This window comes from Gymnoscopelus microlampas (genome assembly GCF_963454915.1).
Source record: "Gymnoscopelus microlampas genome assembly, chromosome: 1".
NCBI lineage: Eukaryota > Metazoa > Chordata > Actinopteri > Myctophiformes > Myctophidae > Gymnoscopelus > Gymnoscopelus microlampas.
The window spans coordinates 44,412,097-44,556,275 of record NC_139962.1 but is presented as its reverse complement, the minus strand read 5'-3'; the positions used below and the strand labels follow the sequence as shown (position 1 = coordinate 44,556,275).

The 144,179-nt window shown below is 41.6% G+C and overlaps 2 protein-coding genes across 3 annotated transcripts in view; both read left to right on the top strand.

Annotated features, from left to right (window-relative positions):
* The window catches only part of hipk3b (homeodomain interacting protein kinase 3b), a 54,389-nt gene extending 41,144 nt beyond the window's left edge, over nucleotides 1–13,245 (top strand). The window contains exons 6-16 of one of the 2 annotated variants that reach the window (XM_084065518.1): nucleotides 64–248; nucleotides 337–496; nucleotides 2,731–2,854; nucleotides 3,253–3,353; nucleotides 4,434–4,558; nucleotides 5,203–5,370; nucleotides 6,246–6,557; nucleotides 7,740–7,886; nucleotides 8,583–8,848; nucleotides 10,560–10,693; nucleotides 12,636–13,245. In XM_084065518.1, coding sequence (XP_083921644.1) covers nucleotides 64–248; nucleotides 337–496; nucleotides 2,731–2,854; nucleotides 3,253–3,353; nucleotides 4,434–4,558; nucleotides 5,203–5,370; nucleotides 6,246–6,557; nucleotides 7,740–7,886; nucleotides 8,583–8,848; nucleotides 10,560–10,693; nucleotides 12,636–13,106 — 2,193 coding nt within the window. In that variant the 3' untranslated portion in view covers nucleotides 13,107–13,245. Of the gene's footprint in view, nucleotides 1–63; nucleotides 249–336; nucleotides 497–2,730; nucleotides 2,855–3,252; nucleotides 3,354–4,430; nucleotides 4,559–5,202; nucleotides 5,371–6,245; nucleotides 6,558–7,739; nucleotides 7,887–8,582; nucleotides 8,849–10,559; nucleotides 10,694–12,635 lie in introns of both variants that reach the window. The other variant, XM_084065517.1, reaches the window with a different exon arrangement.
* Nucleotides 13,246–31,213: 17,968 nt separating this feature from the next.
* kiaa1549lb (KIAA1549-like b) lies at nucleotides 31,214–115,842 on the top strand (the record flags this gene model as incomplete). The annotated part of the gene is made up of 22 exons (XM_084055119.1): nucleotides 31,214–31,250; nucleotides 58,829–59,293; nucleotides 63,003–63,491; nucleotides 63,798–63,913; nucleotides 72,788–73,007; nucleotides 76,792–76,925; nucleotides 77,788–77,956; nucleotides 81,840–81,899; nucleotides 83,246–83,397; nucleotides 84,764–84,935; nucleotides 86,656–86,819; nucleotides 87,075–87,110; nucleotides 91,938–92,128; nucleotides 96,164–96,294; nucleotides 98,321–98,445; nucleotides 100,204–100,433; nucleotides 103,323–103,455; nucleotides 113,087–113,461; nucleotides 113,554–113,651; nucleotides 114,086–114,234; nucleotides 114,353–114,504; nucleotides 115,573–115,842. The coding sequence occupies 22 exons, from the start codon at nucleotides 31,214–31,216 to the stop codon at nucleotides 115,840–115,842; spliced, it is 4,068 nt and encodes a 1,355-aa protein (XP_083911245.1).
* Between the last annotated feature and the right edge of the window lie 28,337 nt (nucleotides 115,843–144,179).

The following is a 144,179-nucleotide window of genomic DNA, read 5'->3' as shown; positions in this document are numbered from 1 at the left end:
TTTGTTATCTTGCCTGTTTTTATCTTGAGATTATGATAAACAATGTCATTCTCTCCCCGCCAGGTGAATTTGGTGATGAATCTGGAAGGTAGTGACTTGTTGGCAGAGAAGGCAGACCGTCGGGAGTTTGTGGGCCTGCTGAAGAAGATGTTATTGATAGACGCCGAGAAGAGGATCGCCCCCGCCGAGGCTCTCAGCCATCCGTTTGTGACAATGCAGCATCTGCTCGATTTCCCCCATAGCAACCAGTGAGTCCAGCTATCCTCAAGGCATGTCGCTAATGATGGCTTTCACCAAACGGAACTTGAGCTTTTCCTCTCTTTATGATCCCCACAGTGTCAAGTCATGTTTCCACATCATGGAGGCATGCCGGGCTCGTCCTGGTGCGTACGAGGCGGCCAACCGGAACAAGGGTCCATTCATTAGACCCGTGACCACCACCACGGCCGCCTCAGTTAATCATCCCTTCAGCAAGATGGCCGGGATCCACGCTCCAGTAAGCCATTTCACACTGTCACTAGTCTTATCACACATCGTCGCTGTCGGGCAGAAACCATCCCGATATTTCAACTTTTTATGCATGGCAATGTCATTCTACAAGCTCACATGCTGTGAGCTTGTAGTTTGGTTATCTTCACTATCTTTGAACAATTTTGAAAATTGTTGGCCAAAATAGGGACACCAGGTTGAAAGTGGCTAAGTCTGTCCTGGAGTTCTATAAACATTTAACAAATAAAGTATTAACAAGCATGTGTAACTAAATCATAATTACATTGGATCCATTGGAACACAGGTTATTCTTTTTAACATGTCCTGGAAAGTTTCCTGGGTTTTGTACATTTAAGGTTTCTACCAACATGCTTCATCTTTAGCATGGTGGGTGAGTGATGGGGGATTTGCACACAGTGCTTGCCCACAGTGCAAATATACTTTTAATTTCACATTTTGCTCATGTAGTAGGCTCTAGATTTTAGATAGAAGAAAATCCCAAATGGTATGAGGCACATTGTGCTGTTCATCTGCTCCTCACGTGGAGTTGTAGACAATTACCTTGCATGAATTATTCGTACGCTGTCTCGCCCATCACATTGTTGTAAGCTTTGTTGTCACGGCAACCTGACTGCGTCATGTTGACGAGGTCACAGCACCGGTGCAAATCGGGCTTGTTGCTGGGTGGGAACAGGGACCCAACCCTTCCTTTGCAGCGGAGTGGATCTAATGCAAAACACCTTGAAATATTCACAGTTCATCTGTTTCAACTACCTGTGATATTGTATGCCATAGAAGCAAACCGATTTAATGCTTCATGTGCTTGAAACATGTAATAGTAAAAGTACATCATCTCTTTCCCAAATTCTAAGCACCCATATAGGTAGACCACATTCACTACTATTACCTATTTAAGCTTCCACATTAGGCCAACATCATCATTCGTGTTAACATTCTAGAGAAGGAATGTCCGGTCACATGCCTTCCACGTGTAAAGCTGGTCCAGCTCTCACTTGTGTTTAAACAGAGCAGTGTAGGTAAACTTTAAATCTTTCCCCTTCTGGCAGACTTAATTGGAGAATGTGCGCACTTTTTTTTAGTATTAGCCTGTGAAAGGGTGCTTTGTTTATCGTCATGTGCAAGCGTGTATAAGTGTGTAGGTAGGACAGGTTGCATAATGTGGGTCTGGAGAGCAGTGACCAGGCTGGGGCTACTGTATGTAGTGTATCTAGTTCAGCCATTCCCAACCTGTGGGTTCTGTGAGGATATTTCCCTTAAAGTGGGCCCCCAAATAATTGACACAAAACACTAGTATTTTATTGATAATAAGTATAAAAACATTAATGTAAAAAACAATGGTCTTGGTGTTTTTCCTTTAAAACCTTGAAAAATGAGTTTTCAGTGTGATACCGATAAACAGGAACTTAAAGTATAGCGCGTTAGTTCCACTTATCCAAGACGGAACACAATCGATTGATTAATCACTGAGATAAACATGCTCTGAAAATGCGGGCTGCCCGTGTTAAGTGGTCAGATGGGTGGGCCGTGAGCGCTTTCGTGATTTTCAAGTGGGCCCTGATCCAGAAGAGGTTGGGAAGCACTGCTCCAGTTGTCATTATTTAGTCATTGTGATTATAAACAGGCAGGAGAGTTGTAAGAGTCATGGGCTCCAGAGGCACATGCTTATGCCTGATTTATAATTTAGTAGCGTGCACCTAAAATAGCAAGATCACAACATGAGCTTTTAGATCTGCTATATTCACCCGTGGCGTGCCCAACTAAGTATAAATCAGGCTTTACATTTATTTATTTATCTCTCAGGGATTTTGTTTGATTGAAAGAAACACAGCCTGCTGCCACTGACAGAGAGGCTGCCACCTACTGGCTCTTAATTGCTACTGTTGATGTCCATACTTCAGTTTTTAACCCATTCAATTCGGGAACGCATCTGCAAATGTTGTCTAATTCTTAACAGTTTTCTGAAAAACGTATGTTGCTATTTATATCAGTGGTGCTCAAACCTTTTCCATGTCAAGGACCCCCAAAATTATATGTATATGGCCGCGGGCCCCCATCTCAAAATATTTAGTTCCGGGGACCCCCAAAAACAAAGATTTGAGTTACAAATGTTCGCTTTAAAAATATATATATTCAAAGATTTGCACAAATGTGCATGATCTTTGAATAGGGTTATTGGTTACTGGGTTAAGAACAGGTGATTAACCTGTTCTTCTCTTTCAGGGCTTAGCCCCATCAGCCCCCTCAGTGATGCACCCTGGGATTCCACTGCAGACGGGAAGTGGTCAGTTCGGGTGCAACGACTCATTTCAGCAGGCTCTCATCCTGTGTCCCCCAACCATCCAAGGTAGGAAACGTCAAACCAGTCCTCTCCTCCATCTGTCCTGTTCCTTTGTTCGTCATGGCAGTGGTTCTCAAACATTGTCACGTCAAGGACCCCCAAATTGATTTGGCTGCAGCTGTAAATATTTTGTGCCAGGGACCCCTCACAGGCGTCTGAGAGCTTGTAGATAGGCTATTTTTGAATATCCAAAGTAAAAAATGAGGTTAAGTGGTTAAACTGACTTTGATGCTATATTAAGTAATTTAGCTGGGGACCCCCTGGAACTCCCTCAAGGGCCCCGGACCACACTTTGAAAACCACTGCATTATGGCTTCAAAAGTAAAATTCAGGGTAACTTTTAGTTGGCCTGTTCTTATTGATGATCTGTCTTCTTGTCCCTTGGGGCATCCGTGCTAACACAGCTAAACCAACGGGCTACTCTGTTCGAATGGAGACCGCTGTGCCTCTGGTCACCCAAGCATCCATCCAACCTCTACAGATTAGACCTGGAGTCATCACGCAGGTAAGCTGCACAAGATTTGATTTGATTTGATTTGATTTACTGTTATTTTAACCCATTGAGACCTGAAGCCGATTCTACATGTCTCCTAAATCTCAACATTTTTCTGAAAAACCTATGTTTCTCAATCAGTGGTGCTCAATCTTTTTCATGTCAAGGACCCCCAAAATTATATGTTTTTAGCCGCGGACCCCATCAAAATATTTTGTTCCAGGGACCCCCAGAAGCAAAGATTTGAGTTAAAAATGTTCGCTTTAAAAATATATATATTCAGAAGATTTGCACACATTTTCATGATTTTTCAAAAATAGCAGATCTACAAGCTCATAGCGCGGCACTCGGTGCCGTGCTATGAGCTTGTATATCTGCTATTTTTGAATAGCCCAAAGTGTAAAATAATGCTTTTTAGCTCAAATATAAAAATGACACAGTTCCAGGTCTTAATGGGTTAAACATTAAAACACATGATAGACATGAAACGTCAAGGATAAACACACAATAAAGTCAGCGACTTATTTCCATTGTTGTCCTTGGTCTTGGACAAACAAAACATTACAACAGAGAACATGCAGATGTAACTGGAGGAATGAAGGAGGCAGATACGTAGCTTCTGCATAGGATGGCATGTGCTTGATTAAAAAGTAATCATTTTCACTTTCACAATGAACACAAAAACAAACAAACATGTTTCTGGTTAATATGTGCTTGCTCAGAAGGTTGTTCTAACCCCAGAACTCAGAACGTTGAAAAAAGAAAAGAAAATCCAAAATAAGTGAAAATTGCAGATCCACAAGATCTCAACGCGTTGTTGCAATGCATTGTGATATTGTAGATTTTTTTCCTGACATACCTCCCCCTTCAGGGGTGGTTCTGGTTATAATGGAAACGTAAAAACAAAAAACTTCACGGGTTCTGGAGAGTTGCAGGTTATGTAAGTATCTGGGTTACCTTTTGTAGTTGAAAAGAGCCATACCCAAAGGGAGGACATCGCTGAGAGGCACATACTGTATGTGGGGTTGACAGAAGGTGGGGAGCTTGAGGGTAATTAGTGGTTAACTGCTTTGCTCCTCCCCCATACAGCAGCAGGCCTGGTCCAACCGTGCCCAGCAGATATTGGTGCCCACCTGGCAGCAGGTGACACCGGTCCCACCCCCTCCAACCACGATAGCAGACACTGTGGCGGGCCCACAGAGACTGGGAGACTGGGGGTAAGACCTACACATGAATGCATCTCTACCTTAATCAATGGCCGCGTCCGTTACCACAGTGTCACCAAATATTTTACATTTAAAGGAGTTCTTCACCCCCAAAAATGACTTCAGTTACTCACCCCATGAACTTCAGTCTTGAATTCATGGCAACTTTTTAGTTTTTGTCGCATTCCTGAATGAAGACTCCCAAAAATGAAGAGAATATTTGATTACACTGTGAGAGGAGAGTTGTTTTGGCGTTTATAAATGATTTTGTTAATGGATTTTTTATTCAGGAATGCGAGAAACAAAATAAATCTCCATGAATTCAAGGCTTCATGGGGTGAGAGATTGATAGGAAAAAAAGTTATTTTAGGGGTGAAGTACTCCTTTTTTAAGCGAATTATCTCTGTTGAGACTTAACTGTTGCCCTTCACCAGTATGTCGTAAGGTGTTTTTATATTTGTGGTTGCTATGGGCACACTGTGGAACGGTTAAGTTATCTGACATAGCGTGTGTGCTCCACTGCATGTTAATGACGGATGAGTCACACTCGTCCTGTAGGGCCAGTAAGGGAGTGAGTGAGTGAGATCACACTATAACTGTATGTCACTAATGGTACTAAGTCTTTCGGCTCCGTAATGACTGTCCTCTCATTGCAGGAAAGTGCGTCCCCATGGCAACCATTACAGCTCCATGATTGGCCACCCTCCGCCCCTGTTAACAAACCAAATGACCATGTCCGCCCACCAGCCAATCAGCATAGGCATTGCACATGTGGTTTGGCCACAGCCCGCAGCTAACAAGAGACCCAAGCCCTGTCTCAACAGGTACGATGCAGAGCTTGTTGGTGCACTGTCACGCATACATTTTAAAATTATTTATTCATGTCTTCACAACCGCAAGCCAGGAAAGGACACAAACAAAGTGGCCACAAAACACCATGACATCAGGGATCCCCATAGCTCCATATTGGTTGATTGGTCGTATGGCAGTGGGTACCACACTGGGTACTCTTAACAACGGGTACAAGGGGTACTCTGACAACAAGCACTGCAAGTACAACAAGCACAACGGGTATTGCATAAACAGGTGGGGCATGCATTCCCAACTTGCATCGTTCCCAACTAGGCCGGTGCCCGTTTATACATCACCCATTGATTGTAATATCTAACATGATTAGTACTGTGGTAGCGGTTACTGCACTGGGTAGTCTATCAATAGGTACAACGAGTACTCTGACAACTGTTGCAACGGTATTGTATAACCGGGTGGGTCATTCTTTCCCAACTGGCATCGTTCCTGACTTACAATGTTCCCAACCTGTGTGGTGTGGTCCCTGACTAGGCTGGTGCCCAAAGGGCACATCATTAAAATAGTGAAAACTTATTAATGAGTAGTATTTTTTGCAAATCCTCCACAACACTGTCATACGATGAAGTATAAAATAGGCCCACAGGCATTAAAGTCCCACTGTGTAACATCCATTTAGTGGTCTTTTTGGCAACACTTCTGCTTGCTCCATTGTCTATTGGAACTTTGAATCCCAGAAAACAAAACAAAAACACAGATTTACTACTCCCAAAGGAATGCTGCACGGTCCTAGCACTGAGGTTATTTTGGAACGCAACAACAACAACATTGCCAGAAGCAACTTTAAAATACACAAATACATTTCAGGAACATTTGCAATCTTCTTTTGTAGGGGCAGCAACATCTTCCACAACACCAACAACATCCAAATTTCAGCATGCCAGTCCCCAAAGATGGCTGATATGGCAAAGAATGTGGAGGAGGCCAGATGCCCCGAGGAAGGACACAGCGCTGGTGGAGAGCCTGGAGGAGCCGGGCAGGAGGAGCAGCGCTGCTGTAAGGCGGGGCCGGATTCTGTGGGCGAGCTGTCGGTGTCGCAGGAGCAGCGGCAGGTGATGATGTCTGACGTGGCCAGCCCGGCCGTCAGCGTCATCAGCATCAGCAGCGATGAGGAGGAGAGCACGCCGAGACACTCTCTGGGGGAGTGAGTACCCGCCCACTCTGATACCCCCACCCTGTGACACATTCCAGGCCAGGGGTCTTCAACGTTTTTCAGGCCAAGGACCCCTTAGCTGAGAGAGAGATGAAGCAGGGACCCCCATTACATATTGTATAAAATTGTGTTGCAGATTAAACGTTTTCATAGATTTCATAGATAGCTGCATTCATGTTAATGTGTATTTTCAGATAGTTAACCTTTAAAACCTCAAGATTTAGTCAACTTGACCGTTGTACTTGCACTTGGTCTGCTCTTTTTCCCTCTACACGACTCTCCGAAAATAGCCGATCTAGGGCGTTGTGAGGCGTTGTGAGCTTGTAGATCTGCTATTTTAGGCTATTTTAGGCTAACCACACAAAGATTTGGCAGACCCCCTTTAGTAAGTCTGAGGACCCCCTGTCCCGGACACCTGTTGAAGACCCCTGCCTTAGGCCAGCTGCTCCTTCACAAGTTATAATTCTGTAACGCTGTGAGTGTACAAATGGAAATGTTACCTTTGGGACCTCAATCTACCTACACTGTAAAATTCTCACTGTTATTTTAACTCTGAGAGTGTACATTATACACATGTAACCAAATGGAGTCGAAAGGTTCCATTTGGCTACATTAGCACACTCTCAGAGTTACAGACCCGTACGTTTTCTCAGGAGGGTGCCCGGTGTCTCCCATATAGGGACGAGGTGATCAACTCAGTCATCCGTGAGAGATTTTGGAATGGAGCCACTGCGCTTTTGGGTATAAAGGAGGTGATTTGAGCATCTAGGTAGTAAGGATGCCTCCTGGCCGCCTCCCCAGGGAGGTTCTCCAAGCATGTCCAGCTGGGAGGAGGCCACGGGGCAGACTGAGGACCAGGTCGAGGGATTATATCTCCATGCTGGCCTGGGATTGCCCCAGTCATAACTGGCTAATGTGGCCAGCTAAAGAGAAGTCTGTGGTTCCCATGCTGGAACTGCTACCTCCGCCACCCAACTTCGGATAAAGGCTTGGGCGTACATTCCGTACAAATGTAACCAACTCCACTTGATTACATTTGTACACTCTCACTCTTAACAAATGGATGGATTGACAAACAAGGATTTGAGTTCCCCTGTTTTATGAAATGGGCTGCATACAAATGTCTTTGATTTGACTTGACGATGCTCTCTCTCTCTCTCTTTCCTTGTGCAGGTGTAAGGGTAGTGGAGACTGTGATGCGTGTCAGAGCACTGTGAGTATGGAGAGGGTGTGTTCCCTCAGCAGTCCTGACAGCACACTGAGCAGCAGCTCCTCCACCTCGGCCCAGTCCAGCGCCTCACCTTGTAAACGTCCCAACAGGTATGGCTATTACCCCATTAAGACCTGCGGCCGATTCTACAAATGCCTTCTAAATCAGTAGTTCTCACACTTTCAAGATTTTTCAAAAATGTTCCAAAATAGCAGATGTAAAAGCTATGTGAAATGTGTCCTCCTTATAATAGGGAAAGTAAAATGTACAGTGGTACTCATTATTTGGAGCACTGAGCACTATTAGTACAGTGCTCGGGGAGCAGTTAGGGGTCAAGTGTCTTGCTCAGGGACACTTCGGGCACGAACTGGGAACCTTCTGTTTCCCAGACGGCCTCCCTACCCACTCAGCTATAGCCGCCCCCCATAGCGTAAACATGTGGCATCCCATTGAAAACAATTCATAACATCATAAGCTGGCCTCAGGCAAAAAACGCTCTGGAGGACACATTCCCTAGCTGACAGATGAGCTTCACAAACATTTCCTCTTGTCTTCACAGTTATGGCTGCACAATTGATCATGCATAATTTGTACTCTGATATATTAATAATGTTAGCTGTAAATGAGAATTGTGAAACCTGTTGAATATTCAAACTAATCAACAACTTGTAATTGTGATTAAGAACCTCAACCTCACATTATACAGCAAAACAACCCTATAATTTCAGGCATGATCACACTCTAATGTTTTATAATGAAACGTGTGTTTGTATCTTCCTTCCTTGATCACTCTGGCTCTGTCGCAGCATGTCGGATGATGAGCAGGAGAGCGGTTGCGACACGGTGGATGGCTCGCCTGCTTCCGACTCCTCAGACCACAGCGGTGGCCCATTCGCAGAGCGCCGCTATATTGCAGACAGCAACCAGAACTGCGAGCCACGCGTGGCTTGCGTTGCCCCGGAAACTGAGCCCAGTAAGCCAATGGTGCGCACCATGGTGGTGCCCCCGATGAGGGTGCAAAACAACAGCAACAACAACCACCCAATGGCCAGCGAAATGCTAGGTACCACAGGTAAGCACTGGAATATCCCCTACACTGGGCCATATGTCTGACATACAGTATAACAAATAATCTGATGTTTTTGTATTTATCTAACCTCAGTGACAGAGCTACAGTAACTTTTGCTTATAACAGACAATCAAAGCTGTCTATTAGCGTTCTTCTGGTCCGGTGGAGAAAAATTCAAGGCAACATGATAGAAAAGGAACTAGTGAAACTAACAAGTTGAGCATTAGTCCAACTTTTAGTCATCTTAACCTTAGCCATCTTTGATTATTTATTAATTACAAATTGCTTTAATAATTATTATCGTATATGCCTGAGTGACTTGCATTTCTGACATTGGTTGATATTGATGGGCTCTAAAGTGCCCTCTGAAACAGTTTTTTGGCCTCAGGCAGAGGAGGGCATATTAGTAGGGCACACCAGCTCTGAGATCCAGTCACCAGAGCCTTCTATTAGAGAGTTGCGCCAATGAGGGGTCAGAAACAACGTCGGTCACGTGGTTCATGTAGCTGGAAATAGTGACAAGGAGCCGTCGACTTCAATGCATTCCATGAACTTCCGGTTTAGGGATTTGTCACTATTCGCCAATGTATGTGTATGTAGAAGACCTGGCCCGAAGAAGTGAACGGAGTTGGCGTAACTCTCTAATAGATGGCACTGCCAGTCACCACTGCATGCTGTCTGCCCCCACAGGTCACATGGCCTTGGATTACACTGCCTTAGTAGGCCACAGAGGTTCTCACAGGTGATTATGGGTGACCTGCCCTGACCTATCTGCTCTGAGCTGTGAAGTGGACATTGGTTTTGCTGTCATCTCTCCTTGGCTTTGATTCTAGCTGGCTATCTGAGAGCCCTTAGGCTCTCCAAGGCTCTGTATTTGTGTGGATGTGCAGTTTTGTAAAGCTACATAAGTGGCATGCGTAACGCCGCCATAGCGCTTCATGTCCTGACTTAAGACATTCAAAACATGCATGGCAACAGGAGAATGCTGTCATGAACAAACACATGTGATACGGATGTTTTTCAGGAGTTACGGCGGGGTTGTGCATGCTACATGTAGGCTTTACTGCAGCTGTGGCCGGTTGGACATGTCTGTCTCCTGTTGAGCGTGCTTTTAAGAGCCCCTTTAACAGGTCAATTAAAGTTGAGCGGTCAGTGTTAATTCCCAGACAAAATTACGCAGGTTCATGTCTCCTTTCATGTCAAAGGGCATCCCCTGTCCGCTCACCAACCTTCCAACTGCTAAAGCTTCACATAAAAGGCCACAGCTTGCTATTCTAGTGCTATAGGGGGTATTTATAGCCAATGGTGTGACCCCCACTACAAGTACTATAAATATTATGAACAAGCTTAGTTACACCCACCTCCCCAATCCCACCCCTCCTCCTCCTCATATCTCCCAAACATGTCTATTTATAAACATGTAGATTATGTTCAGAAGACAGATGCCAGAGTGTTTTGAAGAATGTTATCTGATCAAACACAGTTGAAAATGGGGATAATCACTCAAAGCCTCCCGGCACAAACATTCTCATCTCTGTCATTCCGATGAAGCTGTGTGGTTGGATCCGGTTTTATCCCCGTTCTTTTTTTCTACCCCCTCGCCGTTCCCTCTCTGATATTGATGTCGGGGAAACCAAATTATTAACGTGTCGTGTAATGCCTCACTCTTCCCCCCTCCGTCTCCCTTCGTTTCACTCTCTCCCCATTCGTAAAGAGTTTTCATGCCAGTCCAAAGGGCGAGGCTTCCTCGGGCGGCAGCTTCACCACCCCACTGCCCTCCTCAACCGGCCTCAGAAGATCACCCCTGCATTCCAGCCTCAACAGCAGCAGCCCATGAGCTTTGGGCAGGTCCGTATGCAGCCGTTTCAAACACTGATGTCATTGTAATACCTGTTATTTGTGCACCGCAACACACAAAATGGCAAAATGTACTAGTATAATTAGTCAGTCACATCTCCAACATCAATTGTGAACGTGGGATGCCCGCTGGCCTAGCGGTCCAGGCCACATATAGGCTCTAATGCCCGACGGCCTTTGCTGCGTGTCTCTCCCTTTCTCTCTCTCCATGTTTCCTATCTGTCTCCACTGTAAACTATCAATAAAGGCTTAAATCTTAAAAGAAAAAAATATATATATATTGAACGTGAAGCTTTATGCCCCATTATCCATTAAACACACAGAATTATATTGGTTATTCCAAGCGCCAAAGACAAACTTCCAAATTAAAGGGTAACATTTTCGATTTTTATGTCATGGCTCATTTAAAAATGGGTCTGCCTGTGTGTTTGTCTGTCTGTGTGTGTGAACCGGTCAGTGCCACATTTCTTGTGCACACTGCCAGTATGTCACAGAAGTATTTTATTTTAAATATATATGTATCAATATAGTGATAGTAGACAGTTGCTGTAGTAGAGCTACTGTAGCCATGGCCTGAGGGCACATGTTTTGAGCTGAATAATTAAACATTTTCAAGTCAATGTTGGCGGATGATGCTAAATTGCAGAAAGCATTATTTCACAATAAAAGCACTTTGGAGAAACACTGTCGTATGGCATTTGCTTAAATAGGGAACTTTCAAGCTGCAGGTAGTCAAAAGTTGAGTATAGATACTGTAGCTTGACACGCTTTGGCAACCAGGGTCAGTAGTAATAATAATAATAATAATAATAATGGATTTTGTTTTTTTATTTGTAAAAAATCTCAAAGTGCTACAGAAGGCAATTGCATAAACAGAAACATCACACCATTAAAAAAACATCAACTAAGAAACTGAAACAAAACAATTAAAACATGGGGGCATAAAGCCTAGAGGTAAAACCAGTGAAGCTAAGAAAATGCTTTGCTAAAAAGGTAGGTCTTTAGTCCTCTCTTAAAGGAGTCAGCCGACTGTGGTGCTCTCAGGTGGACAGGGGGGGCGTTCCACAGTTCGAGGGCGGCCGAGCAGAAAGCCTGGTCGCCCATTGTACGTAGGTTGGCCTTGTGGGTTTTGAGGAGGTTTGTGTTTGAAGAGCGGAGGTTGAGGGTTGTAGGGAGACTAATTCCTTGAGGTAGGTATGTAGTACCTCACAGTCCCCATTGTTAATTATTTAGATAATCGCTTTTCTGGAACTGTGGAAGAAGAGATGTCATTAGAAGCTAATGATTGAGTGAATGTTACCAGACACTCAATAACGGATAACCTAGACAGAACATAAGAAAAACATCATTCTTTCTTTTTTAATTTTATTTAAGGTATGTTTGCACATAAAAGGAATTTGTATTGGTGAGGTTGGTGCATTACACAGAAGTAACAGTATAGAAGCATTCAAATGATTTACAGATAAACAACCATATAATTGTATTGACTCACAGGGACGAGCTGTGTTTTTTTTCTCTCCCAAATGTAGTTGTCAATCATGCCAATTCATTCCTCCCCACACACATTTGTGTATTGCCACTGCTGTTGTGTCCTACTGACACACCTGCCAGTGAGTAGCCCCCACCGAGAGGACGTAGAGCCTTCGTTCTACTCCTTCCCCCCAACACTCCCTGCTGACAGGTGCCGCCCAAGCCCGTAGGAATACGTGCAATGACAAATATCCCCCTCCCCGCCCGGCTTCCCTGACCCGAACACTGGCCAATTGTGTTTGTATAGATGCTCGACAAAGCCGGATGCACCGCGGTGGATTCGAACCCATAACCTCCACGGTGGTGGGCAGGCACTTTACCACTGTGCCACTGAGCGACAAGCTGTGTTTTGACGAGGACTGTGTAACACCAATTCATGTGATATTTATCCTCTCCTCCTCAGGTGCAGCATTACGGCTCCTGCCACCAGGAGTGGAACGGAAATTACCCCCACCGGCGTCCACAAGCCTACATCCCCCCCACCATGCATGGGCACACTTTCACACTGTCCCACAGCAGCCCAAACCACACTACGGCCCCCCACCCACACCTCGGGGGCCACCCGCACTCCCAGCCCACCTTGCTGTCTTATCCCCCGTCTGGTCCCCTTGTCACGGCTGCACCGGTTGCCCACATCCTGGCCTCTCCTGGGTCCTCACGCCCTGTCCTCCAGCCCTCCTACAGCATCTCCCACCCGGGGGGCATCATGCACCAGGTCACGGTGGGCATCAACCACCGACTGCTGCCCTCCCCCACCCTGCACCACCAGGGCCAGTTCAAGCCCCTTTTTCCCCCGCACTCCTACATTGCCTCGCCCGCCTACACAAGTTTCCCTCTCAGCCCCACCAAAATCAACCAGTACCCCTACATGTGAGCGTCGGCGGGCATTTTACCCACGGCGGGATCCCCAGATACACCTTGCACCATCTGAGGGCTGAGCAAGCAGGGCGAATCCTCTGCGAAAACACAAACAACATGGTTTTCATTTCCAAAGCCATGGCACAACCACAGAGAAAGCAAGCTATTTTTTTGAATCATGTAGACTTGGGTGTAATTGAACTTTAAGCTTTAAAAAAAAAAAAAGAAAGGAGAAAGTTCCGGTGGTGGAGAGGGAAGCAGGGTGGGGAAAGAAGGAAAAAATGTATGAATGACTGAATGAATGAATGTGTAGATAAGAAACTCACACTCAATGTGTTTTGCACATTTGATATACCTTTGCATTGGATCTTCTATGAATACTCCTCAAAACAGGTAAATAATTGGGGCGGTGTTGAATAGTTAAAACTTTGCACCCCTGTTCCCAGCTATTTTTCTATATTGCCTTCTTACGTGTGCAAGACACATCCATATTTGTAAAGCCATCCCAGTCTCTAGGTTGACAGATGCACATGTTGTCCACAGTGTGTGTTGTACTGCGTTTGAAGTATTTGTACTTTTTTCGGTGTCCTTTGGTGTTTGCAATGTCGAGTCACTTAACCGATTTAAATAGGGTTGTTCCTGCATGTGTTGATGCATGAGCAGAAAAATGTAAACGGAGAGATGCGTAGACGTTGCTCTTATTGTTCATGTCACGAGACTCGCTGCATCGTATAATTGTCCCCAGCCATAGTGCCTTATATATTTGAGGTTGTTAATGTTACTTCTTATATATGACTATATACATGAATATTAATGTACGGACTGCAGCACTTGAAATTCCAATCAGTCGATGCATCCTATGTGTGAGTATATATGCACATGTGTATATGTCCATGCATAGCCTGCATGGACGTGATGTATCGTGGATAACGGTGCTCATTTTTTGGATTAAGTGTATTTCAGTGTAGTAAGTTACCTTTATGTTCTTCAAAGGACGGCATGCTTTGCTGTTGCGAATGCTTGCTGTTTTCGTTTGTTTAGTGTTTAGTGTTTGTTTTGTTCTCCCTCCCCGAATGACTAGTGTACAAAACACAAGTATTGAGTATAGCTTAATATTTGATAATCAATTTCTATTTAGTGAAACTCTTACTACTAACAGTATTTGTACTGTTTAATGAAACTGCAATACAATCTAAATAGTTGTTGATTTGTTTTGTTTTTTGTCTTTGTGTTTTAATTTTGAGTGTTTTCACTTTGTTTTATAGATGTTTTAGAAGTGTGGTGGGCATGGCTTTGATTAGGTGAGGACAAAAATGCAAACTCATTCACGGTATGGGATCTTCTAAGCCTGAGCAGACCATGCAGTATTTGATATACACACATATATGGACATATATTATAGAGCTAGTCTATTTAGTGCAGACGCTTGATAAGGTGTGAGTTAACTGTGTGCAATTCTCTCATTTATGCATGTGTGACAAAGTTAACTTTTCCCTTTACATTATACCATTTGTTTAAGGCTTATTGGTGTCGACTGCTTATTTTATACATTCCGTCAGGGAGAATATATACAGTATATGCTGTGTGCATTTTTTTGTCGTTTGTTTTTACTAGTTATGTGCGTACATTTTTGTCTTTACTTTCAAAATGAAGTTGCTTGTGCAGCACCAAAGACTGTAATTCATTTCCTTAGCAAGGTAGCTATTCTGTTTGCATAGACCTCAAGTAAACTGTAGTCGTAGAAATGGGGTTAAATTAAAAATGGTATTTAAAAAATGAGGCTGAGGCTTTGTCTAGCTTTTCGGGCGATTAATAAGTCGTGTATCATTTTTTTTTCTTGAATGTATCATAGATAAGCTGCTATATGATGATTGCCACTTCAATAGCTGTGAAATTAGGTGATTTCTCTGAGTTTTAAACCTAGCGTTCCTATTTTTGTATAGGGCCCTAATTATCTGAAATAGAAGTGGTTTTGATTTTAGTGTTTTGCTTTCATGTTTGGAGTGTCATTGTAACTACTGTATTGCTGATGATGGACATTAGTTGCATTTGTTGTTTTTGGGGGTGTGTGTGTTTTTGCATCAGTATTTTATCCTTATTAACCTTTTTGGGCTCATCACTGCATATAAATGATGTATCGATGTAACTTAATTTTTGTATGTTTTCATATTGCCGTTTTGTAGGCTGAAGCTGTAGCTTGCAGGATTGATTTAACTTTTTCATTGTGGTTACAGTTACAGTATGTATGTATGTATACCGTATACTAGCAGTACTCTTGTTTGTATTGCAGGGGCACTGTGAGATGGCAGAATATATATTCAGTGTGTTCAGTGAAATGCTTCTGTAACAAGTTTTCCCTAAGTCACACACACACCACTAAGCACTTGTTAGTAGGCCTGTAAGGGGTTTGGTTGATTAGCCAATGTGTCCGAAATGATTTTCGCCCAAGGTATTTATTCCAAAATCGTGTTTTATGACTTTTCTCCCACTTCTCTGTTTTGAAATGGATTTGAACAGGTATTTGTTGCAGCCCTTTTATCTGTTCAATGTTATATCCGGCTTCAATATTATTTCCACAATTTGTGAATTTTGAACTGCCTTTTGGTTTGGCTCGCTCTCCCCTTTATGAGTGTCACTCATATCAAGATGGTGTTTGTCAATGCAAATCTTCGGCCATCGTTCCTACAGTTCCTTTACTGATACTGAGACAGTGTGAGCAGCACTGTGTTTGTGCCTTGAGATTTCAGAAAGTGGTAGAATTGGAAATGGGTGGGGGATTGGGTTGTGGGGCCACCAGTGGTGTGGTTTTTTTCCACCACCTGTCTGCTTCACCGAGGACAAAGATTGGCGATCCAATAACAATCTGTCATGTAGAGTTACCAGTCGTAACGGCCACTTGAAAAAAAAGTTAATAATCAGACATGAGACAAATTTAGATACAACTTTATCATTGTGTCATTCCAGGGACATATACTCCTCTGCTGTGCTTCTTTTCTTTGAAATAACAGGAGAGGAGTGGGTTGTGGTGGTTTCACCTGTTTTAGACAGCTGCCACCAAACCTCTGTGAGAGAGACAAACTCTTTAATGATACAACTTTTAATACTAATCTTTTAGATAGTCACTCTGACTGAACAGCAAAATGCAATACTTTACATTGTGCGGTCATTGCACCACTAAGTGTTCTTAGATATCTCCATGCTAAACTTCATATTACTTTGCATGCACACCTGAGTCACTTGTCTGCCTAGAAGTGGTTCACTCACCTTTCCATCATACAAGTAAAGCCTGATTTATACTTCGTCATGTGACGTCATGCTCACAAGCTTGCAAGATGCAACACATTTTTAACATCTGTTATTTTCAGTAAGCGACGAGCATATTAAGCATAAGTCTCAAATATGATAATTGACAACAGCCGGATACTTGGGTGGAATCGCCTCATAGATTTCCTTATGTAGAACTTTAGCAACCTTAGTATCAGAAGAGCCTTGGCTCATGCCCATGATGAGTAGTCTGACGATTGGATGTTTTAATGTGTTCCAGAATGTTTGGATGATATTTTGTCCAGGAGATTAGCATTGCTTCTCTGCAAAGTCAAGTCTAGAATCTGATATTCCACATTTTAACACAGATGTTTATGTGGACAAGTGTTTTTGATAGCTTTTTCCCCCTCCACGCTTTACTGGTCACACTGATACTTTGGTTTGGGAAAGAAAGCTTATAACAACACGGCATGAACTTGGCAGATTAGTGCTTGAAATAGTTATCTAGTTCTCCAATAATAAGCATGCAAAATGTAAGCTGTATTTTGATTCCTGTAAAGGTATTCACCAGCAATGCGCCTGCACAAGCTCTCCCACACCTAAAAGAATATGGATGCAAGAGGAGAGCATTTTCATTTTATTTTATTTAAAAAATGTCCACGATTGACAACTAGATTTTTTTCCTTTCTTCATTTTGTGAAACATTTAACAGATAAAACTAAAAACAGCAGTTTAGGAAATTACTACAATAAAGGTTATGATTTTGTTATAAGAGGAAAAAAATCCACTGCTGTGGTATAAGATAAATTAATTCAGGGTCTATATATGAGTCCTATGTGCTACTGTGTTACTCTTCAATTCTTGTTATTTGGTTTGGTCTTTTGGGTTTTCTGGTCATCTGCATCCATTTCAAAGTTAATTCACTGCAAGTTATGGAATCATCTATTTAGATTACTCATCAAATAGACTTGATAATGAAACCTGAACTGTTACTGTTTTAGTAGATTTTTTTGTGGCTTTGTTTTTCCATTTTGTTTAATTTGCTTTTGTATTTTTGTGCTACACTAGTTTGCCATGTAGCAATTGCACTGTGCAATATTTACAGTATGAGGACTGGGAAAACTAACTCTGGATGTGATGTCTCTACAGTTTGCGATAGTGTTTCCTCTCTAGTTCTCAGTGATTTAGGTGTGACCAAGCCTTCTCTACTTTGTCACACTAAGCGGGTTTTCCAGGTGACTCTTTTGGTGAGTGTCAAAATAAGACTTTATGGTGTATTATTGTTAAGATTCACTTTGAATTAAAAAAAAATATTGCTGCAATCCTTTGATTTTTGTTTGGTCTTTTCAGCATAAATGCTTGTTTGAAAGTTAGGCTGAGCAGTATTTTTGATAGATTGTAATGTGTTATTGATTTAAAAAAATATATTGTTGATAGTTTAGACACTCGACAATTCCTCTCACACTATATGCAGTGGACAACAAGCAACTTGCATGCACAGAGTTGAGCCCATTTCAAAACATTAACGAGGTTGAAGTCTGTTCTGATCCTTGGCTGACACCTTGTGGAAGTAGATGAGTACTACAAAAACCCGTAGACACTGACTGACCACCAAAATAAATGTTTGCGTGTTCACTCATTGGCACTTATATAGAAGGAAATAGCATTACATTAGTTTATAGCTTATAAATAGATATAGATACAGGTCCAGTGGGCACCAGGTATTTCTGAGCACCTCAACGTTAAATGTGCATTTTTTCCCCCTAAATGTAAAAAACTAAAGAATAAATGTATGCTTTGGAAAATGTCTGGATATAATGTAAAGTATGATCTGAACATGCACGGTACATCATCAGACCAACACCTTCATTTTCTTGTTTATCCCCAAAATGACTGGATATTACAGGTTTGGCAGCGATTAAAGAAGTAAAAATATGTATTTGGCCCTTAATCAAATACAAAATAAATATTTTAAAAGATGGTGCCCACACATACCTGATGCCCACTAAATCCGGTTACCTTGGGTGGATACTTATGGAGTATATAGGCTATAGTCTAGTGTGCATATAGTATAATATATAGTAGTAGAAATAAGCCATAAGCCAGTATAGAAATAAATAAGTAATACCAAACGTGGTATTTTTCAGATAACCAAATAAAGTCTACACAGTAGAATTCTGAGGGTTAATTTGTACTGAGCGTAAATATTGACATTTTGTTGTGGACATCTTCTAATGATTAGAAGAGGCAAAGACTATATCTGATGATTTAGTTGTCTATTGATTAGAATATAATCAATAGACTACTAAATCTCAGATAGTCTTTGCCACTGGTGAGGAATACCAAAACGCTCGCCCCAAAACACAGTCGCCCCGGGGCAAATCCGACGACCTCGGATTGGTCGGTCGCCACCTGGTATTCCCCAGTGCCATCTATTAGAGAGTTACGCCAACTCCGTTCACTTCTTCGGGCCAGGTCTTCTACATACATTGCATTGAAGTCGACGGCTCCTTGTCACTATTTCCAGCTACAGGAACCACGTGACCGACGCTGTTTCTGACCCCTCATTGGCGCAACTCTCTAATAGAAGGCTCTGGTATTCCCTAAACGTAAGCTCAGTAAACTATCCGTAAACCTAACTAACTAATTCCTAAACGTAACCTCAGTAAAACGGTGCCAAAACCTAACCTTATTCCTAAATTAACCTCAGTAAAACTATGCCTAACCCTAAACTTATTTCTAACCTTATCCTCAGTAAAACAAATACCTACGCTTCGCCTCGGTGTTTAATCATCCTATCGGGTGTTATTTCTCAACAACAACCGGCGTGGTGACAATTATTGACCCAAAAGTAACAACAAAACAAAGTATTTCTTTGCTAACGGTCAAAAGTATTCCATAAGTGTTGCGCTTGGCGGACAGGATTGCCTCGGAAACCAAGGAAGTGTTGATCAAATAGAATCAATTTTCGGTTACTGTATGTGCATTGTTACCCTAACCCTAACCCATTTCTCGCTTCAAATGTTTTCAAAAACATTCTTGAGAGCAATGTTTAGTTGTAAATGACAATGTGCGTTTGTTTACATGGCTGTCATGCTGGGACATACAGCATAAAATTCAAGCAGCGCACCTGTGCTCTAAGTCTTTGATTAGACAGCGGTCTGTTACAGAGCCCATGGGTCATTATTCAGAAATAACACACCGCTGAATTCAGTGATTGACCAATCATGAACCGATGGGGGCAAGCGGTCCACGAAAAAAAATGGGGTCGAGCGTGTTTTGGGGCGAGTCTTCCGGTTACCCTGGTAGGCAGTTGAGCATGGCGTTCCACTTACAGCCACCAGAGGTCTTCATCCGGTACTACTACCCCAACAATTAGGGACAGCGACTCTTAATTATCCTGTTTGTTGGGCAGGCAGACAACAACATTGAGTCACTGGCCATTCGACTCTATCTCTATTCCTTGATGTTGCTCCATTGCGCACATGGTTGTTCTTTTTTTTTTTTTTTTATCATTTCAGTGATTGAGAACGATTTACAGCCAGCAGTGTAGCAGCAGCAGCAGCAGCTAAATGTCAAACCTTTGGCCAACTCCTCCGCGGCGCGCTGCCCTGTATCTGCCGCCCTGCGCCACATGCTGATGGGTGGACCGAGTACCACATGCTGATGGGTGGACCGAGTACAACAGAGCGATCATAGGGCTGCATTTCTTCATTTTCACCAATGCCACTTGCCCCTGATCGCCGTGGACATCAGGCGAGATCACAGTACTGTCCGCACCACAAGGATTGATCAGATGCATTATTCACGACCGAAACTTCAACAACTCATCCACTGGAAACGCAAATGGCTCCCGGTTTGAGGAGTAGTGTGTGGAGGACAGATCTTTACAACCTGGGAATCATCAGCAGAGTGCAGGACTCTGCCGATGGATGCTTATTGCCGCAAAGGAGGATAGCTAGTGGAGGAGGAGAGAGCTGGCGTCTGAGGAGGACCAGGTGGAAGAGAGCTGGAGGAGCAGCAGGGGGGATGTTTAAAGCAAACTGTGTGTTTTCTATGGGAATGGTTTTACTTCTTTTGCACTGCGCTGTCGCAACGGAGGGTAAGCAAGACTATTTTATGCAAAACTAGGCTAAATTGTGCAATATCCCACTCAGGTCATAATGTGTGCAACATTAATGTCGCCTATGACTGAATAAGCTCAATGAATGTCTAGCAGGTAGCCCTGATACGTGACTGTCATATCATGACAGTCATGCATTAACTTAAACCTGGTGTTAGCACTTTATCCCTTTTTGGCTTGTAAATCTACATTAACGTTCAAATATCAAATATAAAGTGCTTACCCCATGGCCACGGATGTTGCAATTATGTACGGGCCCTCAGAAGTACCAGTATATTCTGTATTGTTGAATAAAAATAATTTTAATCCGATTAGTGGCCATTTCCTATGTAGTTTTGCCATATGCTTTCAACTACACGACCCTATTGGTTGGGAGGTGTATTACACTCTGATACATTATTACTCTGTCTGAGAATAGCCACTGATCGGATTCAAATGCATTTTATTGAACAATACGGAAGATACGGGTACTTCTGAGGCCCCGTACATAATTGTAACATCCGTGGCCATGGGGTAAGCACTTTATATTTGAAATCTGAACGTTTATGTAGATGTACGGACCAAAAAGAGAAACAGTGCAAACACCAGGCTGAAGTTCATCCATGACGATCGTGACAGACGACCGTCGTGTGATCCATGGCTAGTCTAGCAGCAGGCAGCCTAAGCCTATATGTGGCAGACTTTCAATAGCAGCCTAGCCCACCATATGTCTCTGCATATAAAACGGAAATGATATTTGTTTATGATGTGCACAGTGTTTATTCATTAGCCTATTTAGCATATATTGTTATAAGATGAATGGCTCAAGGGAATGGAATCGTGTTCACCTGACTAGCTTGTTTTTCCATCTCCAGAAAAAAGTTAACTATCTGTGCTCCATTCATTGGTGCTATACCTTGTCACCTTGTCTTGTGCGTTATTCGCATATGATTATACCCGTTATCCCCATATTTATCAGATCATGTATGTGCTATATAGGGGGATCTACGCTATAGTAGCCTGCTATGATGACAGAGAAAGGCTGTCAGTCATTTAGATTTACGGTCCTCACTCACCGACCGCATCACCAAGTGTGTCTGAGAGAGAGAGAGAGAGAGAGAGAGAGAGAGAGAGAGAGAGAGAGAGAGAGAGAGAGAGAGAGAGGGGGGGGGGGGGGGGGGGAGGGATGGATGGACGACTGCGCAGGACTCCTTTCTCCTTTGTCCATGTACTTGCTTGCATGTGATGTAACTAACTCACCTCCGACTCTATGTTGGTCTGACTCTGAGCTTAGTCCCTCTGTCTCAGAGCTAATTTTACTGCACACCAATGACCTTCATCTCATCGTCCTCCCCCTGCCATGATAATTGCTTCTTTTGTTATTTGCTGGCCTCAACTTAGTTTCAATTGTTTCGAGATTATTAGACTATAGTGTACCTATGCTGTACTGTATATATGCTGTGCAAAGGGGTTACAGAGTCACCATATATCCTTATTGTCAGAATGCAGTGGAGCCACACAGACAGGACATCATTCAGTGTTTCAGAGCATCTAGGTCAGCAGTAATGACACAGATACTGTGGACCACTGTAGGTCTGCCTGTCTCTGGCGGCATGGCGGTTTGGCTGAAATTGGCTGAGATCATTTCTCTTTAACCCTTTAAGATGCCTTGTTATTTTACGTAGAGGGCTTTAGAAGACATTATGCCAATTAGGCTACTAAAGATGCATTTTGAATTGACTGCATTGTTTAATAATAATATAAAGTGACCCGGCATATATCTGGATATTCCTCTCACAAGATTTAGATTTGACCATATAGGGAAACGTCCCACTTATAATTATTTTTTGTAGATAGTGGTGTGCATAGATACAGGATTCTTTGTCGTGTCAGTTGTGTGGTGTATTTTCAGTTCACCCCTGCTGAGGTAACATTAGGTTCATATGGGGTATATGATCCCCTCTCGCTCGCCCCCCCCCCCCCCCCCCCCCACCCTCAGTCAGCAGTGCATGGTCCATTCTTAAAACACAGTCTCCAAGAGCTGTCTGAGCTCGGCGGTCCTGGACAGCTCAGTGAGACTGTGCGGAAAACAGTTGTGCTTCTTGGACCTGGCATAGAGTTAATGGCAGTGAACTGAATACTGGACTGTGGTTGATTGCATGTTGTCTTCACATTACAGTTGTTCTGAGAGGTCCAAGTCAGAAAATATATCTTTATCACAGGACATATGTTCTGGGCACATACACTGTCACCTTCTCCATCAAAATTACAATTCATCCTTACTGGAGCTGTATGTATAAAAGTGCAGCATCACAGGACACTAACAGAAAGTTATAATTCAAAGAAATAACTCCAAAACCAACAACACTGATTGCCATTGAATTCCAGTGCTTATGCTTCAGCAGGTTGTTATGGCAGTAGTTGAGCATCTATGTGTATTTATATCTGACTTATCAGTAAGACCCTCAGTACACGGAGCCAACACAACATGATGTTACTATGGGAACCATGTTTTTGTCCGATAGTAACCATCTCCTACGCTGTCCTTCAATGGTCAATAAAGGAGTGGAGAGTTGGAGATGAGGACTCTAAAGTGTGTGTGTGTGTGTGTGTGTGTGTGTGTGTGTGTGTGTGTGTGTGTGTGTGTGTGTGTGTGTGTGTGTGTGTGTGTGTGTGTGTGTGTGTGTGTGTGTGTGTGTGTGTGTGTGTGTGTGTGTGCACTGGAGGTCATTTCAATGCGCAGGAGGTTACACAATCAACACGGTCATGAATCTCTGATTGATCTGCAATACCTCTAACTATTGTCTGGTTTGCTACAAATGAGTGCTGCATAAGCTATAAACTGTCGCACCTACAGCATACGGTAGAGCTAAATAAGCAGTCTACCTCAATTGCATGTGTGCCCCCTCCAGAAGGGAGCGACTTTCTCTCCGAGTCAGCTTTATTTGGTCCTCATAGCGCGCAACGTGCACTTTGCTGATGAATGCTGACATGTTAGTTTTGACGGGTTAACCTCACAGACCTCTAGCATATGAGACGCGTTGCCTGAACTGTTCTTAGACATCACTTTCTGGTTGTGAACACCAATTCAAAAGAGAAATGATAGGACAGATACAATGATTCAAAACCCAATGAGTTGTGTGCTATGTGTGATATCTATGTTGTCTATGTCTATCTGTGAACAAATGATACTGCACTACACAAAAGAAAGCAATCTGGGCAGTAGTGAACAGAGTCAAATATGGCATGATGTAAAACAAATAATAAATAAATAAATAAATATATATATATATATATATATATATATATATATATATATATATATATATATATATATATATATATATATATATTATATATACATATATATATATATATATATATTTTTACATCATGCCATATTTGACTCTGTTCACTACTGCCCAGATTGCTTTCTTTTGTGTAGTGCAGTATCATTTGTTCAGATATCCCTTTCAATCATATTTATATCTTCACTATTTCTAATGGATGGCTTTATAAAGCATCCATGATTCACCCAAGACCTGCCTCTGACCTGTGTAAGCTCAGGGTTCTCTGTTTTTGGCATGGTACATGTGTACAATACATACAGTATCTACTATCTATTCACATTACTTGACAAAGATGTTTGGGTGGCATAATTTGTTAATGTGCGTGCATGTACATGTGTATTGTTTACTGTATATTAGTGTGCATGTGTAAGAATGAAGGGCTTTAGTCTGACTGTCCTTTGTTCCGAAGTACCATTGGTCCGACGGCATGCATTATAACTAAGCCTAACCTTAACCCTAACTTTAACCTCACAAAAACTATGCCTAAACCTAACCTCACATTAACATTTTCCAGACTATTAATTTGAGACATCGGACTAATGGGCAGCCCCCTATCTTTTGGCGTAGTATCTTTTAGCTGGAGCATAGACTATATCCCTGTAGTGTTCTTTTACAACTATTATTATTGTTCTTCTTTATTGCTCTTGTTCCTCACTGGGGCCATATGGTGATTTTCTTTATACTTTAATTTGCAAGGGAATGAATCCATTAGATTTACTGTCAGTTATGATGTACAGTAAACATCAGCATCTGCATATTCTTCTCTTTGGGAAAAAAAATATACATTTCTCTCAGCAATGCAGAAAAAAACAGCGATGGCCTGTGTTGGGATCCCAAATCATGTTGTGACTCTATTATCTTCAGCATGTTAACGTTGTTTTGACAAGCAGCATGTTGTGTGAGTTCTAGCACAAACTAAAGAGGCTCTCCATGGAGTCGTAGTGCATATCTCCTCTAGCCTTCAGGTTGCCTAGCCAAGGCTGTGTAAGTCGTGGGTTGTAGTCATCAGGAGTCAGGACCCAAGGAAGCTACGGGGGAAAATTACATACTACTGTACAGTGCAGCTTTTCGCCTTTGTAAGTGCTTTTTCAAATGCACTATAGAGGCCCCTCTTGTGAAATGTTGCATTCATGATACAGTATATGGCATGTTTTGTAAGACATAGCCCCCTCGCACAAATTTTGTGGGAGGGGGCCAATTACAGGCAAACAGTATGGAATATAAAAACGTCATGATCCAAGGAATTCAGGGAACAAGATCTATGATAACAATGATGTAAGGTTCAAAACTACAGTGTGCGTGATGAAAATGATAGCCTTAAGAGAGATTGTTCATGTAACACAGCAGTTACTGTACATGTTCTGATATACAGTAGGCAATGATACAGAGAACAAATACATTTGTAGCATGACCAGTCCTAATTGAAGCGTGTTATTGTTGGGGCTGTTTGGGAGTGTTCGTGTTCAGGTGATGTCTGCGCAGTGACATGATTGATATGGTTCCGTTTTCTTCTCCTTTTCAGCAGCATGCAGCACCGTAGCAGTGATAGTGTTAGAGACAAACAGGGCTGCTAATTACCATGATCTACCATCTGCCCCATTATTATCTCTCACACACACACACACACACACACACACACACACACACACACACACACACACACACACACACACACACACACACACACACACACACACACACACACACACATCCCCAATATTCCTACCTCCTTTCCCCTAAAGTAATACACCCCCCCCTCTCTGGCTTGCTTTCTCTCTCTTCACTATATCTCTGTGATATGTGTTAAAAGTGTGCTGGTGTCAGATGGAGGAAGGGTCGGGGACAGGGTTTGCTGCCTCGCTGCTCCTAAGAGGAAAGGGGGCTGTCTGTTTTATTGGGACATATTGCACAGCCTCACTGATTTAGGACATAGTGTCCAATTTATCAGTGCTCATCATACCTCACTACACCTGACCTCACCACAGCACTGTCTGCATAGTATTGCACTACACACTTCGCTGCCCTTAACCGCACCATCCCATACTATTGGACCTCACTGCACCAAATACACCACACCACAGAATACACCACACCACAGAATACACCACACCACTAAATACACCACACCATCAAATACACCACACCACCAAATATCCCAGAGTTTACAGTGCACCCATGGGACCAGTAAGGAGTAATATTTGACAGAATTCTTATAAACATTTTAGCAATACCAAATCGATCTGTCAAATCAGGAATATTGCCAAATCAGATAATTTCTTTCATTCAGCAATGCACAAACATTCTCATCCACGCCTTTGCCACCAATTATCTTGATTGCTGTAAATCACTGTTTACCAGACTGCCCCAGAAATCGATCCAGCTGCCTCCAACTTGTTCAAAATACCAGAGCCAGGGCTCTTACAAGAACTAGAAAATATGAACACATTTCCCCAATTCTTGCTTCACTGCACTGGTTACCCGTGGCGCTTTGAATTGGTTTTAAAATAGTATTGGTTTTGTTTTTAAATCACTGAACTGCCTTGCCCCTCTTATATTTCTGACCTTCTCACTCCATACACCCCTCCCTGTAATCTCAAATCTGCAGACAGGCTGCTGCGCTTGGTTTCCAGGGCAAGGCTTATAACAGAGGGCTATAGAGCATACATTTGTATGGACTACCACGTTTGTATGGACTACCACAATTGCCTCTTTTATTGTCTCCGCCAGGCCGTAAGGCACCGTTGGCATGATCGCAGCGAAACTGTGCACACACACTCCCTGGATGCCAGAGCAGAACCTCTGCCCCAAAGTTTTCACATTGGCCTATTATAGCGCCACCAGGAGGCCGCTTTTTGCAAAACACATTCTTTGACAGTACTCCTACAGATTTTGTCCAAACATCACGCAAATCGGTATATAGTATTTCTATGGTCATTAAACAACTTTCAGATTTCTCATATTCCATCCCGATTAGCTAAGAATGGTTTCCAAAGTTTGCAGCAGTGCTCAGTTTTGAACGAAATTTGCACGCACATTCCCACTAGGCCGAGAAAGAAATGCCACTTGAAATTTTTCAAATCAGCCTCATGGTGCCGCTATAACAGGCCAAATTCGTGTTTTTACCTATAACTGCACTGATCTGTGTAAAACCTTGTATTCACACTCCCTAGAGACCAAGGAAAAACCTTTGCCCTGTATTTCTCACATCACCTTTTATAGCGCCACCAGGCCGACTTACTGTATGTAAAACTAATTATTTTATATTACTCCTTCAGATTTTATCCTAATTTCACACAAGTCGGTACACATGATCTTTATATTCATGTGATCGAGACGGATCTGTTTGATTTTACATATTCCATCCCGATTGGCTAAGATTGACATCTACATTTTGCAGGAGTGGCCTGTTTTGAACAAAATGCCGCAACTCATGAACGCAGCGTACGATTGCGGTGAAACTTTGCACACACATTCACACTACGTTGAGGAACAAATGCCACCCTTTTAACATTGCCCTACTACGGTGCCACCAGGAGGCCGATTTTTGTACCAAAAATATATATATATTACTCCTATTAATTCATTCCAAACATCACGCACATTTGTACACATTATCTCTATAGTCCAGTGATCAAGACGGATCCGTCCGATTTTTCATATTCCAGCCTGATTGGCGAATTCCAACAAAACATTGTTGTTCCACAATAACGTACCTGACCTGGCAGAGACCTGTGCTCTGAGGAGCACCTTTTCTAGTTCATTCTGTCTAAACTGCATTGCATATATTTTTACTTGCAGTTTTTTTCCGTTTCTATCTGTGAAGCACATTTTTGAAAAGTGCTATAGAAATAGTCTATTATTATTAGGTCCAGCTGCTATTCAGAGAGCTCTTAATGGAGGACTTAGAGTTAACAATAGAGTGCATTGATTATCTAATATCATATATATAATGAACTAACAGATACAATAGCAGACAATCACACCACACTACACTACACACTGCACCACAATACAGTACATTGCATCGGCTACACTACACTACACTACACTACACTACACTACACTACACTACACTACACTACACCACAACATACATCACACTACAAGACTACATACTGCACCACCACTTACTACCACACCACACTATACATTGTACCACAATATACACCACATGTCACGTGTCTGCACACTAGACCGTTTTTAATTTGATTGATTCAATATTTAGATAAATTAAATTAAATTTGATCAGACACCGCCTTTCTATATTATTGTAACTTCAAACTCCATTTTAACCATGTTAGATTAATTGAAACTTCAAAACTGTCTGGTACTGTAGATACAGCAGGGTAAACTCATCACACAAAAATATATTTGACATTTATTGTAACAGTGTGTTTGCCAAATACACTGTAACAGTGTAGAAGAAAGAGAGAAAGGAGCACATCTGTTTGGCAAAGCAAAAATCCCCAAAAAGGTGCTCTTTGGTACAACAATGCCTTCATCAGGGTGACTATAATTAAAGGTGTATCAGTATAAAATACATTGTAACAATACCAAATACTATTGGGAATTGTTAGTGTATTTGATGTTACAACATATTTGGCATTGTTACAGTGTATTTTATATTGTTATATTGTTTTTGTAATTTTACTGTGTATTTGGTAATGTTATTATGGTTTGGTATTGTTGCAGTGTATTTGGTATTGCTTTTGTTTACTACTTTTGGAAATGGTTTGAAAAGCAATGCAGTGTAGACATATCAATCACTGCCAGCTGCAAGGGGACTGATAAATAGGTTTGGTTATGTGAAATTGAAAAAAGTTTTAGCAATTGGAAGAGTTGAAGGATCGAGCGAAGAAGTAAAATGAGTCCTGTTGATGGAGCGAAGTAACTCACTGACACTTTGATTTATTTCACTGGAATGGGAGGATGTGAAAGTTGTCACAGTTGAAGTTTTTATAAGCTCCTCTGACAGCATTGGGAAAGCCTGTATTCGGCCAGGATTTACATCATTGGTCAAACCTCTATTTGTGTGTGTGTGTGTGTGTGTGTGTGTGTGTGTGTGTGTGTGTGTGTGTGTGTGTGTGTGTGTGTGTGTGTGTGTGTGTGTGTGTGTGTGTGTGTGTGTGTGTGTGTGTGTGCGTGTGCATGTGCGCGTGTGTTGGTGTGTGAAAGAGAGAGAAATCCACAGGTGGATTTGTTAGTTTCTCTCTCTGATTGATAGTCAAATGGGAAGTGAAGCCAGCACCTTGATTATGAGTGTAACTGAGTCTTGTCATTGTCGCTAATCCCTTTCAGGAGCTGGATGAGAGAAAGGGAGATCACTGACATATGCAGTGATTTCATTACAGCCAGCCTATCACATAGGTAGAGGCTCCTACCAGGCTCTGTCACATGCTCAGTAACTACATGTATATGCACGCACGCACCCGCTTCTAGCTTATTTGTTGGAACTTTCCACTGATTTCAACCAGTGTTGATTTTGTCGACTAAAAACTATGACGAAAAATGTTCGTCGACTATACCTTTTTTCACTGACGATTTTCAAAAATAGAAGATCTACAAGTCTATAGCCCGGCACGAGTGCCGCGCTACAAGCTTGTAGATCTGCTATTTTTTCACAGGTGCACACACATAGGTGCACAGACCTAGGTGCACACACGTCTTTCTTCTCCAAGCATATGTTGAACCTGGCCCTCAGGACGAGGCTGAGTGACTGAACAGTGGATCAAGAGAGGTTAGGGTCAAACAGTATTGAAAGGATTGGCTTACGGCAAGATTCAAAGTACATTAATCACAGGATTAAGGACTTTTAGATCCTCTGGATCGTATTGATCACTAATCAAGCCCAACATTGTTTTTCTTCATATTTTTGGAATACAAATCCTCATTGCTTGCTTGATACAGTACATGAGCCCTACAGTTATGATTATTAAAGCAAATGTGTTTAGAATTTCACGTGATGTTGAAACATTCAGCTTCTCATGTGGCACTGATTAGAATGTACACTGAGATGACAATCAGTCATGTTCTGAAGGAAATGCTATTCATTCTATTGTGAATCCTCTCTTTACTGTTAAGTGATTCTCTTCTCTGCATCAACCTGATTCAATTTATGCTTCGCCCAAGCCTAAATTATGTAGTACATTATATATGCTGAAGTGATGCATACAAGGTTAAAATATAAAAAATGATTTCCTTAAATAGATAAGAATAGATATAATGTCAGTCAATGATGTTGTGCAGGGTTCATCACCAGGCCAGATTGTGATGGGCATTTTCATACAAATTTATTTTTGCCACAGACATACAAAATGAGCTACCAGTGCCAATAACATTACCAGAAATACATAGGCCTAGCCCTAAGAGAGAAACAAATCAGCCAGAAATATTTAATTTGTCCTCCTAGGCCTAGCCCTAAGAGAGAAACAAATCAGCCAGAAATATTTAATTTGTCCTCCTAGGCCTAGCCCTAAGAGAGAAACAAATCAGCCAGAAATATTTAGTTTCTTTCTCTCTCTCTCTCTCTCTCTCTCTCTCTCTCTCTCTCTCTCTCTCTCTCTCTCTCTCTCTCTCTCTCTCCCCATTTCCAGTAGCACAGCAACATAAAAGGGCTAGTTTGGGTTAATTTTGCATGACGCTTCAAATCAAAGTTGAACTGGCCAATTTCTTTCAACGTTCCAATAACGTAGTGAAACAATCATGTGTTTCTGTTTTCACCTGGGGTGGCTCAGTGAGGAGTGGGGGGCAATGTTGCCTCACAGCATGAAGGTCTTGGGTTCAAACCTGATTGATTGGGGCCTCCGGGTGGAGCTTGAATGATCTCTGGCAAAAGACATGGCTGTTATGCCTGATATATAGTTGGTTTCACGCCGTGTTTGCACGCTGCGTTGTGTTGTGATGCAAGGAGTTGTGATTTTGTAGATCAACTATTTTTGGTGTGCGCTTTGAGACACGCTGCACTTCTGACGGTGCCCTTGGCTCTGTCCCCAGGCACTGTTCAGTGATAGTTAGGATGGGTTAAATGCAGCAGAGGACGAATTTCCCCACGGCGGTCAATAAAGTATGACTTAACTTAATACACGCAAGGGAACAAACAGCATTCTTTTATATAAATACCCGCATACTGTACAGATACACTCCTTCCAAACACTGGTCTGATGTACAGACATGCTTTAGCTTATCGCTTTGAAGTCAACCCTAAAAGCGTCGAAATTAGATGGGCTGTTGTTCTCTGTGGCTGCTTCATTACTGAGATAATCAGAGTCTCTGGCTCCACTTCCCCCCTTCTGTACACAGGCAGGCTCACTCACTGCACGCACACGCACACGCACACGCACACGCACACACACACACACACACACACACACACACACACACACACACACACACACACACACAGAAGCCATGTCTTTGCACATGCAGGAGCACACCCAACCAGATAGTGAGTGTGTAAGAGCACAACTTTTCATGTGTGTGTATGTCTGTGTGTACGACTTGCATGAGTGATTGTGTGTGCGGCTGTGCGCATCATTTTGCTGAATGGTGGCATGAGCTAGCTAGTGTTTTGTGTCCAAATTCTGAAAACAGCAGCTTGTAACCACTTAAACCCTATTTACTTCGATGACCGGGGTCCTCCAGGGGACCTCTAAACGTCACCCCCTTTTTTTCCCATGTACACCAAACCTCATTTTGCGGGAAACAGCCCAAACTACAAGCTCAGACCACATCGTGTTGTGAGCTTGTTGCGAACGCAGCGGAAGGAGGCGTGCCTCCGCGCAAGTGGAGCTTACTATGAAACCCTGCTCGGGTTGTGTGTGTGTGTGTGTGTGTGTGTGTGTGTGTGTGTGTGTGTGTGTCTGTGTGCACTGCCTGTGTGCAGCCGCGCCCCCATGTCACTCACGCTCTCATTGGCTGCTGACAGATCTCAGAGACTAGTGCATTGAAATCCGCCTGCCCCTGGGTGACTAATTACACTCCTCTGAGAGAAATATAGCAGCTATGTCAAAAATAACACATCTAAAAGCATCTACACGAGTTCATCTATTGGGATATCTAAGAATCCCATGTCATTTGTCCATATTTCAGGCCGGATGGCAAGTTGAAAACGCCTTAGTTTCAGGACAGTTTTAGATTTCTTCTAACAATTTAAAAAAGACCCAAAAAAAATGGGGCTAGCGGTATGGAGCCTTCTTGTGGCGGCCCTGTTCTCACTAATTTAACTGTACCACCCACTTCTCTACAATTGCTCATTCCTTTCTATTCTTCTTATTGTTATTTTCGAGCTGCGTTCGCGCATATTACTTGTAGATCTGCTATTGTCACAGAATGTTCACCTATTATGGCACGCCCAGAATATGGAAGCTGTTTTTGGGAGTTTCCTGAAACACTTGGTTCTCAACCTGTGGGCCGGGGCCCACTTGTGGGCCGTGAGTATATATTGCAAGTGGGCCCACCAATTTCTTTTTTTATGATGTAAAAAAAGTCATGATATCTTTTCTTTAAAACCTTTGAAAGTGAGTTTTCATTATGATACTGCTAAATATGAACTTAACCCATTCAATCCAGGAACGCGTCTACAAATGTTTTCTAAATCCTAACAGTTTTCTGAAAATACATATGTTTCTACAGTATATCAGTGGTTCTCAAACCTTTTCATGTCAAGGACCCCAAAAATGTGTATGCATTTGGCCGCGGACACCCATCTGAAAATATTGTGTTCCAGGGACCCCCAGAAGCAAAGATCTGAGTCAAAAAAGTTCCATTTAGAAATGTATTCATAGATTTGCACACATTTTTTTTTTTTTCAAATATAGCAGATCTACAAGCTCATATCGCGGCACTCTGTGGCGCACTATGCAAGGGATAATGCATGGGGAGGACTACCTCCCCATGCATTATCCCGCTTATTACACGGCTACTTAATAAATACATAAATACATTTACCCAAAAGTAACAACAAAACGAAGTATTTCCTTGCTTACGGCAATGAAAGTATTCCATAAGTATTGGGCTGGGCGGACAAGTTCGCCTCGCAAAAACAAATGACGAAATGGAAAAAAACTCGCCCCAAAACACACTCGCCCCCCATTCTATTTACTGCCGATTTGCCTGTAATACCGCCGGATTTGCCCCGGGGCGACTATGTTTTGGGGCGAGCGTTTTGGTATTCCCCCGTTGTTGCGCCACGATAAACAAGGAAGTGTAGTGGATCAAATAGAATGACTTTAAGGTTATTGCATCGTCTATTTCTCACTTCAAATGTTTTCAAAAACATTCTTGAGAGCAACGTTTAGTTGTAAATGACATTGGTTGTTTGTTTACATGGCTGTCATGTTGGATAAAGCATAAAATCAAGCAGCGCAGGTTGATATGAGCAGGTGTTCTGAGTCTCTGATTAGACAGCGGTCCGTTATTGAGCTCATCGGTCATTATCCAGAAATAATGACCGATGACTGACCAATCAGAATCGAGCATTCAACCAAGCCGTGTAATAAGAGCTTGTATATCTGCTATTTTTTAATAGCCAAAGGATAAAATAATGGTTATAGCTAAACATCTAAAATGACACAGATGCGTTCCCGGATTGAGTGGGTTAAAGTTGTAACATTAGTTCCACTGATCAAAGCCGGAACACAATCGATTGATTGATTGATCGTAACATGCTCTGAAAACACACACGGCCCACCCATCTGACCACTTAACACGGCAGCCATCCGGCTGCCGTGTTAAGTGGTCAGATGGGTGGGCCGCGAACACTTTTGAGATTTTAAAGTGGGCCCGGCTCCTGATCCAAGAAAAGGTTGAGAACCACTGCACTACACAACACCCAGTATATCATCCAGGAGGCACAGGGCTCGACAAAATTAGATCAATAGATGGTCAGTGTCTCTTGTTTTTTTGATTTGTCAAATGTAATATAATATATACAGGATATATAACACAAATACAACCAAGTAAACCATTTTTCTGATACGATACAATACAAATGTCAGGAAAATGCAATTTTCCCAGCGAGGAGGAAGGGCGGTTCTACTGTGTTTTATGTTGCATTCTGCTTTGGGTTTCTCCCCTCCGGCGCTGTGCTTGTGGTGTGTAGTGTACTGTATGCGCGATGGCTATTGAAGGTGAAGTGTATGTCAGTGTGATTAGATCTGCCTTCATGGCAGGCATACATCTCTGTAATGACATTGTCACCCAGGACACAGACCTTTCACTTGGATGTTGGCAGACGTCAACTTCTAGTCCCATACATGGTCATTGTACTAAATGTATGATGTATGTTCTTTTTTCTTTTTAGTTTTCCTGAGGCTCTGGTATTTTAGGTCAAAACTAGGCCCTTTTTACTGTTGCATTTTTCTCTTCTGTTTGTACCCTTTTAGTAATGTTTATATGTGCTCTTTTTGCAATGTTGCTTGTTTTCTGTATGGGGACTACGGATGGAAATTAACATTCTATCTAAATCCGGCGTATTTACATTGCATTGTATGTGTAGTGTTCACTGATATTTGCTGTCCCCCCCAAATAAGCGTATATAAAAAAATAAATGAGTACACGGAAATAAGAAAAAAGAGAATTCAAATATATAGCTGTTCACACCTCTAGTAAGGAGTATATTATGCACCTTTTTGTCTGGCTACTTAGAGTGTGCATTTACTTACTTAATTGCTGCAGTGATGGAATGGGCATTTCCCCTGTGCTGGAGGTTACAAAGGTTTGCGCTATATCAGCAATAGTTGAGGTGCTGCCTTTAACCCATTCAATCCGGGAACGCATCTGTGTCATTTTAGATTTGATCTATAACCATTATTTTATACTTTGGAGGTCCCTGGAACAAAATATTCTACAAATGTTCGCTTTAAAAAATATATATTTAAAGATTTGCACACATTTAAAAATTGCAGATCTACAAGCTCCGTGCCACGCTATGAGCTTGTATATCTGCTATTTTTGAATAGCCAAAGACATCTAAAATGATAGAGATGCTTTCCCGAGTTAAATACACAGAACATACTCTGACGTTCATTTTATTAAAAAGTTATCTCTGTGGTGGTTGGGTGCCTGGTGGCTCAGCACTGGCCATACTGCTGTTTGTGTGTCTCAAAGGGCCTGAGTTCTATCATACTATAGTTGGTAAAACCCATTTAGACCTGTTAAACCTACTGTATATACACTGTTATATCTTTCAATCCGGAACAGCATCTGTGTCATTTTAGATGTTGCTATGCCATTTTTTTTAAATATAAAAATGTGAAAGTTTTTTAGATAACTGTTTGTATTTAGAAGCATTATTCACAAGAACATGACGTTTCTCATGAAGGTCATCTGGACTGAAGTGTTCTTGAGAATCAATGGTAAAATGTTTTGTGGAGCAAGTGTTTTCCCTGAATTTTCAGCAGCATATCCACCTACTCAACTACTTGAAATTGTGACAGAATAAACACACATAATAATCATACAGACATCGGTATTTATCATGTTTTGAGAGGGAGTGGATGATGAGAATGGTACAATTAGCGGTGAGGACTCATTTGTACACCTGCTGTGCTGTGGTGGGCTGAGAATGACATCATTCTGAACTATGTGCTTATATACTGTAGTGCTTATCAATGCTGTTGGGTTTGTACAAAACCCTTGTATGTCCAAAACCTTTCAGGAAATTGAAAAAATTACCGGTGTTCCAATGAATCCAATGTCGTTATTATTCAGTCACAACGTCTTGTTAATACTTTTCATTGGTTCAATATTTGTAAAACCCACAGACAGGCAAACTTAACCACTTTAACTTTAACTTATTTTTTTCTTTCAAAAATAGCAGATCTAAATGTAGATTGGCTTTTTTTGGCTAGTTTTGTGTGACACTGTAGTGTGACGAAGTAAGACATTAATTCACGGGAAAAAAAAACATAAAAAGTTGAAATTTGGAGAATTGGAGATAAGGTTTCTGTTCGACAGAAACGTTATATTTTCAAATGGTGTTCCTATTGCAGTATTATCAATATCTAATTATCTAATTATAATGTCAACTTCACTTTTTTATTTTTCAGCTTATATTATTCACTATGAGTATGGCTCTATTATGGATCTGCCCACTTGCTGGTACTATGGGTGCGTTTCGGATATGTGCACCGGGAGCGCACTCACGTATTGGTTTGTATTGGACCAGTGTGCTCAGTGCCTTATATCCGAACGCACTCTATATCTCCACCTTGAGTTCAAGTTGTTGTATTATTGAATCACTTTGGCAGGAAAAAAAAATGTTTATGCATATTCTCTCTTGTTCCTATCTTTCTTTTTTATCATGCAGCTGTGTAATTATTTTGGGGGCTGAAGCCTGACTTATACTTGGTTGCACGCCATTGTCGTGCAACAGGAAAAATGTATCTATAAGCTCACATAACGCAGTAGCACATAACGTAGTGCAACGTGTTATTATCGCGTTATTATCGGTTGGCAAAACCTGCATGCAACTAAGTATAAATCAGCCTTAGTTGCAAAAAAAAGTCCACACCACATAGTTCTGCCTTTTGAGCCTTGCCATCATACTGTCTTGAGTGTCTTGAGTGAGCAGTGGACTTTGCGTGTATATATATGATAAAATGTCGATGGACAGCATGAGCAGCAACTGCCTGGTGGCTGGGATAGGTTTTGCGTGACCCAGCACAAATGTATTGGAAAAGTCCCAGACTGCTGGGAAGCAGCACTTTCTGTGGGCTGAATAATGATTTATTCTACTCCCTCAGCATGAGGAGTTCTTTTGGTGTGTGTGTGTGTGTGTGTGTGAGAGAGAGTGTGTTTCCCTGGACTGATTAAAACAGCTTTATATCAGCAGTCAGTGCTCTGCAGTCTTGGCAATTAACTGTGTGTACAATACATGTGTGCGTGCGTGCGTGCGTGTGTACGTGTGTGAGCACATGTCATGTGCGCACGCACATGTGTGTGTTTGTGTGTTGTGTTGGGTGTGAGAGAGAGAGAGAGAGAGAGAGAGAGAGAGAGAGAGAGAGAGAGAGAGAGAGAGAGAGAGAGAGAGAGAGAGAGAGAGAGAGAGAGAGAGAGAGAGAGAGAGAGAGAGAGAGAGAGAGAGAGAGAGAGAGAGAGAGAGAGAGAGAGAGAGAGAGAGAGAGAGAGAGAGTGTGAGTTATTACGTTAGTGCCTCTTTGAGGTGAGATATTTTGATTTTCTACGCCCTTTGGCGTGTTTTTCTAACCAGCACATTTTCTTTTAAATGTACCTTCATTTTGTATTTTATCAGCCTCACAGTTATGTGCACAAATGCCCTCTAAGCTACTGTAATTTGGCATAACAGCTATTCTTCCCGCGTTCTACCAACAAATAAATTGACATGAACAAACATAGGATGGTAAACAGCACATTATTATAATCTCTCAACAACAATCTGATACTGAAAAATACAACAAAGTAGCCAATGCTTGGTGTCACAAATTTTATCTGAAAGCTATTTCCACAGATCCCCTGGTGTTCCTGCTGACTTCACAACTAAATGTTTTAGACCATGGCCAGTGCCTAAAGTTTAAATCACTGGTTTGGGTCTGGGAACCTCCAGATCCCAACTGTTCTAAAAAGAAGTATAGTTGGATTTTGCTATAGTTGAATTACTTTCAAGGTCACATATAAACATTTCCCAGTATTTTCAGATACTGATGGGAAATCGTCGCTTAGGAGGCAGATAAACTGAAACCGAAACTATGGTTTAAAATTGAAAGGATGGCCACCACCACTTGTCTCTGATGGCTCTACTAACAAAAAAAGAAGTGAAATATCAAATACAGTATTTTTTTGTGGGCTGGCTATTTCTGGATAGAAAGTTATCCAACAAGCTGTTTAGATTTGCCTCTTCGTCCTATATCACTTCTTATACGGGTGAATATTATAAATATCCCTGCGATTCCAAAGCCTTTGAGCCCCCAAGCCAGTTGAGCTAATTGCCTTACATTGCCACACAAGCAAATGGAATGCTAATAAACATCTATGAACAAAACTGCTTCACAAAAACAATGTTGGTGTAACAGAGATTCAGAGAATGTTCCCACCGTGGCTCCTCAGAGGCGAGCCGCCTAGAACAGTGGTTCTCAAACCTTTTCATGTGAAGGACCCCCAAAATGATATGTATTCAGCTGCGGACCCCCATCTCAAAAATGTTTTGTGCCAGGGATTTTTTTAAAATAGCAGATCTACAAGCTCATAGTGCAGCACTCGGTGCCGTGCTTTGAGCTTGTATCTGCTATTTTTGAATAGCCAAAGTATAATGGTTAAAGTGGTAAAAATGATTGTGACGCTATATTAACTAATTTTGCTGGGGACCCCCTGGTACACCCCCCCAAGGACCCCTGGGAGTCCCCGGACCCCACTTTGAGAACCAATGGCCTAGAAGACTGTCTCTGTCTTTCTGTCTGTCTATGTCTGTTAATCTCACAAACCTCTTGACCAGGGGTCCTCAATGTTTTTCATGCCAAGGACCCCTTACTTGAGAGTGTGATGTGTTGTGTTGCATATTCAACTTTTTTTTTTTTTTTTCAAAAAAGCCTTCCATGCAACTAAGGATGTTCAATATTAACTTTTTTACAGATAACCGATTTACCGATATTGTCCAACTCCTAATTTCCGATACCGATATCAGCCGATACCGATATATGCGGGCTTTTTCACCAAAAGTCAACTAATTGTCAGGTAACAACATCACATATCTATTAGAATAAAATAGCTATAATATCAATATAATATCTAATAAATCTAATACAGTGATGTTGTTAGATTTTCAATAAAGTGTGTCCCGGGACTGGTGGTCATTTGAATGAGTCCCACTAATCTTAGATTAGATGTTGGCCTATTTGACAGTGCAGAAGCATAATTGCTTTGATACCTATAACATTAACGAGCGTCAACAAGCGTCAGCTGGACACAGACACACACACCTGCCCTCTGCAGTGCTCTAATTTGAAAGTGACTGGAGTGTGTCTCATATCTTTGCAAAAGCCCTTGAATATGATGGATTATGATTAAGGATTACTGTGATTATGGTAAGCGCACATTTCATATCACACACACCAGACAGTAAGAACTCCTGTAACCTATTTTAAACCGATGCCAATATTTTCCGATATACATTTTTATGCTAATATCGGCCGATAATATCGAGAGGTCGATAATATCGGACATCCCTACATGCAACTTTCAAAGCTATCTCACCATATTTAGCCGATTGTCTCATCAATGTCTGTTGACCGTTGAGAGATTTCAGACAGGCAAAATTAAAACAGTACAAGAAAATAGCAAGAACAAAAAATCACTGCATCACTTTAGAAGGATTCCAGAACCACACAGACTACCTGTCACCTATTTAGGTACACACTTCAATAAGGAACCACACAGACTCTACCTATTGAAAGATATACTAAATCTACATTTACAAGGAACCACTAAAAGCAAGAGTAAAACGAGGGGCTTCGGCTTGCTTTTAAAGCTATCTATGATCGTTGCCTATCTTATATGTATTGGGAGCTTGTTCCAGGCCGTTGGCCCATATAAGCAGAAAGCTGCTTCGCAATGTTTTTTTAAAATTCATTTTTGGCATTCATTTAGGCCAGCACTAGATGACCTAAGGATTGAGTTGGAACATATTTGGGCAGGCAATCCGAAAGGTAGGAAGGTGCTAAACAATTAAGTGCTAAACAATCAACCCTAAAGGTTACCGGGAGCCAGTGTAAAGATGCTAAAACTGGAGTAATATGTTCTCTCATCGTGGTTTTTGTTAAAACTCTGGCTGCCGCATTCTGAACAAGTTGTAGTCTGTCAGTGATTTTCTTAGGAAGGCCAGAATAAAGTGCATTACAGTAGTCGAGCCGTGAGAAGACGAAAGCGTGGATTATCGTTTTTGCATCCTCCACTGACAGAAAGCTCTAATTCTTGCCGTGTTTCTGAGATGAAAGAAGGCAACCTTAGTAACATTGTCTATGTGTGCATTAAAATCTTACTCGAGAATAACACCTAGGGCTTTTACTGTAGCATTGTTTTGTATAGGCAGGCTACCCTGGATACTGGATATAAACTTTCTCTGCTCACTGGAGCCAATTATTATCACTTCTGTCTTATCTTTGTTGAGCTTGAGAAAGAAGTGGGTTGTCTCCAAGTGATGCTGCAATTTGATGACTTCATAGATTGATTTGACAATACTATCTATCAGTGAGGTCATACTTAGATGACTTATGTCACCGGCTGGCCACATGAAGTCTGAGATAGGAGCCGCGCTGTTCCCATGTGGAACCTAAGATCCACTTGTTTCTATGTATTTTTTCATTTATAAACTATGCATAAACATTTTTATATGTTGTTTAAGTAAATTTCACATTATTTTAATGACTTTCACTTTCATTCCCTTTCATGTGCTTGTGTCTACATAATCTCAATCTGGGAACCCAGAACTAACTGAAAATGAAAAACAGCGACCTCTGCTGTTTGTTCTATCTCAGTTAGCTCTGGGCGGAAGAAAACGCAGCACACGTGCGCAAGGAAACCGGGTTTTTTGGTCTGCCTTCACCGCTCCACTTCCGGGTGGTGCGACTATGTTTTCATTCCCACTAACAATATTTCTACACGGAACACTAACACCACTTCTCCCAGAGAACATGGATCGTTTTGGTTATAAGCCCACTTGTTTCTATGATGAAAGAGCAAGTTGAAATGTGAATATCTTTCCGTGGTTTTGTCTGCTCCGCGGACGCTATTGTTAAATTAGTTTCGGTTAGTTTCGAGGGGGGAAGGGTCGACGGACACGTGAATCTCTTCCACTACATTTGATTGGGTAAAGCGCGGCCTGCTTCCTGATCTGATAGCACGCCCACTTGAAACCAATGCGCACGGGTTGTCAACACGGCTAACGACAGATTCAAACGTAGAGCAGAATCTGTTCTTGAGAGATTAACATAATCTATATGTGTACTTAACATCATTTTTCAGTTATTGTGTGATGTTATTGTTGAGCAGTTTTTTTACTTACTGGTGAAAATGATAAAGATCCCCATACAAGGGAACTTTTCTTGTAGAGAAAAAAAAGGTCTCTCTAGCCCGTGGAAAATAAAATCGTCGCTTAGAGGGCAGATAAACTTAAACCGAAACTATGATTTAAAATTTTAAGGATGGCCACCAGCACTTCCAGAAAGAGGCGAGGGAGTGTGGGAGAGAGAGAGGCGTGGGGAGCAGCGAATTCCCTTACCAACTGCTCCTCCAGACCAGAAACACAAATTGCACTCAAAAAGGGGGATAGAGCACTGTTTCCCAACCAGTGGGTCAGGACCCATTTGTGCGTCAAAAGATAAAAAATGTCATAATTAAATAAATATGCAAAGAAGTTCCATGAAAATAGCAGATCTACAAGCATACAACGCATTGCATCGTGTTGCGAGCTTGTATAGATTGGCTTTATTCACCAGTTTGGGTCCTGAGGAGACATCAAATTTCTCTTTTGGGTCTCGAGCTAAAAAGTTTAAGAACCCCTGCTCTACATTAAAACTGCTACAGTATAGATGCTTTTAAACGGCTGAACTAGACTCAAGGTCACTCCACTATTTCATATTTTATTCATAAAGTTATCTCATATAGCTACAGTACATGATCTTGAAATTTTACACTTTGATGTCAGACAAATCTTGCGCCAGATCCCATCTTTTCCAACTGCAAACTCTGGCCCCCTGTGGAGCCCTCACAGAAAAGGCAATTAAGTTCAAATGTGAGTTTGAATTAGATGCAATGCAAATGGCACATAACTAAATAAATACATGAATCAGCCGGAGACCACCCAATCTGAAAAGATTTTGTGGCAGGGACCTCTATAAGGGAAGATTTGTGTTCAAATGTTTCAAAATGATTCAAAGGTTTTCCACTATTGTACTCGATTTTTCAGAATGTTTAGAAAAACATCAGATCTACAAGCTCATAACACGTCCCAATGTGATGCGTTGTGAGCTTATAGATTGGCTATTTTCGTAATGGCGAAGTACAAAATAGGGTTGAAGCGGGTAGCTGTTCCACATTTTGCTGGGGACCCACTGGAACCCCCTCAAGGACCCCTGGGGGTACCCGGACCCCATGTTGAGAACTAGTGCTATAGAGGGATGTAAGAATGCTTCATCTGAGTGGTATTTTCAGTTAACAAATTTTAAGACAAACTAAGTGAAATTTGGGCATTTCGGTATTATTTCGATAGCAACGGCGGACAGAGAGCAGTGGAATTACACACATAACAGTCCAGTTGGCCGGGAGTCGAACCGGGGACATAATGAAGGAGGCATTTTGAGGCATTTTGCACCCATGTGCTATGTGCCCCAACCATTCGGCTATCGAGTGGCCCCCTAAGATGTGACCTATAAGTGTTAAAGTAATACAATGCAGGTCCACAAATAACGATTTTTAGCAGCCTCTGCTGGTCATTACCGTCACTGCAGGCCGTTTGTTTATTCCTCCGTTACCCAGAATTCCATTTGTTTGTTTGTTGTCGGAAGACGGAAGCGTTTCAAAAAGCGTTCTTTTAATTGTTTTATACTATCTGTGGATCGTTTCTCTTAGCCAGTGGAGCTTTAGTTACCGTGAGCTGTGTTTTCTTTTTCTGTTGTTTTTCGATCTTCAAATCCTACAATCTCTTAAAAACAGCGTGAGATTCCTTTTTGTTATTAGCGCAGTAGTTCCTGGCCAAACAGGAAACCGGTGCGGTAGTTCCTGGCCAAACAGGAAACCGGTGCATTTCCGTTTCCGTTTTCCGGCCGGATGACGTCATTTTCGCGGGAAAGGCTCACGAGCCACCTTTTCAACAGAAATTATAATAGAAAAGGCTTTCAGGGGTGAAATTCATGGAGTGGGTGTTGTGAAACATTTGCCACTCACAAAAGATATACAATTTAACTTTAGTTTTGTTGAAAAAGTTACCTAGTATTACTTTAAGTACAATGCAGCCCTCAGCCAAGTTTCTATTTAATGTAGAATCTACACTCTGACATTTTTTTTTTGAATCACTGGCTTTAGATGTTTGCAAATACATCTTCACCGTGGGCTGTTTAATCAATTGATTCATGTATTTATTTAGTAATGTGCCGTTTGCATTGCATCTAATTCAAATGTGCAAGTTTAAGTCTATTGCTTTTTCTGTGCGGAGAGCTCCACAGGCGGCCAGAGTTTGCAGTTGGAAAAGATGGGATCTGGCTAAATAGTTTTGAAAGACTTCAAAGTGTAAAATCTGTGCATGTACTGTACTGTAGCTATATGAGATAACTTTATGAATAAAATATAAAAGAGTGACTAATCCGACCAATATGTCTGAGTCCTAGTGACGGGGGCTTTGTCAGAGTATCCCGTTGTACTGTGTGCCCATATATGGAGATCTCTGTATCTGTCTGTCTACTACCTACATGTCCGTATGTGGGCATATCGGTTGGATTTGCGGCTCTGGACAACTGGATATCCATATCTATATATGGACATGTCGGTCGGAACGGTGGTTCAGTCTGGACAACCGTATATCTGAACAACTCGGTGGCGCGCGGACACCGCACTCCCTCGAGCCCTTGCCGATGCGCACCGAGTTTGAAGTCGGTTGGTCCCATATATGCACATGAACATATGTGGGCATAGCAGTCGGATCTGTGGCTCTGGACAACCGGAGCTCCATATATGCCTATGTATGGGCGTATCGGGTTTGTTCATGGTTATGTCTGAGTCATAGTGACATGCCTATATGGGCATATCAGGTTTGTTTATGGTTATGTCTGAGTCATAGTGGCCCGGGTCCTGCCTATTTATGGACGTATCAGGTTTGTTTATGGATATGTCTGAGTCATAGTGTGTGTTGACAAATCTTCTCTTATGGGGGGGTCCCTGGCACAAAATCTTTTCAAATGGGGGTCAGTGGACAAATGCATATCAGTTTGGGGGTCCTTGATATGAACAAGTTTGAGAACCACTACTGCTTTATTCAGCTGTACAGCTTGAACAAACTGCAAAGTATTTTTGTGTCAAGCTGGTACAGTATATGACCTGAATGTGGATTACATAGGGACCCAGTTGTTATCCCCTACCGTTCTCCTCACTCCATCATTCTCATTCCTCTGATAACCAAGTATATATGTCTTACAGTATGTCATCACCGGGTCACATACTGTAATGCATTGATACTATGTGATTGAACTCCATAATGTTGAAGGTTCAAGGTGTCTTTATTGTTACATCTTGTGCATATGTACTGTGCATACCAGTACAATTCTTTTGTTCAAGTTCCTCATGCATTGTAGCAGAAATTAAAGTAATAATAATAATAATAATAACAGTAAGAAAATACATATACACATACATATAGACATGCATGAGATATACAACTCTTCCTCTATAGCAGCATTAGAACCACATGAACCCCAGCATCCCATCTCATGTCATAATAGGAAAACAAAGGTTACGTATGTAACCATGGTTATGTGAGCGATTGGATCACTCCAATATGATATATCCCTCCGCGGTAGCGGAGGCACCGCCGTAGACTTACCAGATTAATCCGTGTACGGGGGTGTGGCGCGGCTAGGGGTGTCGCCCTCTGTGATGCCCAAATTCCCACACGGCACTTCCTTCCACCTCTTTCCTTCTCTCGGCGTGGCATCGAAGAGGTGGACAATTAGAGATCCACATAGGTAAGCTCTGTGTGCAGAAAGTAAACTGGCAGCTATTCACTAGCTTGGCGAAACTATACTTGTAGCTCCTCCTTTGAGTGCTTCTGCTTTGCTCCGCTCCGCTCGGTTTGGCTTGTGCCATCTCATTCAGGAGTTTGTTCAGTTCGTTGTTTTGCAGATTTTTGCCACGTTTACAAACAGACGATACACGTCTGGTCAGCCTGTATTGTGGTGCGGAGGGTTTCTTGTCCTGTTTGCTGAAACCCTCCTGGTTGTCTCAGATTTGGAGCCTACCCTGACATGATACTGACATGATACTGACCATGATACTGACATGATACTGTGAAGTGATACTGACCATGATACTGACATGAAACTGACCGTGGTACTGACATGATACTGACCATCATACTAATATTACATTACATTACATTACAGTCATTTAGCAGACGCTTTTATCCAAAGCGACTTACAATAAGTGCATTCAACATAGGTAATATGATACTGACATACAGTATCAGTACCATGTTACCATGGTAACATTATAACACGTTACCATGAAGGCCCTCACAGGTCACATCTACATGCCAACATCGCGTTGCATCGTGACAAGTTGTTGGCTTGTAGATGTGTTCTTTTCCGCAAGCAACACCATCGTGCAACGTATATATATATATATATATATATATATATATATATATATATATATATATATATATATATATATATATATATATATATATATATATATATATATATATATACATACATACTGCCAGCACTATTTACCGTAGCCAGCCAAGCAAGATCTATTTCATCTGCCCACAGCCCTGTGCTGACCTATTGATTATTGCCGTGCAGGCCTCAGCCCATAGGTGAGGACCCGTCAACCCGTACAACACTCAGGAGAGCCATACAATAAACTGTACTCCATACTGTACACTGTCAAATCCTGAGTGTTCATTTCACTCAGGACTAATTCAGAATGTACAGTACAAATGTAACCAAATGGACCTGTAAGGTTATATTTGAACACTTTAAGACTTAAAAAAGGATACATTAAAACTTTACTGTACTACTTAGATTCCAAAATCACACACACACACACACACACACACACACACACACACACACACACACACACACACACACACACACACACACACACACACACACACACACACACACACACACACACATAGAGCTACTGTATACACCACAGATAAATCTATTAACAACAGGAGGTTATGACCTTAATGTTCTAGGGTCCATCTAGATCCATGTAAACATCCCTCCATAGCCCCATCAGCCCCTGCCTTACTGACAAAGTCTCTCACTGGACCCCAAGCTGTCATCGTTCAGCAGCTTACCAGGTCTGACGTCCATCCCAGCCGCCCCAGGCCATGTCCCAGTCCCTGGCCCAGCATGCCACTAAACTCCTCCATTTGTCCCCCGCCTGCTCTGATATGCACCATCCTAGGAGGAGGTAGATCATGTGTTCAAGATTTACGCCATTCCTCTCTCACTCTTGGCTGGTCTATCTGTCTTTCTATCTCTCCTTGTCACTTCGCTCAGTCGTTCCTTGTGTCTCAGTTTTAGGGATGCAAAATATCCTCCTAATGTCTAATTTATGCTCCATTGTACGACGGAGTCACAATCCGCAAATAGCAGATCAATAAGCTCACAACGGGTCGCGAACGCAAAGCGCTGTGAGCTTATAGATCGGCTATTTTCGGCCCATGATGCCGTTGTATGATCATAAGCAGCCGCTTATGGCAGCACTATCTGATCTCTTGACTCTTACCTTAAATTAACAGTCGTTTTATTATTCATTATTAATGTATGACTGAAGACTGTTCCACTGTCTAGCGGTTAGGGGGAGAGAGAGCGAGCGGGAAGAGGAGCGAGAGATAGGGATAGAGAAGGTAGAAGAGGAAAAGTTTTGTTGTGAAAAAGAAACTATCCATAAAGACTTACACACAGGACATGCTATGGATGTTGTGTGAGGAATTATTTCAAGGAGAAGACACAATTTAAATGTCTTTGTGAAGTCTGATGTTGTCTGATGTGAAGGATTTGTCTGATGTTGTGATGTTATGAGATTGTTTTAATTATGTTCCTTGGGATTGTCTGCTCAATGCTGATTAGTACACTGCAGCCACTCAGTGAAACAGCAAAACTAATATGGTTGACAACAGCTCTTTACTTGTGGAATGGCATGTATTTCCTTGCCTGGGTTTTGTGCATATGTTATAGGCACACTCACCTTGTAACGTAAATATTGACTTACTGCTTGCAAATTTCAAGCAATTTACAACCAAGTCATGGAAAATGCATCACATTACTAGTATTAAATTAACTACACCGATACTCGTAGGATAGCGATTCCCGTCTGTCTGTTGGAAACGATGCCCGTTGGGAATGCATGCCCCTTCCATTATGCCAAACTTGTTGTACCTGTTATTGGAGTACCCGTTGTACCCGTTTTCAAAGTAGTGCAGTACAATTATTATTGTATACTTATAGGCCAGTCTATGACGTCAGTACTATAATGCCATATTTATGCCATACAGTACTTTGGCATAAAAGAGACACAGACAGACAGACAGGCAGATGTAGAGATCTCAATATATAGTATGGTTATTAAATGGGACACAGAGAGACAGACACACTGACAGAGAGACACAAGATTCTAGGCTTTTTGGTTCTGGGCAACCGCCGTTCTGGGCAACCGCCGGTCCAACACACTCTCGGGTTCTCTGCGATACACACGCTAAGTTTGTCAATCGGACGGTCAGACGGTTCTCAAGTTATGCCTCAGACAGACACACGGACAGACACAGATTCCGTACATTTATATAAAGATAGCTTTGTAGTAGGCAAGAACACTGAACAAACTCATCATAAACAGAATTTATAGTTTCCCTTACTTGAACTGCATTTATACAGTACACTGAGTACAGTGACTATGTGTAACACTAACGTCCATTCTGACTGTATACAGGCCTAAGGGCATGCTATACCTGCCTTTATTAGTCTATGTATTGTATGTTGGCATTTGATTACAAATTGTATACATTTTTCAAATTACTATCAGATCCTCACAACCAAATGTAAGTGGTCAGCATGCCAATGTGATGGATGTTCCTCCTGATCAGTGAGGAGAGATGAAGAGGTACAGGGATATTAAATGAAACCACTGAAGCGTGGTCTGATTGAAAATGAATGAGTCTTTAGTGATCAGATGAATTAAGAATAGCTGGTTGACAGTGTATCCAGTGGTTAAACCTTTTTCTGTTAATCATTGAATTGTTCTGAATTTGTTTTCAGATTTCACTGTTTTGGACATCACATACCGGTTGTGGTGGCTTTTTAGAACAGTGTCAGTTACTAATGTTTTCTGCGAAACAAAGCTGTAAATCTTAGTGACAGCCAATTGAGCCAAACCATGTTGTGTTTTTCTCTTGTGTCTAGAGCGCGTATTGGGAACCTTATGCTGTGTTCACATTGGCAGATACAAAGCTGCAGTCTACCTTTCATTCTCAATGGAAGCCAGTGACATGAAGATACAAAGCGACGTCCTACATTTGTACAGTACCTGCTACAAAATCTACAAAGCAGTACAGTTACAGTACAAAGCTACAAAACCATGTGTTGTTTCACCATGTCCACTCGCCTTCTCTCTTCACACAATTCCTGCTGGTACTGGGGGGGGAAACTAATTATTTCCGTCAGCCACTTCTGTGTTCTTTTTAACCCCAGGCTTTATATTTTTCTCGCTCATTGGACGCACGCTGACTTCAGTGAGTGTGTTGATCAACACTACAACAACAGCGACACAGCGACAGATATGTTGCGTCACTTTGTAACTTTGTATCTTTGTATCTTTTGTAGCTGCCAGTGTGAACATAGCACAGTGTTGCCAGATGGGAAATGTTGAATTATTGTACCGGAGGCTCAAAATTCGTACACAGCCAAAAAAGAGAAATCACAGGTGTAAATATGTAATTTCACCAAAAAATGCGTATTTATTGTAAAAAACAACATGTTTTGAGACTCCTACGAGATGAAAACGCATCAATATGGTGTGTGGAATCAGACAACTTCCTGGACCTTACACAAATAAAACCTGAAACTGGACGGGAAAGACGCGGCCAGTGTTTTTAAGAGTACAGATCTAGGGTCAGAGTTACTGATTTACTGACTTATTGTGAAAAGCCAAACCGGATCCTGAATCAGCAGCTAGGGAATTTAGTAAATGTACACACTTTTTTGTGATATGGCTAAATCGTACATTTGGGATTGATTTGTTTGATCGTACACAAGGTGAAATTATTGTACAGAAAAAATGCTTGGACCAATTGAGCCCAAAAAACCTACACCCATAACTGCACCCTGAAAGTGAACATTTAAATGGGCTTTTACAATCAATTGTGGCCTATTAGAGGACAGCATTTAATGAGCGTGGCCTAATGGCATATTTTATTACCTAGTTAACAAGGTGTAAAGGAAATTAGGTAGAGAACACTTTGGGGACTTTAATTTGAGGTCCATCTTTAATTTGAGATCTTTACTCCCACAACACTGCCTGGAGTCACTGCAGGGACAAGGAGAATAGTTATGGATCAGAATAGGACAGGTGTATGCACTATACACATAATACAATATGTTACTTATTTTGCGATTGTAGATACATGACAAGTAGAAGTTTCTAACATAATCTCACACCAAACCGTTTGGACGTGACAGTTTTACAGGAAATCTTTTATTTATTTTTTATCCAGCAGACTTGCACCTTACAAAAACAAGCCATCTCACTCATGCAACTCACGCATTGACATAATGTGCCCCGGAAATCAATTACATTGGGTGCTGTTCTTCCATTTTGGCAGAAAAAGATTGAGCTAGCAGATATGCGATCCCTCCTATGAGAGTGGAGAGGGCCTGACCCCCCGTCCCCATCCAAAAAGCGTTCTAAAAGCCCTGATTAATGGTTCTCAGGAGTGTTCATACTGATCCAGTGTCTGCAGTGGAGGACACAGAGATACAGGAGAGACCTTATCCTGTTGCCTCAGACAGGGAGGTACGGCACAATGCAGGAGGGAATTAACAAACATGGTGGTCATTAGTTAGAACCGACAATAGAGGACTCAAAGACCCCTAACCATGAGGACAGGGACAGTGGAGATTGCCTCTGCAGTGATGAGACCGAACATCATAGTCTGACAGTGTAGGATTATGGCTACAGCACCCTGGAATGTTGTCAGGGGCAGAAGTCAGTGTGTTGACATGCAAGGCTGAGCTGAACGAGATGAAGGACCTTGGCTAAAGTGAATAGCTGATAGGATGACGGATCAGGAAAGAGAAAGAGAGATTGTGAGAGGGAGAGAGAGGTAGAAGGAGAGAGATATTAGGTCTCTGGCAGCTTCTTCCATGTAGTGTCCCGTTTGTTCTCCGGAATTTGTTGCCTGTATCACTTCATCAAAGTCAAAGAGAGCCTGTTGGAATCTTGTCTGATTTTTAACAAGATCAATGAGAATGTACAAAACAAAAATAAGCCATGGCCTTGGTGTATTATTTGTGCAGATGTGGAATAGCTTCATCTACTTTCCCTGGGCAGGTTGATGCGACAAGATAAACAAATAATAACAAAATAAAGAAAAACAAATAGTGCATGAAGGAGTCAGGACATGAATGAAGTGCGAATGGTTAAATTAATGAATAAATAGTTGAAGCTTCAATCCCTACATTTTATGTCCTCTCCTGATGGAGAAGGGTATTTACGGGTTTCAATAAAGATGGTGGCACATCTACTGTCCATGTCGCCTGCTTAGAATAACTTTATTGACATTATTGTCAACCAGTGGGGTTGAAATTTGTCAATGGAAGAGTATGAGACCACCTCCAACCACTGCAGCTGTACTAGTTATATTGTATTAACATACTATTAATACATACTAATAAAGATTGATAAAAATAACATTGATTCATTCAAATTAGTCCCATAGCTGTAAATTATTTAATAAATGAATGTATGAATGAACAAATACAATGACTGGTTAGCATGCGTCCAGACAGTGGACTGTCCATTGGGCTGGGATCCAGACCCATAGCATGTAACATGTTTCAGCCATGCTGAGGTGTGTGTGTGTGTGTGTGTGTGTGTGTGTGTGTGTGTGTGTGTGTGTGTGTGTGTGTGTGTGTGTGTGTGTGTGTGTGTGTGTGTGTGTGTGTGTGTGTGTGTGTGTGTGTGTGTGTGTGTGTGTGTGTGTGTGTGTGTGTGTGTGTGTGTGTGTGTATTGCTGAGGTTGTCACCTCAGCAATTCTCTGGCACAACCACCACTACAGTACCATCCACTGGCCTGTGGCCGTTCAAGGCACACACACACACACACACACACACACACACACACACACACACACACACACACACACACACACACACACACACACACACACACACTGATCTGATTGTACAGTCATTTGGTTTGCTTGTGAATCAGTTTAAAAATTCCCAGTTTCCATCCCTGCAACTGAATTCTAATATTTCTTATCATTTTCGGCACTTAAGGGAACAAGTCCCCCCACCCCAAACATCTCGAAGCAACAGCAAAAGCTGTGAATTATGTGAGGAGAGCATCTGGAACCCCAGCAGCGTGTTCTGTTGGCTCACAGACAGCGCTGGCTGCAGTATGTAAATGAGGACTGTTATTCAAGGCTGCAGTGGCTTTCAGGACAAAGCAAGAATCACACAGCTCTCCCTGGGCTATACACTCCTGTTCTGCTGCCAGACATCATATACAGTACTGTACAGTGAGTACACACCCTAAACCCAGCAGCATACTTCAAGAAGTCACATTTTCCTGGCTTACCGAAAGAAACCGAAGAAGTTCTCTGCAGACAAAATTGTTTTATATTCAATGTAGATTGGCTGTTTTCGCAGAATGTTCACTTATTTTCATCGATTTATGACATTCCCAGAATAAGGACTCTAGCAGAGTAGCAGAGGTTTGAGTAACACAATCAAATAAAAATAAATAAAAATAATTAAATAGAAAATGTAAACCACGCATTACTGCAGAGAACAGCTAACAGTCTAAAGGACAGCAGAACTTATCTTATAAAAGCCGATTTAGGGATAAAAGTAGCCAGTTTTACACTTTTGTAGGTCATTCCATTCTCTGGCTGCAGCAGATTGAAACGACAAACCAAGCGTAGAGTTTGTTTTTGGGACCCTCAACAGAATCAAAAGATCAACAAAACAGGGGTAAATGTAGCAGAATAGCCCTGGCAGAAGACCAGAAGCCTAGAGTCTCCCTTGACCAGCGGGGATTTCCGTTTGGTTGAGCAGTACTGCAATACAGGATCAGTTTCCCCAAATGGGAATAGCAAAGTCAACGCACTCCTCTGCTCTCACAATCAAGTGATCTATTAAACCAAACGCTATTACAAAAGCCAGCTGCTCTAGGGTCACGCTGATGCTCGACACAGCTGACCTGAGGCACCTGAGCTCATTTAGCATGACACAATCACTACATACTGAAATGCATTTATAGGCAACCTCCAGATTGGGAAATCTAAATCTAGAGGTAAATTGCTTTCTTCAGATAGCAACTCTGCACTTTGTCTGCCTAATATTACTTCCAGCCCAATCATTCTGTCCAATGTTCAAGGTCCAATGATTTTGGTCTCGCTTCCTCTATTACATTTCCGCTTCATCAAAGCCCTCTTTACCCCCTCTTTCTATTCTCTCCCTCGGTCCTGCATTCACCTTGCTCTCTACAGCCGTTAGTTATAACTTTCCCATATGCTTAGTTCTCGCAGAGCAGGTGGGCAAACTGCAGGTGGACCCCACACCTCCATGTTGGACTAGCCCACATCCTGTGCAACTCAGCCCAAGTTGCCATAGGGACACTCTGCATGAAGGCGGGAAGTTCTCTATCATTTTCTCTATCATCATTGATGACCTCGCAGTGACCTTGGAGAAAGCCACATATCTTTATCTTTATTACATTAGGCATATGTGAAGATGGGAATGTTTTCTTGGTCTCAACCATAGACTGCATAAAAAGAATGGACAGCGTTACGCCCCTAGACTCTACAGACCGTAAATGAAGCCGATTGTTCAGCAATTTCAAATCCGCCATCTTTCAATATCGCGTCATATCCTGCAGAATGACACCAGACCATTATTGGTTGGGTAGCTTGTCAATCAGAAGCGGGGGTGGGGAATGAATGCTATTGTTTGTGTAGCTTGTTAATCAAATCATCCTGCCCCTCCTAGAGCATAACCTACTTTATCGTCAATTTTAAAATAAATGGGACCATAGTTTTACCAAAACGCATATCATGATGATTGAAAGCAGACTTTAAACTAGCGACTGGAAGCATATAGTATTTATAACAATTTTTATTAAGGTAAGAAAATCTAGTCTAAAGTTTGTCAAAAACCCTTCCACTTGCATTTCGATAAATTCTTTCTGACACCAGCAGGGGTAAAACAGCGAAACTACAGGCCATTCAAATGAACTGTCTCTTCCGTATTGGAGTCAACGTAAAAATCTCAAGCTGGCCCCTTGGTCTCAACTTACTATAGGGAGCAAATCCATACACGTAATTAACACTTAATTAATGATGAATTAATTATTAACTTACAGTATACATTAATTCATCATTAATTCCTGTTAATTAATGGTGAAGTCACTATGACATCGGAGCTAGCATACATTGTTTAAGTCACACCTCTCGCCAGAACAGGACTGGACGAAGGAAGCAATTTAAATCAATGTGATTCATCATTGAGAATAACTTGACAAAACCTTGGCTTTCACATAATATGTGAAAGTCAAGGTTGTGTCAAGTTTGATGATTTCTCAAACCGTTTTTTTTTTTTTAGAGTCAACTGATATTATCAGTTGACTCTAAAAACATTACGGTTCTTTAACACTCTGGCGGCTAGTAAAAGACAAGGGAGACTCAATAGACAATACAAATAGGATGAAACCCTGTGACTGAGGAAGCCGATTTGGAAGTAGTCAAAGTAAAGCAATAAAACCAAGTGATAAAACCCAGCGCTATTGCCATTTCATGGTTTGTGGTCCAAATTATAAAAAAATATGTTCCAGGTTTAAAATATTAATAAATTCCCCTTTTAAGTTAGGGTTGGGGAAGGTCGACAGAAAGTGCTTGGGCTAGTTTCACCCTTGTGCGCATTGGATTGGTCTGGGGCACGACCAATCAACTGACACCTTCTGACAGAAAGCCCTCTGGCGAATCCCCTGCCATGTGCAATGACTTAAGTAAAAGAGTGTAGACAGGGTGCACATTTTGGAATCAGCTCGCGCCCAAAAAGTAATGATCAACATAGACTTACAGTATGTGCTCGTGCCACTGGTGTTTTTACGCATAGCAATGAAGCCATTCAAGCCAAGTATTTATCTATGTTCAGCACTTTAAAACAGAAGTCATGGTCTGCAACCCAGAAGCCACGTTGTGCTTTTTAGTGTAGTTGAAAATGGAAATACATTCAGGAAAGTGTTCCTGGGCAGGTCTACTCTATTCCACTAAACAAAGGAAATAATCAGGGGTGTAGCACACATTTCTGGACCCTGTACAAATAATGTTTCTCTCTGGGGGCCTTCCCAGCTCTTGAAAATCTTCAAAAAACAATTAACTCAGCTTAGCTATGCATGATGCGAAAGGAGGTTGGCTCACTAATAAGCCTACAGATTGCAGTTTCTCACATTTTTGTCATCTGTCTCTTTAATCTATTTTAGGATACAAACACAATGTGGTTGCTAAAAAAAAATGGTTAGAAGAACACGAAAACATACAGTCGTGAACACAGAAAACAGCAACTAGCCTGCAGCAGGATAGTTTGACAAGAATCTAAATAACAGTACAGTACACATAAGACATTTCGAGGGGGCAACAAATGTATCTGCTGCAGCTACAATGACAGTCTGTCATTATAGGTTATACAATTTATTTCTTGGAACCGAACATAACGTGGTGCCACTTCTCCATTGAACTCAATGGACGTGGGCCGCCATGTTATGTTCTGTCGCCCTATTTCTTTGAATGGTGTGCACGTTCTATAGGCTTTTCTCTGTTATATCAGAGAAAAGATAGCTGTTATTGACACAAACTTTAATTCTAATTTAAAAAAATGTTATTTTCTAAAAACTTATATAACGTCAATGGCAAAATTGTGTTTGTGGGAAATCATAGATATATTAGCTAAAACAAGCAGTTGCCTGACAACCAGTCATTCACTATTCACAGCGCAACTCCATCAAGGCCATGGGATGTAGATTTTTTTGCCCCTTTAGGGCATTTGCCTTTGTTTATGCATTGCTGTGCGTAGAACTATTATGCAAATATTCTAAAATCAGCAAGCAAGCCTGTCCTGACTGCAAGCAATCTAGCATACCGGTATTAGCGTTCAGCAGTCTTAAACTATTAACAAGCTCTCCTTTCCTCTGGGACAAATGTGTAATTAGCTGTTTTCCCTCATTTTTTCTAATTTCTTACGTTATGCTATTTTTCTGGCACTGAGACTTTAACTTTAATCTTGTGGAAGGGTATGTTTATGTGAAAATGGCACGATTAGCCCATGGCATGGACGTACTATGATCAAATCCTAGTGCAGGTGAGGTGTGGACTACACCATTTGCATCTTAAAAAGGATATTTTTTATCTGAGGCTTATTCTTATTCTCACTATATTAATTGATTGAATTATTGTTTTTAGACCAAAGCAAATGTTTTAGTCCAGGCCTTTTGAGGCCTCTACCATGGGGCTCTATAGTCAGTTCAACTTTCCCCCCCAATATGACGACCATGGAAAGAATACAGAGTGTTCCTCTAAATTGTTGATCATTTGTATTTTTATTAGAAGGATCATGTGGTGCTCATGATGAGGCAAAAGGTTTTTGTCATTGTTGCATGTGCCGGGTGTGTGTGTGTGTGTGTGTGTGTGTGTGTGTGTGTGTGTGTGTGTGTGTGTGTGTGTGTGTGTGTGTGTGTGTGTGTGTGTGTGTGTGTGTGTGTGTGTGTGTGTGTGTGTGTGTGTGTGTGTGTGTGTGTGTGTGTGTGTGTGTGCGTGCGTGCGTGCGTGTGCATATCAGCTGTAGACTGGTATGGCGAGACTAATATCACCTGCGTAGATATTAGTCTGGAATCTCTGTGTGGAACCTGCATTTCCGAGGGGCAAATACAAAAAATGCCTCTGGTGATAAACCCGCCCCATATTTGCATACTGGGTTCTGATTGGTCCCTCACAACTTCGGAGGGAGAGAAATAAAATCTCTATTGAGAGAGGCCAGACCTAATCTGCCAAGGGCAATTTATTTTTGCAATGGCAGATTCGTCTGGAACCAGACTATATCAGCTGTGCCTTTCCACAGAGTTGATTGAAGGGGAAACTTCCAGGCCAGCTTCAGATTGGAGGGGTAACTTCCAGGGTTCCCAGCTCCTGAGTGGCTAACAACTAAAGGCAGCTCTCCACCGCACCGATTTTGGGCAGACTCGGCGTTGGAAAGCGTTGGATATCGTCGACGTTCAGTCGGGTAGAGGTCCGTCGGGAGGTCCGTCGGGACCTTGCCGACACGTTGACGAGAAACCGAGCATGTTCAGTGGTTGGGCCGATTGGTACAGCTGTCGATAGCTATAGGGTAGTGAATGGAGGGGGGAGAGGGGGGTGAAGGCTCTGTAGAGCACCCTGATTGGCTGTTTAGCTTGTTTGGTCAGACAGGCTCCGTAGAGAAGACCTCTTATCTGCTACTACTGGTGCAGAAGCAAGTCTAAATAAGCCAGAGACATTTGCCCGTCGCACATTTGAACTAGATACCATATTCTCAATCTCAACTCTGAATTCCTATACCAATCGATCAGCTCCAAAGCAAAGCAGTAGGCTACGATAGCGCAAACATGCTCTGTTTTTATGTTTTGGTCGAGCTGAATGTTGCCAGATTCTGTGAGAAAAACAAGTGACAAAGTCTATAAAAACAAGCATAAAAGAAGCGACCAGTTTCACCACTTGAGCCCTATTGTATCAGCTATTTTCAAAAATAATCTTGAAAGCAAGCCCAAATAAGCAACTACACTTCAGAAACAAGCCCAGGCAAAAGCAACCAGCAACTGAATATTCACTGCCCAAAGTCGCTTATAATAAGCAGACCTGGCAACATTGGCAGGCCAGCCTGCCAGCTCAAACGCATTTGCACAACAATGTGCACATCGGCCGACTGCTTCTGCTGAACTAAATGCCAACTTTTGCCAACAAACTACCAGTCTGTTGCAGTCTGTTGTAATCAGAAGTAGTCTGAAGTAGTCTGTTTGGTGGAGAGTCACCTTAAGGAAGTTTTCTATAAAAAGGAGACCCTAACCAGAAACCACCAGTGGTGCACGCAGTGGGCATGTCTCGTCTTCCTCCTCGCCCAAACCAGCCACCACCACAAGATCTGTTTGTTTAAGTTAGTTATTTGGTTCATGTTTACGTTAGGGAGGTAAGTTATTGTATTTTGGTTCCTTTATTTTGGATAGGAAAGATTCATTAATTTCAACAATAGCTCTCTTTTGGTTTGTTTGTTTATTCAAGTCAAGTATGCAGCAATATATGTCTTGAATTGTTTTGTGTAAAAGGGATACGTTTGATTTATAAAATATAATCCACCATATTTTTTGGTCCCTCACGGTAACTCTCACTCTCAATAACGTTGAAGAAGACCTCTGCATATAGCAAGTCTTTTCCCATCAAAATAACTCATATCCATTAACTTTTGTGATCAACGTGTGTTTTCACAGAAAAAAGGTATATACAGGCCTACAGTATAGTGCATATAGATGTTCTACCTGTATCCTATTGCCCAAGATAAAGTTTATCTCAGCTCTCAAAGATGTGCTTTTATCTCTGAATATTTATTGGATGCGCCTCAGCTTGGGGAAACACACAGAGGCTGTGGGAGATGTGAGAGGGTTGCAAATCTTTCTAAATGAAGCCCCAGATGGATGTGTCGGGGATGTGCAGAGGGAGGGACGTGCTGGGAATGGAGGCAGAGCCTCTCTTTAGGCCTGAATCATACTTTATCGTATGACAGTGTTGCGTGCCGAAAAGCCGCTTTATAAGCTCACAACGTTATGGATGTGACTTGTTATGAGCTTGTAAATCAGGCCGTCACACTCCACATAAACCGGCATGCTCTCTCTTTCTCTCTCCCAGCCTCTATTTTCCCCTCTGCCTTTCAAGATGGCACAAAAAGACAAAATACCTTCTTTTATGTATGTTTTTAAGGTTATTGTGTTTATTCTTCCTAAGTTATTGTTGCTATACTTGTGCATCCAGCCGCCATCTCTTGAATAATTCTGTTTGTTCAACTTTGAAAAATGGCCCTCTTGTGTCATTTGGGGATACTAATGTCTGCCCTTGGCTTTCTGTCACTGACTTAAAGAGTTTGCACCGTGCACTACAGACCTGTTTCACATTGTAATTACTTTTGATGGCTTTCTTTCACAGACTTAGGTACATGATAGGCGGGATATTCTAGGCACCCGAGATTCAAACCCGGGTCTCCCGGTCGCCCACTCTGCCGCTAGAGTCTAGAGAGAGGGAACCCCTCTAGGCCAGGGGAGATATACTAGGATTCAAGATACTCTGTTACACAGGCACTGAAACACTTTCTGGCCCGAGTCTTGTAAACCAGTGGTTCTCAAAGTGGGGTCCGGGGACCGGACCCCACTTTGCAAAATTACTTAATGCTGCGCCAAATTCAGTTTAACCACTTGAACCCTATTTTATGCTTCGGCTATTAAAGAACAGCAAATCTACAAGTGCACAACACATTACAACACGGCGCGTGGTGAGCTTGTAGATCTTTTTTTTTTACATTTAAAACATATTTTATATATATATATATATAATTTTTTGAGCAATACTTAATCACTTTCAACCTGGCATTCCTATTGTGTCATTATGGCTGTAAAAAGTTGTGAGCTGGGTTATAAAAGGTCAAATCGTTCATGTAAATTATGCATAGAAACCTCATCTGTCATTACATTGACTGGAGTCATTACGCATGGAGCTACAGGCTGAGTGAATGTGCACACTGCTTAGAGAGGCATATTTTTCACTCTGTCTGCCCTCACTGGGAGGGAGCATCAATTCAGGTGATTAAAAGGTTCAGTGTCTTATGGACCACAAAACTTGTGATTGCTCTTCTCTTTGCCGGAATAAATAATTTAGCTTTGAGCCACATGAAAGAGAATTTCAAATGATTACTCAGACTGGAAATTAATTGGCATACCTCTCTCTTAGTGGTTTTGAAGTTAATATTAACATTTTCTTTTCTGCTCTGTTACAGATGAAGCCACCTATGATGCCTCTGGCTCCTCCTCTTTACCCAGCAGTAACTCTACCGTTTCAGCCAATCCTGCTCAGCCATTGGCCGACCTGCCAGCAGTGGAGGAGGGGCCTCTCTTACTGATCCACTCAGATGGCAGCACTGTTTCCGAGGGGGGAGGGTTGAGAGAGGAGCCTGCCTTCTCCTCCATTCTAACCTTCCTGGCGGGAACTGGCCAACATCCACTCAACCCTATCCAAACCAGAGCCTCGCCAGCTGTCACCAGGGACAAGAACCACACCAGCCAATGGCCTTCAGATGTTTCCACCCCAGGGTCAGAGATGTCTTTTTCCTCCTCATCCGCCTCTGTGGAGACCAACAGGAACCCGTCCACCAGCCCAGGTCTGTCTGACCAACTTATCACAGAACCTCAGGCCGTTACCATGGCATCATCTTTTTATAGTCCATCTCCTGTGTCCTTCATAGGTGAAAATTGGAAGCACTCATCACCATCATCATCATCATCATCATTACCCTCTTTCTCATCCCTGCTGCCACCAACAACACCACCTTTATTATTTTTGAAGTCACAGCTTTCATCATCATCAGCAGCATCATCAGCTGCAGTAGCAAAAGCATCTTCCTCTGAATGGATTACAACTGCTGCCTCATTTAAGGACCATGATTGGACTCTGTCCAACCCTCCCCCACAGACACAAACTGCAGCATTAGCACCAGCGGGACCTCATGACTGGACAGCAGGCTCAACATCTGCACAGTCCACCATTAGTTCAGCTGCTGATTCGCCATCCGTTTCAAGCGGACCCGCTAGAGTGTCAGCATCTCTATCTAACACTACTTATACTGAACGGGTGAGCAGTGAAAATCATACCGAAGCAAAAAGAAGCAATAAAAAGACAACACCCTCGTTTTACTCACCGCTGAATAATTCCCGCGGAGTGAGCGAAGCACACATGGGAACTGTAAAACATAATGCAGGCGCCAGCACAAAAATGATGAAGACACCAGCACAGAGCGCAGACTCATCATTCTCTACATTAAACCACGGACAATTCCCTTTGACATTTTCAGACAGACCCACACAAACCCAGAGAGGTATGAACTCTATCTCCACAAGTAATGGGGATACACACGCTTCAGTTCCCACTACCTATGATCAAGAGGTCCGAACTGATCGAAGCCAGCAGGTGATTTTACAAACTCCTACATCAGCACAGCTGTCTACCCGTCCTAAAGGCTATTTGGTATCAGGTAGTAATGTCACAAGAGGGAGTGTGATGGGAACACTGCACAAGGTGGAGAAAGACAAGACAGTAGCAGGCAGTAGCAGTGAAACTGCGGCCCAGTCCTTGGCACATTTGCATGCTGTAATGCCAAGTATATCACCAGCGACAGCATTAAAAACCCCAGTGACACATTTCACAGCTTCCCTCCTGTCCCCGGGGACCATGCAATATATCTCACCTCTCCCTAAAAATGCAGTTGCCAAACTAACGAGTATCCCCCTTGGCATGGCATCTGTGCAGCACGCATCCTATCTTGGTGATTTAGAGAAAGAGGCAGGTCACGCCAGCCCTAAAGTTTCAGTTCTCAATATGAATAACAGCCAGGGAGGGATGGCAGAAGCAGAACTCTACTCTGCTTCTGCTCAAATGCACCAGAATAGCTCATATTCACTTATGCAGATAAGAGCTGAGTGGACCAGTGGTTCAAATTTGCATTTCCCCTCTGGGACAGTGACATCATCCACTCTATCAGAATCCCTACATTCATCAAGCACAAATACAAATACACCTGAATTTAGCTCAAAGGCAGGCTTTCCCAGGGAAATTTCCCAGGGATCGAGTGGAACTTTGAAATGGATGCTTACCACTGATAGAAGTATGTCTCTTTCCAGTTTATTATCAGTGAAACAAGCAAAGGTCATGACCTCTCATGCTGTGCACAAAATTCTCCCAAACCCCTCTCAGGCTATTGACTCATCCCCCTCCCACTCAAGCCAGAGAACTTACCACAACAACGCTAACGATGCCTCTGTCCAACCTGCCGCTAGGGAAGCTGCTACCTTTGATGAACCCAAATCCTTGGTTTTGGAACAGATGACCACCTCACAGATACCATATGGAACAAGAACTACTGGGGCGTCCCATGGAGCCGAACCGACAGCTACAGCTTTGACTGAAATAGCTGCTCATATTACAAAAACAGAGGAGACGGTCCACGGTTTTCATATGCACTCAACTAGGCAGCTGGGCTCCAGTCCAGCCGAGCATGCAGTTTCACTGGATTCTGATGATAACATGACACAGTTGAACAGGCCTGCTGATATCTTTCAGAAAAATACTGTAAAGCGCTCAGATTTTCCTTCCCCTGCTCTACACGAGAGCTCTGCGGCAACCACAGACATTACATTACACAAGACAGACATTCCGTCACTGCAGCACACATCACTGCTCCCCTCTTTCAATATTACTAAACATTTTATGATACTGAAAAGAAGCTCTGAGGGCTCTGTCAAAGGATTTCCCGTGAGTACCCCCTTTACCCACAGGCACTTCTTATTAGAGCACCTCAAACGCCTTTCTCGTGAAGACGCTACTGCAACACGTCACCATGAGCAGTTTTCCATTTCCGCCTGGTCAGAAATCATTCAACCGCTGAGGACAATTCATCATTCTCCTTCACAGGGACCATTTAACCATGTCAGTAGGAATAAGTCAAATTTTGACATACAAACAGCCGTGCCCTTCACGTCCTCTTCTGCAGCCAGTCCAACTTCTGAGAACAGTCAAACCAGCATTGGTATGGATAGCAGTACTTTCAGCTACCACACCGAACGAACACTGTATGAAAAAGGTAAAACTGATGAAACTGTATTTTTTAAAAGCCTTTCATCAGAATCAGGAAATCCATCTATTGCATCAGATACCTCCAGTTTCCAAACGTCAGCCGACATACTGACGCCTGAACGTACAGCACTGAACGAACGCACATCCAGTTTTTATTCACTGAATTCAGCAGAAGCAACGGCGATCACCAGCAACCTGTATTCAGTTCAACCAAACGGGACTGAGCTGTTTGTTACACATCCTAAAAACACGCCAGGGCGCAGACCCTGGAGCCTGAGTCTGTCTCCAGCAGATCTTATATCTCCCGTAGCTTTTAGTGGAGCACAAAGATCCACTGAGAACACTCCATCAGCTTGGCCAATATCAGGATTACATATTTCCCCAGCGCTCTCCTACTCTGTGACATCTTCACTAGCCCCCTCCATAGCCTCTGTGTCTAATGGCAATTATGACCCCCTACAGACAATGATTGATGTTGGCTTCCCCAAGGCTGCATCTGTTACTGATATAACGCTTCCAATCAACCCTTCTCATCATTTATCAGTCACTGCCAATATCCGTAACACAGCTGACACACCAACACAAGCAGATTTGGTGCCCTTAGGATATTTGTCACTCTCCTCACCATTATCCTCATCCTCATCATCATCACCATCAGCTCTCAATCCAATCACAGATGCGGAATTGCCCCATTCATACTCAAATACCACTGTCTCTACATTTTCTCAAGCTGGGATGCCTTTTTTGTCCCCATCATCATCATCATCAACAGAGGTCCCAGCTTTGTCCCCCAGTGTCACTACAGCCTCTCTACTGTCCTCCCTGTACACAAACCAAACTGCTGCAGTGTCTTCAGCTAAAATACCATCACCTTCCCTAGCCCTATCCCTCATTGCCGTAGCTGCACAAAAGTCCTTCCCCAACATGAATCACACGACTTCCCCATCATTATCTTCAACATCACCGTCATCATCATCGTCGTCAGAGACACCAGCATCATCCCTCGGTGACCCCAAAGATCTACAACCGTCATCACTACCTATGATTCATATTACATCATCTTCCCCTTCACCATCAGCACCTTCGTCATCAAATCTTATCAGCATAACTGGTGTGATGTCATCATCCAGCCCTACTTTGGTCCATGGCACTGCATCATCATCATCATCATCATCATCATCAGCATCAGCATCACCATCATCATCAGCATCATCATCTGTCACAGGTTTGTCATTAGCAGAACCATTCCTGTCCCCCAGTTTGACCTAATCAGTCAATTCTCATCTCTCACAGGAAGTGACAAGAGACATTTATTGTTGTTACAGGGACAGACATGGAGCAGTTAACCACGGGAGCATCCACAGAGATGGAGCTCGCTTCGCCCAGAGCAAACGAGACCAGCCAATCCCCATCTCAAATCAGCCTGCCGGTCAAGCCCACAGAGAAAACATCTCAGGTATCACCTCTGGTCCCACAGCGGGACATCACCACCACCAGCTCCCTGCATCGCGTCAACGCAACAGCAGCTTCAAACACCAAAACTGCATCCCGCACTCCCACGCCCTCTGCAAGAGTCACCGGCGCTGCAACCGCACAGCCGGCCGCCACTACCACACCACAGCCAACCAGGAAAATCACAACCATTCTTGTGACCACCAGGCCTGCGGCCACCAGGAGACCATTCACCCCTCCCATCCCACGGACAAGCTCTCCCAGGGGGGCTTCCACCATCCTCTTCTCTCCCTTCACCACCACCACCACAGATGCTCCGCCACAGCAGTGTAACATCACGGAGAGGATGTGGGTGAAAACAGGTAAACATTGAATTAAATATGAATTTCACCCACTTGTTTTTTCCAACAACACAGAAGCCAATGTATGATTTAACATATTCTGCGGGAATAGAGTGGTCTGAAGTCTTGGAAATGCTCTAGGCCTACAGTATGAGTTCAAATGCTGTCATTGGCCTGTTCTGCTCTTTTCTGTTCTCTAATTATCTCTTTCTTTCTTTCTTTCTTTCTGTCTGTCTGTCTGTCTGTCTGTCTGTCTGTCTGTCTGTCTGTCTGTCTGTCTGTCTGTCTTTTATTTACCTACCTACCTACCTACCTATCCTATCCCAGTTGTGTCCATTTATGTGAGAAGGAACCGTCTGGACAGCATCCAGAGACAAAACCTCCGCAGAGGGCTGAGCCAGAGTCTGAGGAAAGCTCTGAATGATTCCATGGCCCAGGCACAGGTCAGATCAATGTAATCCTATGAAATGTAGTTAAATACATCTTGGCTTAGTGAATAATGCATGAGGATGGGGTGCTGTGTTTTAATATTTTTACAGGGTGAACTTGGGAAGGATTAACATTGTTCCCAAGGGGACTCAAAGCCATGTTCTTCTTTCTTTCTTTTTTTTACATCAACATTAGTGCTCAATACAATTATAGCAATGATACTGTATAATAGATTGACTTAACATGGACATAGATAGTACAGTTTATGCTGCAATTCCAGGAGACTTTAAGCTCCTGGAATTGCAGCATAAACTGTACTATCTATGTCCATGTTAAGTCAACTGGTAATACTTTATGAAATTTAGACTCTTATGGATACAAATGAAGTTCTGTCAGCCTCCACTGAGAGATCCTAAGCAGCTGGTGACGAAATAGTAATATTCTGATGTCCAGCATGGGAGATAGGACAGTAATTCCTTTTAAATAAAACAACAGATATGTTTTACCATTGCCATTTATATCAAGTTCATACAGTACAAAGGATAGTAGAGGGAGGAACACAACAGAAGTATAAGGGACAGGGTTCAGGTGTAATTTTTTATTTAGTTTAGTTTAGTTTATTCCGTTTATTTGACTGTGACATTTTGTACCTTTCTTTTTACACAAATCTCAGCAATAGAAATTTGATGCATTGTACCAGATATAGAGCTGGATTTCATATGGAGTCCCTGGGCAGGTGTACAACAACAAAACAGACAGAACATTCACACTGTATACAAAAAACTTAAAATAATACAGCATAAACAACAACAACACATAAGCATTATATTACATAGTAAAAGGAGGTTATCGTCTCGTGGGTAGGATAGGGGCATTCTGTAACGGTGGAGAAGGAGAAAAAAGCATATCAAATCAGTTACAGTTTTGAGTTAATGTTGGCAAGTTCCATTTGCCTTAACCCTTTAAAACCGGGAACGCATCTGTGACTTTCTTTGGATTTCTTTGGCTATTAAAAAATAGCAGATATACAAGTTCATTGCCGCACTATGAACTTGTAGAGCTGCTATTTTTGAAAAATAGTGAAAATTTCTTTTTAAAAAAAAGCTGGAACAAAATATTTTGAGATGGGGGTCCACGGCTAAATACATTTTTTTTTTGAAGAAGCAAAGATTTGAGTTACAAATGTTCGCTTAAAAAATATATATATTCAAAGATGTACACACATTTTAACGATTTCTTTCAAAAATAGCAGATCTACAAGCTCATAGCGCGGCACTCGGTGCTGCGCTATGAGCTTGTATATTTGCTATTTTTGAATAGCCAAAGAAATCAAAAAATGACGCAGATTCGTTCCCGGTCTTAATGGGTTAATCCATGATCTCACTTGAGATGCAAAAGCTTGCAAGTCACTGTTATTTTTAATTACCGATGGAAGGGAATTCCAAAGAGAAATCGCTTTATGTGAAAAGACGGATTCTCCGAATGCAGTGTGTCACCTGGGGACCACAGAATCACCTCTGGTTGATGTTTGGCCATGGTGTTGTGAGCTGCACAGAACATGATGAAATCCTAAGTAGTGTGGCAGCCAAGTCATGTAGGATTTTATACATAAGACAAATATCTGAGTATTTTCTGAAGTTTTCGAGGTTGAATAGATTGTATTTGTAGAGGATATGGCAGTGATGGTATCGCTATGGCTTTTTGTCCATTATCTTGACAGCTTGTTTGTGTAGTGTTTGAAGAGGTCTTATTGTGGTTCCAGTGGTGGAAAGTAATTAAGTACATTTACTCAAGTACTGTACTTAAGTACAGTTTTTGGGGTGCCTTTACGTACGTACTTGAGTATCTCCATTTTTCGATACTTCATAATTGTACTCCTCTACATCTCAGAGACAATTTTGTACTTTTTACTCCATTTTCAGTTAATATAAAAGCTGAATTACGTGTTACTTTTTAGATTTAGTTTATTTGGAAAACAAATATATTAACAAATGAAGCCCTATTTTATACTTAAGCTATTAAAAATAGCTGATCTACAAGCTCACAATGTGCCGTTATGCAGTATCCAATACTTTTGTACTTTTATTTAAGTAAAATTGTGAATACAGGACTTACTTGTACTCTACATTGTGGTATTTCTACTTTTACTTACATAAAACATCAGAGTACTTTTTGCACCCCGGGTGGTTTCCCCCAGCTTGAGACCAACTGGTGATACAGTAGGCCATTACAGTATGTGCAAAGACCATAGCGTGCATATAGATCTTTGATGTTTCTGTTGATAAATTCCTTATATCTCAAATTTGACAAACTAAAATTGTTTGTCTTAAAGGTCTCTGTCCGCCTCCTGAATAAAATGTAATCCTCACTTGCCACTTAACCCTTTAAGACCGGGAACGGATCTGTGTAACCACATTATTTCAAACTTTGGCTGTTAAAAAATAGCAGATATACAAGCTCACCACTGATATAGTAGGCTAACATACGTTTTTTTCAGGAAACTGTTAGGATTTAGAAGACATTTTGTAGAATCGGCCTCAGGTCTTAATGGGTTTATGGTTTAAGTCAAGTTGATGGAAACCTAACATTTCAGGGCTCCAGACTGTTTCTTAGTGTTGCATCTGCTGTGTTTCCACAGGCTGGGTTCTGAAACAGAGCATGTGGTGTGAGGGAACATTTCATAGCTCAGCGTCTGCTGTTGGCCTAATATTCTCACCACAATTCTGCCAGTTTGTTAGCTTATTGAATGAACCACTTAAACCAAGGACCCTCATGTAGGCTGCAGCATGTGAGGAGACATGAGGACTAATATAGAAATGAGGCTGACTGAGTGCGTCCCAGAAGGCAGTGGGTAATGTCACATATTTGAGGAACTGCACCTAGCCTGAAGCCTGATTTTTACTTAGCCGTACGACGGTGCCCTGTGCCAAAAATAGGCTATTTTTGGACACCGTTGCATGACAGAGAAGGAATTAGGCATTAAAGTGGATATAGATGAGCAGAGTAGTTTAAAATGACCATTTCATCTCCTTTTATGTGAAGGTTATATACTTTTATATATAGTGTTCATCTCTGGGTAAGTAAACGTTAGACTTTTTCAAATCATAAAACCTACTGTTCACCTAATGTTGTAACATCTAATTTCAAACGTATTTATTTAAAATAAATTGGTTTGGGGTATGTGTGCGGGGGGTGAGCGATTGTTGTGGTATGGGGGGTGGGGTGGTAATATGGAGGTGCTTTCAGATACAGTAGGATGGGGCCGAACACCGGAAGGGTGCCTTTTTCCCGAAATGAAAAACCAGGTTTATTAGGAACAAGTCCATACCCGGGGATGTGCTCACTCAAAATATTTGCAGACTTTTAGTTATGTATGGGCAAGGTGTGTGTTCCTGAGTCGATGTCTGCCTAGCTGCGACAGTTACATCACACGCACGCACGCACGCACGCACGCAAGCACGCACGCACGCACGCAAGTTGTGATTGAGAGAAGTTTTCGTCCGCAGCCGTGCTGCATGTCATGAATGCTTCGCGGACCGTTGTATGTAACAACAATACACTGAAGCTCGGCAGAATTCACAAAAATGTATTTTAAACTGCATGATTACAGTTTCTTCACATGGCAATGATCGTACACCATTTTTTTCTTGAAACAAAAAACAGCAATTCTGAATGGGTGTCTGTAACAATGTACACACATCACAAGTTTCCCGACGATTTTTGACATAATCCTATGAAAATCACACAGAGGAAAAGGTAAATCACAGCGCATGCCCGTGACCGTCTGTCTTACTATAAAACTGGAAACCACATCTCAGCATTTCTCTAACAGATCCCATATCAATTGTTCTGTCTGTCTGTGGATTATCCATTCATGGCTCCCACTGTACCAAAACATTCTGTACTGTTACCAATAAGCCGAGCTAATGCCTCCTTTTGCTTTGACTTTGGTTTAGGGGCACCTCTGAGGATGTGCTGAAATGAAGTGGAAATGAGTTTGTGTGCGAGTGCGTGTGCGTGCGTCCGTGTGTGTGTATTTGTCTTTTTTTGGTTTTAGCATATTAGTAGCATTTGACAGTCTGTTTACTGCAGTAGACTGTAAATCCCTAAGAAATTGCCCTTTTCAGTGGCTGGAATTGAATTTTAAGAAGCGGGTCTAGGTCTGGAAATGAACAGAGCAGCTGTGTGATCTTGGTAAACCATAGAGAGGAAGCTCTCAGTGGATATCAATGTTAGGTTTAGTCATGAGATTAGCGTTTATTCACCATGGTGATGTTCGTTGAGAGACTCCAATCTAAGGCAGACCATGTGATCTCTACACAGTACATCTTTTATTGTTCTCAACGCGTAGAGTATGTACAGTATTTCAATATGAAGGTACCAGATTGTTAGGATTGAGGCCCACAATGTTGTTATGGTCAGTGCTGTCACGTTATGTAAATTGCTCAGTAAATGGTTCATGTTCTCAGGAGACAGAAATGGTTTAGTGTAAAATACAGACATGGATCGGCACTTGGCAAAGCACCTCCATTACAATGCCAAAACTAAGGATCTGGTCGAGGCATATTTTATTTTATTTTTATTTTATTTATATTATTTAGATATTATTGATTATCTAAATAATTAGAACTTGTGTCTAGGAGTTTAGCAGTGAGCATAGACAGAGCTCAGTTAGTTAGCACATCAGATGTCAAGAGCATAGATGTTAAGTGGGAGTTACTTGGCTGGTTTCCATAGCATCGCGGGTATTGGGGGGGGGGGGGGGTCTGTCAAACCTTTTACAGTCAAACAGTTTCTCAACCAAGCTGTTGGCTGACTATGTGCAATATACACGTACATTATTGACAGTTTGTGACAGCGTCAGCGAGGCATAAATGTGTTTTCTCTTTGCAGTAGCTAAAATATTGACCTGGATCTCGCTCCTATTTTTTTGACCAAAATCAAATCAGATGTTGCAGTTTAGACTGCAGACAATGCTTGCACCAAATTGACCAAATACAATATAATACAGTACAATATATATATATATATATATATATATATATATATATATATATATATATATATATATATATATATATATATATATATATATATATATATATATATATATATAATTATTATATATATATACATATATATATATACACACATATATATAGATATGTATATATATATTAATAGCACACTGAGGCCACAATGAACCAAATGAACCCAGGCATGAAGTATCCACTGGCATATAGACCAGTAATAAGAAGCCTTGTACTTTACATCACATACATTGGCATATCCTTTGCTCTCATTTGTTCTTAGCCTTGTATTTCCACAAACATGTCCTTATTGTCAGCACACATCATATGATTCCCCATAAATACAGTCAAAGGACTATCTTGTGTCTGTCTCTTTAATATTCATGAATACAGATCTTATCCAGCTATCCTAATAGAAGAAGGAGGCGTATGTTGTTTATCCGTGGGCCTTCTTCTACCACACCATAGGGCAATTGCCTCCGCACACTATGCACACATATAATGCATGCCATGGGAAATCCAATACACTACATTTCATGTTTGCAACTTTCATATTTTCCGTACACTTTGTATTTGTATGAAACAACATCATTGCACAATAGTTCTGCAACTAGTGCTCCGACGCGATATGCGTCACATTTTTCCAGTTACACAGCGCATGTGTGGACACGGACAGTCACGCTGTTCCAACTAAATCCAAACAGTCAACCCACTACCTGGCTCTCTTGCTATTAGCCTATGTCAGACTATGTGTGTGTGTTTGTGTGCACGGACGAATCATTTGTCAAAAGCGGGTTACATTTGGTTACCTATCCAATATGTGTCCTGTCACGTGACGCGTCCCGCAATGCATAGGTAGGCAGGTCACACAATCGGATGACCCATAATGCGGTGTAACAGCCTACCATGTCAGCGGCCGCAGATGCACACCCGCAGCAGGGCGCACGCATAAGCATTTCACTGCTGTGTTGACTACAAAGTCATGCTATACCAACAACAAGTGGATTTGAGAAGCACTATTTTCTTATACAAACTAATCATCATGCCACAAAGAAGACGAACACCAAAATCATGCGCTTGCCATTGCACTACAGCTACAGAAACAGGTCTCATTTTGTCAACGTGTCACATGTGTGTCCGTTTGCACGCACGTGCAGCTCTGTGGACAAATTACGTAGTAGGTATTTCTTTCACACACAACCAACGTAAGTGGGCCGCATAGCGGCCCAAACCTCTAGTATACTGAATAGCTGTACCCCCAATATCATTAGTAATTAAACTGTCATCCCATGACTAAAACTACAATGACATCACTGTAGTTTTCTGAAAGGACATCCTACTCCTAATTGGCCTCAGAACTGTCTTGGTAAAGAGCTCTTAGTATCTGTTATCATTTAACTCTAACTCAGATATTAAAATACAGGAAATAACTTCCAACAGGATGAAGTCCCAATAGAGAACCGGCAACCATGTTATGCCACACTGCATTCTCGGTCTTGCCTTAGGAATTAATCCCCAGTTGGGCGAGGCTGCAGCAGGCTGTAAAAATCAAAGCTACAGTGCTGCAAGCCATTGAATTACTACAGCAAGAACAAAATACAACAAATGGTATCCAGTCTCACAATGTTAAAATTCTCCTTTGTCTGAATATGTACATTTCATTTTTCTAGTCAAATGTTTGTAAAAAAAATAATCTGAGTTATTTTTATTTTATAGGTCTATAGATGTATTATTCATCATGGTTTCACCAATCTAATCGCATTGAAAAGCCCTATACGGATTGGATTATTATTACAGGGGGATGTTAATGTAACGTTCACTGTGTAAATCAGTGACTTTGTTATTGTGCTGGTCAATGCAATTTGTGTGGTCTGTCTAATCTTACAAACTAGCTCATACTGTACATTTACGCCGCAATCTTGTGGTGTATTGACTGTTCAAATGTCTAAAACAAATGAAAGTTAGTTCTCCTCACGTTTTTAAACAAACATAGCTTCACCATGATATGCTACTTCAGTACACTTAACAAATGTTACTAGGACCACTCTAGAACATTATATATCCAGGAATTCACATTATAAACGCTACCAATGATTATTCCTCTAACAAATTGACCACAATTTCGCACATTGCCCATAAGCTAGTTTTCACATTGCCTGGTTTAATTACAGGGTAAAGATAGTTGGGTGAAGAGAGAGGGGGAGTGTGCGAGAAAGATAACCAGATGAAGACTGCTTAAATTAAAAGGCCAGACTAGAACAGAGCAATTCGAAAAAAAAGTGAAATACTCTGTTCTTTGTAATTAAAGCTTCCCAGTGAAAGGACAAAAGTGGAATGCAGAAATGCTGAATGGGAGTACTTCAGATTAATACCCTTCATGGTTACACTGTTTAGATTGAGTAAGTAGCTGTGCTAACGGTCTCTGACTTAGTGAAATGCAATCTCTCAATAACAGCTTCACATGGTTAAAGGCTGAGCGGATGAAGTGATAATAAAAGGTTCCGTTCACAGAGCTCATAACAAGGCTGGATTGTGAGCAGGGATGGTGTTCATTCCCAGCTATGTTCTACCCACACTGTAGGCCCTTATGGTGGTGGTGACCAGTGAAACTCTCTCTGTCAACATGGGTATTCACTTCCATTTTAGATGACAGATGTGAGCAGTTTCACTGGTGCACGCACACATGCACGCAAGCGAGCGCACACACACACACACACACACACACACACACACACACACACACACACACACACACACACACACACACACACACACACACACACACACACACACACACACACACACACACACACACACACACACACACACACACTGTTACGCAATGTTTGCCTCCCTGCTGTTTCCCAAGTCCCTTCCACCCTGTCACACACAGACATAATTCACCTTGAGCAAATTGTTTCTCCTCTCTCTCTCGCCCTCTCGCCCTCTCTATCTCTCTCTCTCTCTCTCTCTCTCTCTCTCTCTCTCTCTCTCTCTCTCTCTGCACACACTCACATTCACACAGATAACGAGACACATAGCCTACTCATACTCGAAACACAGAATCCACCTGTGTTTCAGCATTGTCCCTGACAGTGAGAACGCAGTGATACCTGTCCTCTCAGGGTTGAAATGACAGAACATACAGACCTCTTTGTCCCAAACTCTCGCTTTAATAGTCTTTTCCACATCTCACCTGTCTTTGCATCTTCTCTATTTCCCTCTCTCTCCCAAGTGGCCTTCCTATCCACTCCACTAATCTTTGCATGCATCCACTACAGTGCTTTACTAATACCAACAAAGTGGATCATATCACTTCAGTTCTCACTTCTTTACACTGTCTCCCTTTCTGTCAAAGAATTTATTTTAAAATACTGCTGCTGGTCTATAAATCCCTGAATGGTTGAAGGGCCAAAATACATTTCTCATCTTGCATCATGCAACTATCCACACCTCTCAGATTGTCTGGGACAGTTCAGCTTTATGTCCCCAGAAACAAAACTAAATGTGGAGAAGCAGCGTTACGCTTTTATGCACCACATATCTGAAACTCCCAGTAAACTGAAGGTCTGCTTCAAATCTCAGTTCTTTTAAATCAAAGCTGAAGACTTTTCTGTTTGCCACTGCCTTTTTTGAGGTTTTTGATTATTATGCTTCACTGTCAATTATTATCTTACTTATTTTCTTCTTTTTTTAATCCTTTAGTAACTATTTTTCAAATGTCCTTTTTTAATGTGTTTCTTTCTTCTGTTTTAATGCTCTTAATGTTGTGTAAAGCACTTTGAATGGCCTTGTTGTTGAAATATGCTATAGAAATAACTTGTCTTGCCTTGCCTTGTTGTTCTTGTTCCCCCCCAGGTTGAGACCGTATTTGGGTCTCCCAACATGACGGTGGCCTATCACGTGACCGGGGGAGACATGGTGTACCCCCCATCTGTACTGATAGAGGCCTTGGCCTCCTACGGCCGCGATAGGCTGATTGCTGACCTGCGACAGTACCTGCCCATGGTAACAGCCCTGCCCCTCACTGCTGCCTTGTGGAGACCCAGCCCAGCCACCGGCTTCCAGCTCAAAACAGGTCAGCTTGTCTGAGAGGGGAGATGAAAGGAGAAATCCAACCCAAATTCATTTTGAGATGAATTCTACTTGTCACAATGTGAATATTGTCACTGTTGTCGGGCAGAAACCTTGATTATGCAAAAACATTTATTTTCAGGAAATGGAAAAAATAACCTGTGTTCCAGTGAATCCAATGTAGTTATTATTTAGTCACAAGCTCTTGTTAATGCTTTTCATTGTTCGATATTTATAAAACACTCACAGACTTAACCACTTTCAACCTGGCTTCCCCGTTTTGGGCATGTCATTATAGGTGAACATTTTCCAAAAGATCTCAAGAATTATTTTCTTCTTTTTTAAATATATTTTCAAAAATAAAAGCTGACAAGACTGTGAGCTTTTAGATCTGCTATTTTTTTAAGAACTACTTTTGCATGACATTGTCATAAGAAAAAGTATTCAATAGGGCATTCATTTATGAAATTCCAAAATATGGATAACCAAGGTTTTGGCCTGAAATCGATGATGAAGTGGAACAGCATGCATGGAGAATGAGCCTCATTCACTATGTGCGAAGCAATGATCTCACTTAAAATGCTAAATTACAGGTGGGTTCAGTGCAGACCACCCATCTGAGGAGGGCCCACAGTATGGTGGACACAGAGAAATGGAGTGAAAAAAGTGAAATTATATGGGCATGTCATCATGAGAGAAAAACGGGGTGGGTGTTGATCAAGTGGTTTGAATTACAGTACAGAAGCATTAGCCCAAATCATATGCCTAATTTATGCCACAGCAAAATATAATTCAGGCTATACTGTAGTTGCCACAAAAACAAAAAGTGGTCCTGGAGGTCCACACAGCAGTCATTTTTCTTCCTGCACAGACCTGTCCATGTGATCTGTATGTGCAACCTGTCCATGCTAGCTGTCCTTGGGTAATGATGACTAAATAATGGGGTTGGTACATGGATGTACGTATAAAGACGCCTTTCAGTATTCTTCATCAAGTACACTGGACCATGAAAGGCAAAAGTCTGTGGATAGGTCGGTACCCGGTTGTCAAGAGTTTTGCCAATGTTTTTTATGTATTAGTATATGATTGAGTACATTATATTAGTATTATATTAGTAAATGTTATTTACAACTTAACAAAATATTTAATATTAACCACATTTTCTAAGATGTTTTGTACAGTATATGCCTTTTGTGTATGCATGGTCTGAGGCAGATCTAAATTTGAACCCTTGGTACTGGTGTCTACGACACACATATGAGAATGAGGCCCATGGAGCCATCCTCGAGTGCCACGCTATGAGCTTGTAGATCTACTTTTTTTAGCGGCGCTAGCCGCTCTATACCTTTAGGTATAGAGCGGATATTAGCCCTCTATACCTGGCTTTTGCGTCAACGTTCTGATTGGTCAGGCTCGCCAAGGTTCTGATTGGTCAGGTCCGTCAACGTTCTGATTGGTCAGGCCCGTCAAGGTTCTGATTGGTCAGGTCCGTCAAGGTTCTGATTGGTCAGGTCCGTCAACGTTCTGATTGGTCAGGCTCGCCAAGGTTCTGATTGGTCAGGTCCGTCAACGTTCTGATTGGTCAGGCCCGTCAAGGTTCTGATTGGTCAGGTCCGTCAACGTTCTGATTGGTCAGGCCCGTCGAGGTTCTGATTGGTCAGGTCCGTCAACGTTCTGATTGGTCAGGGAAGGGAACTATTCATGACATCAATATTATATCATGAATACAAAATTAGATGGTTTATATAAACTGTAAAAGTCCGGAACATAAACACTCTGGGTACGGCTTATAAATTGTATAGATTATTTCATAACACATACAGTACATATCTTTCTGGTACCACATGTATACACACGGACACACAAAGTTTATTTTTTAGGTACCCACTCTATCAGCTATGACAGATCAGTTTTTGCCACTTACCTTGGAATGCATTTGGTGATTCGCTTCCAATGGCACTATTTAGTGCCACTGGAAGCCTTGAAATAAATTTACAGAGATTTAATATTGTTTCTCTAGTATTTCTCTGTGTGTACGTATGTCCGTGTCTATGTCCAGGTGTATGTCCATCCTTATGTTCGTCCTCTGTATTCTTATTAACTGGGGTATAAACTAATATTGATATTATATATTAGATATTAATATTGAAACACATATCTATGACAAAATGTATCAAAGGCGCCGCTACCTTCACACAGGTGTGATTTTTTTATTTATCGTGAAAATATATGAGCTTGTATACAGGTAATTTGAATAGCTAAAGAAATCTAAAATGACACAGTTGCTTTCCCGGTCTTAATGGATTAAGGGAGATGCCAGCCACCCCCCTGAGAAAACCCATTTAGTTTGCTTGTATCTGTGATCTTGTTCTTTCGGTCATAACTCATGACCCACTTTTCTTGACCATATAGGTGAGAGTAGGAATAAAGATTGACTGGTAGGTCGAGAGTTTCTGGCTGCAGCTCTCTTTTGGTACAGCACCGTTGAATCACTGTTGAATGACTCACTGACTTTAAAAAGTAAAAAATAGCAAGAGTGGAGAGCGCTCATCCACTTTACCCAGAGTCGGGTCGCGGAGGTAGCAGTTCCAGCAGAGAATCCCAGACTTCCCTTTCCCTGGCCACAGTAGCCAACTCTAACTGGGGATCCCCAGGTATTCTCAGGCCAGCATGGGAATATAGTCCCCCCCATCTGGCCCTTGGTCTGCCCCATGGTCTCTTTCCAGCTGGGCGTGCCTTGAAAACCTCCCTGGGGCGGCGCCCCGTGGAGGCATCCATATTAGATGGCCAAACCTCAGCTGACTTCGTTCCACGTAAAGGCTCTACTCCAACTCTCACGGATGACCGAGCTTCTTATCCTATCTTTAAGGGAGATGCCAGCCACACCCCTGAGAAAACCCATTTTGTTTGCTTGTATCTGTGATCTTGTTCTTTTGGCCCATGACCTCATGACCCACTTTTCATGACCATATAGGTGAGAGTAGGAATAAAGATTGACTGGTAGGTCGAGAATTTCTGGCTGCAGCTCTCTTTTCGTACAGCACCGTTGAATCACTGTTGAATGACTCACTGACTTTAAAAAGTAAAAAATAGCAACAGTGCAGAGCGCAGAGAAGGTTTAGTCTTGTCTGCTTTATGTATACTTCCAATTTGAATGTATATTATCTCACTCAGCCCCAATATTGACTTGCTGTTGAAAGATCTTCCTTTGCATGTAAGCTCGAGAAAGTCTCACAATTTCACACAGAGTAACATAATATTCATACTCTAAATTACACACCAGGAGAGATGTGAATAAACAATATGAAACTTTGATTTTGATGATGCCTCATTCATACAGGTTGATGATTTTATTCAAGCTGAAAAATCAGCCTTGTTTCGCTGCGTGTCGCTTGATCGCTGCGTTATATTTGCGTTCTGTGTGGATGTACTGTACATACATATGTTTAAATGAATGCAAATTAATCGCACAAAAATAAATACTCACAGTTTGTATGGACCTTTAGAGTTACATTCAGTTGTGCCCTCTCAACAATAGGGGTGTAAAATTGTCCCGAATGGTGCAATTGACTGTAGTGGGAGCAGTGATCAGGTGATTGCAGAGGGTTGGTGAATATCCTGTATGTATGTTTTGTGCTCATGAATGAATGAAAATTATTGAACATCAACAAAAAACATTGTGAAACCCTCAGTGTCATTTTATCCATTTGTGACTCCAGTATACATTTCAGGATTTTACACAGGATTTTATATTGTGTACTTGTATTTGACTGTTATCTGTGTTTCAGTGCTGCGATTTGTGGGAGCAGGAGATGACCCACGGTCCTGCCGCTTCTCTCAAATGATAGAACAAAGGCTTGAGAATGTGTTCTCTGAAGCCCAGAGCAAAGTGCTCAACACCCACAGCAGACTCTCTGTTCAGGTACACTGTGGCTGTGCTGCTCTTTCACTCTTAGCACTGTGTAGGCATTAATGGCATCACCCCGCCTCCTTTAGGGACCCTATAGGGTTAATATATACAAAAGAACGTTTGTAGTAGAATTGATTGATTGATTGTTTGAATTCTTTATTAAAAAGTGTATAAACAGTACAGTCAAGACATTGCCAGAGTTGAATTGTGCAGTGCTTTTGTCTCACGGCACTTTGAAGGATAAAAGAAAAAGATGTTACTGTATTTTTGTCCTGAAACAGGTTACAAATATTACATTTAGCATGATCTTTACTCTATGAGGTAATGTTGAAACATTCTACTGTATTGGACAAGGAATTTCTGTTTTACCCTTTTTTGGTCAATGTTACTCAAGTTCCAGCTGTGAAAATACTGATACAAATATATCTACAGGGTCTAAAGTAATTTGTTTATAACTCAATTTAATTGATTTCTCACATACTGTTTTGCATCCTGTCTCAGAAACATTACCAGTAATTTAGGAAGTTTTGCATAAAGTAAAGTAGCAGGAAGCAAGCTGTGTGCAATTTGTGCGTAATTATCATCATCCCTTTGTAGTTACATGTTTGCCTTTTTAAATTAAAGCTGCTTCTCAGATGTGAACTGATAGTAGCTTGGGGAGATCATGTTTGTATTAATGAGCTGCCACATTAACATGTAGTAGCTTACATTAAACCTACCGTAAATTGCAACTGCTTCTTGGCAGTTTATTTTCTGAACATTTGATTCAATTTGTACACTCTCTTAGAGTTAAATATAATTATACAGTATTTAACTCAGGATTCTACATTGTACATTCCAAATCTGGGCATGTGTGCTTTGTGTTGCCTCCTAGATGCTGAGTGTCTCCCAGGTGGTGGGCTCTCCTGCTGTGTCCTTAGTCTACACTGTGAGGAATGGGACTGTCTACCTTAATGGTACCACTGCCTCCAATCTGCTGGGTCAGCTGACAGCTGAACTGGTGGGCTACTTCCTCTTCTACCCCCCACTCATCATTGCTGAGCGTAAGTTACTTGTTTCATTGATGACTGACTGATAGATAGAGTTTGGTTGACTCTAAATTTTTCTGTTTAGTGCAAAGATTTAAAAGGGTAGAAACTCCAGGTTCCTCATTTCAGTCTGTCAAATGGAAAACATTTGACAGACTGAACTCTACATGAAGGGCCACTGACATTCTGGAGAAATGAAACCAACAAGAAAACGTATGCAGTAAGGATGAGTGACGGCTCCCAGCCTTTGAGTAATGACATGTTCATGACTGTCGTTCTGCCTTCAGCACAGCTGTTGTTTTAATGACGGAGTGACTGGAAAACATTTGATTCAAAGGTATAATAGCTGAGCCCTTGCCTTTCGTCTTACCCTCCTATGAAGGCATACTGCACTGTACTCAGTTTAACGAGACGCTTCTTGCAATTTTGCCATACGAATGGAATGACAAATGAGGAGTGACAGGGAATCAGCAGGAATCTAAATGGCACTCCCAGTTGACTCCCAGTTGTATGTTTGCTTGACCAGTTCTAACTGGGAAATGAAATACACAATGTGGTGTAGGTAGATAAAGCAAGACCCTGAGACAGTGGTTCCTTTCTGAAGTTTACAGTATCGTATAAGACATTTTTACTCCATCGTCTAATTGGTTATTTTTGGCAAGTGACACTGTTGGAACACTATGGAATATAAATGAGGCTTTAAAGGAAAACATTGCCAATTTTCTGCCCAAATCCCATTGATTGTTTTGAGGTGAGGAGATCAATAACATAAGTAGCAATGTGGCTCATAGGTAAGTATGTACTGTTTCTGTAGCGTGAGGTGGCTTGATGTACAAGTACATCCCCTGGCCATGATGTGCAACTATACCCCCTGGACATGACACTACTATATAGCGTAGCGCAGGGAATTACCTCCAATCCAACCCTTGACGCTGTGTGCCAAGCAGGGAGGCTATAGTGTGGCAAAAATTCCCTATGTCTTCTGTTTATTTCTCAGCAAAATGTTGACATAAATGTAAAACAATGGTGTAGTTTAAATGTGTATAGTTTCACGTCATTGGGCGTACATTCCACTCTCCACCTCCTGCAGTCATCCTCCCTCCCCCAATGTGGCTCATATGTCATCTCTGACCTCCCCAAGGGCAACTAGGATGGGATGATGTGTCGTGGAGTTCAGAGCCAAGCAAGGTCATGCTCAAACAAGTGCTCTGCATTTGTAACATCTCAGCTTCATTAAGAGGCAGACAGATGGCCAATTTTGTTTAATTTACATTGTACAACATTTGTCTCAAGATGAAGTATCTCTGGTAATGAGTCTAAAGTTAATGCCCATTTGTACTGTGAATGAAATAAGTTAGGAAGATAAATTACCCATCAGCTGAGGAGAATTCACACAATGGTGCTAAATAGCACTGCAAGTGGTTCTTTGGCTCATAATCACAGGGGAACATCTTTTGGTGCTACAGCATTTAAGAAAGAATTGTAGATGGATCGACAGGAGAGAGAGAGAGAGAGAGAGAGAGAGAGAGAGAGAGAGAGAGAGAGAGAGAGAGAGAGAGAGAGAGAGAGAGAGAGAGAGAGAGAGAGAGAGAGAGAGAGAGAGAGAGAGAGAGAGAGAGAGAGAGAGAGAGAGAGAGAGAGAGAGACGGGCACACGGGCAGACTGACTGTGGTGGGCAGAGCATGACGTAATAAAAAGCATAGAGGGGAACAATTGATGTCACCCTGTCCCGATCTTGATATGCCACACATGATTTCATTTACAACCTCACACTTGACTGCTACTGTATACTACTGGATACTTACACACTTCATTGCACTTTATTTATTCTGATATACCACGTACGTTGACATGCATTTCTCCTTCATTTCTCCTTCTTTTTATGTACTTATAATATTGGTAACACAATTTTTATTGTACTTTGTAACACGGTTGAATTCAGTTGCTAGGTTTTGGTTAGCGCCATGTAGATTTTGTTTAACATTGCGGGTGAATGCGACTTTGCATCATGCCAGCAACATAGCCGTGATATTAGAATGATATACCACAGCCTCTTGTGTATCGTTGTGTGTGTACTGTGTACACTGTACACAGTAAAAATAAAACTTGAACTTCTAATTAAATCAAGTGAGGGCAAGAAAGCAGAAAGAAACTGAAACTGTTAGATTGTTAGTTTGTTTTGTACCCCTGCCATTAGTCATATTACACTATTCATGATAGGTGCGAGAGAGAGTTGGCATATGTTGGCACCGGCTGGCTCTTCACTTCAAAGCCAATTACTGCGGTAAATAATTAACTGTGGGAGGAATTCTCACAACACCTTGGGCCATGATCTGAAAGAAATCTCACACCACTCTGAAGCTGCTGTAGGGGGCGGCCATAGAGAGGCCGTCTCGTAATCAGAAGGTCACCATTTTGCCTCCCGGCCCACCCATGTCTACATGTCGAATTGCATCTGAGCAAGTCACTTAACCCCTAAGAGCTCCCCCTGAGTGCTCATCATGACCATCTGAGCAGCCATCAGCTGGTTGAAGCTGAAACTGAATACCCACCTCCCCACCTGAGTCCTGACTGCTTTCTTCAGCTCTTAGATCTCCCCTGGTAACTGATGCCTCTTTCGACAAAACAAAAGCTGTTTCTAGAGGGGAATTTGTGTTTGATATTAATTCCACAATCCAGTTTTAACTCTGACATAATATATTGAACCTTATTATATAAATTAAAATGATCTACAGTATGTATTATGCTGTAGTTTTATAATAGGGGGCTCATGAATTGATAGACATTTCCCTCTCTCTTGCAAACATCTCTTCTGGTTGTTGCAGAATGAGCTGGCTTGTATCCCCTCAAGCTCTCCATCAGAGCAGTAGGGTTTTATGTGAAACCTCATCGCAGATTAGGATTCTACATGGCTGGAAGTATTGGACAGTGTAAAACTGATTCTGCTGACAGCGCCTGCGGACCTAGCCATTAACAAGCCCTTACTGTTCCTCTTTCCTCCTTGACCAACTTTCCAAATCAAATCTCTCTCTCTCTCTCTCTCTCTCTCTCCCCCTCCCCTCTTCCTCGTCCTGCCAGCGTGTACATTTCAGCAGCGATTATGCTTTCCTGTGATACAACACCCCCTCCCACCTAACACTGCACCAGCACAAAAAGTTAATCAGGCAGGAAATAGACATAAGAGAACTAAAGGACCAAAGCGAGACTGAGAGCCTCGGCAGCTGGAAGCTCGACTTGTTGTTTCTGCATCCACCTGAAACACTGTGATAATGAGTATGAAAACACAGGTTTTTCAAATAGAAAATGTGTGAAGTTGTAAAAATAGTCCTCTGTACACAAAATGTCATTTTATTGCTCTGGACCAAATTTGACTCAACAACTTTGTCTAGAGTTGACCAAGGGCAAAGATTGAAGGACCATTATATTTTTAATTTAAAATGTGGTGTTTGTGTTAACGGGAGAATCAAATCAAAATGTGTGAATATCAACTCTGCTGTAACAAAGTTACAGTAGAAAACAGAGAAGATGCCAGAGGCCAACGGGTGATACCTATTAAGATGTACATTTTACGCTTTGACAATGATGGAAAAGCTCATTGATTGATTCACTCAAATAAGCTTTTGTTTTGTTGCAATATCCAAATTTAACCAGAAGATGTTCCAATGTCCTGGACACATTCAGCACTGTCTCTTTTTTGACCCTGCCAGTGGGTTTTATATTAAGCTAAACATCTTAGATAGAGGGATGTTAGAAAAGAAGACTAAATGTTTATTGATACAATTAGACCCGTCTAAAGGGACAAGTAAATGTTGAAATTGTGTTTCATTCCAATTGAATTGATTGATATTTTTAATTGAGAGGCAGTACGAATAATTGCCACTGTTCTTTTTACATGCAGCACTGGAGTACCACAATCTAAACACCTCGATTGCTACCAGAGACTTCTGGGTTATCACAGGTAGGTAGGAGTGCAATTGTTTCACTTCTTGTTTCTACTATATTAAGAACAGCCTCTTCTGAAGGGAGCAATTTTGTTGCATTTATATGCTAATTTAAAAGCTATTCCTGCGATCTTTGAACGTGAACAATTATTTCCCAAAGTTAGACAACCAAGACTAATCTGTGAGAGACTTTGTGGAATCACTGATACGTTTGCTTTCACATTACATTCAAATTATTATATAACTATATAACTATATAACTATTGCTACATTAACTGCACAAACTGCCAAGACCTTTTATCTGAGAGAAAGTACCCATAGAAATAGCCACACGGGAATTCCCACAGGTTCATAAAGCCTCCTGTTATTAATGATGTAGCTCCAGAATAAAGGCTTTGCTTTCCTCTAACTAAGGCCCTTTAACACATTGATTGCCTAGATCGAGTTAATTCGTTTTTCAAATCCATCGCTTGCGTGCCGCAATTCTGAAGATCGAGTTAACTCGTTCTTTGGAATTTTCATTGTTTAATCTGTGATCGCGCTATTCTGTTTATTTTTCATCATAGGTTTCGTTTTCCACTTACATCACACACACCGGGATCCGGTTTCATGACGCAGATTCCGTTTCCGGTTCTCTTTTTTTTTCCCCGTCATTTTCGCCAGAATAGGGAAAAACACGTTTTTTTCACACGGTATAAAAAACGAAGGCACAGGGGTGAGTACATTATGAATAAACTCTGGGAGTCAATGTGTTAATTGTAGTGTTTGAGAGGGAGGAGGTGATTTGAACTTGACTTCCATCACACTACCGTGACCTCCCTAACCTTTAGACCAGTGGTTCTCAAACATTTTCATGTCATGGATCCCCAAATTGATATGTATCTGTTCACGGACCCCCATTTGAAAAGATGTTGTGCCAGGGATCCCATAAGAGAAGATTAGTGTTGTTAAAAACTTTTACCATGGCCCCTCTGACCTGTGGGCTACCTTTAACCTGACCTTGTAACCTCTGTCTACCTTTAACCTAAATTCTAACCTTCAGGCAAACTTTAATTTAACTTCTAACTTTCAGGCTGCTTTATTACCCCTGCACATCATCCTAGATAAAATGCACAATGTGACTTTATTCTTTATTTACCAGGTGGGTAGATAAGTCCTTACCCATCTATCACCTCCTCAAACATTTGACCTGCTGACTTTGAGCTTTCATTTCTTAATTACAACTTTATTTATTCTCCATCCTCCTCTTTCTTTGAACCCCATCTGTTTCCCCCACACATTCGTCTTACTTACTCTCTCTCTCTCTCTGTCCACCCATTTTTACCGTATACCTATTTTGTCATCTCCCTCCCTTGGTTGGCAGTGATCCAGGATGTGGATAACTCCAGTTTAGAGGGACACTATCAAAGCTTTGCCAGTCTAATGGAGCAGCGGCTGGCAGAGCTGTTCGTGGTGGCAGGCCAACAGGGCACTCGGTTCAGGAGAGCCACTACCGTGGGCAGCTACACCGTCCAGGTGGGGGACTGGATGTGTCCGTGGATGAATGAGCACTCATTCTCCAACATAATATACGGTGCAGCAGGGGTCTTCAACTTTTTTCGGGCCATAGACCCCTTAGCTGTGAGAGAGATGAAGCAGGGACCCCCACCATCACATATTGTATCAAATTAAACTTTTTCATTGATTTCATAGATAGCTTCATAGACTTCATAGACTAGATTCATGTTAATGTGAGTTTTCAGTTAACCACTTAAACCCTCAATACTTAGAAAACGTGTACTTGGTCTGCTCTTTTCCCCCCCACTACACCAAACCTCTTTGCCGAAAATAGCCGATCTACAAGCTCACCTGCGAGGCGTTGTGAGCTTGTAGATCTGCTATTTTCGGCTAATGTTCCCCTAAGAATAGGGATGCTACGGTTGAAGTGGTTAATGTGAAAAACTGTTCCTATCACACAAAGATTTGGAGGACTCCATAGGGGTCCCGGACCCCCTGTTGAAGACCCCTGATATAGTGTATCCCTGTTTACTTTACTTTATTTGTTTATTTAAACGGGACACAGCATATTAATGAACAATACATTACAATGCAATGTAAATTGCAAAGATGCTAATTAACACCCACAAAAATTAAAACAAGCAGATAATAGAGTACGTTACATTACATTACACAGGGAAAACAAAGCATAAATATAAAAACAGAGGTACAAAACAGGTACAAAAGGTGCAAAGTATCTATTTAAGGCTAAGACTAAAACTATTTTCTACTTGGCTCATACAGTAGCTGTGTTTTAAGTTGGCAGAATCATTTCAGATTTCGATCATTTATATAATTTATGTGCATAATAGTTCATGGTCAAAAACTAAGCCAGTAAAGGCACACACTTAAGCTCCTTACACAACGGGGGCGATTTTTTCATGCGAATAATAATAATATTAATAATAATAATAATTATAAAGTCAATGCAAGCTTCCATGGAGCGAAAAAGCCGAAAAAAGCGCCTTTTAATTATTCGGAACGACTCCGAATTTTGCGTATATTCGCATAATCGCCGGTGTGTAATGACATTTAGACACACATTTCTGCATATATGCATGCACATCAGTGCCAATTCCTAAATAATTGGGGAGATTTTCTTTAGCTTATCTGCTAACTGCTCTTCAAAACAAACCAAAGGTTGAACATTCAGCAAATATCTGCAAAGTAGTTTCTTCTCTCCACGGTAGTATTTTAAGCATTTTCTTTCAAGTGAAGGTGAAAATAAAGTGGCTATCATCCTGCATTCCCATTTTACCTTGTTCTTGGCTGAAATTGAATCAGTATAACAATAATTTAAGCCACACTCTGTCAACCATTGGTTAACCTGTTTTGTTCCAATCAGATGGTGAGCATCAGGAGGGTAGCAGGGTTGAAGAACCCAGCAGAGATGACCTACTACGTCCAACAAAATGGTGTTCCGCTGCCAGGCACATCCACTGCCAAGGTCCTAAACACAGTGGATTCTCAGACCATGGCTCTCACTCTGGGATATTTTGTCCAGCTGCAAGCAGAACGTAAGAATAGCCCACTGCCTTCCATCAGCTGACTAGTAGGCAAGCAGGGAGAAAGACAGACTAGCACACAGACAAGAATAACATGACTGCTGCAGGGCGTATAAAAAAAGATAACTAAGATGTTTAAAAAGATCTTTAACTTCCTAATCTCTGAAATGATCCAGGTGGGACATGGTTTATTGTCTCCGCCAGGCCGAAAGGCATGGCGAGAGATTATGTTTTACCCTCCGTCCGTCCGTCCGTCCGTGTGTGTGTGTGTGTGTGTGTCCGTCCTTCTGTCTGTTAACAGCTAATCTCCGCCACCGTTGGCCCTGTCGCTGTGAAACTGCGCACACACACTCCCTGGATGCCACAGCAGAACCTCTGCCCCACATTTTTCAGATCAGCCTGTCATAGCGCCACCATGAGGCCGACCTTTGCAAAACACATTTATTGCTATTACTCCTACAGATTTTGTCCAAAAAACACGCAAATCGGTACACAGTATCTCTATAGCCATGTGATCAACACGGATTTGTCTGATTTTCCATATTCCATCCTGATTGGCTAAAATTGTCTTCCAAAGTAATCAGGATTGGTTCATTTGGAACAAAATGCCTCAAATCAGGCACGCAGCATGCGATTTCAGTGAAATTTTCCTCAGAGATTCCCACTTGGCCCAGGAAGAAATGCCACCCTTTTCACATTGGCCTGTTATAGCGCCACCAGCAGGTCTAATTTAGCAAACCACATTTTTGGAACAAAATGCCTCAAATCATGAATGCAGTGTCCGATTGTCGTGCAAGGCCTAAGAAGAAATGGCACCCTTTTCACATTGGCCTATTATAGCGCCACCATGAGGCCACAATAACCTACCTGACCTGGCGGAGACTTGTGCTCCGAGGAGCACTTTTTCTAGTTTGAACTGCAGTGCTGTTATTTGCTCTGTGCGTGCGTGCGTGCGTGCGCGTGTGAGTGAGCACGTGCTGTGCGTGCGTGCTGTACGTGCGTGCCGTGCATATGAGAGAGAGAGAGAGAGAGAGAGAGAGAGAGAGAGAGAGAGAGAGAGAGAGAGAGAGAGAGAGAGAGAGAGAGAGAGAGAGAGAGAGAGAGAGAGAGAGAGAGAGAGAGAGAGAGAGAGAGAGAGAGAGAGAGAGAGAGAGAGAGAGAGAGAGAGAGAGAGAGAGAGAAAGAGAGAGTATATAGATGGAGATAGTGTATTGCATTCTCTTAGTAGTAGATTGTCACCACAATAGCTTAATCAGTCACATTGTATATCAGGTTGCTCCTTATGCACTGGTAGAGTGGGTGTAACTGATGATCTTTCAGGATTCACATTGTACTTTCAATGAATCTCTAAATTATGAATGTTAAAATCCTGTTTCCCATGATTGAGCAATCACCATCAGGTGTATTGTTGCGGTTTATATAGCCTAAGCCTAGTACTGCCTGATTTCTTATTCTACTTTCTGATCTTGAAGAAAACCAGATGGCTGAAACCTCATAAAATAAGAAATGCATACAGTATGGAGTTGGAGTGTGAGACATAAATACACACGCACGCAAGCACGCGCACGCACACGCACACGCACACGCACACGCACACGCACACGCACACACACACACACACACACACACACACACACACACACACACACACACACACACACACACACACACACACACACACACACGCACACACATTGATTTAATGCTTCCTGGGTTGTTTTTCTGCTCTCAGCTGTGGTCAAGAACCCCCCTAACAATCTGTGGATCATTGCTGCGGTGTTGTGCCCCATCGCTGTTGTCACCCTCATCATCATCATCATCACAGCTGTGCTGTGCAGGAAGAATAAGAATGACTTCAAAGCTGATGCCATTGGCAACCTTAATCCTCGTGCCAAGGTACATTCACTCACTCACACACGACCCCACACGCACGCACGCACGCACGCACGCACACTGCGGTAAAATTCTCTGTGGGAATGTATCCATTTGTAATTCTGTGAGTGTACAAATACCTTTCATTTGTACACTCTCAGAGTTAAATGAACACTCAGGATTTTACAGTGTACATACACCTTTACAGCAAGGTTGACAGGAGAGAGAAATGGATATATTATGACATGCCTCTTTGACACGGTTCCTCTTGTTTTTCAGATGGCGTATCGACGGGACGTGGGATATTACCACCAGGTATCTGATGTTCTTTGTGTCTCCTGTCACTACAAATCCGTCAGTTACGCTTGTGGCCTCATCCAGGGCACCAGCGCTGGGGTTTGACTGGCATGCCGGGCATGATGAGTTTATTCTCTATGCCAGTGGTCCTCAAACATTTTCATGTCAAGGAGGACCCCTTCCTGCGGACCCCCATTTGAATATATTTTGTGCCTGGGACCCCCATGAGAGAAGAGAACACTTGTAAAATCTTTTAGATAGTAGATCTACAAGCTCACAACGCGCCGCAATATGATGCATTGTGAGCTTGTGGATCGGCTGTTTGTGAATAGCGTGAGAACATAATTTTGCTGAGGTCCCTCTGGAACCCCCTCAAGGATCCCTGGGGGTCCCCGGACCCCACTTGAGAACTAGTGCCCTCTACTCAACTAACAAAGTCTTAGTAGACATTCATCGACTATAAGCCCTATACACTCTATACTCTGTAGAGAGCTTCACAGATTTTGCAAAGGTTGCAAAAAAAGAAAAAAGAAATACACAGGGCATTTCATAGAATGCATATCAGGCATTTCAGAATACAGATCAATGAGGCCAATTATTAATTCTCCACCCATATGGGTTGTATGTGAAGTAATGCAGTATACTATAGATTATACTCCACCTACTTTACTTGCTTTGACTACAGTAAATTCCCTCATGCATGCATGCTGCTATTGTAGGTCTATAATCCTCTAGATGTGTATACACTGAGCTCTCTAGGATCAATATGCCTATCTAATCAACTTATTGCAAACCTCTTTTATCTGAAGGTTGTTCTATGGAGACATATTGTACATGCTAATAGGATTGTGTGTTTGAGATGGTTTAATTCATCGATGACATGCCCTATTGAACCTGACTGTTCTAGAGTGTGGCTGTGTGCTTGTGTATGAGCATTTGGATGGTTCTGCGCATTTTTGTTAGTGTGTGTGTGTACATACTGTACGCGTGCGTGCGTGCGTGCGTGCGTGCGTGCGTGCGTGCGTGCGTGCGTGCGTGCGTGCGTGCGTGCGTGGGTATTTTTGTTTGTCGGTGGCCGTAGCTAAGTGAGAAGACAGGCCACCTTGGAATCAGAAGGTCGCTCGTTCGCCCACTGGCCCGGTCAGTCCATGTGTCGAACTTGTCCCTGAGCAAAGACACTTTTAACCCCTAACAGCTCCGCTGGTGCTGTGTTAATGGCAGCCAAAGTCTGACGTAATTTACACATCCTACCTGGTTCGCGGTTTTCCACCCCCGTTCTGAATCCCCATAGACGTCTTTAATATCGCGTCAAATAAGAACTGTGTTCCAAAAATAAACAAATGATCCCGGCGGTTTGACTCTTATGGATATGAAGCATCAACTGACGGTGAGAAAACGATAATGTTACTTCCGCCGAATTAGTTACATTTTCGCCAGAAACAGACTGTATCAAATATAACTGAATGACTATCATAAACGATACAGAGCCTCCTCCCTGACAATATCGCCGAGACAGTTTGTTTATTTTTGGACCACAATTCTTATATGAGACGATTCTAAGATGACCCAATGTTATTCTCCATAGAGAAATTACTTTACGAACCAGGGGATGAACGAGTGACGTCAGGACTTCTGTACTGTTAGGATAGATTATTGTAGAGGACAAATTCTATGTATGTGCAATTGTAGTGCAGCAACAACAACTAAGGAGACACATGATTAATTAATGGTTTTATGTACAGTTTATTGTTGTATATGCATATCAGTATAACTGTTATGCATGTATGTGTGTTATCTACTGAAGGAACAAGGTCAGGTGTTAGTCTCATTTAAAATTGGGACAAGCAACGCCAACTGAACTAGATCTAGTGATACCCCATTAATCTTTCCCATGGCTATAACTTTAACCACTTAAACCACAGCATCTGAATTCTGGGGAAAACTCTCGCAGAAAATAGATCCTCTGTTTTCAGTGAAGATATTTATTGTAGGGCTAAAACAGAAAATACACCAGTATACAGCCCTGAGGGACTCCGGTCAACCAACTTTAATGCTACATTTATGTTCAATTTGATCTCAGGAGTCCTGTGAGAAAGTGACTTTTTTGGGGGCAGGAGAGATATTGTACTTCGAGGTTCAGGCATCTACCAGTCATCTACCAGTGCCATCATGCTATTAGGCCTACACTTATGCAAATGTAGCAAGGTCCCAGCACAACATTGCCTGATTATGCTCAATAAGATTTTATAATCTGAATTTGACACAGATGACTTTAAAACGTTAAAATGCTGGTATGCAGTTGACACTTATGTATATATCAGATGTTCTATTTAGCATATTTAAGAAATACAGGTAGAATGAATACAACACCTGTAAAAATGTGTCTATTCTAAGTTCAAAATGTCTGTGATGGTGCTAGGATTATTTCCAATACATGATTTCTTAGTACAATTTATCTTTAGATGTAACACTTTTACCATGGAATCACACTCTGTAAATCAGCTATGACTTTTAACTGTGAAAATGTCCTCGGTGTGTGCTTGTGTGTGTGTGTAGGCCTATTATACTGTACGTAGAAAGAGTCAGGGGAATATCATATATTGATTTAGCTGTGGCTTGGATACATTGAGGCAGTGATGTGTGACTGACAATTTATGACACTGTGAAGAGAGCACTGCTGAATCTTTTACGTTAAGTGTGTGTGTGTGTGTGTGTGTGTGTGTGTGTGTGTGTGTGTGTGTGTGTGTGTGTGTGTGTGTGTGTGTGTGTGTGTGTGTGTGTGTGTGTGTGTGTGTGTGTGTGTGTGTTAGAACTAGAAATAATATGCATTTGATTCCTTTCTACCTGAATAAGCCTACCCTAAAGCCAGACCCATGAACGATATTTGTGCCAAGTTAAGCAGTTGGACTACCGGTCTGCTGTGGGACGCGCACGCACGCACGCAAGCACGCTCGCACGCACACACACACACACACACACACACACACACACACACACACACACACACACACACACACACACACACACACACACACACACACACACACACACACACACACACACACACACACACACACACACACACACACACACACACACACACACACACACACACACACACACAGGTGGCTATGAATCTCATCTCTCTTCCGCCCACGGTTAGTTATTTATTGAACATGTTGAGTTTGGAAACCAAACCATCTATCTGTTGCGGTCAGATCCATGAACCCAAGCACAAACACAGAGACGAGACACATTAAATATGAACAGGGTTTGAATAAAGCAGAAGGAAGAAGGGGAAATGGCAGAACAGGAGGACAAGCAGGGCAGGCTAGCGGGGCAGGCTGGGTAAATAGGCAAGCCGGGCAGGCAGGGCAGGATGGTCAGAAAGCAAGCAGGGCTAGCAGGGCAGGTAGGACAGGAATGCAAGCTCACCTGGCAGGACAACCAAGTGGGCAGGCAGGAAGGCAGGAAGTGGGTGATTAGATGGTAAATGGGAACCGGACAGTGGAAACTGGAAACAAGGAGATAGCAGTTTTAATTGACATTATTGCAGGGAATACTCAAAGTATAATGTAACATGTCTGTGAGGGCAACTGATGTGAGTATAAACTATGATCATAATGAGTGGATTGGAAGCTGGGGTTTAACCCATTCAATCCGGGAACGCATCTCTGTCATTTTAGATTTCTTTGGCTATTCAAAAATCACACCCAGTGTGAAGAGAGTGGTGCCTATCATGAGTTCATTTCATTAAGCTATTATTAGCCTAAGACTGGCCCCCAAGTATTTTTTACTCAATTTAGTAACTTTCAAGTGCTTTGACTTGAATGAGTTACTTTTTACAGACTGTGTGTGTGTGTGTGTGTGTGTGTGTGTGTGTGTGTGTGTGTGTGTGTGTGTGTGTGTGTGTGTGTGTGTGTGTGTGTGTTGCACTCCTGTTTGTGTATAATTAGTGTAACTGGTTGCATCTTTGTGTTGCAATCAGCCGCAGCTGTTGAGGTCATGCTCAGGTCGTGCTCATACGGACACCCACCCGGACATAACATACGGACACCCGGACACACAGACAAAGTCAGTCCTTGGAGTGGCTAGCACCACTCAAAAATAGCAGATATACAAACTTGAAGATCTTCTATTTTTGAAAGATCTTGAACATTTGTGCAAATCTTTGAGTATATATTTTTTAAAGCGAGCATTTGTAAAATAATGTGTTACAGGGACCCCCAGAAGCAAAGATTTGAGTTACAAATGTTAAAAAAATATATATTCAAAGATTTGCACACATTTTAGCTATGAGCTTGTATATCTGCTATTTTTGAATAGCCAAAGAAATCTAAAATGGCAGAGATGCGTTCCTGGATTGAATGGGTTAAATACTGCATGGTGATGATGAGCTGATAAACAGCAGGTGTGTAGGCAGAAAAGGATACATGGATGAAGTAACTCCGGGGGGGAGCCCACACACATACACATAGACATGTCAGGATATACAGAGACAGGCACAGGCTAGGCGGAAGTGAAGTGCGTAACACTATCAAGACACAGCTTTAGAACATTAATCTCACTCATGTTGCCTAAGTCATTTGGACATCTCATATACGAGCCGCATACGTGAGTTATTTTGAGGTGTCTGTCTAGGTGACAGTATGCTGTACGACAGGCTGTGCTGCCTTTATCTCTGTGTTCCTGCCTGCCTGTCTGCTTCAATTTCCTGTGAGCATGGGAACAAGCAAATTCTCCTGGTCATATATTCAGATATTTAGTTATTTAGTAGATTGTAAGACTTTTATCTCTTTTTCCTCTCACCCAAACCCTATACCACCCACCACTTCACTTCCTCAGCCAGTCCAGGGCTTTGACTATGCCAAGCAGCACCTAGGCCGGCAGGGAGGGGATGCGGAGACCCTGCCTGTCACTCAGGATACCCTGGTGCTGCCCCTGCCCATCCGGGATGCATCCCACTCCCTTGAAAAGACCCTGCAAATGGATGGAACTGCCAACAAGAAGAACCTCACCGCTGACTTGCGCAAAAGGTAGCGCAACCTCTATGCACCTAACCTGTGTACTGCTGTTTTTGGCTGTTTTGGTGCATGCTTCTTTGACCTGTCATGGAAGGCAGTGGTTGGTTTGTTTCCAAGATCATGATGCATCTTCTATACAGAGAAGGACAAACACGTTTGTCCTGATGAAGGTCTAACGACCGAAACGTCGATTAACTAAAGAGATTATTTTTTTCAAGTTCCAGACAGTGTGTCCTCTTTCGTAATGAAAAAACATAGAATAGAATCCAGTGGCTTCCACTAAAATCAAACTAACCACGGTATGCTTTTTAAAATGGTTGGCAGTCATGTTAAGTATATTGTGAGTTGTAGTCAGTGGGCTAAATATGCCACAAGGTCCTTTACATTTCAAGATACAAGTTCTCCATAGGACATGATGGAAGTGATGTGTCACAGTTAGAGTAGAGGTCACCTATTGTCACACGGCTGGCAGTTGTCTGAGTATCTGTATGAAATGCAGCTCAAACCAGCTATTTCATCATGTTACATTTATCAATCATCATCTCTTTTGACAACAATGTGTGGTCATCTCCATTAATATTTTAATCTTATCTAAGTTAAGTTAAAGGCATTCCTCTGATGTCTGGTTGTGCCAATGGTTAGCATTTGAATCACGTCTTTTTGAAACACTGAAGAATATTTTAAAGCTGCAATCCTTAACTTTTATGTTACATTCGTAATCCTGGTCTCCCGCATGAGATACCAAATTTCAACCACTCATCCAAGATGCAACCCCTGCTTGGCTGGGGAGATATAGCTCTTATGGGCTTCAGTCAGTATATGGGCTTCAGTCAGTAATATTTGCCAACCAGTAGGTATCTACATTTCTCAATGGAAGAATAGGAAGACCACCTCCAGCCACTGTAGATGACATACTAGTTATATTGTATTAACATACTCTAACATACTCTAGTCCACAGATTGGTTGATTAAATTCCGGATTGCAGCTTTAAATTGTCTCTGTTTCTCATTGCATTTTCACATTCACAAGGCATTTCCTACAGGCTTAATGTATCTTTTTATTAGCGGCATACTTTCTTCCCCCAGAGAGTTTGAAAAGTCCCAGACAAAACGCTGTCTGCATGTTAATATGCATCATACCCAGTTGTCTCTGTCAAAGCTGCTGACAGTTCCAGAGCTCATCGGGTGGACTTTAAGGTCCTATAAGGGAATATAGAAAACACATGATTAGTATTTTCAGTTTGTTTTGTTTGTGTGTTTGTGTGTTGTGTGTTTGTATGTTGTTGTAAGGTGATTTCCATAGGCTTCTCGGTTTGAAGACCAGTCAGACTGTATGATACTGAATTCCACAGCTCTTCTGTAGCTTCAACTCATGTCACCCCCATGCTGAATAATAGGGAGTCATTAAGAGGGTGTCAGTATAGGCAGGTGAAATTGACCATTCACCACATCCGGCAGGCAGTGAAGCCATTTTGGTAATTGATGTCCATTTTAAATCATCTCAAATTGTTATCGAGGGGCAAAAAAAGGCTGTAATTTTTCACAATTATGCAAGATAATGATAACCGAGTAAATGGATGTTTCAGCGGCGGGCAATCCATATACTGCAAAAGCTACCAAAATGATTTTTGAGCTTTGCTGAGGCAACAACAGTTTTTCTTGGCCTTGAATCTATTTACTGTACTTTCTTGGCAGGCTATTTTGTTATGCAACAACAATTTCTTTGCTTTAGACCCTATAACCACATCTTAGGTTAACAGAAAGAAAACCTATTAAAATGGTAAAATGACTCAGAGACAACTTTCAGTTAAATAATTGCAAAAAAATAAGTTAACTGATTGACATTATCCCTGATAGTCTGAGTAATCATACCAGGAAATGATTTACGTGGTCCAGCGAACCAGTGAGTGAAACAGATTGCTTTTCAGATAATTGTAAATACTAATGCCCTCAGTGTGCTGTTGCAGAGACAGAGAAAGAGAGGGAACTCTCTTTGTAACTTCCCTTTGAAGTAGATGAAAAGAAAAAACAGTGAAATAAAAGTCTAGCACTAAAATGCCCAACCACCCCAAAAAAGTGAAATATGAAAATGTCCTTTACACACTAACTAGGTGCTTGATACACACGGCATGTTTTAATATACAGGCTCTGAGCATGACAAGGAACATTGTAAATCACGCTTCAGTGGGCGACGGAAAGACACAACAAGAGTAGTTACTATTCCGCTGTCTCTCTGTTGTGTTCTCATTATTTGCAGACTGTTAGGGGACAGACAATGCTGCTTTGATGTCAGTGTCAGCCCCTTGGTCCTCTGAGCAGGGGGCTTGATTAACTCCTGTAGAAGCTGTAGAACTGCTTTTGAAGCTGGTCAAACAGTAATTGGCTAAAGTATTATATAAATATATATAAGTAAGTTCAATAAATGGGAAGTCAGTCTTGCTTCAACATGCACATTGTCTTGCACAATGTCTATGAAGCACAGCCATGCTCATAGAACATGTGCATGTAGACTAGGCATAGGCAAGCGCACGCACTTTATACACATACAGTAAAGAGACAGATGCACGCAAGCACACACACACACACACACACACACACACACACACACACACACACACACACACACACACACACACACACACACACACACACACACACACACACACACACACACACACACACACACACACACACACACACACACACACACACACACACACACACACACACACACACACACACACACACACACACACACACTCACACACACACAAGCAATCTGCACGAAACTTTTTACACATGAACTTAGGACCTTTGCCGACAAAACGTTAGCGGCGTATCTACTTATATAAACGAGGATTGACTTCCGCCCCGCCACTGACGCCATACCCACAGCTCTGTTGTCAAGTAAACACAACACCGACACAGCACATCTCGCCACCACAGTAGCCACGGCGTGTGCGCTGAATTTACGGGTGGCGTAGGCCACCTATCATTGCTCACTATATATTTTCCACCTCGCAACATAATTATTTCCACTCACCACATTACGGATAAAACGGAAGGGGAAACAGCTTCGTACCGTTTACCGTGCGCACCACCGACACCGAACGCCAACGGCTTTAGCCGAAACAACACGAAGCGGCCGCCATTTCCAGTGATAAGCTTAGACTTTAAATGTTTTACAGGGGCCAGTTACAATTTGTAGCCACATATACAGTACTGTAGGTGCTCTTTTAGAGATGTTTTTGAAGGAGGGTAAAGGAGTCTTTTTTATGCCTGCTGGTAGAGCATTCCACATTCTGGCGGCATAGCAGTAAAACTAATTTGACCCCATTTTTGTGATGAAACTGGGCACTGTTGTTGGAATCCTGTTATTTTATGGGAATTAGTGGAATATTCTACATTAACATTTTCATTGTACAGTTATCTCCAGTTGCCTCTGTACACCACTATTTGGCAAAAAAACATATGATACAAAAAGGCTGACTATCAGGAAAACTCGAGTCCAGTGGTTCCCAAACTTTTCTGGATCAGAGCCCACTTTAAATATTGTGAAGGCCCACCCATCTGACCACTTAAACCGACAGGCTGCATTTTTAGAGCATGTTTATTTTAATGATCAGTCAATCAATGGTGTTTTGGATCAAGGGAACTAACCCAGTATACTTTTAAGTTCATATTTATCCGTATTACAGCGATTACTCCTTTTTCAAGGTTTTAGATAAAACATACTATGACTTTAAAAAAAAAACTTTTATTTCTTTCTTTTTTTGTATGACTCTTATCAATAAAAGCTTAGTATTTTGCCAATTTTTGGGAACCCACTTCCCAATTGTCTTTAGAACAAAGGCACTGCCTAGCAGGGCTTAGAATCATGGACATAATACTTTTGGTACATTAATGACTGTGTGAGACTGGACTGTTGGTGGGAGGGAGAGAAGGAAGGACCATGGAAAAGGTGAGATTGTTAAAGGGAGGGGATGACATAACTGGGCTGTGAGCCCTGCTTCTCACCGCCTCTCTTGTTGCTATGGTTACTTGCAGCAGGTTGCCGAGTGAGGACGGTTCCGTCATCAGCAACGAATCAGAGAAGCTGAATTCCGGCAGGGGCTTGACGGTGCAGAAAGTCACAGCACAGCAGAAACTGACAAAAGAGGAGCCGCGTAAGAGGAACGGTGTGTAACACATGCACACGCACTTTCTCTCTCTCTCTCTCTCTCTCTCTCTTTCACACACACACACACACACACACACACACACACACACACACACACACACACACACACACACACACACACACATTGAGGTGCAAAATGCATTTTATTATCCAATCCCTTTCGACACTTGCATGCATGCATATGCCATAAATGCGCCAAATTCCTCCTCTCCCATTATCTGTGCATAAAACACTCTCCAGCCTTCCTTTGTTTCTGGTGCACTCAGGTACCCTGAGAGAGGACCCGTTGCCTCTGCAGCTCTTTTTATAGCCAGGAAAGGTAGCCACTCAGCAGTGAGCAGAGAGATGGACCTGATGATGAATATACATGAGACAGACACTCTGCTCACAGGATACACTACCTCAGAGTGGTGGATGCTAGGGCTGGGCAATTAACCGAAAATATAGTAGAACCAATAACTGACTTATAACTGAATAATCAAGAAGGCAAGGTTTTTATATATATATATATATATATATATATATATATATATATATATATATATCCTTATATATCGTTGAAGCAACACAAAAACAATCGTTTTTTTTATAATTGATTAATTGATTAGTTGATTAACCACTTAACCCTGTATTATACTTTATTGTACAATGTGGCATTGCTAAGCTGTCAGCTTATTGATCTGCTATTTTCACTACATTTAGTAATCGTTCATTAATCGTAATCGAGGCAAATATTTGAAATAATCGCAAAGATTGATTCAAAGTCATATCACCCAGACCTAGTAGATACTGTCACACACAAGCCAAAAGCAGGCACGCATGCACACACACACACACACACACACACACACACACACACACACACACACACACACACACACACACACACACACACTCACACTCACACTCACACATATATGATTGCAGATAATACTGTTTGCAGATAGGTCATGGAAAATCAGGCATCCATTTCATCCCGAGCTCACATAACAATAGCAATAGCAAGTAGCAATAATATTGTTTGCATTGTCCTGGAAGGGAAGTGATTTTTAAGATTCTCAGCAACTCAAGTAAAGTGCTCTATGAGGTAGACTATATCCACTCATATACTTTATGTAAACTGAGTCTGATGCCAAATTCTTAGGGCAGAAGTGGCCTCTGCTGAACTCAGTATAACTATGTTTTTTCAAGTATTTTAGATGAATGGAAGTTTATTCATAAATTACATTACTCATACATTCAGCAGAACTGTGATTATTATGGTAATTGCAGTGAGTGAATTATTAATCAGTAGAGATACATTAAAATTTGCCAGATGTAGGATAACGAATGCAACCACAGAGTCTTAAGTCTCCACCAGTAATGGAGGTGTCTTAAAAGGTGTCTCTGTGACCTGCCTGCCACCTCATTTAACTGGCAAATCCGTTTGATAGAATCTCTCAGTGTACGTCATAGAGAGCAAAAGTGACCCTGTCTGTTAAATATTCAGCTCTGAGTGTGTGTGTGTGTGTGCGTGCGTGCGTGCGTGTGTACGTGCGTGCGTGTGTGCGTGTGTGTGACACTGACTGAGACAAATGAGAGAGACTGTCTACACAGTGTTCATTTATGCATTTGTAACTGAGAGCGTACAAATGTAACCAAATGGGCGCATAGGGGTAAGGGGCGTAGCCACGGGTGGGCATAGGTAGGCCTGAGCCCACCGATTTGTTTTTTCTGCCCCCCCCCCCAAAAAAAACAGCAAAAAAACACACATTATCCCGCACGCGCATTCGAACCGCGCGCGCACATGGTCGGGGTGCACGGTTCGCGCATGCGTGCCCACCCGCTCCTGCTTAGGCCCAGCCTATGCTAGCGTTCTGGCTACGCCACTGATAGGAGTCCATTTGGTTACATTTGTACACAGAGTGAATACCGATGATTTTACTATGTAAGAGACAGACAGGCTGAGATGCTAAGTAAATATTACAGTCAATTTGTTGTGTCTTTTTCTTCTCCAGTGTCTGAAGTTCCTCTTTGTTCTTCAGATCCATATGACACCTCATCCGGCTCCTTGCAGCTCATTTCCATAAAGCCCATGGCAGCTCAGCCCACCTACTCACGCCCTGCCTCATCTGACCGTAGCCAAGACTCAGCCATTCTCAATGGAGAGGTGAAGACCGTGCACACACGCACACACGCACGCACACAGCCCTAACCTTAAGGGCCACAAACACATTTTTATTTGGTGTGAAAGGCTTGCAATCTAAACCAAGTGCTGTATTTGGATTAGATCGGTGTAGTGTGCACCATATCTATGGTGTGCACATTAGGATTTAGGATGCTACCTACATTTAAGTGGCCGTCAAAAAAAAAATGTGCACAGCATCGTTAACCTCCCAATACACCATTCAAATCAAACTTTTTTATACATTTTAAACAATCAAAACATCAACATAAACATTATGCATGTGCACCCACATAGCATAAAAAAAGCACAATGAAATAGATACAATGACCTCAGGTAAGATCAAAAGCCAATGAAATGAGTCTTAAAAAGAGATGTAAAAGCCTCAATAGACTGAGCACTGCTAATGGTGAAGGGCAGGCTATTCCAGAGTCTAGGAGCTGCAGCAGCAAAGTCACGATTTCCCCTGCATTTTAGCCCGGTTATGGGAACAGTCAAGGGCAGCTTGTCAGCAGACCTCAATGCTCTGACTGGAGTATAATTGTGCAAAAGTTCAGATAGGGGCCAGCCCGTGTAGAGATTTATAAACAAATAAAAGCACCTTAAAATGTATTCTAAAATGTACTGGGAGCCAATGAATTGCAGCTAAAATTGGGGTGATATATGTCACTGCACAAAGTGCACATACTCCTACGGGCTGGGGCGGCACCTGTCAGCAGGGAGCGTTGGGCAGGAGGAGTAGGACGGAGGCTCTACGTCCTCTCAGTGGGGGCTCCTCACTGGCAGGTGAGTCAGTAGGATACAACAGCAGTGGCAATATACAGTACATAAGTGTGTGGGGAGGAAATAATTGACATGGACCTGCCGGTTCTCTGAATTTTTATTTTTAAATTTTTAAATCTGTCATGATTAATTGACCACATATATGAAGATAAACAACTCAATTCTATCCAAACGATATCTTAAAAGTAAATTCCGTGCCTCAAAAAAGAAGTTTGAGAGCGTTTTAAAGCCGAAAATAAGAAGTGAAGGCACTCGCACAAACAACAATGGCTGCCGTTCGTCTTTTGTCGGCTGCACTCAGGCTGCACTCGCCTTCATTCGGGCTCACTTGAACTCGCCACCTGATTGGCCAACTGTCGCTGTCAATCACAGAACGATGAGCGACGACGCTGATAGGCTCGTTTTTTTGGTAATACGCTAGATACGCCCATACAAGCCTTCATGCCAGACTCACTCCTGGAATCAAATGAAAATGAGATTTCCGGAGGGAGGGTTTACCAGGCTAGGAACATCATTGGGAAGTCTGAAATTCCAGTGGTACAATACATTACTTGGGTACAAAATAAACGTATTCTTCAAACAATTAAATTGTAACCCTGTGAAGCTAGTAACAATTAGTTCATTTTACTGTGGCGGGCCTTCCCTCCTACTAAATTTATAATTCAAAGAAAAATTATCATGACTTACTTTTGACTCTGCTTCAAAAGGATATGTTTTTTTGGAGATGTCATGAGATATCAACACTACTCTAAGTATTTGCTAATGATTGTGATGGTGGAAAATACATTTTCTTCCCAAAGCAAGCTCCCTTTTTAATGGTTCTAAGATAAGATTTCAATGCGCTTATTATAAAAAAAAAGATGCTTCGGTAGATGAAAAACACATCAATTGAGTGAAAATGAATACCCTTTTCACCTAATTAAGCAAATATTATTTAAATGTCTCCTTGTGTGTGTACAGGCGAGCATGGCTTTGAAACAGAAGTCAGACATTGAGCACTACAGGAACAAGCTGAGGCTGAAGGCCAAGAGGAAAGGTTATTATGACTTCCCCTCTGCCGATGGCAGTGGCAGCAGCAGGGCCTTGGCACAGAGACAGAGGCACAGCCATGAAAGGGCACCTGATGAGCATGGCAGACCGCTGGAACCTGATGACGACCGAGGGTCCACATATGTCAAGTCTCGCAGAAGGTGAGGAGAAGCAGGGGCCCGCATGTGCGCTTTGGGGATTGACTGTATCTGTGTGCAAAGGTGGAATAAGCTCACCACTTAAAGGTAAGGTAAGTGATTTAGTTTGGTTAAAATAAGTGTTAAATAGCTCTATATTCTGATAGTACTCATTGCTATAGAGTGTTTGTTCAGTAAAAGGAGTCTCCCATGTCTCTCCAGCTCTTTATTAAACAGAAAATGCATTTTCAGTGCTCTCTCCTGACTGGCTTAAAGTTTGTCACCTACAGTACCTGAAAATATCTCTGCTGTCCAGCAGCAACCAGCTAACTCCAAAACGCTCATTTTTCAGGAAATGAAGAAAACCTTATATTTTTTTAAACAAAGCAAAGTTTCAAATGGGTCTATATTCCCAAAGCCTAAAAATGGACCTCCAAGCTCACAATGCATCACAACGTGTGAATTAATGCCCTGATGCTTTATGACACTTATTATATAGGCCTACAATTATAAATAGGACTTTAAATATTACAATAACTTCTGCTTCTAAAAGATGGGTTCACAGAGTTGGAGTTTGAGTAGAACTAGCGAGAGAAATGCTATGAACTCATTTTTTGTTACATTGTTCTCCTCATTAAACACTACATAGATTTTAGAAATAGAATTACTTGTTTTCATAACATTAGCGTCAGTACTAAGTTTGATAAACAGGTACACTGCATAGTTTTAACAGACTACGGGGAGAAAAACCCTGCCGTTTAGTTTATGTGCTGCTCCTCCTCTGCCTGTGTTCGCTCACTGCGCAGTGCGCTCTGCGCTGTGCAACGGCAGCAGGAGAGGAGAGGGGGGGAGTTGCGTGGTTTTGATGGACAGTTAGAGGATCCAATGGAGTTAAGAGGTTTTGTCAGAGGCGCTTTTTAATACTTTTTTGTTTTACACAGACGTAAAGGGTGTTCAATAGCGCTGATTTATGAAAATGTTCATTTTTCAGGAAATGAAAAAAAGTGGAGTTAGGAGGTTTTGTTCATCATTGATAAGAACAGCTGAATGGACCTCCAAGCTCACAATGAGGTTGGATGTCAAAAGGGGGTGGAGCCTGGAGTCAGCAAAACCAGCTAACTCCGGTGGAGTTAGCTGGTTTAGCAGAAAGTTTGAGGATCCAATGGAGTTAGCTGGTTTCGTCAGAAGCGCTTTTTAATGCTTTTCATTGGTTCAATATATTATATAATATATGTTTTTACCAACACACAGACGGCAACTCTAAAGAGCTGGAGAGACCCCTGTGACAGAACAAACGCTCTGTAGCAATGATTACTATCAGAATATAGTACTTTAACCTTTTTAACAAAAAATTATAATAACAAAAAATATCACTTACCCTACCTTTAACCTCTTAAAGCCTATATACTCCTCCAGAGGTCTACGCTTGGCCCCCTCATTTTTCTTCCTCTACAGCAAATCTCTATGTTTGCAATGTGTCTCAATGCAATGCGTTGTGAGCTTGGCTAGTTGTGAGTTGGTTATTTTTGCTAAATGTTTGCGTGTTTTGACATGCCCAGAATAGGGACGCTGGGGTTAAAGTGGTTAAGTGGAGGTAGGACTAAATGCCATTTGACATGAAGATAGAATGTGTATTTCATAAAATGCCACAGGTGATACGGTATGCATATCATCCCCTCATCCATGCAAGGGGATGATATGCTCAGCCTGTGTCAGTGTCTAATGTACTAGATCAGTCACAATGTCAACTCTAATGTTGTCACTATGCAGGGCTAATCACCCCAGAAGAGAGATCCATCAGGCGTGTCTGATTAATATGATTCTGATCCTCAAACGCAGATAAGAGGATTGGCAGCTTGCTCTGAGCTGCTCTGTCCGCTGTGCTGGTTACTGTATGTACTGCTTATGCTTTATAAGAACAGACGAGGATGGACAGATTAGTTTATTACAGATTCAGGTCAATCACACAATATACATTACAACAAACAAACATACAATCTATTCCATACCAGATTACCATTTACGATATGCGCTGCTTGTCCTCAGAGAGGAATGCAGCATTTCAGCGTTGGCTTCTGTAGATGCAGAGCTGGATGCTGTTGTCAGTTTCAATGTTTCACCCTCTATTGAGCTGAGATAGGGGTTTTAACCACTGTAAATATACTGTGAATTTGCGCACATCTGCTATTAATATGTGTATGTGTTTGAGCGGGTGCTTCATCACAGAGATATGAATCAAATATACTTGTGCTCACTGAAGCGATGATTCTTCCAGAGCATGCCATCTGATAGGCATCTTGTACTCTCTAATTTAATACATAATGTTTTGTTGTGCTAGTTGCTTTATCAATATTACATTGTGATGTGTCACACTGCCCCCACTCAAGAATATTGTTATTGGGTTGACTCATATGCTGTGGCCTTGATAGTCTTAATTGTCTGTCAGTACTTGGCGAGCACTGGAATGTGTAATATTATGTAAAACTATTCTGCCAGAGAAAATCTTTTAGGTCCTTTGAGATAAAAAGTTTCTTATTACGTAAAACTGTTTCAAAAATTATCATTGAATGAGAATGCTGAAGAAAAACGGACAATGAGGATGATGTGTTAATGATGATGTGTATAGTGATATGAAGTGTGTCTTTAATTCAACACTCACAGACCTTTTGAGCATTATTACGTTAGATGTTGCCTCTCTGTTCTGTGCCTGAAATGAATCTGAAATATGCATTGTCAATTAAATTGACTTATCATTCCTAACTTGATGACACATGGCACGGTTAAGAGGACTAACCCTGATGCCTTTTACTCCAGGCGTGCTGGAGCAAATGCTCACAGTACTTCAAAGGATTACAATGAACAGCTGGCTCAGGTCTGATGTGTACTAATGGCTCACTGTGGTCTAATTGGCAGGCACTCCCAGGTAGGTCAGCCAGCCTACCGTAGCAGACAGAGTCTGAACAGTCCCAGCCCTGGGGGAACAGAAATGGACCTGCTGGTGATGAGGGAGAGACCCAGGAGAGGGATCCGAAACAGTGGCTATGATGTGAGTTGCACTATGGGCGGTTTCACACTATGGTCCCGGGTGCGCACCCCAGACTGCTTGGCAGGTGTCGTGCTAGTGTGAATGTTGCGTATCGTTCCCCGAAACGGATCACCGTTCCGTTCCCGAAACGGATCACCGTTCCGTTCCCGAAACCACCTCCGGAGGTAGTCTCGGATCCGAATCATGCGTATTTGGGTACGGTACGCTGCAATGTGAAAGCAAGCGTACCGTTTGACGGAAGTGGCCCGCTATTTGTAATAGGTGACGGTATATAAACTCGACAAAAACAGTCAACAAAAACACGTCGCAGATCAATCCACAGGGGTTCAACCATGGCCGGATCCCGCGGGTTAATTTCATCATTAAATTATAAAATGAACCCGCGGGATGATGAAAGATTTAGTACCGCATCATCCCGCAGGTTAATTTTATCATTAAATGATCAAATGAACCCGCGGGATGATGCGCTAAAACCTGCAATAATTATATATAAAACATTTCTTTAAATTATATAAAACATTACATACAGAAATAGAATGAGAGCGCGAGAGATAGAAAGAGAGGCCGTGTCACGGCCATATAAGGACAGCAACAATATATATATATATATATATAGTATATCTTGTGGATATCTTGTGGAGTTTCTGCTACTATGCATCCCAGAAATATATAGCTTATTGATGTACTTTATTTAGACATGAGACATGAGAAACAGTACATGGGAGTACAATTCACAATACAAGGCCTTTTCATAAATGATATATTTTTGTACTTAAGCTGTCGTGAAAGTTTATAATATTTAGAGAAATGTAAAGTTTCAAATACAAAAGTAGTAGTAGTTGTGAAGGTTAGCAAACTGGACATTTAGACTGAATGTTTCCTGTATCATCATCTTGCGCTAATGCACACAAGTGTTTCACCAGGTTTTATTTGTGTTGTTTCTCATAAGCGTGCATCCGTTGTCCGTCAACAACACAGCAGTCTGTGCCTTGACTTCTGTGCGCTCACTGGGTACATCCACACACGCCCGTACGCTAGCGTGCAACGGTACGCTACGTGACGGTAGCCCCGTCCACTCCCATGTTAAAAAAAAGACGGAACGGTACTTCCGGTTTTAAACTTAATATGGGAGTGGATGGGACCTCCGGCGTCCGTACGGCAACTTGACGGAGATGTGTGGATGCACCCACTGCGCTGTGCGCTCAGTGCGTTGACTCTCTCCCCAACCCTATATTTATGCGCGACCAGCACAAACATTGTCGCATAGTTGATGACGTCTGTGTCCACAGGCGAACCACTACTGTATGTGCATGCCGCCACCTATAGGATCGGGGGTATATATGCAAGTGTTCTCTGGTGCGCAAAGATCTTGGCCAATGTGAATGCAGGCCAGCTGGTAGAAGCCGGACTCGGGAACGGTTCGCATGCAAACGGACCCAGTGTGAAGCCGCCCTATATCACACAGACCCTGACCCGAGCTGGATGGTACAAAAAGATGATGCCGTCTAGTCGTTAAGACTGTGGCCCCCCATGGGGTCTCTGCACAAAACTAACAGACCATAATAAAACCTTGGAGGCAATAATAAAGTCACATTTACATTGTCAAACTTGCAAGATGAGGAATGTACAGTATCAAGAGCTGTCTAAAAGTATGATGGATCAGTTCACTCAAGAGTGAATGCCCTTCGTTGACCTCGACAGGCTGCTGTCTGCCTTTTAATGGGAGCTATTTGGGTTGCGGTGTCATCATCACTGAGAATTGAGAATCCAACATATTCAGCCGACATAATGATTTCAGGTCTAGCACAGCAGACTGAAGAGAACTGGTTCATTTATTATTTATTAAGATTCATACGGTATTTGAAATATATAATGCATTTCAAGAAATCTGATTTCCTTACTCTTCTCTTCTTCGATTCCTCAGGGACAATGCTGTTGCTGGGCACAACACATGCAGTCAGAATATTAATGAGGGGCTCCATAACCACTTAAACCCTATGTAGTGTACTTCATTGACCGTGGTCCCACAGGGATCTGTACTTGATAGCTTTTTTTTTTCCATCTGCACCGAATCTCTTTGCGTTGCGAGCATGTAGATCTGCTTTGTTCGCTGAATAATCGCCTATTTTTGCCGAATGCTCACCTATTATAACATGTCCAGAATAGGGACGCTAGGGTTCATGTGGTTAAAAATAATCAAGTGGTCCATTCAATAACCATCTATCTATACATTCCAGGAAAGTCTGTATGTATTTGTCTCTCCTTCACATATTTTAAGAACCGTTCATCTGATCAACTTCACACTGTAGCTTGGAGGGAATTCGGCCAAAATCATCAAGATCGTGCACTTGGTGACAAGTTTTAGATTTTTGGCATGGTGTGGGCATAAGGTTTTCAAAAACCATCGGAAGCAAGTTGGGATCGCCCCCTAGTGGTCTGTTTCCAATTAATCCAATATTGGATAGGTATGGTTGAAACCCCAAATAATTGATGGAAGAGATTTTTCAATGGATTCTGTTACTATTGAGTATGCTGAATAACATACAAAAAAATAGGAAAATCGAACTTCTAGAAACGCATAATTTTCAAGTTGGCGTCCTTGATGGCTGGCGGGAGCTTAACATGCTTATAAGCGGGGAGGGAATATATAAAAAATCATAACAATTGTGCACTTGGTGAAAAAATACTAAAAATGTAGGAAAATCAAACTCGTGTAAAGACATGATTTTCAAGATGGCGGGAGCTTAAAATGCCAGGAGCTTAAAATGCCTATAAGCTGGGAGGGAATATGTGCCATCTTGAAAACGATGCCTTTCCAGAAGTTTGATTTTTCTAGATTTTTTGTATGTTATTTAGCATACCCGATAGTAAAAGAATCCATTGAAAATACCTTCTATAAATAATTTGGGGTTTCAACCATATACTAACCAATCTAATATTGGATTCATTGGAAACAGACCACTAGGGGGCGATCCCAACTTGCTTCCGATGGTTTTTGAAAACCTTATGCCCATACCTAACACCATGCCAAAAATCAAAAACTTGTCACCAAGTGCACGATTCTTATGAATTCCCTCCCAGGTACTGTTGAGGACCCAAGAAAATGCAGTATTGAGTTGGAAGTTTAACAGATGAGAGCTTCCCTAGAACCGGCCCACTTCAAACCAGCACACGTTCCAAATGTCAGCCATATGACCCGAATGGGCACTGCACTAATTCCTGTAAACAACACTAGGCCTTTGTCTCAGAAAACATAACTGAAGTTGCAAATTTGCTATGTCGTCCATTCATTTTGAATCTACCTTCATTAGTTCATCTCATAGTTCAAGACATACATTTTTTTATACTGTTAGTAATTTGCCAGAATGAGTCTTTGGTTGGCTATAACTTTGAGTATTTAGAGTTGTCCTCTTATTCCATCATTTTCCTCGAAGGGCGGTGAGGCCATACAACTGTTGCTAAAAATATGGCACAATAGCCTCTGCTCAAGCTGTTCAGAGCACCTCAACTCTATTGATTTCAGTGGGAATACTGTTAGCTGTGTAGGCCATCCCACATCACTGTGGATCCACATCTCTGCCTGTCCGTGTTGCAGGGGGGACTGATTTATGAGGTGCACTGTGCATTGGTCTCCTGTGGCTACCCTCTATTCGCACAGGAAGTAGGGCAGCCTCAGCTCCTATTCATTTATCACAGAGTAAAAGGGTGGGGAGATATGGGGCCTGGGATTGTAACGGAGAGTAGAGAATGAAACCGATTGAGTGAGATATCAGGGAAAATAATAGAACATCAATTAATATATCTCTGCTGTCCGGCCGGAACCAGCTAACTCCAAAATGGTAATTGTTCAGGAAATGAAAAACAAAATATTCATTTTTCAGAAAATGAAGAAAACCTTATATTTTTAAAACAAAGCAATACTGCCTCATCAAACTTGGTATTGTGACTTTATATATTATCAGATACTTGCATGTGTCATTATATTATCACCACTTTACCCAAATCCAGCTCAAGTGGAGTTAGGAGGTTTTGTCCATCATTGAGTGGAGTTAGGAGGTTTTGTCCATCATTGATAAGAACAGCTGACAATGAATCTCAAAGCTCACAACACATCACAACGCATTGTGAGCTTGGAGATCAGCTATTTATGGTGTGCGCCATCCTCATATACTATAGATCAAGCTGAATGCTGTACTTAAACAACTTTTATTTTAACATGCATTGGAAACATCCATGGATCTAACTGTTACCACTGTTGTTCTTCTACAGTTGAGTACAACAAACAATTCTGCCTCAATACTCAATACTAAATGTATTTAACAAAAGCAATCATGGCACACAAACAATAAATAAATGGCATATCAATAAAAAATACATTCATGAATAATAGAATCTGTAGCCTATCAAATCTGTAGCCTACTGCACTAACAATAACATACCTATCCATCAACATTTTATTATTACACGGTTGTGTGTTGTGTGTTGCCTAAACCTTCCAGTCACTGGGTTGGTGAAAACACCCCGCAAAACGGTGACCAGAGCCGAGAGCAAATGACTGTTCACTTAAAGTCTCTGCTAAAGGTGGAGGGTAAAGCATGAATGCAGTCTGACATGAGTGATATTCAGTCACATCCTGCATATTGATTTAACGCTGAAATTACACAGTGAAAACTGTCCAAATTTATATCTGACAATTGGTCTAAAAGAAAATTTGAATTAAGTTTTTTTAAATCTGTAGTATTTATATTTGACAATTGGCAAAAACCCTGTATATATAGTATGCATATATAGTATGCAGGAGAGCATGAGAGGAGGGGGGAGTTGTTTGTTTTTGACGGACAGTTTGAGGATCCAATGGAGTTGGGAGTTTTCGTCAGAGGCGCTTTTTAATACTTTTCATAGGTTATTATAAAAAAAAACTTTACACAGATGTAAAGGGGGTTCAATAGCATTGATTTATGAAAAAAAAAAAAAAAACTGAAAATGGAGTTAGCTGGTCCCGGCTGGACACCGACGATATAGAGAGTAGCAGATGTTTGCTAGCAAGAGGAGGAGAGAAGCTGTTATGTTGAGCAAGAAGAGTGGACGGGAGATATAATATGTTATAGAAATAGTTGCACATCGCAAATTGCTACACTGCTTAATTGTTTGTTCATAATTTTGAAAAATAGTTTATCCCTACAATGAATCTGGCGTTGGGATGGTGGAGGAGAGATGGAATGCAGATAAAACAAAACTTGCTGACTGTATTAAACTTCCCCTCTGACTCGGCTACTGATTCTACTGTTACCTTGTGAAAGCACCAATCACTGTAGCTCAGCCGGTTGACAAGTTACAGCACCACACTGTGGCAATGAACCTCCCTGCTCGGTCAGCACCTTGTCAACAACCCTGTTGTAAGGACAGTGACTTACTGACTCATTACCAAACTTAAATTTCTTAGCCCTCAGCGACTGCAACCTGTGATGGATTTGTGGCATCCCATCAAGTCATCAAGGGCCTTTATCCAAAGCACTTCACAATACGTGTTACATTCACCCATTCACAGACACACATTCACGCACACCGACGGTGGAGGCAACCATACAAGGCACCAACCAGTGCAGCAGGAGCAGTTAGGGGTTCAGTGTGGCGCGGGAAGGGGGGGGGCTATGGGGGCTGCAGCCCCCCTGGTGGTGGGAAGCAAAAAAATAAAAAAAATAATAGATTATATATTTTAGATGTATTGGGGAATGAAATATTTGCTAAAAAAGGTGAAAAAAAGGTGAAAAAGGTGAAAAAAAGGCGGGGGGAAAAAAGGGAAAAAAATCACGTGCCCAGGCCAGCCCCGCTGGGAATAAATTACTTCCAGCGCCCCTGTGGACAGTGTCTTACTCAAGGACACTCAGACACAAAGCAAGGATAAGCCAGGGATTGAACCTTGTGGCTCCCAGAAAGTGTTGATTTCGTCGACTAAAACTATGACGAAAATTGTTTGTCGACTACCTTTTTTCACTGACGAAAACTAAATAAAAACTAAGCTATGATGACTAAAACTAAGACTAAATATATTGACAATTTCGTCAGCAAATAAAAACTAGACAAAAATGTTAGTGAGGGACTAGTGAGATCCAGTAGAACTAAAGGACAAGTCATGTTATGTTTGTTTGCACTCGGGTATTGCGCTCTGAAAATAGCAGATCTACAAGCTCACAACGCTGCGACGCGTTGTGACGCATTGTAAGCTGACTAAAACTAGACAAAAGCTAAAACATTTGAGATGACTAAAACAAGATGGAAATTTATTCAAAAGATTAGGACTAAAACTAAATCAAAATTTGCTGTCAAAATCAACACTGCTCCCAGATGGTCATTCTATCTCCTGAGCCATCACCCAGTTTGCCAGGTGAACTTGCTCTCAATTAAAACCTGGGAACACTTGTTAAAATCACACCCGAGTTCCATATCATTATTTTCACTATTCCTTGGGTCCCCAGAAATACACAACCAAGTGTGACGTTGACCGGATAAACGGCTCTTTTGAGATCATGTGAAAGAGAATCATACATACAGACCTTCCTGGAATGTATAGATCAGCATGGTTCTCAACCAGTGGTCCGGTGACTACCAGTGGTCCTTGAGGGGGTTCCAGGTGGTCCTCAGCGAAATGATGTAGTGTTCGTAACCAAATGGGCCCTTATTAGATCTTTAACTCTTGAAAGTGTAAAATGTAAGTGTAAGTGTAAGTGTAAAAAGAAACCAAATGTTGGTTTCATTTTACACTCTCAAGAGTTAAATTATTGTTAAACATCGGCATTACTTAATTACAGTTTTTCACAATTGTTAACACACAAAAAGTGAAAATTCGGCACAATTTTCACAACCTTAACTTCATGTACTAATCGCTCCACCCAATTTGGCACTACTTCACACTCCCTTATATGCATTAGACTCTGACTTTCCTTCTTTACACTCTGATGTCAATTACATTATCACCTTGTTGTCCAAACACTACACACATGTTCAGTTGTTGCACACTCTTCTCACGTAAAATCTCAAAGCATCAACCTACAACACACAAATAGTCAAATCTCTAAACATTCAGGTCTGGTGAGCAATTTGCACCACCGGGCTCCAGTGCGTGAGTGGTTCCAGGACCACCCACATTTTTTTGTTCTGTACCTTCGATCTTATTCTCCTTTCCTGAATCCCATTGAGGAGTTCTTTTGAGCTTGGAGGTGGAAGGTAAATGAATGGAACCCACAGAGCCGGGTCCCACTGCTCCAGGCCATGGAGGAGGCTTGTGGCGACGTCACTGTTAGGGTGTGAATCTTCTGCTATTTCACGATTCGATTCCGATTGTTGGGGTCACGATTCCGATTCTTTTCCGATTTTTTCAAAACAAACGATTCTCGATTAGTAAAATATGTTTTTTTTCCAATTCAAAAGCGAAAAATGTCATTATACAAAAATCGTGAAAATCGATTGCAGCCCTAGTCACTGTTGAGGTCTGTCAGGGCTTCATGCGCCACTCGAGGCGTTTCTTCCAACGCTGCTTCGACAGGGAGAACATTGCCTATGATGTGGATGAGGCCCTCTGGCCTGACATGAACCGGAGGCATGATGCCTAAATCATGTAGAGAAATAAAACTTTTTTGGCTGCATATTTGTGTTTTGTTTTATGTTTCACTATGAAAAAAGTAGGCCTACACTGAGTCATTTTACAAAAGAAATTTTCAATGTCATTCATATGGTGTCTTCCATTTCTATGATTGTGTTTTCAATTTTGCCCTGCAGTGTGCTGTAAATGTTTGGTAGTGTGCAGCACATGCTTAGTTGTGTGTACTCAATGAATGGTATGTGTGTGTCATTTGAAAATATGGCTGTGTGTACCAAATGAAAACACGAGTTCCATTTTGTGAACAGTTAAAAGATTTGATGGCAAAGAGTCATCTTGCAAAGGGAGTGTAGGGTTTAGCATTTTGTGTGTGAGGTTTGCAGTTTTGTGTGTGCAGTTTTGAGAAAGCCGTTATTGTTTTGAGAAACGTGTGTTAACAATTGTGGAAAAACTGTAAAGAATTGTTATTTTGATCAACGTTTGCCTGTCATCTCTCCTATGGTACCACATCAATACAGCATGGAAAGCTTATCCAACAATTACAAAATGTTCTACATTTTGGGTCTGAGAGGCTAAATCTCATAAAATGTTGGTCCGTGGCTCAAATGCCGAATAACTAATGGACCTTGATATGAAAAGGGTTGAAAACCACTGATATAAATGAATGGTTTAGGAAAGGACCACTTGATTATTTTACGGTGCACCTCATTAATATTCTGATTGCATTTGTTGTGCACACAGCAACAGCACTGTCCCCGAGGAATCAAAGAGGAGAGTAGGGATAGCTGCATTCTTGAAATGCATTATATATCAAATACCTTACAATAAATTATGAATGAACCACTGCTCTTCAGTCTGCTGTACTAGAAAGAGTCTCTATAGTGCAGCGACAGAGATTACCCTGCCCCCCCATGCTGACTTCCCACTGCCGAACATGAACAATTGTGTTTGTTTGAGCGCCCAGCCAATCTGGAAGCACCACAGAGGAATCAAACCCCAGTTTCCACGGTGGGGGGCAGGTACTTTACCCCTGCACCTCCCGGGCAAAGTAATAATCCAGTTTTTATCTAAATAATGGATTAAATTAAACTATAGTAATAGTGAACTGCACTTACAGTATGCTGTTTTCGTTTCATTCTTGAGTAAAACATACTTGTGTATGTTATCAATCAATCAATCAATGTGTTGTCCACCGAATGCGGACTTGCTCGCCCGAACATTGCATCTTAAGGGAGACCATCTAAATTACCCATTTCATAATATTCACATCTTTTAAAACATGCATTTGGTCTCACTACGAAAGTGGCTTTTGCCTGTCAAATCCCCCCCCCTGCTGCCACAGCTTAGTTTGTAACTTAATGAACTCAAAGCTTCAGCTTTTTCTTATGAATTCCTCCTTTTCCAAAGTGAGAGCTCAATGTCTGCTTGAATCCTTTAGTTATATTTATAATATTGAACTGTTATACACGCAGGACCAGTGCACCACTCTGTTTCACAGAATATGCCAACCTTGGTGTGAACGCTTTATTTCAGCATTACTTATTTAACACAGTGGGAGAAAGGTGATTACAGTAGGAGATGGTTTAATGCTTTACTCCAACAAGCATTTGACCCTCTGAGCCTACAAGGACAATATATTTTTGGTTGTACGGTACCTGTGGGTATGTGTGAAATAAGGACTGGTGGGAGAGAGTTATTTTGAAGGAATTACTTTGTGACATGTGGTGTTTTCCAAACAGATGCATACACATGAGAGCCTATTAAATATCCTGGTTTCTCCAGCAGAAATATAGCTGTATTATCCTGATCTCCTTTTCCCAGTAAAGTGATTGCACGTTTTTTTCTAGTTACTCATAGTGGTTGCTCTCTTTTTTTTCGTGTTTGTGCCTGTGTGTTTGTGTACTGTGTGTGTGTGTGTGTGTGTGTGTGTGTGCGTGTGCGTGTACTGTGTATGTGCGTGTACTGTGTGTGTGTGTGTGTGTGTGTGTGTGTATACTGTGTGTGTACTGTGTGTGTGTGTGTGTGTGTGTGTAGACGGAACCCGAGTTGATTGAGGAGACGAACGTTGACCGTCTAATGGGGCCACGGGGATACATGTATGGCCGGGGGGTAAAAGGGCATTCGGAGACCTCCACTCTCAGCTCTCAGCCGTCCATTGACGAGGTGCGGCAGCAGATGCACCTGCTTCTGGAAGAAGCCTTCAGTCTGGCTTCAGGGGGCCACTCCACATCTGGTCGACACTCTCATCACAACCCCCACCACGGCCACTACAGCCCCGGGCCGCCACCGCTGCCCTACACAGACGCGGTGACCAGCGCCCCTGGCACGATGAACCGTGGCAGCAGGTTAGGCTTGCAGTGGGTGCCGTCCTATGGAGCAGATATGTACCAGTACAGCCTGCCCAAACCAGTAAGTGGATGAATATTGTTTGACTTGCATAACAGTTTGTTTGTGCGAGACTAGCCTGTAACGTTGAATGATTTCCTTACTTTCTGTTGGAGGCCTTTCGCTTCACTCAGCTCCCTGACATGGCTATGGGCTCTCCTCCACCACCTTTACCACCACGCACCGGACCCCCTCCAGGAACCTCCTTAAGACGGTATGGTGTAACAACACACAGAAACACAGGTCCACACACACACAGGTCTACACACACACACACACACACACACACACACACACACACACACACACACACACACACACACACACACACACACACACACACACACACACACACACACACACACACACAGCTAGTACTGTAGCAGCTTTCCATCAGCAATTTTTTATATATTCAAATACAAATTCACATTAAGGGAGCAGATATTCACAACATAATGTGCTGTGGCAAGGGTGATTTTAGATGTATAAATTTGAATGTTGAACTTGTGCATTGGTAGATGCCAAGAATATCAATAAGGTTCGCACACTCATCCAGGTGGAGTGCTTCCTCCCTCTAGTGGTATAGACAAAGCATTGCATTGGCCCATAAGTTCATGTGAGTGCATCTCCAATCTCTTTCCATCTCAGCTCATCGTCTGACATGGGGCCCAAAGGTAGGAGCACTGAGACATCTGTCACTGACTTGCAGTCTCAACATGACGGCAACCCATATGCTCCAACCTCCAGAGCAGCACTTCCCTCTATCACTGCAGAGCAGCCCGTGTCCAACTACTCAGGTGAGGCATGCGTGTGTGCAACATGCTGCATGAGCAATAAAACATACTCAGTACGTTTAATTTCTCCCCTGAGATTCATTCATGAGCAAGTTCTCTGTCCACCTCTTCTCCCCAACAGGAAACCCAATAACAGCCGTGTACGCCATCCCAGCCACCAGGCCTGGATACTCCGACTATTTTGTCTCCACGCCGCCCACCTCCTACCGCAGCCCCTCCTGGATGTCCTATCCTCCTGAACCTGAGGATGTGCCACCACAGTGGGCAGACTCTGTAAGAGACCCCTGGGCCCTGGCATGCCTGCCCCATACCCAAGACCCAAGAAATGCCCAATGCTACTCCAGAGGCTAGATGGGGGATTTGTCATAAACCCATAATGAAGAGTTAACGTAATCTCATTTATAAATTGTGGAAAGTAAACTACAGTATGATACAGTAGCATGGTCAAGGAAATATTCTCATTATATGAAAGGTATATTTGGCACTTTGTTGAAAATGAAACCTCCCTTTTAGGAGTAAAGCAACTTTTTGCCACTGGCATTATGGTACAGATAATTGAGAGAAGAAATGCTTTGCGCTCATATCTTCCCTGGAGCAGGATTGGGTGTTTATTATACCCTCTTTCACACTCTCTCTTTTTCATGAAAGCAAGATGGGTTCCATTCTTTCTGTCTGATCTGTTCTAACCTGTGTGATCCTCCCCGTGCTCCCTATCCCAACCCCGACTCTCCCCTGGCCTGCATTGGACTCTCCTTGTCTGTATGGAATGTTCTCTTTATCCCTGTCTGTCTGCCTGTTCCAACCAGATGCCTTCACGCAGTGTCTTTTTGCAGAACCAGTGTCATTTAGAAACCATTTGCTGAAGTGAATTTATGGCTGGCGTTGAGTGGACACAGCAAAATACCGGGGTAGTTGAGCACATTTCCTAAATGAACAACTATTTTCCTTTCATGTATTTATTAGATTAATTTTTTTTGACGTGGTGTAAATCATAGCCGTTAATGTTTTATCTCCATATTCAAATGTAGTCCATTATTGGAGTTCAAACGCTATGTTTGAATTGAAAAAACATTTTCAAAAATCTTAGGTTCTCACATTCATTACTTTCCCCGTTATTTTGGTTCCTTTGTAGTGATTTCATTTGATTCATTTAAGTATGCTCGATATGGTTTCCCTTATCACCCATTTAATTATTTATCAAACACTGGTGTAAGAGAGACAATGTTCACTCAGCAAAATGAAAGAAAAAAAAACTAAAGCTAATTTCTTACTTGATCTAATTCACAGCTAGCATATCGGTTGGCAGTGTTTTCTTGATACACCACCTACCTTGTTTTTCAGGTGCCTCTGCCAGGGTATGTGGAGGCTTTCCCTCATCCTCGCTACCCTCAGGGTAGCACACCCCAGCTACCCCTGCAGTACAACCTGCCCCCCGACCCTCTCCCCGCCAACCCCACCACAACGTCCCAGCAAAACCTGCCCCAAGCTGGGAAGGACATGGTCAGCGTGCCCCTCAGCAGCCTCTCCACCTCTGCTCTGGTCCAGGCTATTCGCCAAGAGGTGGCCAAGCTGGCAAAGAAGCAGAATGATATGTTTGAATTCCAAGTGTGATTCTGCCCCCTAGTGTCCAAGGGGGTGGTTTGTCATTTGCTGCACTCTTCATCAAGAGGCACACAAGGCTGGAACTACATCAGACAAACTGCTTTTTGAGGTTTGTACTATAAGACTGATTGATCTTCTTAACCCACTGATTTTTTTCTCTCCTTCTCACACACTTGTCAGGTGTGTTTTAACTCACAATTTAAAGGTAACGAGCAGTGATGGTTTTCTGAAACAAGCAAAATCTACTGACAATGATGTCTCAAGAAACTATATGAATCATATTTCAATAAGACACTCAATGGGAAATGTTATCATGGAAAAAATGTATTTCATTTTTGTGGATCTGTACAAATTGAGGAAAGAATGAAAGAAGCACTGTTCTGTTTGTACTGAGAGGACCAAAATATTCAGAACAGAAGGTTAAGCATAGAACACAATGTATATAAGCATGTACATATAAGGACATCATGTATTTTAGGTCTTCTATTGGCCTTATGATTTACAACACAAAGGGCGACACTAATATTGGTTCACTGAGCCTTTAGGTATCAGACTGCCAAGTCAATTATCAAAATTCATCATTATCGATCGAGTGTAAAAAGAAAAAAATAAGTAATAATTTATTCCAGATTTTCATAGCTCTTAATTTTCTGAACTTACTTTAACAGTAATGCTAGTTCCTGCCCAGTAGCCAACCCGATCGCCAGAGGAAACGTTCTCATTGAACGTTTTTCAACGTTTCTCAAAATCCATGCATAGACTACTGGAAAACCACAAATTCCGTGCATAGCCGCCTCGCATCTCCCCCATTGTGACTAAACCATTTCGGAGCCGCGCAGTCTCAAGGGAATTGTCGCCGTGTGAAGGACCACCGAGCGAGCTAAAGCGAGCGAGTTGCCGTCCTGAACATTGCGACATTCCCTTGAGCCTACTCAGCGGCGTTTGAGTTACGTACCGATAGGCACAGAATCGTAAATTTTGTTGTGGGGACTGCTCTACTTCCTGGTTTTTCCGGGTTGCGACTGGTTACGCCCACCGTGGGACTCCCCGTACATATGCACGGAATTTGGGGGTTTCTAGGCGACTATGCACGGAATGATGTGCACAAATCCGTGCAATGTATACTAATTCTCTGGCGATCAGGCTGCAGTAGCAGACATAAAAAAATTGCATCTGCATTTTCACGTAAACCCAACACGGTATGGAATGACTGGTATGATATGACATGTCACGTTTAATATGCCATGTTATAAAGTGAAAAGGTGATGAAAATTGTTGATTCTATATTTGTAAAGAAAGTACATTCTTTTTAATGAAAGCATTAATCCTATCATAATTTACATTGTGCCCCAAAAAAATTACTGAATTGATACAAAATATTGACATTGTTTGAAGCCCAATAATTGGTTATTATACTGTATCATTATTGTTTACTCTAATAGCATAAACATAAACCTGTCAGAGGCATAAAAAAAATCTATTTGAACTTTCACAAATGACACTAATCGGGAATTTCTCATGCTTTCTTTCTTCTTTTTTAACACACTGGTGCTTTTATAGCTACAGAACCATTTTCAGGTCTCATAAATCCAAGAGAAAATAACGTTGCTATTTATAGTTGCAGATAGAGGAACGTATCGGAGTCGCAAATGTACTGTGAGCCCTGTGATTTGAAGATGCACACACAACCTTAAAGCCTTTGGCACAAAGTTACTGTCTTTGCAGACGGCAGTGCCAGCAGTTACTTTGAGAGTTAGACTCAGACACTGTTCACTCTGTGGTTCATTTAAAGGGTCTGTATGGATAAGCTCGGTTACCAAAGGTGTACAGCATACCGTCTTTGTGAGGTGCCAGCCAACGGATTAAACACTAAATAATAAAAGAGTATAGCCGCACACTCGTAGCCGCCAATGCAAGTTTTATTGTGGACATAGAGACAGAAAAATACCAATGTTTCGGACAGACTAAGCTGCCTTCTTCAGGGCCAAAACTTGCGTCGGCAGCTACGAGTTTGCGGCTATACTCTTTTATTATTTATTGTATGGATAAGCTACCTTAAAACACACATACAAGATCTGGTAGATACTGGTGTCATAGTTAAGATGATGTGGTCGTGTGACCTGACCAGTGATCATCCATTGACATTCCTGTTCTAAGAAGCTGTATGTGTACAGAGCTCTTTGTTAAGAACATTGTGAATGTCTACTTGAGAGTTTCAGCTCCTATTGATTGTACTATAAGTGTTTTTTCCCCCTAGAACTATTTGAAAAGCACTTTATTCTCTCACCATTTTTCATTCCGTCAATGTTGTTTATTAACGTCATCCTACTTGTTAAGTGCAGAGCCCAAGCATTGAATTTTCTCATACTGCAATACTCTTATTACAGATATTTCATGCCACCAAGCGTAAAAAGAAAATGCTTCTATACAACCTATTTCAATGTGGCATGGAAACAGTCATTAGGTCCCTCAACACACAAGAGTTTCTAGCTCTGAAGTAACAAATGTGACTGAAAATGAAAGTATAATTATGTACAGTAGGGGGCACTGCAATATTACTGCACAAAGAACACTCAAATGCTTTAGGTTGCCAACCTGATATATACTGTTGCAAATCCATCCTCAGATGCATTGCTGAATACTGTGTACTTATGGCAGAGAAAGTCAGTGATAATGATATACAGTAAGAAATACCAATAACAATGAACAATGCAAATAAACCATTATATCCTTCTGTGCTGTAGAATTGCTATTGCAGCGATACTGGATGAACAAATCTTTTGGATCATGATTATTAAACCAGCCACCCCACTCTCTCTCTTCTAAGAATTGTTCTTTTATACCCATGCCTGTCAGTGTAAATAAGCTTTGTTGCCTGTGTTCCCAAACTTTATTTTACTGCCAAACCAGAGCAACACTCATGGTTACAGTAATCTCATAACCTGTATAAACAAACCATTTTGTCTGTAATGTAAATGAACACATGTCCATGTTCTCATGCCGGATAAGCTGGATAATGTATTGATAACAAAGATCTGGGGCAAGTCAAAGATGGTTTTAGGTGGTTTGATACTGGTTTTGAGGATTGTTGACCAATATTTATTCTATAAAATGAAATATAAAGTGAGATGATTCTATTAAAATTAAAGTCTTTTGGCCTTTTCCTGACTGGTCTGCTGATTTTCTTGTCCTCTGCAGTGGCTTGACGTCAAACTCTTGATGTTAGTCTTATCACAGACTGTAGAGAGATTTCGAATTAAGCTCTTTCTTCAGTTAATAAGTCAAGTCAAATTCTTGTCGACTGAAAAATAAGTTCAACTGCTTACACAATTTGCATTCAGCAGCGCATTTTCACATGCAAACTCTGGATGGACTTAGGTAAGGTAATGCACACGTAAGGCTTCAATTTCCTTTCTTTTAAGTGGATTAATGGAAAGGTACTCAATGGGCGGATGGATCATCATTGGCATCGCAGTCTCAGAAGACCATAGATTTCTGTGGCTTAGAAGATCAATTTGTGAGAGGCAGAATTGGCCGCAGATGATAATGTGTAAGCTAGTTCTGATAATTTTGATTTGTATGTCAGCAGCACACTGTCAAGTTCCACTGCCTCTGAAGACGGTCCTGAGCTGCATCATCTCAGGTGACATAGGGCTGATGTTGAAGCTCTTGTTTGCAGACATCCTTATGTGGGGTGGACAGTTTGCCTCGTGCCAGATGACAGTTCTGCACAGAAAATGTCCTTTGGCATTCGACCGTCGGCCGGACATGACCCAGCCAGTGGAGCTGCCGCTGCCTCAGAAGAGAGTACATACTGGGCAGCTGCACAGCTCTATCCAGAACTGCTGTAGTATGTGCCCAGTATGCGCCTCAGACAGCGCAGGTGGACGCAGAACCTCTCTTGAGCTGCCACTCTTGATATGAGAATGGAATCCAGGCTTCACTGACATACAGGACTGTGCTGATGACACAGGCTCTGTACTCCTGCACGGTGCACCTTTGTGTGGACTGTGCGTTTGCCCTCGTCCCATACTCTTATTGTGAGCTTCCCAAAAGCAGAGGTTGCTTGTCCAATGCTGCTGCTGAGTTGAGCAACGAGTGATAGTCGTTGATGGTGGACCCAAGGTACGTGAAGGTGCTTCCTATGGAGGGCAAGAGCTGGCATATTTTAAAATGAATAAATCAAGGAATAAATTAAATAATAAAGAAATAAAAGTGCAGGTTAATTTGAAAATAAATAAATATGCACAGAAATAGACAAACAAATTACTTATTTTGAATTCATTTTCTTCTCAATTTATTGATTTCCAACAACACTGGAGCAACAGGAGCTGACCCAAAAGATCAGGGACATTGAAGAGGCGCATGTTAACCCATTAAAACAGGGAAAGCATCTGTGTCATTTTAGATTTTTGCGTTGGCTATTCAAAAATAGCAGATATACAAGCTCACAGCGTGTCACTTCTGCAGGGTTAAGATGCTTTCTTATGGTGCTTCCCTGTCATCTATGGTGCTTCCTATGGTGCTTCCTTGTCTTCTATGGTGCTTCCTATGGTGCTTCCTTGTCTTCTATGGTGCTTCCTATGGTGCTTCCTTGTCTTCTATGGTGCTTCCTATGGTCCTTCCTTGTCTTCTATGGTGCTTCCTATGGTGCTTCCTTGTCGTCTATGGTGCTTCCTGGTGCTATGGTGAATTCCTCATCTTCTATGATGTTCCTATGGTGCCTACCTGTCATCTATGGTGCTTCCCTGTCATCTATGGTGCTTCATATGGTGCTTCCCAGTCTTCTATGGTTCTTCCTATGGTACTTAACTGTCTTCTATGGTGCTTCCTATGGTACTTACCTTTCTTCTATGGTGCTTCCTATGGTACTTACCTTTCTTCTATGGTGCTTCCCAGTCTTCTATGGTGCTTCCTATGGTACTTACCTGTCTTCTATGGTGCTTCCTATCGTGCTTCCCTGTCTTCTATGGTGCTTCCTATGGTACTTACCTGTCTTCTATGGTGCTTCCTATCGTGCTTCCCTGTCTTCTACGGTGCTTCCTATGGTACTTACCTGTCTTCTATGGTGCTTCCTATCGTGCTTCCCTGTCTTCTATGGTGCTTCCTATGGTGCTTCCATGTCTTCTATGGTGCTGCCCATGGTGTCTCCCTGTCTTCTAAGGTGCTTCCCTGTCATCTGTGGTCCTTCCTATGGTGCTTCCTACATGTCATCTATAGTGCTTCCCTGTCATCTGTGGTGCTTCCTATGGTGCTCTATGCACCATAGGAACAGTTATAGTTACAGTGCATATAGTACCATTATAAAAGGTATTAGCAACATTGTAAAAAACACACACGCACACACGCACGCACACTGCTTTAAAAAAACACTGTAATTGGCACAATTATGTCAGCTTGGCAGAAAGTCAATAAAATGTCACCTGGCTCACATAAACCTATTTGGCACAATACCCACATTTTCCTGTAAACAAATCACCCATGACAGATACCAAGTGGAAGGAAATCTTCAAACATAATACATTACTTACGTTACAACAGTTAATGCAAAAGTATGGTATTTGGAAGGGGGAATACTTATGATACCAACACATTCAATAAACTTCAACCACCACCCTTATTAGACAACATGAATAACATTGCTAACTCACACACCTTTGTCAAAATTACAACATTTATCAAATGAGTATAACTCAATAACAGCACCAATAATGATTTCTGGACTCAAACATGAGTCCAGAACCTGTCCATGAACACAGACAGACACAAGACTAATTCAATACAAAGTAATTCACTGTATATAGTAGGTAACTAGGTATTACAAAACACAAGATGCACATAATGGGACTTACTGTACCGGATCAGACATATGCACTCACTGCACCCTTAACACTACTGTACACGACTGACTACTACATACACTCTGGCTCTGCCAAAATATTCTACCTAACTCTAATTTGTTCATTCCGCTTATTCTAGCACTTGTAAGTCGCTAAGGATAAGAGCGTCTGCTAAATGCCTAAATTGTAATTGCAATCATTACACTCAGTCTTTTTACGGCTTGTTTTTGACATTGTCCTTTCTTCCAGGTACTATAGTTTATTAGGACTTAATTTGGCTGCTGTAATTAGATATGGTCCTCTGAAGGACCATTATTGCTTAATAAAGGCTACTTAAAGGACGACTTCACCCATTTTCAACCTATCTTCATATAATTGGTCCTCACTAATACTCATGACAAAATGGTACCATTTTATCATGAGCATTAGTGAGGACCAATTATATGAAGATAGGTTGAAAATGGGTGAAGTCGTCCTTTAAGGTAATTATAGAACAACAGTCTGAGCAGATGATGGCTCTGAAATGAAACAGTTACCTCAAATAGATTTTTCCAATGATGTGCAATTTAAAAAAAGGTGATTACTTATTCCGTCCACCAAGTCTTGCCAAAGACGTCATGCAGGTCAACATGCGCGGCCATTGTGCAGGCACATCATTATTGTGATGCTCATGCATGACTGTGATACTGTTACAAAGATGTTGATAGAGCAACTCTTGTTCGGTGGATTCTCAGGTGACTGAGAAGGTCAATGCACTGCAGGACGTGATCAGACTGTCAGCAAGAACAGTGTTGAAGATAGTTGTGGAAAAAGAAGAAAAGAAATCTGCACTTTAGGACAATAGGACAGTGACGATTGTCATCCGTAGTGTGATTCCTCATTAATGGGATTGAGCCCATGGGCGGCCATAGCTGAATGGTTAGTGAGCCCGCCTAGGGAGCCAGAGGCCCTGGTTGCCCCAGGTTCGATTCCAGGCTATGTCAGCATATGTGTCGATGAAATTAATTTTGTCCCTGAGCAAGACTCTTAACCCCTAATTGCTCACAGGTTCTCATTGGAAACAAGACCGCAAGGACTTTCATGAACAACCTGTTAAAAGGAATTATCCTTATTAGGCAGACACCTGCATTCAGATTCGATTTGAATTCAACTTGACTATACATGCCAACATATCGTTCCACCTCCCTTTCCCCCTCAAATTTAGTATTGTCAAACGTATAGGCAATAAATGAATTTTAATTGCAAAGTAAAGAAGTTGTCCGAGTTTATGGTATTCGCACCACAACAGTCCGTCGACAAGTTAACTACATAGAGAGGGATGTTATAGTTGTGATGCATAAAGCCCTCTTTACAAAGACAAATGTATGCACAAGTGTGTGTGTGTGTGTGTGTGTGTGTGTGTGTGTGTGTGTGTGTGTGTGTGTGTGTGTGTGTGTGTGTGTGTGTGTGTGTGTGTGTGTGTGCGTGCGTGCGTGCGTGTGTGTATATTGCATGTGTATTGTGTATGTATGCATGTTTGTACAGTATTATAAGCATAGTGTCCCGTATGTACAGTGGTTGTGGAAGATTACACAATTTAGTCAACATAAAATGAGTTATGTAAACATTCATAGATAGATTTTTTCTGATTTAATTTTTCAAAACAGATTACGTTTTCCTTTTTCAATTCAGGATTATTTGGTTATGAAATGTGGTTATTTCATTTTGTCAGCTATGTAATTTGTTAATAGAATCAAAGTGATTGATATATTGTGTATTTATACAGCCTCACCTGCCAATTAATCCATATCATCATGATTAGCTATATTTCATATTTATTTCACTCCACACCGCTCAGAATTACTGCTCACATCCAATAGACCCTTTAGGTAAACTGATGTAGTTCTTCTTTGTCTTAGTGGGGTATACCGTATTTACAGTATATCTTCTCTCTCCTGGCTCCCAAGGTGTGGAATGACCTCTCTCTGTCAGTTAGGACCACATAGTCACCCCATCTTCAGTCACTGTTTGAAAACTCACCTCTAATTTGTTCATTGCGCTTATTCCTTGCACTTGTAAGTCGCTAAGGATAAGAGCGTCTGCTAAATGCCTAAATTGTAATTGCAATCATTACACTCATCAGTCTTTTTACGGCTTGTTTTTGCCATTGTCCTTTCTCCCAGGTACTGTAGTTTATTAGGACCTAATTTGGCTGCTGTAATTAGATATGGTCCTCTGAAGGACCATTATTGCTTAATAAAGGCTACTTAAGGTAATTATAGAACAACAGTCTGAGCAGATGATGGCTCTGAAATTAAACAGTTACCTCAATGAGGACGGGTCAAGGGTGAAAAACACATAAAAGTGAATGTGCTTAATGTGAAATGAGGAACTGTTGCTTTTGAATTGGACACTTGCAAGGAAGGCTCACATCTCTTATTGTATGCTCTGAAAATGTATTAAACACGTACTGTACAACGTTGGTTCCTACTCAGATGAAGATCTGATTAGGATTGAAATTTGTGTTTAATAAACTTTCAAAACATACAAGCATTGCGAGCCCAACTTCATAAAGTTAACTTGGGGACACTGTCATTACTCTCAAGAATCATAGAGAGAACAGGTTGTGCAGGTCGAGGAGTCATATTATAGAGGCTTTATATAAATGAACACTATTCTTCTCAGTTAATATGCAACAACACAGAGTCTCACATTAATGAGATGAATCATTCTGACCCCAATGACAGCAGATACATTCAGAAATAACTACATCTTTTTGTGTCCATACATCATTTGACATGGATGAGAATGAGATTGTTTTCTACTGTGTAATTGAACTCTTCCCGAGTGGCGTGTTGCTATTGTATGAACCTGGTGGGTGGTGGATGGAAAAGTAAACAGAAAACCCAGACTGACAGTCTTGTTGTCTGAATCACCCCTAAACTATAGTAGCTGGTGGAATGGGACATCATAATGATCACACTGGCTGACATGTCATCTCTGTAACAGATGGTGGTTAAATGAATCGCATGCATTACGTTCACGATATAAAGCTCTGAATCTTTTTATCGGACACCATAACTGTGTCATATGTCATAGATGACGTCACAGGCTGGCCACATGAAGTACAAGATCCACATGAAGCCATGGTGTTCCCATGTGGATCTGTAGGTCCACTTGTTTAGATTCGCTTTTCTTCATAACGACAGTTGTGTGGTCCTGTATTGATTATGTCTTTGTTCACTCTCTAGAGCATGCTACAATTCCCTATGAAAGATGCACCACTGTACCCCACGTTGTTATTGGAAGCATAAATCAGACTGTGGAGGTTTGCCAGTTTCATCAGAATATGAGAAGTGAGTGAGAGGGACAGATATCAGTGTTATTGGAATAGCCACACAGAGTCAAGGTAATAGCTCCACTCCATCTTCTCCATCACTTTATGTTATTTGTCCTTTGGTTGTTGAGGGTTTTACAGACTGTACGAGAGGCTCTTGTGATGTTGTCTATAATTATAAGAGCTCACTTTATTGCCAGTACTGTATAGAACCAGGGACGCAGGAAGGGGGGGCGGGGGGGGAAGAAAAAAAACATTTTTTGTACTGAATTAACCGAGTTACAGTTTTTCACAATTGTTAACACACAAAAAGCAAAAATTCGGCACAATTTTCACAACCTTAACGTCATGTACTAATCGCTCCACTCAATTTGGCACTACTTCACACTCCCTTATCTGCATTAGACTCTGACTTTCCTTCTTTACACTCTGATGTCAATTACATTATCACCTTGTTGTCCAAACACTACACACAATGTTCAGTTGTTGCACACACTTCTCACATAAAATCTCAAAGCATCAATCTACAACACACCTTGTTGTCCAAACACTATACAATGTTCAGTTGTTGCACACACTTCTCACATAAAATCTCAAAGCATCAATCTGCAACATACAAATAGTCAAATCTCTAAACATTCAGGTCTGGTGAGCAATTTGCACCACCGGGCTGCTCCAGTGCGTGAGTGGTTGCAGGACCACCCCAGGTATTTCTGTACCTTCGACCTTATTCTAATTTCCTGAATCCCATTGAGGAGTTCTTTTGAGCTTGGAGATGGAAGGTATATGAACGGAACCCACAGAGCCGGGTCCCACTGCTCCAGGCCATGGACGAGGCTTGTGGCGACGTCACTGTTAGGGCTGTGAATCTTCTGCTATCTCACGATTCGATTTGATTCCGATTCTTTTCAGATTTTTTCAAAACAAACGATTCTCGATTGAAACATGTTTTTTTCAAATTCAAAATCGAAAAATGTCATTATACAAAAATCGTGAAAATCGATTGCAGCCCTAGTCACTGTTGAGGCCTGTCAGGGCTTCATGCGCCACTCGAGGCGTTTCTTCCAACGCTGCTTGGACAGGGAGAACATTGCCTATGATGTGGATGAGGCCCTCTGGCCAGAACCGGAGGCATGATGCCTAAATATAATATATTTTTGGCTGCATATTTGTGTTTTGTTTTATGTTTGACTATGAAAAAAGTAGGCCTACACTGAGTCATTTTACAAAAGGAGAAATGTCTCATCCTCCAGAGTCATTGTCATTCATATGGTGTGTTCCATTTATATGATTGTGTTTTCAATTTTGCCCTGCAGTGTGCTGTAAATGTTTGGTAGTGTGCAGCACATGCTTAGTTGTGTGTACTCAATGAATGGTATGTGTGTGTCATTTGAAAATATGGCTGTGTGTACCAAATGAAAACACAAGTTCCATTTTGTGAACAGTTAAAAGATTTGATGGCAAAGTGTCATTTTGCAAAGGGAGAGTAGGGTTTAGCATGTTGTGTGTGTCATTTGAAAATATGGCTGTGTGTACCAAATGAAAACACGAGTTCCATTTTGTGAACAGTTAAAAGATTTGATGGCAAAGTGTCATTTTGCAAAGGGAGAGTAGGATTTAGCATGTTGTGTGTGAGATTTGCAGTTTTGGTGTGCAGTTTTGAGAAAGCCGTTATTGTTTTGAGAAACGTGTGTTAACAATTGTGAAAAACTGTAAGGTAACAAAACCCCCCCAAAAAGTAACAAACCCGGAAAAAACGGGTGCACAAGCAGGGAACGCATGCGTCCCCTTCGGTTCTATGTCCTCTGCGTCCCTGTAGGACACAGAGATGAATTGGTTCTGATTAAGGTGCATACAACAATAACAGACAATAGGGCAATGATAGGGCAACTTTGCAAAACAACCAATGTGCAATCACTAACAGTGTGCAAACAACAAAGTCAATCTTTAACATCCTTGAATGTAAATCAATGTTTCAGTTCATGTCCATTCAACTTTTTTCCTTTGCAGCCAAATGCTAACAATGCCATTTGTTGATTATTTTACACATTTTTGGTCACTGTGTGTATGACTGTTAATTTCTAACGATACATTTGACATAAGAAATAGCAAGTCAAAATGAAAAGAAAATAACTGACCATGCAATCAGTCATAAAATAACAGTCCATTTGATGAACACATAGGGTGTATGCTTCATAACTCATGCTAGCATAATAAGATATCTACATTTTCCACCTGTGGTCAGATGATATTCGTGAATTGATTTTCTGAAGGGCAACCACTTCACTAAGGCTACTTGCTATTAGGTCTGGGACCATTATTGATTGGCATTTATAGGAGACTAATCTAAAAATGGAATCTCCTCAGATGATTGAATTAATTAGCTGTCAGTCAAAAGTAATCAGTCACTGATTTCTGAAATGTTCTAATATTTTCAAGTAATCAGTTGCCCAATGATTACTTTTTTGATTGCTTCTGCTGCCTTGTGAGCTGGAGTGTTTTTGGTGAAGGGCTATCCTTACCTCTGGGAGAGAGTTTCAAGCTTGAAGTAGCACATTTTTTGACTGACATGGACTAAGATTTTGAATGTCATAGAGGGCTAAAGCTGTGTTGTGAGGTGATATGCTTTTCACAGAAGAATTTCGTATTAATTTGCAGACAGTGATATTTTGAGATACTGTATGTTTGAAGGGTGTATGACTGAGCTGTTGCAGAGTATTTGCCTCTGCTGGATTGAATCCTGCATTATTTACAAGTGAAGACGTTGTGTGTAGGAGCATCTTTACTTTTTCGATAATTCCTCATTGCACCATGTCTTCAAGACTTACAATCAGAAATGCATTTATTGCAAAATGGCAATAAAGGAATATTTTATTAAAATTTTACATTTTTCACAAAACACAGTATACATACAACCCCACATCCCTCCCCCCTCCCAACATAAGGGACATAAACTTACAACAATAGGTACAGCTATTCATCTCCCTAAAAAGATAAACAACAGATGTCCATCAGGCGTATGTATCCATGCTCTAGACCGAAAGTATTGTATTGTATTGTAAATGTGGGCAGCTGTTTGTTTATTGTCATGGTGATAATTCCAATTTGGATTAACAGAGGAGTTGGGGGTATGGTCAGGAGTCAGGAGTCTTTTTTATCCGTCAAAGGTCAAGGCCAATACAAGGTCAAAGTTTTGCCATATACTGTACTTATACATAGCATATGAGCATAATAGTAACATGTCGAAGCAGCAGTTTATTATACATTACCATAACATATTTCTTAGAACAGTGAAGGACATCCAACAAGGGAGCTATGAAAACCCATGCCACTTTTCACCTGAGGAGAGCAGGGTTGGAGGTGAGTCATACTTTACATCCATAAGGTTTCTTTTTACACTTGCCTCATTCACTTTATATTCAATATTTTGTTAATGGCCCCTGACTCTGTAATTTATGAGGCATTTGCCAGTGGATGTTGACTTTGTCATGACCCTGTCCAGGGGCAGGACAAATATAGAAACATACACAGCTTCCTGTGCTACTATACTTACAGCACTTAATCATGTTTAAGCACATTAAAAGTGCCAATCTGCATGAAAAATGTCTCACTCTTGAGTCCTCAAGACCAATAGTAGGGTACACACAGGTGTTACCAATGATTCTAATTAAGGCTCCATTCCATTTAGTGCCTTTATGAGCCAATGCACAATGGGTCTTGAGGCTTATTGGGGCCATCACACTACCATAGACTCCACAGAGACGTTTTTGTGTCATGTGTTAAAAGTCCATGATGCCTGCAGGCGGTGCTGTTACTCACAATAGAAAGGGCTGGAAGGAGTGTCAAGTCCTTCATTGAGTATGTTTTATATTCTTTATTTTCTCTTTTCTTTTCTTTTTTACATAAATTGTATTACTTGTGAAAATATGTTATGATGCATTGTATAGTAAATTACAGTGTACTGCATCGTAGCATAGTGTTGTGTATAATAGCTGGCATAGTACAATATAGTGTAGTGTAGTACAATTCAGCATAGTACAATCTGCTGTACACATTCAGTATACAGTAGTATTGCTGTTGGGCAGAAACCTTGTATCGCCATATTTGATCTTTTTTTAAATGTTTTTTCATGAACTAATACCCTATTTTATACTTTGTTGAATGACAGTCGTGCAAAAGTAGCAACAGTAGCCAAACTACAAGCTCAGAACACATCACATCACATGGATGTCATATACTGTACATGTGTCTGTGTTGTAATACGGAATACTCACGTCTTTCCGAACTATTTTCCTTGAAATTGCTTCTCTTTATATAACTGTAGAAGCGTATACTTCCAGTTCAATGTATGGTACGTGTCAGAAATTAGGGACATGGTCAAAGGAGAAAGAATAGTTTTTAAGAACACTGTAGAAGATGTTATTACAATAAATGTATATGACCACTACTCATTCACTTTTCAGAATTTCCTTTTGTCCCATTGCAGATGTATTGGCAAAAAGGCTGATTACATTACCAGGAGTACTAATTTGGTTTACAGAGGAAGAAGTATTTTGTCCAATCAAACCAAAATATCCTTGATTGCCTCGAAATATTCTTTTTCTTGCTCATTGTGATTCAAGGGCAAAACTGTGGAGGCTAATTAGGCACCGCTGCCATACGTAAAGCATGTGTGCAGGCACACACGCACACATGCATGCACACCCACACCCATGCACACGTGCACACACGCATGCACACTCGCTCCCTTACATAGACTCGCTCCCCTGACAACAGAAAACTGCTTTTCATTTCAATTCATTATACAATGTAACACACGCATGCTCACTCACTTAGCCTATATCCCTACCACTCTATGTTTTCTGTAAGAAAGATAAGCTCATCCGAAACTTCTTCACTATGTTCCCGTTCTTTCAGAGAGCTGATGAAGCAAGGCAAGTTATCTTGTAATTTTTCTCCCAACATAAAGTCCTTAAAACCAGACAGGCCCAATCACCCATTCTGTCTGTGGGATGAATGCCACATGTCTCCGATCTGGCTCAGTGGACAGTGTGACAGCTGTAGTACCCAGGCTTAAGCCTGATTTATACTTTGTCATACGCCGGTGTTGCGTGCTGAAAATAGCTGATCTATAAAGGGCTTTTCACACAGGAAGCGACACAACACCTGCATACTCGCTTGGATCCGCGGGGCTGCACTGCACTCCTCACATGAATAGATGCGTTTCTACGCTTCACACAGAAGATGGGGTGGCAGTGGCTCAGGGGGTAGAGTGGCCAGTAGTGCGGCCGGATGGCAACTGCGAAGTTCCCAGTTCGATCCCGGGCTCCCCCAGAATAAGTGTCGAAGTGTCCTTGAGCAAGACGCTGAACCCCTATATGCTCCCGATGAGCAGATTGGTGCCTTGCATGGTTTCCTCCGCCATGTGTGTGTGAATGGGTGAATGTAATGCACAATCTATGTAAAGCGCTTTGGATAAAAGCACTAAATAAATGCACCATTTACCATTTTAAAAAGTTCAACTCTTGATGTGAGCAGGCGTGTGTGTGAGACGAGCATGAACGTGACAATTTCATGGGACCACGCCCGCTCGTCACTATCCTTCCGCCGCCTGCCTACTTGCTCGCCCTCTCTTTGAAAATCAATTACTAGGCGTGTCAGTCACTTTCTGCGTGATAAGGGGAATTTCATTGTTGCCCTATGTTTGGACCACAAATGTTTCTAAAAGAAATTGGGGCATTTTTGGCATGCAACACCGTCGTACGACAGAGCATATATTCAGCATTAGACATATCACAGAGCAACACTTGTAAAACCTCAGTCCTTTGATTCAGACCCCTGTCTGTGGACCACAATGGAAACAAGCCTTTGGCTTTTTTGTCTATCATCATTTGGCGTCTTTTTAACTCGGTGTACTGCTGTACTTTAAAAAATGTGTCAATAAAATATTCAATCAATCAAAAATAGTCCTGTCTATTGACCAAGTCCTCACCCTTCTCTGAACTTCTAGACCATCATTTCTGTCTTGTCCTTCAGGGCTTTCTGTTTTTCCCTTTGTAGCCAAACCATAATCTAAAAAATAACAGCGTTAGGGTGTCCATGTTGTGGTTTTGAATGCAGCGCATAACCAGTGTTGCATGTCATCTCCTCGCATCCTTTTTTTCATGTCTCGTATATATACTGTACTAATAGAAGAACAAAGAAATGAAAATATTAAAACAATAATATCAGAAATATCTGAAGAACAAATCAGGAAAATATTAAATGGATCAATAAAATTACCATGTAGGCTAATTTGATCACATTTATTTATTTTTATGTGTCTGTTTATCAGCCTTACAGTCCACAGTAATTAAGTAACAATTTTGAGTAAGTAAAATTTGGGGTTAGGTTTACAGTTGGATTTATGAATGTCTTTTCAGACATAATATAATGCAAGTTAATGTAGTTATAGCTTTGCAGGCAAAGTAGAGCCCTATTTTTTATTAAGTTTGTTCTAATTGAAAGCATCTGTGTTAGCTGGACGAGAAATGTGGAGCTTTGGTTAGCTGGCAAAGCTTAGCTCATCTATAAGGATGGATTTCCTTAACACCATGGCATTTTAGAAATTAACTGGTGGTAAAGTAAGTTCCCTTTCTTCCCTTCTCCAACTCTCTCTGCCATTTTCATCCTTTTTCTGCAGTCCCTCCCACACTTCCACATTTGTAGATTTATAGCTAAGTGATATGTAAATGGCTCCTGCAAGTTCCCTAACCAAGCTGTGAGAAAGCAGAGTAGTCAGCAGGATGTGGTCACTTGATCTTCACCTGCTACTTCTCACTCTCTCCCTCCTCTCTCCATGCAGTTCTCCTTCAAAGCACCCTTTCTTGTAATTGTCCCATGTTGCATTATTCTCCCTCTTTTCTACTGATTTAACACATTGCAAGCCCCCAGTGGCTTTTTCTTTTTAGCTTCAGCAGCTGGTATTTCTATGTGCTATAAGTGCTATAAGTCCTTGCCATATTTATTAAATGATAAAAACGACTTTCTCTGTCAAACCTTAGAAAGAATAAAACCGGATTCAACAATTTTAACATTTGTTCGGTCAACAGGGGAGATAAAGTGTGACATTAAGCCTATTTATCGATGCAAATACATTTTGATTACTGTACATGCAATACTGGCTGAGAATAGGGCATTTTTCAGTCCCATTCTGAACATACTTTGCTGGGGAGAGTAAGTGCTATCAATACAAACTGATAATACGGAATGCACAGCACACTTGTGAACTCACCTACATGGTACACCTTGCACGGCAGGTCGCACTTTTCATGCTGTGGTTCTTCTTACAGCAGCTGTCGAGAATAAGGAAGTGAAAGGAGGGAAATAAGGGAATGAAAGCCAGAGATGCTTATTGAATACATAAATCACTTGCTGGTTGCAGGCTATGTTGTTTCATTGCTAATGGATCTCTCCCATGGCTCCGTAAATCACAGTACACACAACAAGACGTACAGTACCACTCCGTCCACCGGGTGGAGGCAGGACTCCTGTCCCTCCTCTCTATTTCCTTTCCCTCTACTTCCAGCCATCCCTCTCTAGTTTAAGGGCTTATGGGTTCACATAGAACTGCAAAACCAGCACTATTTCTCTCTCTCTCTCTCTCTCTCTCTCTCTCTCTCTCTCTCTCTCTCTCTCTCTCTCCTTTGCCTCTTTGCCTATCCAGATAAATGTAGCACTTACTCAGCTCAGTGGGAGTGGCATTAATACCTGACTCTGAAAGTCACCAAAAGTTCAAACCTGGCTCGCAGGGCAACGACTATAATGCCCCCCCTCTTGAATGCCTTGAACTTCACAGCCTGAGCAGAAATATCACATTGTTTTGACCTTTCCTACAGAATGTCATATCCCTTCTCTGTTCATTCATCACAATGTTAAGTAATTTATTATTCAGTGATTATATTTTCTGCAACTGATTTAAAGTAATGGAAACATGAATGGGTAATGAGAGACTAAAGGGCCCTATTTAGACGAAATATGGCACAAGGTGGCCAAGGTCTAAAGTGCATGGCGCAAGTGCCTTGGAGGCATGTCCAACTGCAATTTGGCTAGTTAGATGGCGTATAATAAATCGCAATCATATACTAGACTTTTAGACCAAATGGTGAAATGACCCTCTGACTTTTCTCACACTTCCTAGATAGCAATGCGTCCAACCATTGCAACTCCATCAGTTGTAACAACTAGCCATGGCTGTGTAAGTCTAGCCTGGTAAACCCTCCCTCCAGAAATCTCATTACGGGGCCAGGCTTCCAGCATGGACCCGTTTTGTAATTGGCATTATTCCATTTCTTCCGCCACTTTTGGCAGTTTTGGCTGAACCGTGCTGTCGCTTTTTACGAAACTCGGCCATATGATAGATGGTCATGAAAAACTATCAAGAAATAAATCTCACAATCTTTCGTCAAAAGGTGGCGCTATAGCACTCAATTGAAAATGCCAACTTTGAACAGGTACAACTCATGTCCTGTTTGACCTACAGCCATGAAACTTGGATACACATATGCGTCTCCTCATGCTGAACAACTTTCACCCTCTGACTTTTGACCTCTGACCTTTAGATCTCCCACCATTTTGAATTACATGAAAAACAGTTAAAACCTATCTCCTCCTGGGATTTTTGAGTAATCTGCATGAAACACATTTACACATGAACTTTGGACCTATGCCGACTCAACGATGCAGCGGATTTTCCATAAGTGAAAAAATGAATCTTTAATGAGCCAATGAATATTGCAGTTTTATGACAATTATTCATCTGCCCCTAACATATACATGCAGACTCACATTTCTTTGAAACTTTGCAGAAATGTAAAGGGTCATTCCAAATATCACTAAAACCAATCTTACTCCAATTGGTCAAACGGGGGCGCTATAGCAATTTTTTTTAAATGCAAACTTTAAACAGGCAAAAGTCATGCCTCGTTTGGCCGACAGCCATTAGACCTGCTTACACATGTGCCTTGACTAATGAGGAACACATCTATCACGTTGACCAGTAAGAACCACCCTTAGATTGTCCGCAATCTTGAGCAGTTTGAAAAACACTTAAACCCAGGATGTTCAGCTATCTGCGTGAAACTGTATCATCAGTGTGATCTCTTTTTTCAGGATTTCACGTCTGTTGGTCCAATAGCTTCCCGGTTAAGTGTATGTCTCACAACCTCAAGGTTGCCAGTTCAAGCCTCACTTGATGCAGACTTCATTTAAGTTGCATTTCACACAACATGACTGTATCAATGAATACATCTGCAATTGTTAAAGATGAGAGTGTGTTTTTTCAATGTATGACATACTTCATTGTGAAAATAGCTGATCTACAATCTCACAACTATTCAGATAGCAACGAGAGTATTACATTACACAAGTTTTTTTCCCCTGTTTTTTTCCTACTGGGTACATATATGGTGTACAGTACCTGTGACCTATGACTTACTTAAGTTGTTATTTGATCTGTTGTATTGCACATCAGTCGTAATGTTGTTCTCTAAACCTTTACAACCATTGTGGATTTTAAACTTTTTAATCTTCTTTCATTCATGTGTGGATAACATGTGCATGATGCCACCAGGGGGCCTGCAGGCTGCAGACTGCAGGTCCTCACTGTGGACACACCTGGTAGGCCTATAATTAAGCCTACTTCCTGTCTTTGTTCAGCAACACCCTGAAGAAGGCGTTTGCCGAAACGCGTTGGTGTTTTTTAATGTTCTTGTAAGCCCGTTGCCCAATAAAGGCTTTTTATTTTCAAATCCACCTGAGTGCCTGGACCTGGATTTTTGTGCCTTTTTGGCACATTCTTTCCTTTTTTGCTCATTCTGTATTCCCTTTCATGAGCACCGGTGGTTTGAGGGATACCAGTAGCGCTCCTGCCATCTCTCTCTCTCTCTGCATTTAAGGACACTTCTGGGGTGTCCTGGACAGGAGCAGCTCCGTTCTCTTTAGTAGAACGTTTTGGACCCATCAACTGATAAACATGGCCAACAACAGGGCATTCTCCTACACCAAGGATGAGGGCAAGAACATTATTGTCGAAGACACACTTCTGGATCTGGAACCTGCACAGAAGACAGACTCACGTAAGCTGTTCTTTGATCTCCACAAACTTACAGAAAAACAATTGAAGATACATATAAATATGGTCTTCTTGTCTGATTACTGGAGGAAAGGAATGATCCCTCAAGGGCTAAGGATAGACAAATTTCCTTCATTTGGCCACGACATTGATGAATTCAAGGAAAAATGGGAAGCAATTCTAAATAAATGCTCCCAAGATTTGATGCTCTTACTAATTGAGGAAGCCAAGAAACAAAAATTGGCCCTAAACACACAGATTGAAGAATTGAAAGCTAAGCTTCTCGAGACAGAATCAGAGGAACACAGATTGCCTTTTGAGAAAAAACTAAAGGAAGACATGGACAAACTGGCCTTAAAACTGAAACAGGGCAAAATTCAGAAATATAAGCGTGATCTAAATGTCTACAGTACCGGTGTTGTATATGAATGGAGGAAGAAGCGCAACCACAGACACAGGAAAGTGTCTTTTAATCTCCCCAGCACTGATGATGATGATGATGATGATGTTGATGTTGTTGTCGGGGACACTGACAACATGAATGACTATTCTCAAACATCAGAGACCAATCATTCTGATGATTTTTTGGATTCTCGTCTCAGGCCACACAGTCAACCGTACAGGAAAGGAAGAGGAAGACGCGGAGGGGCAGGAGGGGACGGGCGTCAGTATCAACGTCCAAACACGAGGAGCCAATCCAGACCTCGGAAGTGATCAATATCTCAGACCTCACCCTCTCAGATGACTGCATTTCTGTACTCTCTAAGGGCCTGTCCTTCTCCCCCACTAGTTCAGGTAAAGACTTTGACACTAAAGTGGACCTTTTTCGGTTCTACAGGAGTTTACACCTAAAAGCCTGGTACCATCAAAATACTCATAATACAGTGGCCTACACTGCCACAACAACTGATGAGCTGCATAAAACTGGCTCACCATTTCGGCCTAAGTCCACCTTCCTACCAGGCACCACCAACCCTACACTCACTACTTTCACTAATAAGGTGACCTATGAGGTGGAAAAGGTTTTTGAGGGGCAGAAGAAGATCAGGCAGCATAATCTAACAAAAAGAGAATCAGAAGCACTCAAATGGCTTTCAGACAGAGATGACATCATCATTAAAAGTGCTGACAAGGGAGGGGCAGTGGTTGTATGGGGCAAAGAGCAATACATAACAGAAGCTCTGCGCCAACTAGAGAATAACCAATACTACTCTGTTCCCCCAGCAAACCCACTGAACAATATGAAAAGAGAACTGGAAGAGCTACTGAACACTGCAATGGACCAGAAATGGATATCCAAGAAGGAACATGACTACCTACTATGCCAACATCCACGCTTCTCTTCTTTCTACATGCTCCCCAAGATCCACAAAAACTTGGAAAACCCACCCGGTAGACCAATAATCAGTGGGAATGAATCCATCACAGAACCCGCCTCTAAATTTGTTGACTTTTTTATAAAACCTTTTGTCACAAAATTGCCATCCTATATTCAGGACAGCACACAGGTTCTGAAAAAAGTTGCAGAAATACACAATATAAGTACCTGCATTATGGCAACTATGGATGTTGAGTCTTTGTACAGTAACATTGTCCATGATGAAGGCCTGGAGGCCTTGAGATACTTTTTGAGGTCTAGACCTGATGACCTTATGCCTCCTAGTGACTTTATTGTGCAACTCACTGAGTGGACACTCAAAAACAATGTTTTCCTTTTCCAGGATAAACTGTACAAGCAAGAAAAGGGTACAGCGATGGGTGCATGTTTTGCACCTAATTATGCTAACCTGTTTTTGGGACGATGGGAAGAACAACATATCTTTTCAAACCTCAATCCATATAAGGACAAAATTGTGTGGTGGGGGAGATATATTGATGACATTCTTTTGTTCTTCTCAGGCTCAGAACAAGAGCTCTCAGACTTCCATGCTTATGTGAATAGTGTCAATGAAAACCTAAAGTTGACCTTGGAATATGACCACCAAGTTATTAACTTCTTGGACTTGCGGATTTCAAAGGATGATCAAGGAGACCTACACACCTCCATTTTCAGAAAACCAACTGACCGAAACACTATCCTACATGCAGACAGTTTTCACCCCCCTTGGCTCATTAAAAACATCCCTTATGGTCAGATACAAAGACTGAGGCGCATATGTGATTCAGATCAGGATTTCCAGACTCAGTCTATGGGCATGCAGCAGCGGTTCAGACAGAGAGGGTATCAGCAGCAGACTCTCAATCAGGCTCATGACCGAGCCATGTCACTCGACAGAAGAAATCTGCTCACTCCTAAACCAAAACAGGAGCTCTCACAGAAACCTTACTTTGTCACTCGCTACAGTAAAGAAGCTCTCCAGATCAAACACATCATTAACAAAAACTGGGACATTGTTGAAAGTGACAGCTCTCTACGGGAGGTTTTCAGAGAACCTCCAGGTATCAGTTTTAGGAGGGCCCCAACCATCAAGGACAAGTTGGTCAGGAGTCACCTTCCTGCTTCCAAACCTAACACATGGCTTCGCCGACAAAAGGGCAATTTTTGTTGTGGTCACTGCAACTATTGTACAAATATGGTTAAAACTGATATTTTCAAAGATGTGTTCAGCAACAAGACCTATACTATCACAAGCTTTTTGAACTGCAACACTACCCATGTTGTATATCGACTTGAATGTACTTGTGGTTGTTTCTATATAGGTCTTACGAAAAGGAGACTGCGTGACAGGGTAGCTGAACATAGGTATGCTATTCGCTCTGCTAATATGAAGTACCCCATGGCCAAACATTTCATTGAAGCTCAACATGGGAGTGATGCAACCCTAAGAGTGTCTGGTATTGAAGCCATAAGTTCTGATACAAGGGGTGGGGATAAAATCAAGCGCCTCAAACAAAGAGAGGCATTTTGGATTTATACTCTCAAGGCCACTTATTACCCGGGTCTAAATGAGGACTTTGACCTCTCATCATTCTTATAATCACCCTTTTCTTCTCTGAACCATTACATTACACAAGTTTTTTTCCCTGTTTTTTTCCTACTGGGTACATATATGGTGTACAGTACCTGTGACCTATGACTTACTGAAGTTGTTATTTGATCTGTTGTATTGCACATCAGTCGTAATGTTGTTCTCTAAACCTTTACAACCATTGTGGATTTTAAACTTTTTAATCTTCTTTCATTCATGTGTGGATAACATGTGCATGATGCCACCAGGGGGCCTGCAGGCTGCAGACTGCAGGTCCTCACTGTGGACACACCTGGTAGGCCTATAATTAAGCCTACTTCCTGTCTTTGTTCAGCAACACCCTGAAGAAGGCGTTTGCCGAAACGCGTTGGTGTTTTTTAATGTTCTTGTAAGCCCGTTGCCCAATAAAGGCTTTTTATTTTCAAATCCACCTGAGTGCCTGGACCTGGATTTTTGTGCCTTTTTGGCACATTCTTTCCTTTTTTGCTCATTCTGTATTCCCTTTCATGAGCACCGGTGGTTTGAGGGATACCAGTAGCGCTCCTGCCATCTCTCTCTCTCTCAGCAACGAGAGTATGTTTTTTCAATGTATAACATACTTCATTGTGAAAATAGACGATCTACAATCTCACAACTTTTAATGGTGTGTGAGCTTGTAGATCGGCTACTTTCACTAGTTTTGGTTCTGAGGAGATGTACAATTTCTTCATTGGTAAATGGTTTGTGAACGAGTGATCTTAGTGTTAGTGAAACAGGGGCTTGGTTCATGATGGAAGGCAAGAGTTTATGATCTACAACAGACAATATCAGCCTGGACAAAGCTATAGCACTATAGGTAGTGTTGCAGCCTATTAGTCCGAAGGTTGAGAGTTCGAATCCTGTTAATGGCAATAGGTTGAGATGTCCAATCAAACCATTCTGTTTCCATTTCTCTCTCTCATCAATCTATTCCGTTTCCATGTCTCTCTCTCTCTTCAATCTATTCCGTTAACATGTCTCTCTCGCTCTCTCTTCAATCTATTCTGTTTCCATGTCTCTCTCTCTCTCTCTCTCTCTCTCTCTCTCTCTCTCTCTCTCTCTCTCTCTCTCTCTCTCTCTCTCTCATCATCATGTAGATCGGCTACTTTCACTGGTTTCTGTTCCGAGGAGACATAAAATTTCTCTATCGGTAGATGGTTAGGGAACCATTGATCTAGAGTAGTTAGCAAAACAGAGGCCTGGTCCGTCAGGGACGGAATGACTTAGAAATATCAACAGACACTGCCAGGGCTATTGTATCTCTAGCTCAATGAGAAGAAAGGCAGCCTTGTAGTCCGGAGGTCACCGGTTCGATCCCCGTCCCCGACGATGTGTTGAGGCGATCATGATTTGGCATTCGTAGTATTGTATTTCTTGAGGTTAGGGGAAGGCATAGTTTCACTGAGGTTAGGGTTATGGGTTTAAAATGCTCATTTGTTAATTGCATGGTCTTCTTTCTCTCAAGTTCAGTCTTCTATGTTTCTATGGCTTATTGTGCATATTACTTATCATTGCGGTCGCAGCACAATTTACGGTACACTAATTTGACATAATAAGCCGTTATTACAAATAATGTGTTTCTTATTAGCAATAATATTTTTAGCGGCGCTAGCCGCTCTATACCTTTAGGTATAGAGCGGATCCTGCTCTATACCTAACTTTGTCCGTGTTCACCGTGAACGTTCTGATTGGTCAGACCCGTCAACGTTCTGATTGGTCAGATCCGTCAACGTTCTGATTGGTCAGACCCGTCAACAAAGTGATTGGTCAAGCTTCACGTGACACATATCGATGACTAATGTATCAAAGGCGCCGCTACCTTCACACAGGGTGTGATTTTTTAGCGGCGCTAGCCGCTCTATACCTTTAGGTATAGAGCGGATATTAGCCCTCTATACCTGGCTTTTGCGTCAACGTTCTGATTGGTCAGGCTCGCCAAGGTTCTGATTGGTCAGGCTCGCCAAGGTTCTGATTGGTCAGGTCCGTCAACGTTCTGATTGGTCAGGCTCGCCAAGGTTCTGATTGGTCAGGTCCGTCAACGTTCTGATTGGTCAGGCTCGCCAAGGTTCTGATTGGTCAGGTCCGTCAACGTTCTGATTGGTCAGGCTCGCCAAGGTTCTGATTGGTCAGGTCCGTCAACGTTCTCATTGGTCAGGTCCGTCAACGTTCTGATTGGTCATTATTCATGACATCACTATGATACTATTCATGACATCACTATGATGTCATGAATATAGAATTAGATGTCTATATAAACAATGACTAAATAAACTATCTATGACAAAATATATCAAAGGCGCCGCTACCTTCACACAGGTGTGATTTTTTATTTTTATTATTAAGAAGCAAACGTTGTTATACCCTTATTTTCCACTATTATCCCTTAATTATTATGTTCTAATTAGAAATTGAATGAAAAGAACAAAAGGTGTTATTAGAAATGGTGTTCTCTGCTATTAGACAGAAACAAACACAGTTATACTCTAATTATGGAACATAATTCCTAGAGGCTAACAAAGCCTAATAAGACCTAACAAAGCCTAATAAGACCTAACAAAGCCTAATAAGAACCCCGCAACTACTAACTACACAATGTGATGTTAGGCTACTATTAGTCTACTGTAAGGATTTCGTTAGAACAAATGTGTTCTTTTGAAGTGATTTTTTCGGATTTAACTTTGGTTTCGGTAGTGACAAAAAAACGTTTCGGTAGTGACACAATGGTGAAATTTTTTTTTTACTCCACTACAAAGTACTACCAATCAACTCTAAATTGCCTGAAACGTACTCCTAACAGGTTTTTGGGGGGACGATTTTGGCCTCCACACTTAGTGATTTTTTCGGATTTAACTTTCGTTTCGGTAGTGACACAAACGGTTCGGTAGTGACACAATGGTGAAAAAAAAAATTCTCCACTACAAAGTTTTGGGGGGACGATTTTGGCCTCTACACTTTGTGATTTTTTCGGATTTAACTTTCGTTTCGGTAGTGACACAAAAACGTTTCGGTAGTGACACAATGGTGAAAACAAAAATTACTCCACTACAAAGTAATACCAATCAACTCTAAATTGCCTGAAACGTACTCCTAACAGGTTTTTTGGGGGACGATTTTGGCCTCCATAATTAGTGATTTTTTTGGATTTAACTTTCGTTTCGGTAGTGACACAAACGTTTCGGTGGTGACACAATGGTGAAAAAAAAAATTACTCCACTACAAAGTTTTGGGGGGACGATTTTGGCCTCTACACTTAGTGATTTTTTGGGATTCAACTTTCGTTTCCGTAGTGACACAAAAACGTTTCGGTAGTGACACAATGGTGAAAAAAAAAATTACTCCACTACAAAGTACTACCAATCACCTCTAAATTGCCTGGAACGTACGCCTAACAGGTTTTTGGGGGGACGATTTTGGCCTCCACACTTAGTGATTTTTTCGGATTTAACTTTCGTTTCGGTAGTGACACAAACGGTTCGGTAGTGACACAATGGTGAAAAAAAAAATTATCCACTACAAAGTTTTGGGGGGACGATTTTGGCCTCTACACTTAGTGATTTTTTCGGATTTAACTTTCGTTTCGGTAGTGACACAAAAACGTTTCGGTAGTGACACAATGGTGAAAACAAAAATTACTCCACTACAAAGTAATACCAATCAACTCTAAATTGCCTGAAACGTACTCCTAACAAGTTTTTGGGGGGACGATTTTGGCCTCCATACTTAGTGATTTTTTGGGTTTTAACTTTCGTTTCCGTAGTGACACAAAAACATTTCGGTAGTGACACAATGGTGTCACTACCATTTACACAATGCTGTAAAACGTTTCGGTAGTGACACAATGGTGAAAAAAAAAATTACTCCACTACAAAGTACTACCAATCAACTCTAAATTGCCTGGAACGTACGCCTAACAGGTTTTTGGGGGGACGATTTTGGCCTCCACACTTGGTGATTTTTTCGGATTTAACTTTCGTTTCGGTAGTGACACAAAAACGTTTCGGTAGTGACACAATGGTGTCACTACCGAAACGAAAAAAAAATTACTAAGTCCAGAGCTCGATGAATGTTAGGGACCAAAAAAAAAGTCACTACCAATCAACTTTAAATTGCCTGAAACGTACTCCTAACAGGTTTTTGGGGGAACAATTTTGGACTCCACACTTAGTGATTTTTTCGGATTTAACTTCGTTTCGGTAGTGACACAATGGTGTCACTACCGAATTAAAAAAAAAATTACTAAGTCCAGAGCTCGATGAATGTTAGGGACCAAAAAAAAAGTCACTACCAATCAACTTTAAATTGCCTGAAACGTACTCCTAACAGGTTTTTGGGGGAACAATTTTTTTTTGGACTCCACACTTAGTGATTTTTTCGGATTTAACTTCGTTTCGGTAGTGACACAATGGTGTCACTACCGAATTAAAAAAAAAATTACTAAGTCCAGAGCTCGATGAATGTTAGGGACCAAAAAAAAAGTCACTACCAATCAACTTTAAATTGCCTGAAACGTACTCCTAACAGGTTTTTGGGGGAACAATTTTTTTTTGGACTCCACACTTAGTGATTTTTTCGGATTTAACTTCGTTTCGGTAGTGACACAATGGTGTCACTACCGAATTTAAAAAAAATTACTAAGTCCAGAGCTCGATGAATGTTAGGGACCAAAAAAAAAGTCACTACCAATCAACTTTAAATTGCCTGAAACGTACTCCTAACAGGTTTTTGGGGGAACAATTTTTTTTTGGACTCCACACTTCGTGATTTTTTCGGATTTAACTTCGTTTCGGTAGTGACACAATGGTGTCACTACCGAAACGGGAAAAAATTACTAAGTCCAGAGCTCGATGAATGTTAGGGACCAAAAAAAAAGTCACTACCAATCAACTTTAAATTGCCTGAAACGTACTCCTAACAGGTTTTTGGGGGAACTTTTTTTTTTTCGTTTCGGTAGTGACACCACTGTGTCACTACCGAAACGGAAAAAAAATTACTAAGTCCAGAGCTCGATGAATGTTAGGGACCAAAAAAAAGTCACTACCAATCAACTTTAAATTGCCTGAAACGTACTCCTAACAGGTTTTTGGGGGAACACATTTTTTTTTCGTTTCGGTAGTGTCACTACCGAAACGGGAAAAAAATTACTAAGTCCAGAGCTCGATGAATGTTAGGGACCAAAAAAAAAGTCACTACCAATCAACTTTAAATTGCCTGAAACGTACTCCTAACAGGTTTTTGGGGGAACCATTTTTTTTTCGTTTTGGTAGTGTCACTACCGAAACGGAAAAAAAATTACTAAGTCCAGAGCTCGATGAATGTTAGGGACCAAAAAAAAAGTCACTACCAATCAACTTTAAATTGCCTGAAACGTACTCCTAACAGCTTTTTGGGGGAACTTTTTTTTTTTCGTTTTGGTAGTGTCACTACCGAAACGGAAAAAAAATTACTAAGTCCAGAGCTCGATGAATGTTAGGGACCAAAAAAAAAGTCACTACCAATCAACTTTAAATTGCCTGGAGTACCCTAACAGGTTTTTGGGGGAACATTTTTTTTTTTCTTTTCGGTAGTGACACCATTGTGTCACTACCGAAACGGAAAAAAAATTACTAAGTCCAGAGCTCGATGAATGTTAGGGACCAAAAAAAAAGTCACTACCAATCAACTTTAAATTGCCTGAAACGTACTCCTAACAGGTTTTTGGGGGAACAATTTTTTTTTCCGTTTCGGTAGTGACACCATTGTGTCACTACCGAAAGGAAAAAAAAAATTACGAAGTCCAGAGCTCGATGAATGTTAGGGACCAAAAAAAAAGTCACTACCAATCAACTTTAAATTGCCTGAAACGTACTCCTAACAGGTTTTTGGGGGAACAATTTTTTTTTCGTTTCGGTAGTGTCACTACCGAAACGGAAAAGAAATTACTAAGTCCAGAGCTCGATGAATGTTAGGGACCAAAAAAAAAGTCACTACCAATCAACTTTAAATTGCCTGAAACGTACTCCTAACAGGTTTTTGGGGGAACAATTTTTTTTTCGTTTCGGTAGTGTCACTACCGAAACGGAAAAGAAATTACTAAGTCCAGAGCTCGATGAATG